Raw genomic sequence first — 142,267 nt, forward strand, 5'->3', positions numbered from 1 at the left:
CATCTGTAGATGCAGCTGCCTCCTCTGTCACCCAGGAGCCCCAGCCGGGGCCCTCTTGGGGCCACCCTATATCCCTGAGTGAAGCAGCCCCCTCTGGCACAAAGCCCCTGGGGAAGCCAGGTGGGGGCGCTGCCAAGGGCAGAGTCTCCATCCCTCCGCACAGCTCTGGGATCCTGCCCCCAACAGCCCCGATCAGTGGGTCCCGGGACAGGGTGGGGTCACGTGGCCAGGAGCTCTTCCTCTGTCCTTTGCAGGCAGCCCAGGACAGTTTCCCCTCCAAGTCAGCTGGCCCATGTGGACTTAGACCCACAGATTCTGGGCACAAGCTAGCTGGCCGTGGTTCCTTGCCGCTCCCCGCCCCACCCCAAGTTGGTCAGCTGAGGTCTTCCCAAGGCAGGTCAGTGCCATGTATGGACATCTGGGGGGAGGACAGGGAATGGGTTTGGGAATCAGAGTCCCCACGACAGGCCACAGCCTTGGCAAGTCCCTTTACCCCCCTGCACCCATTTCCTCTTCTGTGAAATGGGGGCACAGCAGCGTGCACTCCACCCAGCTGCTGTGAAAAAACAAAGTCCCCCAGAGAAAACGGAACAGAATATAGACTTATTGTAAGGAAACTGCTAACACAATCTTGGAGGCTTGGTAAGTACAAAATCGGCAGAGCTTCTGTGGGCTGAAGGCCCAGGGAAGAGTCACAGCTGAGTTCAAAGGCTGTCAGTTGGCAGAATTCCTTTTTGCTTGGAGGTCAGTCTTTGTTCTATGAAGGCCTTCAACTGATTAGACGAGGCCCACCCACAGTACGGAAGACAATGGGCTTTAACCTGGGAGTCCATTGATTTAAATGTCAATCTCATCCAAAAACCACTTTCATAGAAATATTCAGAATAATGTTTAACTAAATACCTGGGCACCGTAGCCCAGCTCAGTTTTCACGTAAACTTAACCATCAATCACAACATGGTAACGGTGGCTGTTACAATGTATACATGGCTGAATCATTCATTCTGTATTTAGCATTGTTCTAAACAATTACATGAATTAACTCACTCAGTCGTCGTGACAATCTGCGTGCATGTGTGCCCGTGTGTATGTGTATTATTACCCAGCTCACAGAGAAAGAGATAGATCAGGGGTCGAACAACAACAACTTTCTGGAGGCAGAGAGCAGGATTTGAACCCACCCGACTCCAGAGTTCTCATACCTCCAGCCCACATTCCCAAACCTCAGTGCCCGCCCTTCCCTCCACCACACCGAGGCCCCCACACTCCTGATACCAAGGACACAGAAGCAATATACACCCCACACATCAGCCTTTGTCTGAAGAAGCTGGCTTCCCAGCCCCCACCAGAAAGACCAGCAATCTAAGTAACAAGCATTCACGAGGATGACTGCAGAGAGAAGCCCACCGCCACCTCGCAATTTCACATCCGTGGAACCAGGACCACCTCCAGCACCTCCCCCCAGGTGATGGCCCTGGCCTCTCCCAGCAGCCATGAGGAACTTGGAAGGAAGCAGAACTACGCCCTGTCCCAACAGCATGCCCACCAGACTGCAGGCCACAGTGTACAACCACGGTGCTTGGGGGACAGCCCCACAGGGGACCCATGCCAGCTGTCCTTGGCAAAGGACCCTTAAAAACTGTCCTCTGAAGTCACCCCTTATCGGTCCCCAGCCCCCTGCGATCCAATTCAAAGTCCCCCAATTCAATCCAATTCTGAGTGTCCCCCAGCTGGCTCTGTCGAAGATCGGGCCGCCTGGGGGCTAGTCCACACAGAGCTACTTCTGTGCCAGGGAGGGAAGGTTCTACGGGGCAATCCTCAGCCCGGGCTGGACGGGAACCCAAGGCTAGTTCTTGGGGCTGGGAGAAGGTGGGAGCAGTCTCCCCAGGCCTGTTCTACCATAGCTGGTGGGGACCGAGCTCCTGCTGGAAGCCCTGGGCCCACACAGTGGGGAGCCGTGAGCCAACGGCAAGCTGAGTTGGCATGAAGGCCCCCCTCCCCCGGGGTTTTACAAAACAGCCCAAACGGGAAGGCCCACCCAATCCTGTACCTCGACAGAGAGCCTCTGCTAGCCCTACAAGCCCACACAGAGAGACCGCCAGGAGTCACATGGGCCTCCGGAGAACATGGGTACCCTGGACAAAGGCACAGGGGTGTCTAAGGCACCAGACCAGGCCCAGGTACCCACTGGCCCAGGTGGGCATGGGTCAACTGCTGGGGAGGAAGGTGGGTAGCCCAGACCAGGGAGGGTCAGATGAGCTCGTGCGCCCATGCCCTACAGACACCCTGGGTCATTGCTCCTGGAGCCCTGGAGGAGCCAAGGCCAAGGCCAGGAGTCTCTGTGGATGCTCAGGTTCAACCAAGGGGTCCAGAGCTGCCCCCTGGTCCCTAAGGGATCTTGGAAGGCACTTTACTGCCATTCCCCAGGTGCCCGAGCCACTGGGCCACAGGGCACAGAGAAAGAAGACAGGCAGAGAACCTGCCACTGCCAGACAGAATCTCCAGGACAGCCGTGGGAGAAGGGGTGGCAGCCCCATTCCCCTCCAGCAGGTCTCAAATCAGAGCTGGCACCTGCCCCCGAGGGGTGTGGGACAGGCCAAGATTTTAAAGCCCAGTCGGGGCAAGGGGGCAGCCCCATGGGGAGCAGGTCGAACGGGCCGGAGCGGGGCGAGGGCTCTGAGGTGGGTTGTCCACACAGACAGGTGGACAGACAGCAGAGGCACCGGGTGAGGCTCACTGCATGTAGGCGTAGCGCCAATCCCCCAGGGGCTCGTGGGTCTCCTTGATGACCTGGGGCGACGTCCACCGCAGCACATAGTGAGGCCCCCCCGGCTTGTCATTGGTTCCTGTGGGAAAGACAGCTCTGCTTGCCTCCGAAAAGATACGGCAGCCCCGGGGCAGCCCCTGGCAACCCAGCCAAAGGAAAAGGGAGTGGGTAGAGCTGACCGACTAACCGGGCACCAGCAATGGCAATAAGCAGCTCAACAGAAACTAAATGTGTCCACGAGGCCAGGGCTCCTGAGCGAGGCCAGGGGAGGCAGGACCCACATTCCCCAGGGCCATGCGCCCTGCCTGCAAGGGGGTGTCCGGGAGCACCGTGAAGAATGCGTTCCACTGGGAGCCAGGAGCCCTGGGTCTGGCCCTGGCTCTGCGCCAAGGCACCTGGGACCTCAGTTTACCTCTCTGTCAAATGGGAAGAACTACCTGCCTTCGCTCCGGCCCACAGTGTTGGCTATTACTCTTAACATTCCTGATGTGAGGGCTGAAAGTCTTCTGACAGAACTTGCCCCCTGCCCTTGCAGAGGAGGAACCCACTCACCAGAGGCTCGGGCCCCCCCAAAGGGCTGCTGGCCCACCACCGAGCCAGTGGACTTGTCGTTGATGTAGAAGTTGCCAGCTGTGTTCCTCAACAACGCTGTGGCCTCCTGAACAACATCCCTGCACAGCAGGGCAGTGGTCAGAGGGGAGCCGGCTCGCCTGCCCCCCCGCCCCAGGTCTGACTGCCACCAACCAGCGCAGCCCGCAGTGGCTCCCAGATGATGGGGACCGGCCTAGCCCATACCAGCTGCCCAGCTGACAGGATCTGGCCACAGGGCTCTAGACCCCTTGGGCAGGGTCGGAGAGCCTCTGAGCACCCCCGTTCTGGGAAGTGGTGAGTACGCCTCCCTCGCAGGGCTGCCGCAGGAGCTGAATGGGTAGGGGAGGGTCCTGCCACGGGCACTCAGGGAGTGGCCCATCCTGGTCCCATTTTCCTGTCCCCTCCTCTGCCCTGGGGAGCTGGAGGAACCCCCCAAGACCCCCACCCCCCGCCCCCAAGTTCCAATCTCATCTCCACGATCTCGAGGCAGACGGGGCAGCAGCTAGTGCACGGAGGAAGGGAAAGCCAAGGGTTTAGCATTATGGCCTCCGGGCTCAAAGGCACCCTCGGCAGGTGCCTTCTGCGACCCCAGAATATGCATCTCAGTGAAGAGCCCAGGTGCCAGTGTCCCCGTGCTTGGGAAGCCTGCCTCCTTGCCGGTTGGGGTTGAAGTGAGGGGAATGGACGGCATTAGGACTAGGATCCTCATCCAGGAGGTTGGTTGCAGGACAGGATGGGGTGTCCTGACACCAGGCCAAGAGCAGAAGGGCGGTGGCCACTCACTTATCCTTGGCGAACACTGCCCCCGTGAGGCCGTAGCTGGTGGTGCTGTCGACCAGCCGCAGCGTCTCCTTGTACTCTTCGTCCGGGTAGACGTAGACGGTCAGCACGGGCCCGAAGATCTCCTGACACAAAAGTCCAGGGTCACACCCGCCCTGGACCTGAGCCCCAAGGCCTCCCAGTCCCCCTGCTCTGGTCTCCACTTCTCCCCCGTCTCCCCGGCCTCGGGCCACAGCTCAGCACCTGTAAGAAGGGCCAGGTGCCTCCCACTGCTGGGCTCCTTCCGGAGAGCAACACACGGGTTCCTGCCATGCCAACCCCATCCCAACCTGGCAGGAGGTCCCAGGATACTTTCTCCACGCCAGCCAAACTCCCACCCTGGCAGTACGTGGCACAGGAACAGCCCAGCAATATCACTGTCCTCTGGGCCCTGCACTGCCATCCTGGGCAAGTGCTTTCACCCCTCGGAGCCTCAGTTTCTCATCTATAAAATGGGTATATCACCTCTCCTCTCAGTCCAGGGCTCAGCTGTGGCCGGCCCAGAGTTAAGATGGGGACTGTGGCCTCGTGGAAGTGCTAGGACGCCGCCAGGCTCCGCAGCGCCAAAGACAGAGCCCTGGATTGGGGGTCAGGAAGCCGGAAAGCCAGGCCTGGTGCTGTTCTCACTGGGAGGGAGGTACCCCCTTTCCGGAACCTCACAGTCCAGCTGTGGGTCTGGGTAGCACCGCAAGCGGGAAGCCACACACAAGGATCCCACGTGCGCTGGGCTCAGTGGAGAGTCTGGTCTGTGCCCCCAACCTGCCCGCCCCACTCACTTCCTTCATGATGGGCTCCTGAGGGTCCTGGCTCTCAACGATGCAGGGCTCCACAAAGTAGCCCACGGAGTCGTCACACTTGCCCCCCGCCAGGATGCTGAGGCTGGGGGAGGAGCGGGCGTGCTCCAGCCATTTCTTGATGCGGCTGAAGGACTGCGGTAGGAGGGGAGGAAGGAAGGTCCCAGACTGGCCGGGAGGCTGTGCCCGGCAGCAGGGCCCCCAACACGCTCACCCCAGCACATCTGTCCCCGAAGGGCCCAAATTCTGGCATGGGGGGATGGGGAGAGGGCCAAGCCAGGGTCCGGCCAAGGCACGGCAGAAACAAGGGCAGACAAGCATGCGTGTCTGTGTCTATGTGTGTGTGTGTGTGGACCACAATTACACTTACAGAAACGCAACACACACAAGAATGTACACATGGGCATGTGCATGGCCACGAGCCTTTATGCTGACATACCTGTGTATGGGCACGCCTGTGTTAAACACACATACACGCACACGCACGCACACACACACATGAATGCAGACGACGTCCATCTATATACATACGGACACATGTGAACACACATGTGCACGTATGTAGTATGTCATGTATGTGGATGTGTCTGCTCCTGCCGCTGACCCAGGTGACTGCCTACGCACCAAGCCTGTCTGTGTTCATGGGCACACATGCACACAAGTGTGAGGGCGCGGGCTGTGGCCCCGCAGGCCTGTCTGAGCACGTGTGTAGACCCACACTCAGCAGGGGCTGGTCAAGCCTGGCCGCAGGGAGCAAGTTGTCTGCTTACGGATGTTTCTGCAGGTTTCAAAGCTCGGGGTTGGGGCGTCCGTGCGGCCGTCGGACTGCCTTGCCTGAGGCAGTGGGGCTGGGTGACCCCCATCAAGGCCCCCACATCTTCTCCTCCATCTCCCACCCGGGCCAGGGTCTGCCCCCCAAGAACACCTGCTTCTTGCCCATACCTTGGCATCAATCACGGCTGAGAAGAAGGTCCCAAAATCCTCTGCTGGCTGGAGGAGGGGAGGCCCCAAAGGAGCTCGAGTGAGTCAGAGTGAGTCACCATAGGCCCAAGACAAAGGGAGCCCCCCACCCCACCCCACCCCTGCCGCGCACCCCAGCCCCGCCTCCCCACCCCACCCCCCCACCAGCATCCAATCCCATCAACCTCCCACTGGGCTGTGGCAGGAGGACGCCACTCACATCGCCCACTTTGATCCTGCCATGCTCCTCCAGCAGCCGCCCTTTGATCTGCGGCCACAGTGACCTGGGCACGTAGAGGCGGGAGCAGGCGGAGCACTTCTGGCCGCCGTACTCGAAGGCAGAGCGCAGGGTCCCGCTCACCACGCTGTCCACGTCGGCAGAGCGGTGCACGAAGTGGAAGTTCTTCCCGCCACACTCTGCAGGGGAGGGGGGTGTGAGGGGAGCCCACCTGTGCACAGGTGCACGCAGCCCCAACCCCGGGTCACGGCTGGACAGCGCCCCGGAAGCCGGCGAGCCAGAACCATCTCCCACCCCATGGCTGGGGAAACCAAGGCTAGGGCAGGGGCGGGCCCACCATCAAGGCAGAAGGACCAGGATCCGAGCCTCACAGGAGCCAATCCATTCCCAGAAGCACACACCGCTTTCTCGGCCCCTTCCCGACCCCCAGGCCGGTGAGAGGAGAGGGCAGGGCTCCTCCACTCCACACTGGCTTCCAGGGCTGGTCCCTCTTTCCTACTCATGGGAGCTAACCAACCCCCCCCCCACCCCTGTTTTCTCAGCCCCTGGGCCCTGGTTCCTCCTTCCCTGAAACACAAGTGACCAGCAGCTCCCAGTCACAAAGCACTAATCACCTGCCAAGCTCTGCTCAAAAACACTTCCTGCTTTGTCTCAGGAAAGCCTCACACCAACCCTCTTATCCCCATTTTAAAGACAAAAAAATTGAGTGCCTGGCTGGCTCAGTCGGGAGAGCATGCAACTCTTTATCTCTGGGTCATGAGGTCGAGCCCCATGTTGGGCGCAGAAATTACTTAAATAAAAACTTAAGAAAAAAAAGAAAACGGCGCCTGGGTGGCTCAGTGGGTTAAGCCTCTGCCTTTGGTCCAGGTCATGATCCCAGCCAGGGTCCTGGATTCAAGGTCCACATCAGGATCTCTGCTCAGCAGGGAGCCTGCTTCCCCCTCTCTCTCTGCCTGCCTCTCTGCCTACCTGTGGTCTCTCTGTCAAATAAATCAATAAAATCTTAAAAAAAAAAAAAAAAACTGAGACACAGAGAGATTAAGTCTGGAGGCTGGGAGGTGTCAGAGAAGTGGTAGTCTCCCTTCCTTGGGGCACAGCAGGAAGGGGACAGGGAACAGAAACCCAGATCCAGCGCACTGTTCGCACCTTGTGAAGGGTGGATTGGGGTGGAGATGCCGCCCCTTCCTTGAACCCCCATCAGAGCGCCCACCAGCTCAGGAGTGGGTCCACTTTCCCCGTGGGCCCCACTTCATCCATTAGAGCAGGAATGCTGAACCACCAGCCCCTGCTCTGTGGCTGCTGTGCTGTGCTGTGGGACCCGGGACAGCCCTCTCTCAGGGGCTCAGCCTTTTCCCCAAAAAAATCCTGATCCATGGGAGCCTCCACAAAAATGGGGTTCTGTGAGCCAGAGAGTCTGGGAAACACATATCACTCCTGACTCCTAAAGAAATGTCATACCTTTAAAAGCATTAAAGGCTCTGAGAAGTCCTGCAGCGAAGGACTCTGTTTTGCTTCTACACAGAAATCTCCTCAACCATGTGGGTGTTTCTTTGTGGGAACATTCATAGTATTGCTATAAGCTCCAGCCATGCTGAGCTCTCAGTCTCCTGTCCTGCTGCCCTCATAGCACCCCTGGTGTCCAGAATGCCTACGTAGTTCCTTAGTGTTTCATCTGCTGAATGACAAATGAATGAACTACATATTCACGGGCACAGGCCCCAGGACCTAGCAGAGCTGAGGCTCCACCCCTAAGGCCCCTCCCTGCTCAGCTCCTCCAGGGCTGCCCCCCCAACCCCGCCGTGGGGGCATCACCGTCTTCCTCTTTCATGAGTCAGGGAGGGGTGCCCGGGAGCCACAGGGAGGGCACCAGGGAGAAGGGACCCTCACCTCCGGCCAGGCGTGGGAAAGTGCGGAACCGGTCCAGGTTCTGGGCCACCTGCTTCCACAGGTGTTTGAAGGTGCTGAAAGCAGAGGACAGGGCAAGGATTAGGAAGTGAGGCTCAGGCCCCTGGGACAGTGAGGGTCCTGGGGAGTGGGGAGAAGGCTCTACTAGAGGAAGGGGCCCCAAAGCCCAGCAGGTGGGGGCAGGGGTCAGAGCGAGGGTTGGACAAGAGAACGGAGTAGGCAGGGGCAGCTGGCAGAGTACATTCGGGACCCATGGTGGGGAGCAAAGGTAGGCTTGGCCGCAAGATGAGGCCGACAAGGCCAGGGGCCCCGATTCCGACACTCATGGCCACGGGACCTCACACTCATCACTCAACCTCAAATGGCGCTGCTCCTCGGGGACCTGGAGAGAACGTTCCCACCTGGCAGCGCTGCTCTGAGGTGGCTCCAGGGGGAGTCACGCGCCTCGATCAGTGCCAGACACGCTGCAGGTGCCCGGCGGGGGACAGACACGGCCACGGAGAGTAGCGCCCCCAGCCCAGCACCCCGGCTCCAGAGGCCAAACCAAGGAGGGTCCTGGGAGACGGAGCACAGGCCCCCACCTCCTCCCCAAGCTCCAAGTGTGACCAACCTCAGCACCACAAAACAATAAAAATGCTAATCACCAGGCAGCCTGCGACACAGTAGCTAATACTAATTTATGACTTTCCTACCTTTACGCCCGCCGCTCATCAGAGCATGGCTAATGGGGGCCAGGCCTGCTCCGCCCGCTAACAGGCAGGGACCCGTGGGGCCCACGCTGGCAGAGGGGGCCTTTTTGGAAAACGGTCCTCCTCAGCAATTTTAATGCTGCCATCACGCCCGGCAAAGCCTGGGAAGGGGGGTAGGAGGGCCTGAGGCCGGGCAAGGGAGACAAAGCCACGGCAGGTGTCCCCAGGGTCACCAGGAAGGATCCCCTAGTGCAGACCCTGACATCTCCATTCAGATGACCCTCGGGCACCTCCCCACACTCAAAGTGACCAGCATGGGACTTGTCATGTCTACCCACGCCTTCCAGATGCCCCTCCACCCAGCCCCTGGACCCCCAGCCATCCACTGATCCAATCCCATGGACACACAATCGCGTCTCCCTGCCACCTGCTCACCTGAACCCAACCCCACCGTCTCTACCTGGGTTTGGTCCTCTGCTGCCCCCTCCTGGACAGGGGTGGCCTCCTCACTGGTGTCCCGCTCTGGCCATTGGGGACTTATGCACAGAGAAGCCAGAACAATCATCAGGGACAGAGACTATAAAGGCAGGGCCCCAGCGGGGCCAGACTAGGAAAAAAATGACCATGTACGCAGAGGCCCTGGGCTCGCTGAGGCTGGCAGGGATTGGAGAGCACTAAACCCCTACCTCTGGCCAGGGGTGCCCCATGGACACACAGGCCCAGAAGGGCAGGTTCTCAAAAGCAGCCTGAAATCTCAAAAAAAAATTTCTGCACGAAACCGTCCCAACTGTACAAGGTTGGTCCATCTCAGTTAGGGGTCAGAGTAGACAAGGCCACTTGCCAGGTCCAACTAGAGAGCTACTACCACTGGCAGACTCTGCTTGAAAAGAAGCTGCTTCATGAACACCCTGGGTGAAAACCTTTGGTAGCCCCCAATCACCTTTGGGATAAGGTCTAGACATCTTTGTGGGCTCACAGGGCCTTACAGTCATGGGACTCAACCCTCCAAGAATCAGGACTTGCCCACATGTTCACCGGACCTACATACCTGCTCGTTACTAAATAAACGATTGAACCGTTTCCTGCGCCCACTCTTCCCGTGGCCCCGGCACCCCACACTCCAGCCCCACGGAACCACCACCGGCTCCCCAAGCACGGGAGCTTTAGCCTTGAGGTCTTGCACGTGCTGTTCCCTCTCCCACAGCACTCTCCTTACCCCCTCTTTGCTTGGCTATCACCTCTGCCTACATACCACCTCCTCCAAGAAGCCTTCCTGCTTCCTCCAATCCATTCCAAGCTCCCTTGTGCCTGTGGCATCAAAATCAGCACCACCAAACACCTGTAGGCTGCTTCCAGCCTGTGAAGTCCTTCCTCTTGGATCATTCACTGGAACCTCACAATCACCCTGCGAGGTAGGGACCCTGTTCCTCTTGAACAGGTCAAGAAATGAAGGCTCAGAGAGGTGAAGTGGGCCACCCAAGGCCACACAGCGAGTCCGTAGGTATGATCTGTGACTGACCTCTGGCTCCCAGATTGCCTGGAACGTCCCCATGCCCCCGGCCCACCATGCCCCGGGGACTCACGGCACGCTGCCCGTGAAGTTGATACCGCAGAGGTGCTCCGAGCTGGTGACCGTGTCGCCAAACGTAGGCCCGTCAGCTGGCACAAACTGGATGATGTTGGGGGGCAGGCCTGCCTCCCGGAGGATGCGGTAGACGGCATAGCTGGCCAGCATGGCGGTGTCGCTGGGCTTCCACAGGACCACGTTGCCCTGCCCGGGAGGCACAGCAATGACACACAAAGCAGGGGTCACCACCCGACTGTCCCTCCACCCTGAAGCATGGCTATCCCTCAAGTGGAGCCACCAGGCCCTTCGGTAGGCCAGGATGTCCCACGGTTCCAGGTGTCGGGCACGGTGTTCCAAACACCCTCGCCAGTGAAACCACACCCTACTCCCTTTGTTCCCTCGCTCGGGCTAAGGTCGCCTTCTTCCGGAAGACTGTACTGATGGGTCCTGCCAGCGCGCCTCCGGCAGGTCTGTTCTAGGTGTTTCCACGTCGCTGGGCGCTCATTGGGCATGGCAGGCAAGTGTTCATAGGGCTGTCTCTGCATGTGTCCTGGCTGAGGACACGGGGGCACCTGGGTGTGTGCATCTCTGTGCACAGATGCATGAGGGCAGCCCTGGGCAGGAGCAGCCTCGAGACCAGCCAGCTGCCCCATGTGGGGCCCAGGCCCCTGCCACCTGCCAGCCCTCCTCCTTTGCCCCACGAGCCACCCAGACCCTCCAAGAGCATGACTGCATCACCCCCCCCACTTTGGTGGGGGTTCACGAGGGCGACAGCCACCTTCTCCCTGACAAGGGCAGGGGAGCCAGGGACTTGGACGCTAAGACTGAATCTTTACTGTGTGGTCACTTCCCAGACTTGACAGGTCACTTGTAGGGCACACAGTAGACACTAGAAAGGGATCTGCCAACACCGTCAACCTTCCCTGAAGCCTGTACCAGGCCAGACATGTCCCACGTGCGTGTCCCACACAGGTTCCCCACAACCCTGTACTCTGGACTCTCCTACTAGATTTCTACTTTAAGGAGGAAGAAACCACCTCAGGAAGTTCGGGGCCTTGCCTGGGGATTCCCCAGCATGGGGCAGAGCTTGGACCCAAATCAGTCTTGGACCCCAAAGCCTTTCTAGGGGCCCGCACGGCTTCCACCTTCTGGGTGTCTCCCCACAGCCGGGGCTGGGCCACTGCTGTCTGCGGAGGCAGGGAGGAGAGCCGCCCGCCCGCCCCATCGCACCATCCTGGTCATCGTCTCACCATCAAGGCCGGCGCCCCCGCCAGGTTGCCGCCGATCGCCGTGAAGTTAAAGGGGGAGATGGCCGCCACGAAGCCCTGGGGGAGGGGGAGGGGGTGAGGCCAAGCTCTTGGCTTCCTCCAGCAGGCTTCTGCCCGCCCCACCGCCTGTGGGTACCTCCAGGCCCCGGTACACGACGCTGTTGGTGCTGGGCGGCACGCTGAGGGGCTGCTGGCCCTCTAGCTCCATGGCAAACTTGGCATTGAACCGGAAGAAGTCGATGAGCTCGGCTGCCGCGTCGATCTCTGCCTGGATCACCGTCTTTCCCTGCGTGCAGGACCACTAGAGGGTCAGTGGTGACCGACGTGCCTCCCATCGGCCCTCTGCCAACACCGACTGTGCGCCCACGGTGCTGGCGGCTCTCTTCTCCCCGGGGGAGCAGGTTCCCTCACTGGGAGCACTTGGAACAAACAGCAGGAGGCCTGAAAGCGGCCAACATTTCCTTCACTGCCCGTTCCTCCCGACAGACAGGAGGGTCCAGGGAGGACCTCTGGGCTGCAAGAATGGGTTTTTTTCTGAATCAGGGCAGCCCCTGCTTGGCACAGGGTCACTGTCAACAGCTACCCTGCTCGGGACCTGCAGCCACAGCAGCTAAGACGCCCTGCCTGGCTCTGTGAGGTCACCACACTTCTGAGAAGCTCCTGAGACTTTAGTCCAATAAAGCACCTTAATCTGGCCGTCGAGTGTGTGTGTCACCGGGGACACTGCGGAGCCCACAACCACCGAAGGGGCTGCTGAGAACCAGGAGACAGACCCTTAGCCGGCAAGGAGCTGTCATACCACCTCCGTGCAGCAGAGGGGGCTCTCAGCACAGGACAGGGGTGGGGAGGGCGGGCGGCGGGGAGTGGGGGGTGTGCCAGGTAGGGTGGGGGGTAGGGTGGGGTGGTGGGGAGCTGGCCAGGACCAGGCGACCCAAGAGCCTAAGGCTTCCTCCTGGGGACAGGGAAATTAACCCTCTCCCCCCCAGGCTCCCTTCCCCACTTGGAGCTGCTGGTGCTCTTGGCTCCCCACGCACGCAGTCCGGAAACATCCCTCAGGACCTATGACTGCCGGAAGACCTGCTGTGAGCCCGGGAAGAGGGAGCACAGCTAACTCCATCTCTTCCCCCAAAAAAGCTTGTAAAGAGGTGATACGCACACAGGAACTCACTGTACCCAACAGGACCTGAGCTATAACAGACAAACGAACAGCATGCTATGGGAGCACAGAAGCGGGACGAATCCTTGCGGACAGAGAAGATTCTGGAAGGATCACAGAGGAGGTGATGTCCGGGCAGGAGCTTGAAGGGAAGAGTTCACAGGACAGAGAAGAGAGAGAGCATGCCAAGCAGGGCCACCAGGGAGAGGCAAGGAGAAGGGATGCCTGGGGTCCAGGATCTTGCTAAATCCAGACTGGTGACCTCACAGGCAGAGCAGCCGGCAAGCTGGGCATGGGCTGGAAACAGAGGGCCCTGAGCACAGGACTTGGACATGATTGTCACGGACAAAGAGACCCCGGTGGTTTGTGAGCCTCTGCTAGAGGTGTCAGAAGGGCCCCTAGGAGGGCTGCAGAGGGCTGACTAAGCCTAGAGGCTGGCACGGGGTCTCGGGACATCTCTCGGTCTCCAGCACAGAGCTCATCCCGGCACCCAGAACAGCCCAGCTCAAGGCTACTGTATTGGGTGGTGCGTGACCACAGCCTCCCACCCCACCCCGACGGTGCCCATGGGCACCTCACCTGTCCCACCATGGTCTTGGCCAGGACCTCTGCCCGGCGCGGCCCGCTGAGCATGTCTGCCGCCTTCAGGAAGATCTGGGCCCGGTCTGCAACGGGCTTCAGGTCCCACTCTTTCCTGGCGGCCAACGCAGCCCCAATGGCTTTGTTGAGTACACCCTAATGAAGAGGAACAGGTTCAGGGCTGTCTCCCACTGCAGGAAGGGCCCCAGGGGAACGGGCAAGGTAGACTGGAGGTCACCCTCCACCCAGGGACCCGTGGCTCCTTTAGCCTCAGTGCTCACCCCCGCCCCCACATACACAGTAGCAAACTCAGTGTCCCACCTGGCAGCTCACCCCAGGCTCTGGGCCTTTCCTGCGGCCATCTGGAGGTCTGAGGGACCTGCCAGGAAGGTCTGCATGCCAGGGACTTGGCAGCAAGTCCCCCAGCTGATAAGCTAGCTCTGCTTTCTCTTGTGGTCTCCTTGGGGCCTCACATTCTTCCCAGGGCCCCCAAGCCCACCAGCCAGAGCCTCCAGCCCTCAAGGTCAGGTGCACAGAACCATAGCCTGAGACTTTCAACCTGACACCAGCATGCCCTCGCTGCCCCATGAGGCCAGCTCCTAGACCCCCTGCCACGGGGCACCCCAACCCCTCCAACTGCCCCCCACGATGCTGACCCTCTACCTTCCCATCCTTGGTGTTTCCAGTGTCCCTGACTCAGCCTTACAGAATCAACACCCCTTGGAAACCAGGCTGCCTCATGGCCAGAGGCATGTCGGGGGGATGTCAGCCCCGGCCCGTGCAGCTCTCATCTGGCTTGAATGAAAGACTCCGCCCACCACGGCCAGAGAGGGAAGCAGACACTGAAGCCCGCCTCCATGCCAGCAGCCAGAAGGCAACAGAGGGCCAGCAGCCCAACCCGAAGTCGCCAGGGCCTTACCTTGTCTGCATAGCAGAACTTGGCCACCTTGTGTCCGTGGTTGAAGGGCTGCCAGATGAGAAGAGACCGAGATCACCGTCCAGCCGGGAGATGCCAGGACAGGTGGGCACGTGGCCGGCCACAGAGCTCACCTACCAGGCAACAGCCCTCAGCACCCTCGCCCTCTCCCCTCCGATCCCCACATCCGTCTCTCTGACTAAGGGTTACAAAGCACCTGCGGTTCGGTGAGTAAGTCCATCCCTGCTCTGGAAGGTTCACAGTCCCAGAGAAAGGCATGGACCACACAGTCTTTCAGGGCAAGTGTGGACTTTGTGGCCAGCCAGACACGGGTTCACTTCCAGCTCTGCCGGCTGGAGGCCGGAGTAAAGTGAGTTCCCCTTTCCACGTTTCCCTCTGTGGGAAATGGGGACACTCCCCACCCCACCCCACCCCCGCCTCACCGCATGGGGAGTAGGGCCAAGTGGGTTCATAGGTGAAAACGCCGCCAGAGCGGGTGTGGCTCGCGGCTGGGGCTCAGGTGTGGGCACGGTCCCCTGCGGAGTTGAGACCCACTCGGGATTTCTGCGGTCCCCCCAGAATGCCTGGGGGACAGGCCAACAGCTTCTCTAGCCCCTGGCCCGGGACCCAGATACACTCATTGAAAAGACCCTCCAGAAACATTAACAAACAGAACCCAACAGTGCCAGACGCTCGCGTGAGCAACAAGACAGGGAGAAATTTCCCTTCTTTCCACCATACTTCAACACTTTTGCCACCGAGCAGTCTGCCCATGGGCCGTTTGTGGCTTTCCTTTCTAACACGGAAGCCACAAGGCATGTGCCTGCTGACATTTCAACCCCATTCCTCAGCCACACCTGCCACATTCCACAGGCTGGACGGCCACGCACCGCCCATGGCCGCGGTAGTGGGACAGCATGCAGATACTGGTCACCAGAACTGCAGAAAGTTCTACTGGGTGGTGCTGGTCTAGGGCTCAAGACAAAGTGGCCCTTTGCCCCTCATTCCAACCACCAGCAGAGTCACCTGTATCCTGTCCGCCCCCAAGTCTGGCATGTCTTGTAATGCTCAGGGCCTGAGGTGGCAGCTCGGACCCTGGCCCTTTGACCCAGCACATCCCCATGGACCGCAGCTCCCTGACGCCAGCAGCCACGTGCCAGCCACTGCCTCCCATGCCTGGGCTCCCCCAGTTCCCATGTGGCCAGGTCAGTGAGGCACCACAGGCCATGAGAATGGAAGTGCCCGCCCAGAGGGTTATCAGAATCCTAGCTGGCAGGTGGCACAGTGCTGAGGGGCCGAGTGACCTGCGTGATGCGGGGCTGTGCTCCCAGGGCTCCGGGTGTGGTGCCCTCTGGTTGCTGACCCAGTAGTGGGCGCTCTGGCCTGCACGGAGTGACAGTGTGCAAAAGGCATCCTTTGGGCATGAGCTGAGACTCAGGCAGTTTGTCCTGATGCCCTCGGGAGCAATTTCTCTCCGGGCCCCCTATGGAGAAGGGCTGTACTTCTCCCAAGGTGCAGCTGGAATTTATTTCGAGAACACTCTGACTGGTGTAAGTGACGTGCTGGCTTCCCTGCGGTCACCAGGAGGCCTCAAGGCAAGCCCAGGCTGTCTCCTGCACCCAGGGCTCCACGGTTCTTTCTATGACCAGAGGCTGCAGCGAGATGACCCCACTGCCCTTTGAATTACCATGCCCCTTCCAAATCCTCCCCAGAAAACGCACCAGAATCAACACCAACAGGGTGTGGTTCTGGAGAACAAGGATTAATCAGTCCTATTCCAGATCTAACTGTGCCACCCTAGCTGGGTCATTTAGTGTCTCTGAGCCTGACCCTTGATCTCCAAAATGGGCAGCTAACTCCTCTGCTCTTCCTCCCTCAGAGAGAAGTGGCAAGAGAGGAGCCCCTGCAGATGGGCAGACCTCTCAGATGTGTCTGTAGGAGTGTGGCTCCAGCTGGAGGACTTCTAGGAGGAGGGGACACCTGGCCGGACACCGGGCCCACGCCCTGGGGGCTCATCTCGGAGGAGCTTATCTTCCCGGAGAGCAGCAGTTCCAAAATAGAGGGCAGGGCTTTGGAGACTGTCTGATTCTCTGGAAGGATTATCTTCAATCCTGCCATTCTGCCCTTCCTCTCTACCCTCTAGGTGGCCAGTGGGTCCACCTTTCTAAAAAGACAGCAAAGCCGGTGGCCATCACCGTTTTAACTCCCTCTTGACTGGTGTGAAATCGGCATCTTTCATGACAAGACCCCCAAGACTACTTTTGGAGGTTTTATACTGGCGCACAGAATTCAAAATCAGGGAACGGACTATAAACTCTGCAGGCAGAGTCCCGTGTGATCTGCTGCCCGAGAGACGGAACCCCAGGTTCGGGGAGAAACTGAGCCCCGCCGCCCACAGGACTCACCGACACCTGGTACCGCACATCTGACGTCCACACCTCCTCGTCCCCCACCACACACGGAATGGCTTCCGTCCGGCCCTTCAGGTCCTTCAAGGCCTGCAAGAGGGGACATCTGGGGGGTTGGGTATTTCCTCCCCGCTCTCTGCCCCACCTAAAAACCCCAGGGGCAGAGCGTGCTAACACAGATCCCCAGGCAGGAACAGAAATACTGAAGGGCCAGGTTCTGAGGCCAGAGAGCATCTGCTCTGCTCGGGGGGGGGGGGGGGGCAGCAGGACTCAGCCCCCCTCCACCGTCACTTCCTGTCCTGCTGGAGGGGAGGCCAGTGCTGTCAGGGCCTCGAATTATAAACAGAAGAGAAAACCCCGCATCTGAAATGTACATGACATCTCACGATTTTTAAAATGCTGACAATTAACGGGACAACGTTTGTAAGTAGAAAACAAACGTCTGTGGGCTTACCATCCCTAACCTGGAGGGAGCCCCAAAAGTGTCCAGACCCCAAAGTGGCCTGGCTTGCCACCCCCCGCCCCCCATGCTGCCTCCAGCCTCTCCCGTCCTCCAGACACATGGCCATCCCTGATCTGGTCTCCTTCCAAGGCTGGAGGCAGGCACATCAGCAGGTGAGGGCTGTAGGCACAGAGAGGCATCCTGGAGGTGCTGCTGGAGGCTGTCCTCACGCCACCCCTTACTCCCACTGGGTGCCCCTGCCCCCACCGGCCATTACCTTTTGTAGTGCATCTCGCTCGGGGCTGCCCCGCGTGAATGCCAAGACCGGCTCGTTGGCCACCTTCGGTGGGGACGACGTGTGCTTCCACCACAGCCTGGGGTCCAAGGGCAGGGAACAGAGGCAGACAGGTCAGTGGTGGCCGCCACCAGACCCGGCCCCTCTATCTCCAGTGGGGAAGGGAGATGTTCTGGGTTGGCCCAGGATTCTGAAATCCAGAGCAAATATAGAACTGGGGGCTAAGAACTAGCCCTGGGGTCCAAAATCCAAGTTCCAGGCCCAGACCTGCCCCTGTGTGTCCTCGGGTGTGTGAGACCTGCCTCCTCGGGCTGGTTTCTATATCTACTAAGTGAGAACCATCCTACGAACCCACAAGGCCGTTTGAAGCTTAAGTTCAGTCAACACAAAACTACTTCTAAGTGTTTTTTACATGGAGAGACGGTGGACTCTCCCGTTCCTTCCCCACAATGCAGCCCTTATCCCAAAGGGCCCCAAGTGACTGCTTTCTCTGGGCTGAAAAGGCAGCCTGTTCCAGAGCTCAGCCCCTCAGAATGGGACCCGGCTGGGATTCCCTTGGCACCAAGGGCTGAGTTCCCATGGGCAGGAACATTCAATGTGGGCCAGGAACTTGGAGGAGTGCCCTGAGTTCAGCTCACAGCCATGGGGAGGTGGCTATCGGGGTTCAGGGTCTGATGCCAGGGTCCTGAGTTTCAAGAGCTCTTCATCCCGGAAACCTTGCTCAGTCTTGAACCTTAGGACCTCACTGATGGGTGGGTCCTCCAGGCCTCTGTGTCACTTGGGCAGTGACTGCTGCAGGGCACTTTTTATCCCTTCTCCCTGGGAAGGGGTCTGGAGGCTCACAGACCCAGTCTAGAAGGCCTGGAGGAAGGACAGGAAAGCAGGGGCCATCAGGACTGGCCCTTCATTCATTCTAGAAGGTTCCTGGGTATCTGCTATGCCTGACGCCGCTGAAGACACGGGGGACAGAGCAGTGACCATGACACCAAGGCCTCGGGCCACATGGGCTGCACAATTTCTTTCCCCTTGGTGCCCCAGGCTTCGAAGAATGAGGAGGTGGACCAGCAGTGGTGGCAGCAAAGCAAGGTTAATGACATGATAGCAAAGAGATCGCACAAAGCTCCCGAGGAGGGAGGGAACTGAGAGGGTTACCACCAGTTTCTAAGTCCAGCAGTTTTTACCCTGCCCGCCGGTAGGGCGGCTGTTTTAATGTGATTAACACTCTCTGAGCCTATCCTCCAATCAGTTTCTTGTCCTCTACCTATCACGGTGCCCTGCCGAAAGGATGGAGGGCCCCCTCCGGGTGGTGTAAAATCCTTTTAAGGGTAGTTTCCTCCTAGGGTGGGAGGGCCCCTCCCATTCCTACCTGCCTTTCTTCCAACTACCCTGCATCCCAAGCAGCTGACCTCCAGTGCGGACTTGAAGAACACGGTGAGGACAGGGGGTGAGAGAACAAGTAAGGGGAAGGGCAGGGCTGCTGCAGCCAAGGTGATCCCGGAGGGCCTCTCAGGGGAGGTGTCCTCTCCAAGCACCATCTGGGATCTGAGAACTGGGAAGAGCATTCCAGGCACAAAGGAGAGCAAGTACAAAGGCCCAGAGCAGGAAACCAGACCGGAAGCACTGAGAGGTCCTGGGCAGTCCCGGAGGGAAGAGGGCAGGGCCAGGGCCGGGTTGCCCAAGATTTTGCCTAACGGCTCTAGGTGAGGTAGGCCTTCTCCCTCCTGCCCCACCCCACCTCCCAGGCAGCACCCACCCCACCCCAGGAGGCCAGTCACATTCCTCAGGCCCCACCCATCCCCTAACCAGGGCTAGAAATGTGGGGCTAGCCCAGCCTCCCACCAGCCCTTCCCTTGGGGTACTCTCAGGAGCCAGGGAGACAATCACACAAAGCTACCCCCATAAATTCAAGTCCACACCGACTATCCCCCCAACCTAGAGCTGGGGAGGAACAGAGCCTCCACACCAGTCAGGAAAGGGGGAGGGGCACGTACCCCCAGGGGCCCTCTGGAAGTTTCCAGCAGCAGCACATCACCAGCAAGCAGTCAATCAGCTATAGCCAGGAGGGGGCCCGCTGAGGAGGGGTGTGGGCTGGGAGCCTGGACCCCACTCGTGGGGCATGCAGAAAGCCCAGCTCCGTTAGCAGACAGTTATGGGACCAAAACCCCCACGGGCTCCGAGACATCAGTCCACTATGAGAAACTCGGCAGGTCTCAGATTGCCCACCTGAAAAGTGGGGGCAGTCCGTGTGCCCTTCAGGGGCATTGTGAGGTTAAAAGTGCTCGCCTTTCCTCACCCCTCGGGCTTTGTGCTTCAAAGAGTACTGTCTTCTTAGATGCGTCTCACAGATGTGTACGTATATATGTATACGTATGTATACATACACACACCCAGAATGTTACCACACCGGGCCAGGTGTTCAAGGGCAAAATGGTTCTCAGACACCCCCCAGGTCACAACAATCGGGCCGGCCTGGGCACTCACTAGACAGTGCTGGAATAAACTTAGCACCGCATTCCACCCAGCCTAAAATGCAGCAGCTGCCAGGGAACCCCGTTCCCTCCCAGGCAGTGTCAGATGCAGAAGTCCTGCATTCTCTCTCTACCTTCTCTACGGCCGAGGCCCACTGTGACCTCAGGATCATCACACTCCCCGCTGGCTTCCCCTCTGCCTGGAAAGTCTCCAAGCCCCAGCCCAGCTGCTCATCAGTCCAAATGTGGGGAACAGAATTCAGAGATGAGCCTGAGTCAAATCTGAAGCCAAAAATAACCCGAGGACACCTGACAAAACCAACCCTCCCCTCCAACCTTTTGTTTTGGCTCATGGGCCATGTGGGATGAGCACGAGCTCTTCCCTGGGCTCTGGAGAGGCAGAGAAGAATCGCTCACAGAACCTGGAGCCTCTGCGAGGGTCCGCTGGAGGCCCTTCCAGGCGGGACTCATTCCTTTCTCGTGCGCACACTTTCACCGCACATCTCAAGGGCACAGAGACAGCTTGGGTATCACCAGTGACACCTGCCTACTCGGTGGCTTCTCATCTCTTCTCCAACAAAAAAAAACTGGAATCCTTCCTGAGGCCTCCAGGCCTATTTCCCTCACCCCTCCCCAGTACCCACTTTGCCGCGATCCAACCACCCAGGCCTTTCTGGAGTCCCCTCCTCTGGGGACGCCACCCTCTGGCGCGTGGAAGGGGCCGTGTATCAGGTCATCTCAGAGCCTACACTCTGGTCACAGCACCACCAACACTGCTCTGCCTGTCCGTGGCTCCTGCCGGGCTGTCAGCCACCACCCCCCCGACCCCGACCGACCGCGCCACTCACCCACGGACACCCCACCTGGCCCTCGGGAGCACTGGAGAAAAACCTTTTAAAACAAAGAACACCCTGATAAACCTTTTATCAGACTCATCAAGAAAAAAAAAAAGAGGGGGGCAGACAAAGAGAAAAACAAGGAACACCCAAAGTGTTGTTGGAACAACGACAGGCCCCCCGGGACTAGACTCCCAGGCCAGTGCTCTTCTGCTAACACCTGGGGCTGGATGCAGGTCCCGAGTGCCTGGGATCAGGGTGAGCAAGCACGAGGAGAGGAGGAGAAAGGAAACTACCCTTGCTTCATTCAGCTTCCAGACTTTCCCAGCTGTTATCTAGGACCTGATAAGGCCAATCCTCCTTATCGTAGAGATAAGGGCGGTGAGCAGAAAGAAAGTGCGGGGCCCAGGCAGATTCAGGCCAAGCTTTATTGCCCCAGAATTTTATTGCCCCAGAAATATCAAGGAATACAGATTAAGTGCTTACAACAGGCCTGGCGAGACACCAAGTGATTATCTCCTGAATCCAGCTCTGATTGCATGAGAAAGAGGCCTGGATTACTATTACTATTACGGATGAGAAAACCGACTTCTGGGATACTGATGCTCGCGCTGGCTCCAGGGCACAGCTCCCCGCCCCACAGAGCGGCACCTGAACCCAGGGCCTCCTCTCTCACACGGCAGAAGCACCTGCCGCCTGTCAAAGAGACCCAAGCAGCGGGGACCAAGGGGATGGGCTCATCCTCCTCTCCACCCAGCTTGTGTCTCCTCCCTCCCAGCATTTCCCAGCTCACAAGAGAGTGGGGCGGTGGTTTGCTGTTCGTGGGCGCTGTCTACTCCGTGCCAGGAAAGGAAAGGTGGGGGCAGGGTAGGAAACCCCCAAGATGGGCCGCTGTCTGCCCCCTCCCCAGGGTGGGTCAGCAGGGTCTACCCCAACAGAAAGAGTTCTGCCTCCGCGTCATTAGTGAGGACAACGGAAAGGCACCAAGGGCACCCGAGCTCCACACCTGCCTCCATCATCCCTGTGCTGGCTGGGACCCTCGTGTCTGAATCTTCCTGGTCCAGGGTGATCACTCGGGATAGCCCAGGACTGGGGAGAGGGATCAAAACTATAGAGTGACATTGTTGGGGCACCTGCATGGCTCTGTCCATTAAGCAACTGCCTTGGGCTCAGGTCATGACCTTAGGGTCCTGGGATAGAACCCCAAGTCGGGCTCTCTGCTCAGCAGGGAGCCTGCTTCTCCCTCTCCCTCTGCTCCCCCTGCTTGTGCTTTCCCCCTCTGTCCAATAAAGGAGTAAAATTAAAGGAAGAAAAAAACAAAGCAACAGTGTCCAGGAACAGATACTCTTCAAAGTGGTTTGTGTGTATGAACTCATCTCCTCTCAAGGCAATCCTAGGAGAGGGCTACTACTGTCTTTACCGCCTGGGAAAATGAAGCAGGAGGGAGGCTGAAGAGCCTTCCCAGGACCACAGAGCTGCTAAGAGGTGGGGCCAGAATCCACCCCACGCTGTCCTCTGGGCCGTTCCAACTGCAAGCATCCAGCACCTACTATGTGCCGGGCCAGGGTGGGGGGGTACCAGAGGAAGGTGCTCAGGGAGCACCAGGGACAACCGCAGCCCAAGTGGGTATTCCGTCAACCTCTGAAGCCAGTATTAGCATCACTTCATGCTGCTAGTTACCTAGTGTGCGGCTAGTGACTTAGTGAGCCCCTGTCACACCATCTCGAACCCTTCTGCTCTGCGGCGGATGGGATACTCCCCATTATACAGACAGGACAATGAAGGGCCAAAGGAGAGCCACACCACTAACGCCACAAAGCGCTGGGTGTGGGCTCACCAAGGGGACAGGGGAGAACATTCCAGGCGAGAGGCACTGCCTGGGCTCTGCTAGGAGGACTGAGAGCAGAGCTTATGTCCAGGAAGCAACGGGATGGGCCAGCCCCCTGCCCAGCCCAGCCTGTGCCCATTCCAGGGACAGGCAGGCTGGGACATGTGTTGGGGAGATCTGAAATGCTGCAAACTGAGCAGGTAGGTGGGCTGCGAGGAGTGACCCAGGACTCTTGCAGGGGACAGGATGGTAGCCAATTCCAGCCCACCCACCCCTGATGGTGGGGGGACCCCTGGCACCTAGCAGCATCTGGTACAAAAATAATAGAGAAAAATTCAACATTGGTATAAACCTACGATGTGCCTAGGCTACTTTTTTTTTACTATACCTAAATATAAATCTATATTTAATATCTATATTAAATCTATACATAAATATAAAATATACATATACATAAATATAAATGTATCTTGGTTCTTTCCAACAAGAATGTGCAGAGACCTAACTGAGGATAACCCCCTGATAAAGTCAACAAAATAGAGAAAAAACAAGGTCAGGGCCCAGGGAGACAGGAGGCAGTCAACTGGGGGCCTGGTGTTTACTAGATTAAAGCCTTAGACAAGCTTTCCTTAATTTTCAAGGGCTTTAGGTGTTTAATCCGCGAAATGGGGAATAGTAATGCCTATAAAACTATCACAGGCTGCTAAGAAGCTCAGTAAAATAATCCACGTCATTAAAAGGTACGAGGTCACGGAGATAGTAAAATGGACAAGTCTATGAAATAAAAATAAACTACAAAAAAGTGTTTGCAGATGAGCCCACCATTACACTGTTGGGATTGTTTTTATTTTAAGCGTATATATTTATGGAAAGTTAGAAGGATATTAATTGAAGGGAGGGCAGTGGTTACTTCCATGTGGTGAGATTCTAGGTCATTTTCATGTTTTTTGCTTTATCTGCACTTTTTTCAAAGGACACACGTTAATTAAAAAAAAAAAAAAAGAGAACGCATGAGGGTGCCTGGGTGGCTCCGTCGGTTAAGCACCAAACTCTTGATCTCAGCATTGTGAGATCGAGCCCCGCACTGGGCACGGAGCCTGCTTGGGATTCTCTCACTCCCTCCCCACCAATCATGCACGTGCACCTGTATGCTCTCTCTAAATAAATAAATCTTTAAAAAAAAAAAAAAAGGCAGGGGGAATGCATGATTAGGAGTATTTTTAGAGGGGGGATGCCTGGGTGGCTCAGTTGGTTAAGCGGCTGCCTTCGGCTCAGGTCGTGATCCCAGAGTCTTGAGATCGAGTCCCACATCGGGTTCCTTGCTTGGCGGGGAGCCTGCTTCTCCCTTGGCCTCTGCCTGCCATTCCACCTGACTGTGCTCACTCTTTCGCTCTGTCGCTCTCTCTCACAAATAAATAAATAAAATCTTAAAAAAAAAAAAAAAAGAGTATTTTTAGGGGTGCCTGGGTAGCTCCGGCTAGGTGAAGTGTCCAACTCTTGATTTCAGCCTAGGTCATGATCTCAGGGTCATTAAGGTGGAGCCTGCTTAAGGTTCTCACTTCCTGGGATGCCTGGCCGGCTCCAATTGGTTAAGCTTTTTGGCTCAGGTCATGATCTCCGGGCTAATAAATAAAATCTTAAAAAAAAAAATTTCTCTCTCCCTCTGTATCTCCCCGACGCCTTTAATAAATAAATAAATAAATAAAGTTTGGGGGCAAAATTTTTTTTGTGTGTTTTTTTTTAAAGATTTTATTTGACAGAGGGAGAGAGGGAACACAGGCAGGAGGAGCGGGAGAGGGAGAAAGCAGGCTTCCCGCTGAGCAGGGAGCCCCACACGGGGCTCAAGATCAAGACCCCAGGATCATGACCTGGAGGAAGGCAGATGTTTAATGACTGAGTTACTCAGGCACCACCCCCAACAAAAAAAAAAAAAAAAAAAAATGTTTTTTTAAAAAATCAGTTGAGATTCCTGGCACTCCAGGCAAAAAGGGAAACACTATGAACATCATCACCCATACCAGGTTCCTCAAAAGAGGTGATTTTCCTCAGCATTAGTTCTATGAACAGGACACGGAGAGATACTATTAAACATGTTCTAAACGGTTTCTCCATAAATGGCCCAGGAGCATCCTAAATATTAGTTGAATAAACAAAAAAATGGCCCAACATCAGACCTGTTTTTCTAGCACAACGGCTATCTGCTAGGAGCAATTTTGGCCTCAGAGATGTTGGACAGTGTCTGACATTCCTATATGGACGGTGCCAACTGTGGAGTGCTCGTGGTGTCTTGTGGGCAGAGGCCAGGAAAGCTGCCGAACATTCTCCAAGGCCCAGGACAGCCCCTAACACACAGGGTTACCCAGCTCAAAATGTTAACAGTGCCAAGGTTGAGAAACCCTGTCTGGGGCTCTGGGCCAGCTGCTCTATCGAAAGAGGTAACCTGAGCCTTCAGATCTGGTTGCAAAAAATGCTTTAGCTCCACTTGGGAGGCTCTGAAATTAAGAGCAGGAAGCGGGAGCCTGACTGCGATTTTAGCTCTCCATTGTTTTTAACTGGCAGATCAGTTTCCCATCTGTAAAAATAGGGATAATACAGTGCTTACCAGCACACTGCCAGGTCTATGGTTCTTGATCGCTTGATAGAGATTACTGCTATTGTAAGCTTTTTTTTTTTCCCTAGAATATGGATTGCTTTCTACCAGGTATTATAGGTTTTTATGGCTAAGCCTTCTCCCCCACACCATTAAACTGAAAACTCACCGAAGTCCCCATCCACGTATAAGTCCCCTGGGTACCCCTCTCTTCCAGGGTTTAGCACATGGCACATGGTAGGTGCTCAGTAAATACATGAACTTATGGTCTTCCTCCCCCATGGTCAGGGGTGGGGGTGGGGGCGGAGGTTGGATTCTTGAGTCCAGGGAGAAGCTTGCAAAAGAGATTGCACTTAAGGTGTGGCAAGTGACCCCCAACCTTGGCTTGGGAGAGAAGTCCTCCCCCATGTGCTCTTCCTGTGCCCTTACCTATGAAGCCCCCACCCACAAAGGACACCCAGAAGTGTTGAAACTGACCCATGCCCAGGGCGCGCCCCCGCCCATCCCTTGGGAAACTGATTAACTCAGAAAAGGCATAGCTCAGCAGCGAGACACAGTTGGTCACAGTCCTAGGGGTCAGGCAAACAAAACTCAAACTGGGGGCGGGGGCTGCCCAGCCCTGAAAGAGAGGCCCACAGAAGTACCTGCCTGTCAGACTGAGCCTCTCTGGGACAGGGTCTGTGCTCTGCCTACCTCCCTCCACCCTCCACCTAGGGCAGAGGGGGTCTAAGAACATGTCACTGAGAGGCACCTGGTGGCTCAGTGGGTTACGCCTCTGCCTTCGGCTCAGGTTGTGATCTCAGGGTCCTGGGACTGAGGCCCACATCAGGCTCCCTGCTCACTGGGGACCCTGCTTCCCTTTCTCTCTCTGCCTGCCTCTCTGCCCACTTGTGGTCTCTCTCTCTGTGTCTGTCAAATAAATAAATAAAATCTTTTTAAAAAAGAAAAAGAACATGTCACTGAGTGGGCACGGGTCCAGGAACCCAACTCCACCGCTGGGGCATTTCCAGGGCTGATCTACCCCAAAACTGCACCTTGCTTTCCTCACCTGTAATTCGGAGTATCTCCCGCACAGCTTAAAAGAGAGTGATAAACGACTCTCTGCGTAATAATAACTGGGTCTTAGGTGCCAGGCACTGTTCGATGCACTTTCCGTGCAGTGTCTCTCTCTCAGCAATCACAGTGCGGCATGCATGGAGCCCCTCGCCCAGCGTCTGGCCCATTACAAGCACTCCCAAGTATTACTCTTCCACCTACCGGGAGGAAGGGTCCCTTTTCTGCCCAGGACTTAATTTGGAAAAGGGAGAAGAGGAAAGAGCAGTCCCGGTAGAAAGGGGACAGGAGACTCAGGGACTCCCAGAGGCGAGTCTTGAATGTGAGACCGTGGGAGGGGGGCTGAGAAGCGCTGGGCAAAAAATCGGGATGCACTCTGTCGGTGGGTTCCCTGGGAGGAGGAAGACGCGCGCGAAGAAGGTGACTTTCCGAGCGTGGGAGCCAGGAGGGGTCCACCTCGCGGAGGAGACCGGGGAGTGGGTCGCAGCGGGAGGAAGGCCTGGGTGAGAGGCAGAAGGCCAGAGGAGGCGACCCCCGGCGTGGGGAGCCCTCGCGATCGCCGCGGGCATCTGGCAGGGAGGGGCCCCCAGGCCCGCCGCAGACCCAGGGCGCACTCACCCGGGTTCCCTCCAGGGGCGGGCCAGCAGGGCACGGCGGAGCGCAGGCTGGAGCGACTGCATCTCGAGCTCGCAGCGGAACTGTTCGCACACGGTGAGCCCCGGAGTTGCTCACAGACCTTGAGCCCCGGGCGCGGCCAGAAGGCGGAGCCCCGCCCGGAGCGTACGACCTTGGCAGGAGGGGGGAAAGCGGATCACGGGGCAGTCTTCCGCGTCAGACTCACCCGAAAAGCCTCCGTGCTTCCTCTTGGTAATGCTATCACTCTGATTAGAAGGCACTGGAGATGCAAGTAGGCGAACTAGGACAAGGCATCCCAAAAGGGAAGCTTTGGTATTTACACGTTTCCCCCTCGTCTTTTATGGTATGGCCCAGCCGCCCTGCGGGGGGCGGGGAGTGGAGGGGCGTGAGCCCCCTTGACCAATCAGAATGACACACCGAAGACTGTGAGCCAATCGGGTGGGCGGTCCTCCTGTAGCCCTCTCCGGGCGTGGCGGAAAGAGCCAATGAGAGAGCCGGAATGGGACAAGTGTCAGGAGCCGCGGAAGGACCGCGGGTCGGTGAGTCAGGTGTGGTGAGCGTCCCGGACTGACGGTTCGGTCTCCCGTTGGCCGAGTGGCCATCAGACTCTTGGACCCCGTGGGGCCACACCGCGGCCAGCCCCGTGCCTCCACCCGGGGGGCAGCAGCCCCTGGGATGAGCCCACAGACCCTGCCTCCAGCCTCCGCCTGGTGGGCACCCACCCACCCTGCACCTCCGGTCCTGGCGCTTAGGTAAATCGGCCTGCTTCCTGGCCAACTAGGATCAGTGAGAGAGAAAACCCAGCCGGTCCATGCTTAGCTTTTCCTTCAAAGCCCCTGACCTCGTGATGAAGAGGAAAGGCAGGTCAGGGCTGATCAGAGTAAAACAGCCGGCCAACCAGCCCATAAAGCCCCTAGATTTAAATGCCAAATTGGCCACCCTATCGGGTCCCCCTCCCCGCCCTTTGGGAGCTTTGTACTCTATCATCCAATAAACTTTACGATCGTTCAATAAACTTTGCTTTGCTGCCCACCACTCTGTGTGGTCTACCTCTTCCTTCTTCCAAGCGGCCTGACCAAGAACCAGGGGCACTGGAGGAAAAGAAATCCTGTAACACTCAGAACTGGTTGTCCCTGCGCTCCATCCCACCACTCCCCACCCCCAACCCGAGTCAGATTTTTGGTTTTCTCTTGGAGAAGTTGTTTGCTTGAACACTTTATTTAAAATTGGGATTCTGGGAATGCCTGGGTGGCTCAGTGGGTTAAGTGACCTACTTGTGATTTCAGATCCTGATCTTACAGTGGTGAGCTCGAGCCCCACATCAGGCTCTGCACTTAGCCGGGAGTCCATTTGAGGCTCTTTCTCTCTGCCCTTCCCCCTCCCCCCCCACCCTACCCCACCCTACCCCACCCACCCACTAGTGCCAGCTCTCGGTCTCTCAAATAAATAAATACTTAAAAAAAAAAAAAAACGGATTCTGAAGACTTCCTGATGGCTGACTCTTCAGGATTCATTCCATTTTTCCTAAATTAGTTGAAGCTTTTAGAGCTCTCTTCCGAATTACCCGTTAATATTTTCTCCAAAGGCAACGGAGAACCTGGTGAGGAGTGAGAGTGCTATTGCTGACTGTGGTTCCTCCTTAGGACATTGGCAAAATACCTTATTTCCCTGGGACTCGGTTTCTATAGTTGGGGGGGGGGTATCGCCCGCATTATTTCATGTTACTCCTCTTTCTCCAAGTCACACCCTTTAAGACACTTTGGGGAATTTAAAGAGTGAGGAGAAAAGGAAGCTCTGTTAAGCGTAAGGTTTTTGTTTTTTTTTTTTAAGATTTTATTCATTTATTCATGAGAGACACAGAAAGAGGGAGGCAGAGGGAGAGGGAGAAGCAGGCTCCCACAGAGAAGGGAGCCCGACACAGGGCTTGATCCCAAAACCCTGGGATCATAACCCAAACCAAAGGCAGATGCTTAACGGACCCGGCAACCAGGTGCCCCTAAGCGCAAGTCTTAAAGATGGTAAAGACTGGAATTGGCGTCTGTCCCTCTGAATCCTTGGAGAAAACCCTAGTGGGGAGCAGGGCAGCTCACAAGAGGCAGGGTCTCCCTAAATTTGGCCATTAATAGGAAGAAGCTAGAACACTGGACAAGGTCAAATCTAGAGTCCCAGAAGGTGGCCCCTCGTGGGCACCATAAAAGGAGGTTAAACAAAGGGGTAGGGGTTATGATTAGCAGGACCTCAACTGCAAACCAGGCGATGCCAGTTACTCAGCCTGCAATCGCTCTGGCTCGCTCTTCCCCTTCCGTAAAGTGTGTATGGTAATAAAGTCTGCTCTATCACCCTCCAAAGATTTCACCGTGAGGTGCCCATATAACAAGGGATGTGAATTTTCCCTATTTTATCACCAGCTGGCTAATGGCTTTGTTTTGGTGTTTATGCAACCCTCAGGCCTCTTGCCCTTTGCCCATCACTATTTTATCCTCAATTAAAAAAAAAAAGAAAAAGAAAAGAAAAGAAAAAGCACCATCAATTCTAAGACATTTCACTTTATTTAAAAGAAGCCAATATACAGGATATAAAGGGCATGATATTTACAACAGTACAGTAAACAGGTTGGTTTCCGGTAGGATCAGTAGTCTTTCAATGAGTATAAACACCCCCTTTCCCCTTGACACTAGACCCAACTGGCAGACAAAGAGCAACAGTGGGGTGGGATAGGACTGAGGGATACAAAGTTTCCCTGGATGGAGCTAAAAATCAGGTAGATGCTAAAACGTCCACGAAGGGGTCTTGCTGGGGGTGGGGATGATGCCTTGCTTCATTTCTCTAGAGGGCCCGGCGGTGGGAATGGCGAGGGATTTGCCCAAGACTCACACACAGCCCAGGGCCAGTCCCGAACCTGGAAATCCTCCAATCAAAGAAAATTCCCCTTCCGAGAGAATCAGCCTTTACCCATACCCACCCAGCTGCCTCCAGACTCCCCATGTCAGGAGGATTGCTCGGGCTCTCAAGATGGTGGAGCCCAGGTCTGAGGAAGTCCCAGCATCCGGGTTCCTGCCCCAGACCCTCGGCCTAGAGTGGGCACTGCTGGGGCTGGGTGGTGGGCAACTCCCAGCCCTTCCATTCCTGCTCCAGTTCCCGGACCACCCGGGACTCACTAGGGTCCAGGCCCCGAGGAAACTGAGCGCCCCCTGAACCAACAGTCCCATAGTCACCCACGGTCCGCTGCTTCTCAACCTCTCCCAAATACAGCTGACCTGGCAATGGACCTTGGCACACCAGACCCATGTCGCCGAACAGAGCCCACCCTCTGAGGCAGAGCTTGTCCCCTACCCAGTGCCCCCTCTCCCCTCCTCCCCACCCACCTCCATTCTGAATTCCCTGCTGCCCACCCACTCCCACAGGTGCCCCCCACCCCGAGACTTTGAAGGACCGAGGAGCTGGAGGGTGTGTCAAGGAACAGGGAAATGGGGGTGAGGTGGGACGTACATAGGCTCTGCTAAAGCTGCTCACAGATGCAGGGGTGGAGGGTGGGGAGGCCCAGGAGACGGGAGGGGCACTGATCAAATTCAGACCAGCAGTGACACGCGTCTTGTTCACGGGAGAACACCGGGCTACCAGAACTGCCTACCCTAGATTTAAAAACCCTTTCCTTTCATAAAAATAGATGAGAATCTCTTACTTTATAAATAGATTACATTTAGCTTAAGTTACACCTTATTACCCCCTGCCCCACACCCTCTCCCCTCTTCCAAGCCCAAGTGGTTTGCTTCTCTGAAGGTCAGAGCTAAGTCCACGATGGACTGGCCCTTCAGAGACCTCAAGATATATTGCTACAAGAAAACAAAATGTGTTTACTTGCCAATGTTTTGTGGGTTTTTCCCCATTTGGAGTCTCAGAGGAGCATGTGTGCGTGTATGTGCGTGCGTGCACGTGTGTCTTCCACAACCAGGGAGCCAAAAAGAAGCTACTCTCCCTGTCCCTCCCCAATCCTCTCTTTTTATAAAACCCCCAAAAATAGGAGAGTGAGAGAGGGCGGCACAGGAGAGCCCATCTGAGAACAACTTTAAGATACCAATGTCAATATGACACTGGGCTTAGAAATAGAAATTTGAGTATTTACAGCTTTACAAAGGACGGAGTAGTTCGTCCCAACCAGACTGGGGGCTGCCCCAGCGAGTGTTGGGGTCTCTCTTGGCAAGCTGTGGGCTCATGGCAGGGGCACGAGCAAGGGCCCGCTGGCAACAAACTCAAAAAAGAACTTGGTGGGGAGAGAGGCAGCCGGGCTGGTCAGCCACATCCTTGCCGCCCCCAACACCCCGCGTCCACCTGCCCCAGATCCGAGCTCCCCAGGGCAGAGCAGCTCTGGAAAACCAGCAGGAAAAAGCTGCCTGGGCCAGCGTCCATGTCTGGCTATTGCCATTCCCACACTCCCTGGCACCCTAGTTCCAGAGGCAAATGTCCTATGTACATGAGCATAAATAACACCACTGGATACCGACAGCCACGGTCCCCTTCGGTACCCCCGAATACTTACACTGCTACCTTGTCTTAACACTACAGACAGCTCTGTCACCCTCCCCACCACCTTGAGGAGCAACCCAAGCCTGGCCTCTGCTCTGCTTCCCAAACCAGGTCATTCCATGACCCCCCTCAGCCCCAGACAGAGGAGGCCTGGGGATGCGGGGGCGGGGGGGGGGGTCCTCCCGGAAACGGAAAATCTTTCCAGCAGCTGAGGTCCACGCCCGACTTTGGTTAAAATAAAACTAAAACTAAAACTACAACACTAAGTACAATAATAATCAGGTATGTTTGAACCCTGTAACCTTTAGAACAAGGGTCAGTGAGGAGGAGGGCCAGGGGCTGTCTCTCCTCTGAAACCACTGTCCCTCTGCGTACCTACCCAGGGGCTGTCTAGCTGGGAACGGAAGCCTCTGGGCCAGACTGCCACAGGGCCACAGGGGACCAGCAGGTTCCCTCGACAACCACAAAAGAAAAAGAAAAAAAAAAAAAGAGAGAGAGAGAGAAACTCACAATATAAAGGCCACCAAGTTCTGATAAATAAAAATTACATATGGTCACTAACACACATGCTCTCTCTCTCATATATATATGTATATATATATATATATATAATATGAATATTATGTACAATGGTTTTAAGACCGCAAAACAGGTGGAGAAACGGAAGAGAGAGAAGGCCCTTACAGTCGCTGGTACCCTGAGGAAGAAAGACAGGGGGCTGCCACCCGATTTACAGTCAGAGGCCCTCCTCCGCCTCCATAGGAGAGAGGTAGGTGGGGAGTTCTGGGCCTCCGGCGCATTTTGCTTCTTGGACCTCCAGGGGGAGCTCCTGGGCCAATTAAAAAAAATTTTTTTAATTAAAAAAAAAAACAAAAACACAAAAATCGGCAATCATGCCCCCAGGAGTGGGTACAGAAAGAAATTTTTTTTAAAAAAAAAAGCAAAACCTGCTCATCTGGCTCCACACTGAGATTTGGCGGGTGGCCTCCACAAGGGGCCTTCTGACCCAAGCATTGGGGAGATACTGGCTCAGGTTAACTCCCCACACTGGTCGGTCAATCAAGTCAGGTATGGAAACAGGCTTGCACATGGCCATGAGCAGAACAAAGGATGGTTCTCACACTCCAGCTCCACTCCTGCCTCCTCCGATCTGCCCGCAGCCCTTGCTGCCTCTCCCCCGTCCCTTTCCAGTGCCCGCCAGTGGCCGAACAGCCCGCGACTAGGGGCGGTAGAGAACCAAGCAAGACAGCGGCAGGCGGGGCCCGCCCAGCCCCACTGCGGAGGGCTGGATACCAGGCCTCACCCCCTCCAGGCTTTCTCACAGAGAAATTACAAATCTGTAGCCCCTTATCACTGGCTGGGAAGGGAGAGAGAAACATCAAGTCATCAGGGCAATAAAAGACCCCTCCCACCCCCACAAAGGTCCCAAGAAAGCAAGCAGTCAGGTGGGCCGATGGCCTTGCAGCCCTCCCCGGCCCCCGGCCCCCTGCACCGACCTCACTACCAACCTTGACAGAACCCCTACTCCCAAGTCAGTGCTCACCCTCAGAGGCTGCGAGACAGATCGCCCTAGCCTCCGCCTCCCTGCCAGCTCCAGCGGAAAACCAGGAGTCTGGGCAACGGCCTACCTTCCACAATGATATAAGGCAAGCTGCTTTTTTTTTTTTGTTTTGTTTTGTTTTGTTTTTGCATAGTAGTTTAAACACAGTGAGACTCCACTTTCCCGCACAGTGCCTTGTCCCTCCGCTGTGCCACTCGATCCAGAAAGAAAATAAAATTTTGTCTGCTCTCCCTCCTCCTATCTTTTCTCTCTTGTCAGTAAGTAAAAACACTGGGGAGACCCCCACCCAGGCCTGGAAAGGTTGCAGAGGCAAACAGCTCCTTCCTAGGGATGGGGAAGTGGACCACCCCTAGGCCAACTCAGGTCAGGCAGAGGAGGGGGGGGCAGAGCTCAGGGCCAATCAGAGAAGCAGGTGGGAGGGGAGAAATCCACATTAGATCAGGCCAGGGGCCCCCCCTGTCCCCACCTTAGAGTTTTGTATAAAAACACCTGCTAGGAAGAATTCTTTGGAGCTCAAAGTGGCTCAGCTTAAGGGAAAAGGCACAGTTAACACTGCATCGTCCCGGACAGAAGTCTGCATTTGTAACGTGGAGAACAATAGAAATTGACAGCACCATTCCTTGGGTGGGTGGATGGAGGCGGGGCACTGGTTGGTGGTGGGTTGAAGGAAGGAAGCAGCGGTCCCCCGGGGCCTCCAGAGAAGGGAGGGCAGAGGGAGTCTGTGTGGTGAGGACTGGAGCCCCACTCCAAGAAGCCTTCCTGGCCCCATGGGGAGAGGGGCAGAGGCGCCATCACCAAGACCAGCAGGCACAGGGGGCCTCCGTCATCAGCTGACCATGGGTTCCACATCCGCCTCCCGCTCAAACTCATCCTGGATCTCGTCTGTACTTCCTGAGTCACTGCTGGCCACGGAGCTGGGAGATGGTGAATTCCTGGAAGGCACAAGAGAACAGGGGTCATGCAGAGGGCAGCCTGGGGACTCCTGAAGGGATCCAAGGGTTGGGAAGGACTGAGCTGCCCCTTGCATAAAATCTAATCATTGGTGATCCCGCCCTGAGACCCCGCCTTCACTCTGCTCTCCTTAGAATCTTCTAAGCTCAAGGAGTTGATTGTGACCCTCAAGACCTCTCAGGTTCCCCTGCATGGCCTCTAAGTGCTCTGGGCACGGACAGTTCCCTGGGAGCAGGAACCATGGATCGAGCTCTGGTCCTACTCTCTAACCACCTAACACAGGTCCAGGCACACAGTAGGTGCTCAGTAAACCCTAATTAACTCGCAGGAGGCCACATGGGACAGCGGCTAGTAGTACTGGGTCCGGATCCTGGCCCTATCCTGGATGAGCAGGGGAGGGCCAGGAGCAAGCTGTTTAACCTGTTCCTCCATCAGAACACGGAGGTGACGACCGTGGATTCCAGGGACAACAATGAGCTAAAGGTATGACATCCTGAGCCCAGCCCCTTCCCCCACTGAGCTGCCCCTCCCTCTTTTATAACCTGAACGACGGTCATAATAATAAGAACGAGTACAATGAACACATCTGTGCTTCCTGACCAGCATCTCTCATGTACCATCTCATGTTATTACTGGCGTATCTGTTTCCCCTAAAAGGCTGTGTTCCTTGAAGGCAAGAGCTCTGTCTTTGTTTTGGCATTCCCTGGCAAACACAAGGGGCCTGAGGCATGTCAGTGTCCTGGGGACAGACCCAGTGGCCCTTGGTGGGAGGACAGGAAAGGAAGGGAAATTGCTTCCCACGGACACCAGGAGCCCCATCAGCAGTGATGCTGAGAAGTGCCCTGCATCCCTCTTCTACCCGGCGACTGGGCAGAAGGTGGGGCATGAGCCCCAAGAGGGCGGGGGTTGCAGCTGTTCTGTTCATCACTGTCCCCGCGGCCTGGCACAGAGCAGGCCTTGGAAATGACAAGCTGCTGAGTCAGTGGGGGCAGGGCTGCTGCGGGAGGTGCGTGGGATCAGACGCCCAAGTCCTCCCTCACACAGCAGGTGGCTAATACTGGATGCGTGAATGGATGGATGGATGGGCTGGGTAGACAAAATGGACCAGGCGATAAGACGCAGCCCCACAAATCCCCGCCAAGGACGCCGCCACTGCACCGGCAGGGAGAAGGGGCCAGGCACCTGTCCGCAGAGCCTTTGATGAGCCGGCGGCAGGTCTCCATCTGCACGTCCAGCCCGCGTTTCATGCTGCACATCTCCATGTACTCGTGCAAGTGCCGGTTCATGTCGCTCTTGGCCGTGGCCAGCTCCAGCTGAAAGGCCGCAAAGCAGGAGAAAGGTGAGGCCAAGTCCCCCACACTCAGGAACCCTCAGCCACTTCTTCCTCACATCCTTGGTGGCTCTGAGGCCACCCTGGGACACCACACCCTGCACTCTCCCCAGGCTGGACCCCAGCCTCAGAACTGCTTGCAGGGAACAGGGAACAGCTGCTTAGTGACTCGAGGGGCAGCCTGCATGGGGTCCCCCAACTCCACCCCGCCCAGCTTCCTGCCCTGCTTTATACAGACTTGCTTAGGACAGTTCTCAGGTCTCCGTTGTGTTTCTGACCCTTCTCCTCTACCAATGACAGAGCCCCCAGGGAAGGCTTGGCCTTCTCCCTCTCCAGCAGTCACTCTCACTGAAAGATGTGGCCAAGCACAGGCTCCACGGTGCAGACAGCCAGCCTGCAGGGTGCTTCCCGACAGGAGACCCTGGGCCAGCCAGGGTCTCAGTCAGTCTCCTCTCCTCTGCTGCTCTAACAGGGTACAGTACCCACTGGGCAGGCCGGAGACACCCAACCACCCCTAGGCACGTACAGGGGCCTGTGAGTACTAGCGAGGCTTCCTGAGGGCCTAGCGTCCCTCCATGTCACTCAAACGTCTTCTCTCGTTGTTTGGGATCACCCTCTCTGTTGCATAACATAAAAAACTCTCTGGGACAGACACGGATCACCACCCCCATGGGTTCTATCTTATACCAGGGAAAACTGAGGCCCTAGGAGGGGTAGGACCCGCAGGGAAACACAGGCCTCCAACTTGTGAACTTGTGCCCACCCCACCCCACCAGCCCCGCCCCCCCATCCCCCTCGACTGCCATCAAGACCTCACATCCCAGGAACCTCACCAGGGGCTCGAGAGCCCGAGCCCTCACCTCGATCTGGCCAATCGTTTCCTGGTACTCCTTGTCTCTCGTCTTGAAGAAGGATTCTGTCTCGTGGATCAAGTTGCCCAAATTTTCCTCTTGCTGGGGACACAGAACAAAGGGGACCAATGAATTGGGTGGCGTAGGCTGCCGGAACGAGTGGGGACGGGGCAGGCTGGCCGGCGTCTGAGCAGCCGGGCTGGGGGCTCACCTCGCCTTGCAGGTCGATGCTTGGGTTGCAGTTGGTGAAGTCTTCCCAGAGCAGCAGCGTGTCTTCGTTCTCCTCCCACGTCAGGCTGTCACAGTCATCGTCAAAGTCAAAGGTCTCCCGCCTGTGGGATCACAGCAGAGGGCACCGCTGACCAGGAGCCCGGCTGCAGAGGCCAGGACCGGGGAAGAAAGGGCACCGCCCCGATGGGTACGCTCATGCCGGGGGGCCCGTCCCACACAGATAGGGGTGCCAGCCAAAGAGGACACATGCCCTATCCAGCAGGGGTTGGGGTGGGGGGCTGGTCAGCCCTTTTAAAACACAAAAAAGCATTGCTATATTACTTATACCATTTAAAATGTCTCTTTGTAAAGATGCCAGTCTTTAATCAGCGAAGACTAAAGATATTTTCCCCCCAAATCCAATCCGGTGAGAGTTTCATTCACAGTTTCATTCCAGCTCATTTCTGGAGCCCCTACTTTCTAAGAGGCGATTTCTATAGCCTTCTCCGCAACTCAGGTTGATAATATGCCCATTTTACAGATGAGGAAATTGCAGCTCAGAAGAATAACCCACTTGTCCAATGTCACACTGCTAGCCTGTCACAGAAACTGGGGTGGAAAACCAGACATCTCCTACCGCCTTTTCTCCCCTGAGTAGGACACACCAAGCACCCATTGTGTGCTGGGTGTGGGACCGGCCGCCAAGCATATGTTACACTGCGCTTTGTTCCCTCCTCCCAACATGCCTATGAGACAAGCATGATTCTTGGACCCATTTTAAAGATGAGAAAACTGAAGGCTGCAGGGATTAGGTGGACTTCTGGACCAATGCATGATGGAAATCGGGCCCGGATTCAAAGCCTGAGTAACTTCGGGGCTTCCCGATTCACTGGAACTGGAAGCAGGGTAACGGACCATACGGGCTTGCCTGGGATGGAGGCTTTTCTGCCCTTCTTTGTGGAGAGCCATGTAACAGCTGCTAGAAGTCATGTAGACGGATGTGTCTGAGGAGGCAAGGCTGTGAATGATCAACCCAAGGTATTTGGGTGCGTTCATGGGTGACGTACATTCTATACTGGGAGTCTTAATAGAGGTACATGATTAATCAGGTGTCACGGAAAAGGCACACAAACAGAGTGAACAATAAGTTTCGGGGGCTCACGTCAGTGGGCACGAGCCCCCCGCATGATATGGATTCAAGTCACCTGTATCGTTTCTGATTGGACCTTATTTACCCTTACTGATTGGATGTTATAGTGTGCGGTATGGTGATTGGTTGTTTTTCTATCCACTGTTTCCTATAACTTGGGGTTATGATCGGTGTTCAGAGTTCCCGGATCAAGATTGACAATAAAGAAGTTTGCCACTCAACCTCGTCTGCGGGTCGTTCTTGCGGGTCGAGAGCGACATCTGGTGCCGAAAACCCGGGACCCGAGACGCCGGACGCAGAACGAGGATTGGGGTAAGAGCAACGATTCGGAAAGTGCGCGCCTATTTCCTGTCTTAAGACGGGGGGATTCTCTGAGGACGATATTAAGAGGCTATACTTTAAGTTCCTCAAGAGGGTAAGGTTTCCGGCATGGGAAACGAATTAGCCAGATATAGGAGGTTAGGTTGTTTATAAAGTTCTTCAGGGACGATAAGAGGTTCCCCGTAGACGATAAGACATTAAGAGGCTGGTGAAGTTCTACGGGGACAATAAGGTAAAAGTTTCCCTGGGATGAGGACGCTTCTTCCCCCAGCTGAAGGGAAAACTCGATCGGATGAGATGGGTGATGTCTGCAGGGCTTACTTAAATCATTTGATCGATCGAATCAGCCACAGAGGAGAGGGCTCTCAGCCAATGTCTCCCCACCCCAATGCTCCAGGCCACTGCTCCCTTCCTTCCCATGATGGATCAGGCTTGGGGGCCACGGGGCAGGGCCCAAGAAAAATTTCTGGTTAAAAGCTGCCTAGAGGGGCGCCTGGGTGGCTCAGTAGGTTAAGCCTCTGCCTTAGGCTCGAGTCATGATCTCAGGGTCCTGGGATCGAACCCCACACCGGGCTCTCTGCTTAGCGGGGAGCATGCTTCCCCCCTCCCCTGCCTGCCTCTGCCTACTTGTGATCTCTCTCTCTGTATCTTTTAAAAAATAAAATAAAAAAATAATAAAAATAAATAAAAGCTGCCTAGAGCACCTCCTGGAGGCTGGTCCCCCACCGAAAAGCAGTTTCTGCTGGAGCCTGTAGGTGGCTCCGTGAGCCCGGGGACCAGAGCCGGGCCAGGGCTGCTGAGGAAGGCGCTGCTGGCCTGGACTCGTTCCAGATTAGCCCCTGGGGTCCACCGTCTCCGCAACACATACTCGACCGCTGACTTCACTTCCTTTCTAGCGTCTGGGATCTGAAGGAAACCCCAGCTGAGGAATGGGGAGCCAGAAAGGACAGGAAGACAGGCCAGAGAAAGGGGTTGCGAGATGGGGAGGGCGGGGCTGAGGAGCTGGCCGTGGTGCAGGGAGAGTAGTGAATTCCTCCCCTTCTCCTTGGTCTGAAGCCGAAGCAACAGATTTTGATCAAAACAAAACAGCCCTGACACGGGGCACATTATTCAAAGACTTCAGTGGAACTGGCCAGGGGCAGCCTCTGGCTTGGGTCTCAGCCTGGCCAGTAGCCGATGGAGATGCTAGGGGTGGGGCCAGCACCCTGAGCGGGGAGGGGCGGCAGGGGTCAGCATGGCCTTGGCCAGCCCTTCAGGGGTGGAGGGGCAATCAGAGGATATATATAGAATGTATATTTATTATTATTATTATTATATATATAGTTTAACCCAGGCCATGTCACAACCCAATAAATCCCATTGGATACTGAACCCAATTCAGGCCGGTCAACCCCAGGCACCCCGACTTTGCATCAGACCTCCTCTATACAGCAGTAGCCCAGCTGGCGGAGGCCCCAGACCCAGCTCTTGCGACTGTCCCTTTCAGCCCACCCCATTCCCAGGCAGCCTAACTATCCCTTGGGGATTTTCTGCAAATGGGGACCATTTCTTCAGTGAAGCCCTTTAATTCACCCGAATGAACCCAGCCTGGGTGGTGGGCTGGACAATTCTGCCTCAGGCTCAGGAATGCCTAATGCCTGCTACCACGTTTAGAAAACCTGGATCCCACCAAGGGCTCCCTTCCAAAGGCCCTGTCATCACCAAAAGATTGAGAATATGACATTTGGACAGGATGTCAGAAGATGGAATCAGGAGTCCGGGAGTCTCTTTGTGACACTCTAACAGCAAGCCCGCAAGACACAGCGTCACCTCAGTTCTGTTCCCAGGGAATGACAAGTACCAGGAAGTGTCACACAAACCCACCCCAGCCTTGGTCAGACTCCTGCCTCCCTAAGTCACCTGGCTCAGCGGCAAAGAGACCAGGCCAGGAAGGATGGTTGCCGATAGGGCCGAGGGGGACTCTCTTCCGAGAGCAAAGACAGCTAGCTGGGGACAGAGGACTCCACCGTGGGTCAGGGGCCCAGCTCTATTCCAACTCCTGACACGCCCCTCTGAACTTGACTTTCCCCATTGGAATGTGAAGGGGCTGGGCTGAGCGGCCTTTGGACTCTGTCATGCTAAGGCAGCCCCACGGCTCTGCAGGAAGCAGGAGGGAGACCCAAGACCTGGCTTCTGAACCAAGCATGAGGTCAGAGGCAACTGCCTAAAAAACAGGAGCTCCTAGGGAGGGGTTCTGTGGGGTTTTGTGATGGCTCCTTAGAGCCCAGGGCTCAATTGTAGCTCTGCTGTTGGAAACCCAGAGTCCTAGGGCAGGGAAAGTATGAGTTCTCAGGGCCCAGGGGCCCAACCACAAGGGGCTGCAGACAGGGAACAGGTAAGAGCAGTCGGAGGGGCAGGAGGAAATAAATGTAGGCCCCAGAGACCCTGTCCCAGCCCAGCCCACCAAGTCCAGGCCCTCAGACAAGTCCCCTAATGCCCGCAGGTGCACCCTCCTCTTCCCTCCCGCAGCCCAAGTCAGGGGACCTTGTGGATTAGCGTCAAAGGTGGGTCTGGATGGAGAATACAGACTGGACAGACCAAGGACGCTCGGTACATGTCCGGAGCCGGCCTCAGCCCGCATGGTGGGCCCTGGTACGGGGGTCGACCCAGCGATCCCACCTCGGGGACAACCAGTGGGAGTGTAAGGCTCCAGCCGACAGGACCCAGCACTACCATTAAGCCTCTTCTGAAAATGTGAAAGTCCCCCAATTATGACCATTGAGGATAAATCCAAATTCTTTCAGAACCCCATGCTGGCCAGTCAAAGCACTGCCAGAGCAAGCCACCAGTTGGCAAGCTGGTGGAGTGGAGTGGAGCCCCGGGGGGCTGGGGCCGCAGAGATACTCACAGCTGGTTGAACATGCGTTTCATCTCATCTGTGATGTTCATGGAGCCGACCTCGTCATCCGAGAACCGGTTCACCTCCCCGTCCTGCTCGGAGATATCGTCATCCGAAGCCACCTTACGCTCTTTCTTTTTGGGGACCACCTGGCAGGGGAAGGAAGAGATGGAGGTTAAGTGGGAGGCTCTGCCGGGAGGGAGGGAGGCTGGGGAAGGAGTCGGCATCCCACAGGGATGGATGGAGCGTGGCCGGGGCAGCCACTGCTGGCAAAGATGCGGAGCTCCTCTAAGAAGCAGGTGGCGTTAGCAGGAAGCGTGAGGCGGGACACATGCAGGAAGGACAGACAGCCTGGACCCTTCCCTCCCCCGGTGCGTGGGCTGGCTCAGCTCGGCCCTTCACCAGAGCGGCAGCCCCACAATCTGGGGAGAGGAGTGGGCCAGACCGGGGCACAGAGTCCCCGGGGATGTCTCAGCGCCAGCCAGAGAGACAGGGAACCCCTCACAGAGGCCCGGAGGGCTCCACGCTTTCAGAGCCCTCCTGCCCACATGCAAAGGCAAAGGGCAGGCAGCCCGAGGGTCCCCAAGCTTCCTCCATTCCAAGCAGACAAGACACAAGCAAACCAAACAAAGCCTGGAATGGTCACCCCTGCTTCCCAGCAGAGGGGTGGCAAGAAGGCACGGAGGTGGACGAGCCCAGATCACTCACGCTACACCCAAAGTCACACACTTAAAGCGACAACAACCCAGGTCTGCCCTGGGTTCAAGCAAAAGCCAAACCACAACCCAGAATTCAAGAAGCAGCCTTTGGAGAATGACATGTGCCCTTTGGGCCGCTGGACTAGCCCCCAGGCCCTCCCCAGAGGACAGCCCACCAGGACTAACTGCCCCACCGCCCTCTCTCGGGACACAGCCTTGCTCCTTGAGGGCTAGGGGTACGCCCTGAGGGATTCTTCGGTGGGAACGCAAACCAGAGGCCACCAGATCCTCTTGGGAATTCTGAGACTCATCTGCCCGGTGCTCCCACAGCCCAACCAGGACTCTCAACCTTGGTGACGGCGCCCCGCAGGCCTGTGGACCAAGCCCCAGAAGGTCAGGAGACCTGAGTGCCAGCCCCAGCTGGGCCTGTCCCTTCCTGAGCCCGTCACATCACGGGCTCCTCAGCCACAGGATGAAGCATTAAGCCTGACGAGCCTACGAGTCGCCACGTCCCTGACTCTGTGTCATCCTGGGAGGCCAGAGCGGGGGCCAACACTAGCTCTGGGGGCAGGGGAGTGGACAGAACTAGAGGGGAGGAGGGCCTGGCCATGCAGGGTGGAGGCCGGGCACTCGGGGAGGGGGCGGTGGCAGGGGTGCGGGGGGAGTGGCGGCCGGTGAGCAGGGTGACCCTATTCACCTGGAAGATCTTGGACACGTCTTCCGAGTTCCGCTGCTGTGCGACATCGCACAGCTTGGCCGTGATATCGATCCGGCGACAGATGTCCATGTCCACCTTCATGGCCTTTTCTTGGATCTTTGTGTCCAGGTCTGTCATGGGCTGCAGGGAGGACAGCAGGGGGGTTATGTGAGCGAGGGCTGGAGCGAGCATAGGGGAGGGCACGGGGCAGGGGCGTCGCTCCCAGGCTCCTGCTGGCAGAGGGGAGCACAGCTCCAAGTCCAAGGGGGAGCCTGGACAGGGAGGGCGGGGCCAGCGCTGCTCAGGTTGGGGAAGGGGGTGGAGAGGTCACAGGAGCTAAAGGCTTTGACTCCGAGGGGACAATGTGAGACCATGTTTGCGGGCCTCCCTAAGCGCTGGAAGGCGTTCTCTCAACAGACACAGTGCTAGTGTTTATTTTGTCAGAGCAAGGAAAAAAGAAAGACACCTCCCACTCTTGAAAGACTTCCCTTCTCTCCCACCCTGTGTGCCCTGCCTGTCCCCCCACACAGAGGGGGGCCAAGGTGCTGAGGTGGCGCGCTCTCCCCAGGATTCCTCCCATGGTTGACCGCGGGGCCTCACCGAAGACGAGGGGCTCCCTTAGGAGCCCGACGAGGGGCAGCCAGGTGGGCTCCCCCTGCAGCAACCCCCCCCTCCCCCTGCCAGAGGCTTCTGCCAGCCACACCCAGCTCCACAGCCCCCAGGACCAGAAGCCACACCAGGCTGAGTCACCCGCCATCGGGCTCCTTCTCCTTTCTGGCTGTCCTCCCTACGTGCTGCCACTGCTTGAAGGTGGCCGGAAACCCGGGTCCCCAGCAGGAAGGAGGCTTTGCCAACAACCCTCCGCACCTACAGTCACTCAGAGAGGTTCCAGTCTTCAAAAGAATGCTGATGCTGGGGTTCCCCAACTTTACAAAGCAGCCCTACTAGAGACCGCAGGCCGGGGGAGCCCCCACAGCTGACACAGACCAGACCCGGGGGCCTCCACGGTGCCCAGACATCGAGGCCACGGCCACCCCCTGCCCTCAGCGTGGTGAGCCGGGACCAGTTGGAGCAAACATAGAGACCGTCAGAGGAGCCCGGGGGAGGGCGGGATGGGTTAAGCAGCAGATTGATTAATGCATCTCTACTCAGACCAAGGGAAGCGGAAGTGGGCGGGGGGGCTGGTCTCCGATGCATCCGTCATCCTCACGGGGCAAACGCAGCCAGCCAGGACTCTAACTAGAAGCCGAGCTCTGGAGCCTCGGAGTGAATGAAGCATTTTGCATGATGGGTGTTGGGGGGAGGGGGCGTCATGATGCCGGGGCGGCTGCCGGTGGCACTTACGTCACTCATGAGCCCCTTAAACACCACGAGCTCGGCCTTGAGCCGCTCAATCTTCTCGTTCATCTCTTCCTGGATGGCTTCGGCCTCCTGCGCCGCCTAGGGAGGACAGAGATGGGGAAGGGTGATTTAGGGGACCGGGCACTCTGAGGGCTGGGAAGGGCTGGACACCTGCTGTCCAACCGGGCCAGGCACATGCCTGCCAGCAAAGGGGTGCTGAGGACCTCCCCCCAGCCCGGCTTCCTGCAGAGCCCAGTTCACTGGCAGGGTACCACTCAGCGTGAAACACTTCTCCAAGGACTATTTATCCTATGGAAAAATCCCCAGCAGATATTAAGGGGAAAAAAGAACCAGTTAATATAATAAGTGATTCCAGTAGGTTAAAATGTGAAGTGGGTCCCTGTGAAATTGCTGATATTTGACCATCTCCCACCCCCAAAATGGCAACGCCACACGTGCCCACCTAACCAAACAAAGATACGTGGAATACACGTGTGTTTGTACAGAAAAGACAGGTCACCCGGCAATCTGTCAATTGGGTATGTGGGGAGGGGGGGTAGAACTGGAAGGGAGTTTTATTCTTTTCTCTACGTTTCTGAGTTTTCCAAATATTTGACCGCGAACATGTCATATTTGTAAACAGAAAGACTTCTGTTACAAAACAAACGGAGGGCAGACATTCATCCTTTTCTGTCTGTGTCTTGACCTTACTTGATTCTATCTCTTAGAAGATCCGTGCCTTAAATATTGGAAAGCAATGTTTAGAAACGTTTTAAAGAACTTTTCTTCTCTCCTCATGGGGTCGCTATTCAGAGGCGGAGAAGGTGAAGTTTGCCCCCCAGTGCACCCAGCAGGTGGGTGTGAAGCAGAGCCCAGACCCAGAGCTCCCACGCCAGAACCACAAGAGAATATTCGCACCAGGAGCCCCCCCACTCCAAGGCATAAGGCATTCGGCCCCCAGTCAGTTCTTGCAAGCTGGGATTGGGCAGCTCAAGAAACCATCCAGTCCTGAACTCAGGTGGGGAGGTGAGGGTCCGAAAGAGTCACAGGACCATCGCCCAGCAAGCAGGGGTCAGTGCTGGGACTTAGACAGACTTGCCTATTCCCGTCCCTGAGCTCTTCTACAACACTATGTCAGGCCCTTCCCTGAGCTCTTCTACAACACTATGCCAGGCCCTTCCTAGGTCCGAAGCAGGGGACAAGGAAGAGGCCTCGTGGCTCCATTTAGGAGCGACTAAGGCAGCAGAGGCAGCACAGTGCAGGGGCTCAGCGGGGACTGGCCTCCGACTTCACCTCTCGGAGACTGTGCCCCTGGGCCACACGGTTCCCACAAGCCTCTTATGGTCAGGACCTCCAGCGGCACTCACCTCCTGCAGCGTGTCCACCATGGTCTGCAAGTTCATGCGTTTGGCGAGCTCCTCCTCCCACCTGCAAGAGCCAAGAAGGACAGGTGGTCAGACGGTGGCCTCCCCGTGCCAGTCCAGCCCTCAGACACCATGCCAGCAGCCACCATGGGCCTGTCTCCAGGCTGGGCAAGCAAGGTGCTGCCGTGAATCCCTCCCTGCCTGCCCTCCGGGAGCTCCCAGTCAACAGGAAGGGGACAGCCAGGTCAACACATAACCATAATTTCAGGCAGGGGTGACAGCCACCAGGTTCCCAGCATGAGCACTGCACCCCGGGGAGACGAAGGCGGGAGGGACCACCATCTCCCCTTCACACAAACTATAAAGTGCCCTGCAAATGCCATTGCTCCTGCCCTTGCTAAATGATCCCGTACGGCAGTGGGCGCTCAGGAGCCGGGCTGTAGCCAGCACCACAAGAAAGAAGCTTCTATTGTACCAATGATCATCACGGTCCGCAGAAGTCTTTCTGTCCAGCAGCAATCCTCACCAGCCAAGAAATCCCCTACCCAGCTACATATCCATGTCTCACAGAGAAGGAAACTGAGGCTCAGAGGTTACGTGTCTTACCCAAAGACACTCAGCTGGCTAGCACATGGGGCTGGAATCCAAACCCGGGTCTTTTTTATTACATTAAAACAAAAACAATAAATATAGCTCGCACTTAGTCAGCGCCTCTGCCAGGCCCCGTTCCAGAGCTTTCTGTGTATTGTCTCGTTCCAGCACACGCTGGTTAAAGCCGGACAGGAAAGAATAAAGAGCAGGAGGCACCCAGGGGCTCACAGGGTACCCCCAACATGAACTGGAGGTAGAATGAAATGTTAATAATCATAATCACTGGGGGCGGCTGGGTGGCTCAGTCAGTTAAGTGTCCGAGTCTTGATTTCAGCTCAGGTCATGGTCTCAGGGTCATGAGATGGAGGCCCACATCGGGCTCTGTGTTCAGCCAGGAGTCTGCTTGAGGTTCTCTCTCTCCTTCTGTCCCTTTCCCCCATCACCTCTCTCTCTCTCACACACAAATAAATAAGGCTTAAAAAAAAAAATCATAATTAGCATCCCAGCACCAGCTCACCCCAACTGAGAGCTTACTTTGTACCAGGAACCATTCCACGTGATATCATTCAATCTTCCTGACAACCCTCCAGCACAGCTGTACAGCTGGCCCATGTCACGGATGCAGAAAGCCGGGCACGGGTCAGGGGCCCAAGGTCAGGGTGAGGACAGGTGGAGTCAGGACTCGAACCCAGGCTCGAGGCTCCAGACTAAGCATAGGCAGCCTTGCCAAGCTCCCCAGAGACCCAGGATCCATCAGAGCCCCCCCGCCCCACCTGCGCCCCACCTCCCCAGCTCCCTTCTTTCCCCACAGGGAGCCTGGGACAGGTTCCTTCCCTCCCCGCATCCTGGGACAGACAGATGAGCTCCACGCTCTGCTCACCCTCTGTCCACCTCCCTACATGGCCTCCAAGCAGGCAAGTCTGGAAGCCTTTTAGGATGAAGTCGGGGCCAGCTAAAAATAGGCCAGAAGGGAGGAAGGGTGCGTTACGTCACTGGCTTTTAGAAACAAGAGAAAATGGACACTGTTTGCACACACAGAGGAAAATTCCTCCTCTCCCCCGCACGCTCCCTCCCGTTTCCTCTCTAACAGCCCTGCCCGGTATTGGCAGCCAGGCCTAGACCTGCCATGGGCTCTGGGGTCCAACACCTGGCAGGCACGGGGCCGGGGCACCTGCCAGGGATGAAGGACACAGAGGAAGCTGAGGAGGGGCAGTGAGAGAATGTGAGGGTGGAACGCAGGTGAGACCATCTCACGGAGCACCCCCCCTGTACAAACAGGGAAACTGAGATCCAGAGCGTACAGGCAATTTGCCCGAGATCACCAGGTACGTCCCAGGTGGGGAGAGAGAGGTTCACAGGTCGCCCTCCACCTGCCCGGCAGCACGGGGCTCCCGGGCCTTCTGTCAAGGGAGGTCAAGGCCCAGAACACGGGTCCCGAGCTGAATCATCTCTCGGGGCCCTGCTGCTCTGAGGGGGGCAGGGGACTCAGCTCCAAGCTGCCGAGATGAGCAGGTGCAGGGGAAGGGCTGTGACCTGCCTTCCGCAAACAGCAGGAGCCACAGAGGAGGGGGCAGCGAGGGGCAAAGGTGGGGCACCCAGGGGCCCCTCACCCCTGCACACCTGCTTCCCAGACAGGCTCCTGGAGATGCAGCCCGGCCGCTCTCACTTTTCCTTCAATCAGGCTTCTAATGAGGTGCCTCGGGCTCCACAGACCCTTGGTACAGAGAGGGAACATGAGGCCCAGAGAAGGAAAGCGACTTGCCCCCAGTCAACCCCGAGAGAAAACACGAACCAGGCCTTGGGATCTCCAGACAGCAGCAGGAGTACCCACCCCAGATGGGCCAGGCCGGTCTGTGCCCCGTGCCCTGCGCCCCAAGCTCAGTGCCTCACACACATCGGTTCTCATGAGATGTATTATTAACCTGCTCGGGTAGAGAATTTTCCCCAACTCCCTCCTGCAGATGTCAGAGCTGAGGTTCAGAGAGGCGAGGCAACTAGCCTCGGGTCACACAGCTAGCGAGCAGGGACAGGATGCACGCGCTGCCCGTGCTCTCAAGCAGCAGTGAGTCTCGGGCTGTCTGGGCACAGCAATCCCCTGGGGGTCGGGTCCGGGTTCGGCAGGCCCGGGGTGGGACAGACATGCCGCATTCCTGATGAGCTGCCCCCGACACACGCCCCACATCTCACTGGTGTTTCTAAGCTGCACCCCGACAGATGAGCTTTGCACCAGTGATTTCACGGGCCTTTGTATTTCCAAAGCCGGGCTGGGTGGGCAGCCGGCGGGTCTGCTCCCAGAAGACCTGGGGCAGAGCCCCGCGTGCCCGCGGCAGCTGGCTGGCGGGCCCCGTCCGAGGCCCACAGTGCCGCGCCTCCTGGCCGCGATGGAGAAAGCTGGCTCTGCCCGCACCGGCGTTGACGGTGCAGAACAGCGGTGCCCTTCAGCTGCTCCGGCTGACTGCGGTGGAAGGACAGCAGTGACAGACTGCTTCAGGGATCCCAGACGCCCCATGCTCGCTGCAGCCCAGCCCCGGAGGGAGCAGGCGGCTTAACCGAAAACTGGTCAACCAAGCTGCGGCCGCTTCGATTTCAACACCTGTCCCAGGGACGGCCCCCTCCCCCGCCCTGGGTCTGCCCCGGGAATGCGGTTTCAGTAAGGACGGGTGTTTGGGGCAGAGGCGCCCACATAAGCGAAGATGGGCAGCACGGAGGCCAGGGAGCAGCCACTGCCACGCCACGGAGAAGGGGACACACCCACTGCAGGCCAGGGCTGGGTCGACATCGTGTCCTTTGCGGCTCTCCCAACCGGCCCCTGCGGAGCAAAGGCGCTCACACTGTCGGCTGTGAGGGTACGGGGAACCCCCAGCCCCATTTTACAAGTGGGAAAATGAAGGCCCAGAGCATGGCGATAACTCCAGCCAGGGCCGAGGTGGCCTGAATCACTCGGAGCCACCCCTGCCCCCCACCCGACCCACTGGCTCATGAAACTTCCAACTTCCCACATCCCAGGCCGCATGGCCATGGGACCTCATCCCACACGCTCTCACCCAAAGAGCCAGCCACGATGAGGGGGACAGGGACAGACGGCCCTCCATCTTTTCCACCTCCAGAAAGTGCTCAGGGCCCCACCCCGGCATGCGTCCACTGTGCCCCAGCCACACCACGGGAACCTGCTCTCGCCCCTCCGCAGCCTCTGCCTTCCCCCCCTGCAGACACCCTCAGACAGCAGTCTCCAAGGCCAGCTCCTCCGAGGGCTCTCTCTCTCCGTCCACAGCCATGCACGGCGGCATCTGCAGCTGGCAGGCAGACGACAATGGAGGAGGAGGAGGGTGAGAACGCAAACAGAGCAGTTAACCCGAACCAAGCACGCACCCCTGCCACACAGCCTTCCTAGGGGCGTCACAGGCAAAGCTCACTTAAACGAAACTCACGGTCGCCTCTAGGCCCCATTATTATTTCCATGTTACTCATGAAGAAGCTGCAGGCCAAGACCATTACCCCAGATCCCACAGCTAGGAAGGTGGGGTCGTGTCTATGTCATCCCTTTACTCAGAGCATCTCCAAAAGTGAAGGCTGGAAGGGGCCAGAGTTCACCTAGTCGACAACTCTGAGGGTAGAGTTAGGGAAACTGAGGCCCAGGGTCACACAGAGAGTAGATGGCTTTGTGCCCTCCCATTCCCTTAGCCCGGGCCATAGCTCACAAGGAGGGAGGAGGAGGGATGTGAGAATGAACACAGACTCAGCCTCTCTGAGCACCTGCCTCCATCTCTCAGAGCCTGGGTCTCTCCACCTGCACATGGGACAGAATGTGGCCCCAGCACATACCAGGGCCACTCAAGAAAAACCCATCCAGTTCCCACACTCTCTGAAGGTCACGTGACCGGCCCTCGGCTCTGGCTGCACTGGACCTCAGGGCCCATCTCCCGGCCCCAGCCCAGGTTCCTGCCCCGCTGCAGCTCACTGCCCCAATCTCTCACTGGCCTGTGCTCAAAGCCTCCCACTGCCTTGGAGTGAACAGGAAATCAAGACCCCAGCAAGAAAGGGGCTGATGCATGGCACCCCCGGAGCACGGCCTAGAGTGACCCACTGCACAGCAGCTGGATGGAGTAGCGTGCAAGGGCCGCCCTGGTGAGGGTCTCTGCACCAGGGCAGCGGGTAAGCAGGGGTTCAGACCTGGGAGTCCACAAATCGGGAACTTGGACGTGTGTGCAGCAGCAGAGAGAGGCCCTCCAGCTCCCATCACAGAAGTTCTAAGACCCCTGTGCCCTGGCCAGATGGGGCATGAAGGAAACAGGAGTGAGAGGCCTGTTCCGGTGGGCGGAGAGGCTCGCCATCATACAAATCCTCCGAGGAGTTGGGCCTAAGCCTGGGGGTCCGGCCCTTCTGCCAGGGCCAAGAACTGGCTATAATTACCAGTGCTGCGCCCACTGCCGTACTCCTGCTCCTAAAACCAGCCGGCGCTTGATAAGGAGCCTAACGGTTGTATGGATTTATTGAATGAATGAATGAATGAATGAATCCGAACCACATCACTCCTCAGCCCTCCTGCTCACTTCTGTCTGGAACATGCTCTGCCTACACACCACACGGACCTAGGGGCTCCCAGGAGCTGAGTTCCCAGCACTGGGCTTCCGCTCAGCTCTGTCCACTGCAGGGAGAGGAAGGCCGGGGGAGGGGCCACCAGGGCAGGAAGGGGGCAGGGAGAAGGAGAAAGCTTCCCTCCCCCACTTCCCACCGCCCTAGGGGCTGAAGAGCGGAGGCAGGGACTTGGGACAAAGAGGGCCAGGAGAGGAAACGACCCTACAAAGTGACTCGGAGACTGAGGTCTGGGACCTCGGCACCTACCTTAGCAGAAGGAGAACACGTGTGAGGCCAGGGGCAGGGACAAGGGTAGCGGCACCCGCCCCGCCCAGATGTGGTCTCCCCGCATTCCAAGGGAGCCAGCAGCAACCACAGGATGGACGAGTAGTCCAGCAGGCCACTGGCGGAGGTGGGGTGAAGTTTCACCACCAGCCTCCCCACCCCCACCTCCCATCCCCCAGCCAGGGTCTCCCCCCACTATCAACCCCGATGACACACAGAGCCTCAGGAAAGGGGCTGACAAAGCCTGGCCTGCTGGGGGGTGGGGCGGAAAGCCAGGCTGAAGTCACTGGCAGAGGGACTGACTCACAGATTTTTCACTTCCTGTGCCGTCAGAGAAAGGAGGTCTGGGGCCCCCGGCTCCAGAGGAAAGTGGGTACAGCCCCAGAAAAACAATGAAGGCTTCAGGGAGAGTCCGGGGGGCTGCTGGGGAGAAAGTCCTGGAGATGCCTAGGCACCAAAGTGCTCAGTTTGAATCCTTCCCCCCTCCACTTCCCAGCGGTGTGACCTCAGGCAAAACAATCACCCTCTCTGGGCCTCAGTTTCCTTATCTCTGGCATAAGAAGCACTCTACCCCTTTGCAGGGTGGTTGTGAGGACTACATAAGGTGGGCAGTGGGGGCGAAAACACCCAGGCCCGCCCCCGGCGAAGAGCAGACTAAATGTCTGGCAGCTCAGTGTGAACAACGATGGAACGCCACAGCTGGCTCCAGCGCCCAGACCTCAGAGAGCAGGGAGGGTGGCCCAGGAATGGTCCACACCTTTCCACGGAAGGTAAGTGGCAGGCACACCCTGGCTGACTCACTCAGGTGAGGCTAGGTTAGAGCCCGCAGTGGAAAACTTCGTTCTGGGCCAAGCAGGAGTCTGGCCTCCGGTGGAGGGCCGGTGGCAGAGAACAATTTCCACCCAGAAGGACGGGGAGCTCACCCCTTTGCAGCACAGCTGGGGGCAGAATGCCGTGACAGCCAGGGGCATGCCCGGGCCATCCTCCTGCCCACCTGTCTCCCTGGGCTCCGCCTCGCTTCTGTGTAAGCCTCACTCAGATGGACCGTGTCCCACCCCTGGCCACACTGCAGAGCCGGGGTCCAGACTAGCATGGGGGACAAGCCCATAGACAGACCAGGGGGACCCTTTCTTCAAATCCAGCCTCCCCAAAGCCCACGGGCAGGAGATCAGAGTGGGCCAGTGGAGCCCAACTTATAGATGAAGATCCGGAGCCCCCCACCCTCTTAGCTTCCGCTGAGCACCCCCCGGAGAGCTTCAATGTCACACTGAGTCAGCTTCCCATGCCCCAGCACCCCCTTGTCTCATATCACAAACAATTCCCACTTGTGGCAGAAAAGAAACACAGATGAGCAGGAAAGGCAGTGGGGGTGGGCGGGGCTGAGAAGACAGCCCTCCCCCCAGGCCACGAACAGCTCAAATTCCCCTCTCCATCCTGACTTCTTCCTCTCCTATGGCTCCCTCCAGGAGAAGGAGGGCTGGGTGCTCCCCTCTATGAGCAGAGAGCCCCCCCCCCCACTTCCCCGAGCCCCGGGCTCACAGGTACCTCCTTGGCATGGCTCCCCTGAGGCTCACTGCCCTCCCCCTGCCTGTGCTCAGCCCCGGACCCCAGGGAAGGGACCCTGCACACATGTGCCCATCCGCATCCTGTCTGCCCAGCTGTACTCCGCCACTCGGAAGGAAACACAAATTAAATGCCAACTGATTGTCTCCACGGAGGAGGTATTAAATTAATGTGCGCACTTACCCAGGGCAGCCGATTCCATTACGGACGGGCAGTAATGGCCCGGAGAAGGCCCCCGCGTAGGCTGTGAGCTGCTGGTGGGCCATGGAGCAGCGACCATGCCACGTGTGCACCCCTGCACACACACGCGCACTCATGTACATGTGCACACGTGCACACACAGGGCAGCTTTCAACCGGAAAGGGCGGTCCCGTCCAGGGAGCCCAGCGGACAGGGCTTGCCAAGAGCAGCCTGGGCCTTCCAGAATCAAGGATGACAGGAGTCTCTGTGGACCGCACTAAGAAGGGCAGGCAAACTGAGGACGCCGGCTGCTACTCTGTGATTCCTGGGGGCCTGCTAACCACTACCTAGGAACCTCAGGTGCCCCGTCTATGAAATGGGGGTGGCGGTCCCACCTTGTGGGGTACATGGGCAGACTCAGTAAGCTCAAGGGAAGGGACACAGGCATGCTTGACGGACGATGGCCATTCTTACAACTCTTGTCACCCTGCCTGCACCTGCCTCGGGGAGGGAAACACAGGGTGGCACGACCCAGGCCGTAGGAGCAGGGGCACTTCCCCCCCCACCGACTCTGGGGATCTGGAAGCCCTGTAGTTCAGCTGCCCATAGTTCTGCCAGCAAGCTGGTGAAAGCAGACCCTTCCCATGGACTGGGAGGTGAGCTGCATGAACTTGTCCACACTCTCCCTCCCTGTTCCCAGTCGCCAGGGGCACCCTGTGCGGGGCAGCTGGCTGACTTCTGGGGCTCTGCCTGGGAGCCACCAGGCCTTGAGACAGCTGGGAGGGAGAGGCTGGCAAGTCCTTGACTGGACCCCATTCCCCAGGCCCACATGTCCTTGGGCAACACAGCAGTCACCGTTGTGCAGGAAGCCCTGAATCAGATCCTGTCTCTGTCCCTAACCTGCTGAGTGACCCTGGGCGAGCCCCTTCCCTCCTGAAGCATCACTTGCCCACTATTAAAGCAATGGGGTCCAGCTGGATAAATCTGAAGGGCCCAAGCGGCCAGGCCAGGAAACATTTTCTGTGGTCCCCCAGCAAAAACGCCACGCTGACTACAAAGCGATCTGATAAGCCAGGAAGTCTCAAGCCAGCTGGGGTATCAGTCTTTGAGCTCAAACCAATGTATACCAACATATGTAGCAGAGAGAAGGGCAGGGCCTGGGAAGGTCCTGGGATCAAACCCCAGCCGCATGTCCTGGGACAAGCGACCAGCCCTCTCTGGGCGTTGGCAAGACCACCCATGTAGCGTTGGTCTCGTAGGGCTTTTTGCAACTGTTCAGTGGACTCGTGTATGATAAGAACCTAGAACAGTGCCTGGCACACACTGTCCCATGAGCATGCACTCGGTGTCCTCGTCCTCCTGACTTCCCAATGACAGACGGTCAGGGAGTTCCAGAGACTGACAGAGTGGTCCTGGACTGCACGGCAGGTGCGACACTGGAACCCAGAACTGGCTGACTCCGGAGCCACTGTGCCGCCATAATAATCAGGATGTTGGTGATGATGACGAGCTAGAGGCCACCATCATCTGGCTGGGTGACTGGAGGCACCTGGGGGTAGCGGTGGCAGAAAGAAGAGACCACTGCCAGCAAGAGACCCAGCCAGTGTCCTGCCTCTGCCCTCCACGCCCCCAGACCCTCCCCAAGAATGAACGAGCATGTAACCAGCCCTTTGTCCCAACAAAGGCCACCTGATGGCAAGAGAGACCAGGGCAGGAGACGTCTCACCAGCCTGAGCCCAGTTAGTCTCACAACACCACGCTGGCAGGCACAAGGCATACTCGTGGGCTCAGAGAAGCCCCCAGTTGCCCACCCAATGCCAATCTGAGGTTCTGGCCGATTCTACGAGTCCCATGTTCCAGTTACCCGGCGTCCATATTTGCCCAGATTCCTAGCGCCACTCCCACTTTGGTGGCATGTACTGAAACCCCTACAGAGACCAGGCAGTTCTGCGAGCCTGTAACCCTGAGCTGCGTGCCGGACAGCACCCTCCTTCCATCGCCGCTGTCTGAAAACCACACCCGAGGGGGCTCTACTGTGCCCCCCCATAAAAACCAGACCACTTCTAAGAAGGAAAGTAACTCAAAAGGCATCTCCTGGAGAGGAGGAATCTGCATCCCAGATTGTAGGCCACTATTTTCTAACCTCTTCCAGGCTCGCTACACCTTCACCACCTCCTCCAGGGAGCCCTTCCTGACTTCCCCGGGTGAGTCACTAAGTCCATCAGGGGGTTCCAGTCCTGGTACATGCCTTCCTCATGGCATCCAGAGAGCCGTAAACGGCGACTTCCCTGCCTCTGCCATCACACTCACTCTGCTGGAAGGGGAAGACTTATACTGACTGGAAAATGCTTATTATGTGCTGGTCTAGTCACTGTTCTCCCACCTGAGCTCCGTGAGCTAAGCGTTTGCGGGCCCACTTCACCGAGGAGCAAACAAAGGTCCAAGGGCAATGCCTGGCTCCAGGTCAAGCCCAGCCCATCTGACTTTCCAGCCTGAGCAACCTCTCAGGGGTTCAGCCCCATGAACCCCTCTCCCCACCATGCCCTCCAACACACTCCAGGCTACCACCCGGGGTCTGATGCACAGATGTGGACTCGTGGGGTCTCGGTCACTGACTTGGAAAAGAGTTGCTTACCTGAGGCACCTGCTTTGCCGGTTTACTCACTTCCAAGACCCCAGAACCCAGGCGGAGAAAAGCCTGACCATTCCACTACCAGTGGCCAAGTCTAATCTGCGGGCAGCCCCACCACCCAGCCACCCTGACCACTGGCACGTGACCAGCCAAAGAGCTGCTGGATTTGGAGTCAGATTGAAACAGGTTCAAATCCCAAAATGACCAGCCACAGGCTTCCAGGCAAATGATTTCTTGCCCCCGAGCCTCCTTACTTAAACATTGCGACACAGGGATCATGGAGGACCCTGCTCGGGGCTGCTCCAGTCTAGGAAAGAGGTGATAGATGTAGGCGCTGCTTCCCTGTCCTGTCCTGCTGCCACAAGCCAGCTCTGAGCTCTCCCTGGGTCTCAGTCTCTTCATCTGTAAAATGGTCTGTTTCCTGTGACTCTGGGGCTCTACAGAAACCGTTGGTTTGTCATCAGGTCCTTTGCTTCACCAGCCCGGGATGCTGGGAAGGGCAGGTGTGTGTGTGCTGCTGTATCAAGTCATGAAGCACTTAGTATAGAGCCCAGCTCCCAGTAAACGCTCAACTGATGGAAGCTATGATTAGCCATGGGATGGGGTCTTCCCGCCACGGAGAAAGGGTGGGTGGCAGTCCACTAAGTGAACTGGCCACCGTCCCGGGGCACCAGACAGGGTACATGGAGGTCCAACTGAACCCCTGCTATCAATGCCTGGTAACACACAGAGCCATTGACCAAAGACACAGGAGGACTCATCATCGCTCTGGCTTCCAACCCAGTACCACATCCCAGCAGCGACAGAAGACCTGGCCGGTGGTACCAGGATGCCACAGAGGATGAATGTTGGGTGTCTCAGGGTGCCAGAGCCCAACAGCCTCACAGCGTCCACTGCTACCCAGCTGCGTCTGGCTGTTGGCTTGTAGACCATCTTCCTTCCCCCATGACAGTTTCAACAAACATTTCCCAAGTGCCTGCTCAGGGAGCCAAGTGCTGGCGTTGGAGGGCAGGGGACACAAAGAAGTGGATTCAGGGTATCTCCTCCCACTGAAGCAGAGAGGCCAGCTCCAGAGCTCTCTCTAGCTGGCATCTCTGACTCCCTTACCCTCAGGTCCTCAATCCCTCGGCCCCCAGGGCAGGAAGGTCTGCGCACCAGCTGCCTTGTGACCCGGAAACGGGGAAAGAATGGGCCGTGGCTCCCGGGCTGTCAGGGCCAGGCAGCATCTTTGCACTGCCCACAAGTGGAGGGGACCTGCCCCTGCCCATCAAACCCAGGAATCTACCCCCACACTGGAGACAGAGGGAACCACGTGGCTGGGGGATAGGGCTGGAAGGGAGACTGATCACTCTGTCTCTTGCTGTATCGTTTTTTTCTAAGTCATGGTAAAATGCAAATATAAAATTGGCCATCATAACCATTTGTAAGAGCCCAGTTCGGTGGCATTCAGTATACCGACTGTCCACCTCTGGAAGCTCTACACCTGTTAAACACTAACTCCCCATACCCCCAGGCACCCAGCTTTCTACTTTCTCTCTATGAAACGGACTACTCCTAGGGACCTCCCGGAAGTGGAACCATCCAGTATTGGTCCTTTTGTGATTGGCTTAATGCACTTAGCGTAAGGTCTGTGGGATTTACCCATGCTGGAGTGTGTATGAGAATTTCCTCTCCTGTGTCTTTTCCAATTTCAGTGATGCAATGTGTCCATTGGTCAAAAAAATCAAAGGCATTTAAACTTTAAAAACACAAGAACACCTGCTCTCTCTCTCTGTTTGCTTTAGGTTGCATGTGTATTTCACAACAATTACACAGAAATAAAAAGAAATCAGATAAATGAAACAAAACAATTAAAACCGCACCCAGTCCCCTCTTCCCCGAGAGAATCACCTTCACATAGGTGGCATGTCCTTCCCTGTGCCTTCTTATGAAAGCTTATCTTTCACAAGTGAAACCAGGATCAGACTGATGTGGCATTCAAGCATGGTTTTTCCACTTAATATACACCAAGCATCCTTCTGAGCAGGTCACATGGCAGGAGGCCGTGACCCTACTGATCTAACGGGTCCTGCACTGTCATTCCCAAGTCCTAACAATCTGAGCAACGCTAAGAAGAACATCTTGGTGTACACGTATCTGTATATCTGTCCAGTTATCTGGGCGGAGTGAGTGGCTGGATGAAGGGGGGACTGAGAAAAGGCTTGTGTGCCCCTCTAAAGCGCCGTGTGTGACAAGGCTGAACTCATGAGGGGCTTGGCAATTACTGGAGCCTGGATAGCTGATTGGGGAGCCAAGGAAGAGGAGGGTCCCTGGGTCCCCATCCTAGTCCCTGCAGCAGTACAGTTTTATGCCTCAGTTTCCCAATTAATCAAAAGGCTGGTGGGGGGAGACCCCGCCATAAACACTGCCCTTCCTTACCCTCATTGGGGTGGCATTCTGCAACCCCCCAGGAGCAACACACTGGGCGATCAGGTTCATCTGAGAAATGGACTCGACCCCTCTCTTCCAAAAGGGTAGAGGTTTTCCGCCCAGTGTGTGATAAGCCCCGGAGCAAGCATCCTTAGGCCAACATGGGGCAAGATAAAACAGCAACCCCCAGGGTGCCAACCTGCCTCACACTAGCAACGCCTTTGCACATGCTGTACTCGCTGCCTGGAAGGCTCTGTTCTACATGCCACCTTTGTCATCTCTCTCCTCCTCATCTTATACCAATGTCAGGACCTAGCTTATATACCTCCTACTCCAGGAAGCCTTCCCTGACTCTGGTCAAGGTCAAGTACCCTACCTCTGTACTCCAAAAGCCCCAGTCACTTGCTACTCAAGTAGTCTCCCTATTTGACTCTCACAAGATCAGGCCAGTCTCTGGCTCCCAGCAGCAACTCTAGAGCCCAGCACAGAGCCTGGAACCGTAGGCACCAAAAAATGTTTTCTGGATAAAGGGTGCATTGAAGGCCAACTCCAGGGACTTTCTTGGGACCCCCAGTCTGGAGTCAGCGCAGCACTGATTCACTGTGTGGCCTTGGGCATGACCTCCCTGCCTGCCCCTCCCCATCAGCCTCAGTTTCCCCAACCTCCACAGTCCCGGCCAGCTCTGCTCCTGTCCTCCAAGGATGCTCTTCTCCCACCTGGTCACCTGGGCCTACCTCCTGTGAGGCAGATGACAGGAAGGTGAGCTCACAGCTCTCCAGCCCCAGGACCTTGCCTTTCTGCTCGGGCCTGGCCGAGCCCCTAGAAATGCCCCCCCACCCCCACATCCCTCCCCAGCATCAGGTACTCGGAGCAGCTCTCTGATGCTGGGGCTCTAGCTGTTGCTAGAGTCCTGAAGCCAGCAGGGGTTCCAGGCACCCAGGCCGAAAAGCAGGAGGCCCAGGGGCTCTGAGCCCAGGAGGCCGGGGAGGCCCCACCCAGAGCTATGTTTACAGCTTGGAAGAAAAACAGCAACCCCTGATGCTATTTTGGAACCCTAATGTGCACTCTGGGTCTCCCGTTGTTTATTCCAAGTGACTGTGCCGCCCCGCAGGTAAGCGCGAGGCACTGTGGGTCTGCCACTCCATGTAATCGCCCCATCAAAGCCACATCACTCACTGGGAGGGTTTGTGCGCCTGGAGCAGCCCTGGGCCCGCGGCCTCGGAGAACAAGTCATCCTTAACATCTGCGACCTACACAAATGCTGGCATGCACCCCACCTTGGATTTAAACCAAGCCTCTGCAGCCTTAAGCAAGTCCCCTCCTCAGGCCTCGGTCTCCTCATCCATGAAATGGGGGAGAACGACCACCATCTGGGTTATAAGAGGGCAGACAAGCATGTGTACAACAACAACAACCATAAAAACCTCCAAACGGGGACCCCAGGATGTCAGAAGGGGATGCTCTGAAGTCTAGCCATTAGTCCACGGGAAGTCTGAAGCTCAGGGGGTGAAATGACAAGCCCAAGGTCACACACCCCGGCGGCAGCAGAGCAGGAACCAGAACCCAGAGCCCGGAGGCTTCCTGCCTCACTGCAGTAAGGGGTGGAAGACACTCCTGAGCAGTCGCCGGGGAGGAAGGAGGGAAGAGTGACACCGACCCAGGAAGCTAATTACACGCAGGGCTTGTGAAACTGAGGATGGGCAGGGACAGACACTGCATGTGCACACAGCATCCTAATTGTCACAGCTGGCCGGGGAGGCTGCAAGCATGGCCGGACAGGTGATTAGTGTGCCCTCGTCTGCACCCAGAGAGGGATTAGTGACTAAACACAGCTCGAGGGGGCACACTCATTGCTTAATACCAGCCTCCTGTCGTCAGGCGGGCCCAGCCAGTGGGGAGGGCACTGGGACACTGCACACGCATGCACACACACACACACACACAGTGTCCCTCTTGCCCATGCAGGGGGCAACGGCACCCCTCTCAGAGGACAGAGAGGTCAGCTCCCCCAAGGATAGAGGGGAAAGAAATGGAGCAGACACCCAAAGAACCCCCATGACAGTAAAGCCTCTGACAGAGAACTTACTAGAGCCTCTAGTGTCTGCTGATAGGGAAACTGAGGCTCACAGAGAAGAGGTGGGTTATCCAAGGCCACATAATCAAAACAGCCCACGTCGTGAAGGGGTAGTTCACGATGGACACTAGGAACTCCTTCAGTCCTCGCGATGGGCTTAGGATGTGGGTGCTCATTCCTCTGCCCGTTTTATAGATAAGGAAACCGAGGCCCAGGGAGGGGAAGCGACTTGTGCAAATTCACAGAGTTCGAACCCAGGCAGTCTGGCTCCAGCCCCCAAGCTCATGAAACCAGGTTCACCTGCTTCTGCTGACCTGATGGCGTGGCAAATGCTGGGGGACAACACGGTTTCTCCCGTCCCAAAGCCTGGGCTCCTCCCTCTGCGCCAGCTGGCCTCATAACAGAAGGGAGATGGTCAGAAAGTATGTATCTCGGTCTCCCAGGGGTCAGAATGGACCCGGAGTTGCATCACCGCAAACCCCAAGGGCAAAGTGCTGAGGCTTCCATGCTGACCTGCCAGGCCGGGCCCAGCCTGGCCCTGACCATGTAGCCCCAGAAGTTCCCACAGGACTGGCTCAGCCTCCAGAGCCCGTCGATGGACAGGAAGTCCTTTAGAGACCAGAGATCCTCCAAAGGGGGTAAAAGGGGTCCCCCCAAGCATTGCTCAGATCCTGCCAGGTGGCCCCCCAAGGAGGAAGCAGAGGGTCACCAGCCCCAGTCCGGCCAGGGAACCAGCCCGGCTTCTCTTCTCAGCTCAAAGCCAACTGGGGCCTCTCTGCTCCCTGGACTTGGCCCCTCCCTCCCAGCCACATAACCCCTGGCCCAGACTGAGCCAGAAGCCAAAAAGGAGATGGTCCAAGACAGAGGGACAAGAAGGAGCAGGCTGGGGGAGGGGACGAGGCCCTTCACACAGATCCCCTGACCCTTATCTCAAAACTCCTGGACATCAGACAGACTAGACTTAGCCACATCTAAGCTGGCGACCTAGTAAAGGGAGCTCTACCTCTCTGAGCCTCGGTTTCTCATCTGAGAAATGGGGCCAGCAACAATTCCTCCCTCCCGGCTTGTGGGACTGGTACAAGCCGGTGAACACCAATCGTCATCTTAGTGAGCGGGCCCCACTTCCGGCAGCTGGGAGGGTGTTCCAGGCCCAGGGTCCGAGGCTTGGCTGGGACGTGCTATCCTTCCCCGCAGACAGTTCATCCTCTGGGCTCCCCACCCTCACCCTGGGATGGGGGCGCTGTCCGGTATCCAGACGCTCTAAGTGCCCGGCAGATAGTAGGTACTCAACTGGTATTTACTGGATGAATCTGCTTGGGAGCTGGAGGCATGGGGTAGAGCAGCGAGAGGGCCCGAGTGCGAGTCCCGCCTCTCATCCTGCACTGACATGCCGTGTGACCCTGGCCCAGCTCCTCTCTGGACCTAGCTGCACAAGGAAGCCCTGACCGCCCGGGGAGCTCGGGTTTTCCCTCCTCTTGCCTCTGGGAAACCCGTGGGCCAGCCATCCCTGGGGCAGCCTGCCCAGAGGTGGGCCCTTTCCCAGCAGGCCTGGCTTCCTAGAGACAGACTACCACGTGCATGCCCACCCCTGCCAGCCCACAAAGGCAGCAGGCGGCTTCCTCCGGGTGACTTTGCCTGGGGACAGATGGAACACCGTGTGGCGTCTGTCAAGCCAGATGGCCTGGTCGGCCTGAGGGGCCAGGACACCAGCTGGGTGTCCAGCCCCAGCAGGCAGAGCTGCTTAACCCCTTCTAGTCCCAGCCGTAGGAGTCAGTGTCCCCTTGGCAACTTAGTCACTGTTGTACACCCGGGCCTCCCGCCCTCCAGCCCTGGAGCTGAGCAGCCTCCCTGGGGCCAAAAGGGAGTCAGGGAGGCAGTGGGGTGAGAGGGAGCTATGAGACAGGTGGGAGTGGGGGAGGAGCCGCCTCGGGGCCCCGAAGGCAGTCCCGGACCGCCAGGAATGTGCCAACCCAAAGGGCAAGCAGGGGAGGGCACTGATTTCCTGGCCAGGGCGCCAAAGGGAGTTGTGCGAAGCCAGCCGCCCTGCTTCCAGGACACCCACGTGGGGCAGGGACTGCCAGGCCAGAAGGCCACCAGCCACCTTTACTGGGCCAGGAAAGCCACTCCCCAGCCCAAACCCCAGAATCAGGACTGCCTTGGCAAAGAGGAGACCCACCAGGCTGGCTGAATGGTCCTAGGTGTTGCTCAGCCTCTTTGGGCCTCCGTTTCCCCATCAAGAAAGGGCCACTTCCAGCTCCAAGGGTTCCATGACTCCAGGAGAAGGCATGTGCCACCCTCCTGGGAACTGATGGGATCTCAAAGGGACCAGATCGTTCCTACCCCAAGAGCGTGCCCTAAGAAGTGTGCATGAGTCAGGAGGGATTTTAGGAGGGAAAAGCATAAGCTTAGGGGTTCAGAGGAGAGTGGTGCTGTCGTCCCCAGGCAGTGGATGCCCACCCATTCCCCTACTCTGTGAAAGGCCAAACAGGGGGATGCCTCAAATGGGATTATGGCCAGAGACAAGGAAGCATTTTCCAATGGAGAGAGCCACAAGGCACGTCCAGGGAAAGACTCTGGAATGCCCTCCCCAAGCAGTAAGATCTCTAGGCAGGATTTGCAAAGGTCCCAACCTCAAGGAGAAGGAGGAACAGGAGCCTTCTGGAGATCCCTGGGCATAGCAAGCTGGTGTCCACAAGGAGAAGTAAAGCAGGGCGTCAGAGGCTCTGCACTCGGGGACCCAGCCAATCTGGTGTTCCAGACAGGCTGTCATCTCGGGGCGCAGCACAGCCACACTCAGCTCCAGCCGGCGACCAGCACACTGACCCAGCAGGCATCTTTGGGTGTCTTTCAGGACACAGGCAGCAAGGGACTCCAGCAAAGCCCAAGAACACATCAAAATAGGTGAGGAGGCAGGGCTGGGCAAGAAAGCTGCTGGCCAGGAGTGGAACCTCAGCCGGGCAGGGAGATGAGAACATGAGGTCGGGGGGCCACAGGCCTGGCCGTGAGACCTAGCTTTTCCACCAAGTTGCTGTGCAACCTTGGGCAAGTCACTGCCCGTCTCTGAAATGTGTGCTGGGGGAGAAACAAAACATCTGTTAGGACTCTTGCAGCTCTGACTTCACAGTCATTTGGCAAACTGGGTAGGAACGAGAGTCTGCCTTCCTGGTCCATGTAGCATCATGACGGGGGTCCAAGCACAGGGCCTGAGCACAGGGGCCCCGCAAACAGATGGATGGATGGGTAGATGGATGGATGGCCAAGTGGGGTAATTCCCAAAAAAGGAAGAGCAGAAGGTCCTAGGCGTCCCCTAGGATGATTCCTTACACTTGCCCACAAGGCCTCCTTGGATCGTTTTCCCACAACAACCCATCCTCCAGCCACCAATCCCCTTCTCTGTCTTACACGAACACACGCGTACTTGAATTCGCAACACACGCTCCAAGCACAGTGGCCCAGCTCTGAGTCCCGAGGACAGAAGCTCTAGACCCCCAAAGCCATGAGACTCATCTGCTCCAGCCAACCCCCAGGGCATCTTGGCTCTCTGAAGTGCACTCTCAGAGCTGGGTTTGAAATAAGATGCAATAGCGTTGGACCCCAGGGGTGATTCTTGAAGCCCAAGAGAGAGGCCCAAGTTCCCACGCCCGCTCTGCCGCTTTCTAGCTATTACAAGCAGCAGGCCACTCCAGCTGCCAAGACTTGGCGCCCTCATCTGTACAATGGGCACGACCACAGCCACCCTTCAAGAGTGCTGTGATCTCAAGAGAACGCATCCGTGAAGTTTGGAACCATACTGGGCACAAGAGATGCTCCTGGGAAACCAGGCGAGGAGTGCTCTGGGATAATGAGATCCCGGCTTCGTTCTTGGAGGCACCGAGGATGAGCCACGCCTCCCAGCGCTTCTCTGTCCGGGCCCCGCAATCCCTTCCGTCTCCTTTCCCACCTTGGGGGGTGATGTGCCTGGGCTCAAACCAGGCAGAAGCTACAAAGCAGCCTTTGTCTCAGACGTAACTCTATACCAGTGGCCCTGACGTCACCCCTGGAACAACAATGCTAACACGGCCTTCGATGTCACCTCTCTGCCAAGGTCTGAGAGCGCAGGCTTCACCCACAAGGCCCCACAGAGGCCATCTGTGGGCTGGATCAGAACCCAGAAGCCATCCTCCCGTGGCATTACAGAGTTCCAGAAGCAAGAACAGCTGCCCCCTCCCCCACTGCTGAGTGGCCAGGGAGGCCTCAAGTCCCTGTCTCCCAGCTCCTCCATCTCAGCCCAGGGGCCTGGGGCTTGGGGGGGGGGGGGGGACGTGCAGCCCATTGCCCAGCCTGGAAGACTGAGCCTGTGAGAGTGGCGGGAAATAGTCCGGAAGAACCTGCCAGACTCAGGTTCAAATTCCAGCTCCGCCCTTGCTTCATGGCGAGACCTCAGGCCAGGGATGTGACCTCCTGAGGTTGCCTCCACATCCACACAAGGAGTCTGGGACGGAGAGGGCCCCTCCTCTGGGTGGCAGGAAGAGCGACACACTCTCCCACCCAACGGGGCCCCTGGAAGCCACAGGCTCCAGGCAACACACTCTGCTGGGCGGCTTTGAATGCTAGGTCCTGCCCTACCGGTGACCCTGTGCTGACAGTCTGCTGGGGAAAAGAGGGGATGTGACCTCTTCCTTGCTGGTCAGCTTTGCTAGGGAAAGGAAGCGCCCTGAACACAAAGGGCCAGGCTGTAGCCAGAAGCGGGAGGGAGGAAGCAGTTCTTACTTATGGGGTCTGGGACAGAAGGGACAGAGCAATTACAGCCAGGAGGTCAAAACCTGGCATGCACTATTTTGCTGAACCTTCATTACGACCTTGTGAGTTCAGGATATTATCCCCATTTTATAGATGAGAGATCCGAGGCTCAGGGTGGTCTCAGATCAGAGTCGGGGCTCCCACCCAGGTGAAAGCCTGTGGATTTATTATGCCTTAAGGCACAGAAAGGAACAGCCTAGGAGTTGGGGGTCCCCTGAACTTGCCACCAGGCAAATCCTGGCTCAATCCAGGCTGAACTAGGGCCTCAGTTTCCCCAGCTTGGATAAGCCGTGATGGTTTGAGTGTCAGCATTTTCTTTGAAGACAAGTGTAAAACCAGTCGCAACAGAATATTAAGACTCTCCGTACAGATCGGTGCAAATACAAAAAGTACTACTTACTGACCACATCCCCAGAGCGCAGAGCTCCATGGGGCTGTGGGACCCGGCTTTCCGGTTCACACAACTCCAGCTCGGAAGGCAAAGTTCTCCCACTTTTCCACGTCAGGGCCCGCCCCGGAGGAAGGAGGATGGGAATGACCCTCCTGGGGCGAGGCTTACTGACAGCCCTTGGGGGCGGGGGTTCTCGTCATCCCATTTATACAAGAGGAAACTGAGGCACAGAGAAATGACACAGTGGAGCACATGGTGGCAGACAGGGCCAGTCAGGCAGTCCGTCAACTCCCCAAGACCACCGGGCTAAGGCCAGGGAAGTGCCTTTTGTTCTAAGGAGACAAGCCCAGGCTGCTCTCTGGTGTCTCCTCCACATGCTCACCTGCCCTGGGACCTGCATGCTGGCTCAGGGGCGGGGCTCAGCCTCCGTGGACACCGCCTCACAGGCTCTGAGGCTTCTTCACCCGGAGAGCCTCAGCCTCCAAGTTTTCAAAAGCCCTCCTCAAATGCCCTTCAGACCCGGGAAGGATCCCTTAGCTCAGGGTTTCAAAGGAAACCCGACTCTGCTGTGTGACCTCAAGAGAGCCGCTTTCCTTCTCTGGGCCTCAGTTTTCTCATCTGAAAGTGCTCACAGGTACGTGCGTGGGGGTGGAGAGAAAACTAGAAAACACTGAGGGACTCTCTGAAGGTCTTTTTCCAAAGACAAAGGCACATCTACTCATCGGCCTGGAGGCAGGGGGACAGACTGACCTCAGAGAACAGCTCACACCGTCTGGGCCCACTGGGGGGTAAGATGAAGTCACAGGCCTGAGGGAGCCGGGACAGGCAGGGTGAGCAGGCCTGGGAGGCACAGCGAGCAGCCTAGTCCCCCGGCCCCCATGTCTCTGCCTGTGTCCAATCCCAGGCTCATCTTTGAAGGGGGCTGGGAGCTGGAGGCTGAGGTCTCCCATGACCAGTGTTGACTTCCAAGAGGCAACAGCTATCCCTTTCAGCAGAGAGCCTCTCCTGCCCCCCTACTATGATATACGAGGGTTAGTACAAAAGGACTGGGGTGGCCGAAGGCAGGGTCCTGACCCCAAGGGCTCCAAGTCTGCAGGGTGCAGGCCGAGGCTCCCGGACACGCGCCCGCGCACACACAGGCTCACAAAGCCCCAGCATCAGACAAAGAGCCCCCCACAGAGGCCTGGCATCGGGTGGCCCAGGGACAGGAACAGGACGCCCCTCACAGCCCTCCCCTGCCTCACACAGGGGATGGGGAGGTGAGAACCAGCCACAGTAAATGAAGGCCAAAGCAAGAAAGAAGGGAAAGGGGGAGAGGAGAGAGGAGGAGAGGCAGCAAAATGGAGCAAAGAGCACCAGGAAGGGCGGGCGGAGGAAGGGAAGACAAGAAGGGGAAGAAGAATGGGCGGGCAGGCGAGGTCCTGCCTGAGCAGCAGGGTCTGGACTGCGCACTGGCATGGCGACCTCACTTCCAGGCCTTCGCATAAGCTGTTCTCTCCACCTGGAGCCCCCTTCCCTTCTCTTCCACTCTTGCTAGACCTCCAAAACCCAACTCAGGTGACAGCTCCTCCAGGAAGGCTTCCTTGACTGGCCCAAAGCTGGCTCAGTCCCTGGGTTTCAAGCACTGCAGGGTCCCACCCAGAGCTTCAGGGCTGTGGTCTGACTTTGCAACCAGCTTTCCCCAAAGCTATTCCCGGCAGTCTCCCCCATCGCTGCCCAGCATGGCCTTCTGCCCATTACCGCAGCAGGCCAGGGGCGCAAAGGAGGCGCGGCCGGGCCCTGGGAAGATGTGCCGACCCTGCCCCGAGAGGAGCCTGTCTGCCGGGGAATTTCACAAGGTCCACTTAGACCAGCGGCTCTTCCCCTCCCCCAAGACGGCAAACAGGCGGCAGCAAGCCAAGTACCGTCTTAAATAACCCAAGTAATAAAAATGGCCAGTTAAGAGGGCGGAAGGCAGTGTCTCCACTGCGGGGGCGTCTCCTCATCGAGCAGCAGATGAGCGGGGGGCTGTGTGAACGGGCACATCCCGAAGTCAGAGCACACAGGCCGGAGTGCGCTGAGCCAGCATCTCAGAGAGAACTCAGAGACAGCCCTCCCCCAGTGCAGCCGTGGGGTGGGGGAGGTGGGCTCCTGCCCAAGCCGGGGTCCAAAGGCCATTCAACCCGACCCCGCACCCTTGCTCCTCTCCCCAGAACCCCTAGTCTCGTTTAATAACCACAATGGCAGCTGCCAGCACCGCCATCCCATTCACTCTTCCTGCTGCCCACGCCCCTTTCTCAGAGAAGTAAATGACTCTCTAAGTTCACACAGCTGAGAAGCAGCAGAAACACTCTTCAACTTCCTCCCTTCTGCGCTTCCAACTTGCACACAAATGCTCTGCTCTAAGCCGGCGAGTTCTGCAGGTTTCTGTCCAACATCCCAGCACACAGCTAGTCCCGGGACCCAGGGGCCACAGGAAGGTAAAGGCAAGAGGAGGATGGGAAAGGCTTCAAGGAGCCCCAGGCTGCAAGGGAAGCTGGGGAGGAGGCAGCCGCGCGCGTAGGCAGGACCCAGGCTTTTAATCCTTTCGACCCCAAGGGCAACCACTTGATAGTTTATAAAGTGCTTCCACAGACATCGCTTCATTTAATCTTGCAAATAGCTCCGTGAGGTCAGAGGTACTAACCCCACTTCACAGAAGTGAAAACTGAGGCTCAGAGTGCAGCCGCTGTGTGCAGTGGGTGTGCCCCTTGCTGGGATACAGCATAAAAGGCTCAATCCGGGGCCTGACTTCCTAGATGAAACCTTCGCTTCCCACCTGCTAGCTGCCTCTGGGATCAGTTCTGTCCATGTCTCTCTGGCTCCGTCTCATTCTCTAAAACGGGCTAAGGACAGCACCCAACCCACAGGTTATTAGGAGATTAAGTGAATCAAACGTCCCTAAACGGCTTTCAATGCGACCTGACAAAGAGTAAATGCTAATTAAATATTTGTTTCATTAATTAATTAATATTTATTGTGCCCTTATTGTGCACAGGAACCATCTGAGCTGGTACCTGTCACATCTGCCTGTGTCCCCAGACTCGGGGCTCCTCAGGGCAGGGCCTATGTCTGCTCTACCCCGCTGCCCAGCACGGGACCTGGCTCGCAGCGCCTGCCCAGCCACTGCTGGGAGAACAGAGCCTCCGCTTCTCAGCCGTCCATACCCAGCAGGCTCAGCTTCCCCAACAAGAGGCACAGAAGGACTATAACAAGTTCACAAGTTGCCTGTGCTGAGACAAGCTTCCGGAACCAATCAAAAGCACAGGTTTGCGAGACCCAACCCCAAGGCAGAGGCCAGTTACCTTCCAGTCACCAGAAGGGTCATTGCTCTCTCTCCTGCTTATAGCAGTTCATGAGAACCCCTGGCTGCTGCCTTGGACAGGATTAGGTGCTGGGCATGATCAAAGGAGCCTTAACTTAGAATCTGAGACCTTCATCCAGTCCTGGCTTTGCTGTGTGACTCAGAGCAAGTTACTTTCCTGCTCTGAGCCTCGGTTTTCATCTGCACAGTTGGCACAACTGCCAGACAGGTGATAATCCATGCTCCCCAGCCTCCCCTCCCCCATCCCTCCCCCCTGCCAGGCCCACCAGCTACAGTGTGCCGGCCTCTCTGGCTGATCAGGAGCTCCCCGCAACCCACAGTCCAGTTCCCACCAGGATCACCTACAGGGAGGGGTGGGGGCGGTGCTGGACTGCCCTCTCTGGTGGCCCAGGAGGCTCACCTGCCTGCCGTTGCCAGTGACTCACTGGTTTCTCAAGAAATAATTACTATCAAGTGACAGCAGGAAGTCTTCCCAGTGGAGCAGCCGCCCCCTGTTCTGCCACCTGTGGTGGCAATATTGTGACAGATGCCGGGGACACCCCATGCCTCAGCCTGCCTCCTCACCCCGGACCAACCTGCAGCAGCCCTTGGGTGACATGGAACCTGGCCAGCCTGTCCCCGCTAGGAAGAACACTGAACTTGGGGTCTAGAGACCCACCATGCACTTGCCACCAAGATCCGGGGCAGAGGTCTTCTGCCTCTCAGAACCTCTCCCCTTGGCTCAGTTGAGCTTCCAACTCTTGGTTTCCGCTCCGGTCATGATCTCAGGATCTCATCAGAGATGGAGCCCCGTGTCAGGCCCTATGCTGAGCGTGGAGTCTGCTTGTCCCTCTCCCTCTGCTCCTCTTCCTCCTCTAAGGAACAAAAGATCTTTAAAAAGGAGAAAAAAGAACCTCTCACCTGTAAAATGGGCATAATTCCCACCCCTTGGGGTTGTCTGTTAATTAAATCTCACTTAAAGAAGTCATCACAGAGCCCAGAGCATAGTAGTTACTCAATCAGTGGTGGCTATTAAGTCATTATGATTTATTTTTAAACCTTTTTCAAAAGGCTTTCACACCATTACTTCAGGTAATTTTTATAGCAACCCTGGGAAGCAGAACTCATAAGGAAACGCAGCCCCATTTTACAGAATGACAAACTGAGGTACAAAAGATTGTATGGTGCGTGGATTCCAGACCACTCTGATGAAGTTATAGAGAGAACAGGAGTCCCAGGGCACAGGCCGATCTTCCCACCACGCCCATTCCCAGGGGGGCAACCAGAAGCTCAGATCCTACCTAGGACCAAGGCCTAGACTCCACAGGGCTCTAGCTGCCCCATGCCACCAGCCACGGGCTCAACGAGGCCAGAACCCCCCGAGGGGACCAGAGGCACTTGCCAGGTTTACTGCTGGGTGACAACGACCGTCTCTTGTACCAGGAACCAGGGTAAGTAACCACATCTTGCCCAGCAAGCTGAAGGTCCCGACCCCACTGAAGGCGGGAAGGTATTGCTCTGACGGTCAGGCAGCAGCGTCAGAAATCTTCACCAGCCGCTCCTCCTCTGGCCCCGAATCCTCTAAGCACCTCACAGCCAGAGGCGACATGACACCCTGATGCCACTGGCAAAGGCACAGCACACCCTCCCTCCAGCTTCCAGCCTGGTTCCTGACTTCTGCCCACTTCACAAAGCCAGTCCCCTGGACCCCTTAGGGTACCTGCATCACAGCGCATCTGCCCTATAAATCTCTTTTAGAACTTCCCCATTTATGAGCTGCACGACCCCATTTACCCTGCCCATGACTCTGGGATACTGATGAGGAAACGCAGACCCAGAGAGGCAAAGTGGCTAACGCAGTCTGGCTCAGCTTTTAATGCCCATGCCAGGACCCCAGGTAATGGGTGTTATTCAAATTTGTTAAAACTGATGTGTGTGGTGGGGGGACCAAAGCTCGGGTCTCCTGACTCCAAATGTCCATCACCTGCGTCGTGTGGTTCCCAGCCGCCCTGGGGACGTAGCGGCACGCGCAGTTGCCAGACACAGCGCCCTCCCTCACTGCGAAATGCTAGCTCAGCATGGACCCTGGCCAGGCCTGGGCTGGGCTCTGCCAGTACGGCGACCCGGAGCCGGCCCCCACAAGCTTACAGTCGGTGGGGGAGCAGACATCCCAGGCCCCTGAGATTCACAGTGTGCGCTGCCGTGACGGTAGAGGCAGTGGGCGCTCAGGGACACCTGATGCTGGGTGGATCCTGGTGCTGGGCAGAGGGGATGATGGCATCTCTTCCCTGCCCCAGGCCTTCAGGCCTCCGTGACATGAGAAATCAACAGAACACCAGCCTGGCTTCACCTCCCCGATGTGATCAAAAGCCAGGACTCCCAATGCAAAGTCCACAGCCCGCGGTGTCACTGACACACAGAGCAGTTTAAATCAATTCCCCTGGAAGTCGTCGCATCTCCTTGCAGCAAAGAGCATGTTCAGATTCTGGATCTACCCTTCTGTGTCCTTCAAATACCGACACGTGTGGGGAGACGGGCCACGGGCCTAGAGGGGCTGAGACCCCGTGAGCCCGGGTGTGCATGTGCACGTGTGTGCGCACGCCCGCGTGCAATGGCGGGGGGGGGGGGGGGGACACAGGCCCCGCATCCGGTGGCCAAGGCCAAAGCCCCGCCTCACATTCCTCAGGGAAGGAATCTTCAGCGTCAGCTGTCTCCCAGCTTCCTGCTTCTCTTTCTTTTCTGGGACCTCATTCCCCAGCCTCTGACTTGAGGCTCGGAAAATCCCTCCCAAATATGTCCCCAAAGAGAGTGCCAGCACAGCCAAGAGACTCTGGGACACTGAGGAGCTGGATGGAGGGGGTTTGTGTGTTTCTTTCAACGGAGGTTGGAAGAAAGGGCGGGGGGCGGGGGTGGCCAGAGATTTCCGGAGGCACAAATCAACCGCTAAGAGTAGGAAGAACACCCTCCTTAGACGCCGGACAAAGAAGTAGCCCTTTTTCCCTCCGCCCCCAACACCATGTCTGGCGCCTTCCACGGCACCGAGAGAGCAGCGACGTGTCCTGAAATGGATGTGTGGGGTAGTCCAGCGCAGTGCCAGGAAATCCCTATAAAATGAAGGCAACAAACATTGTGGGGGGCCAGAGAGGGGACCCACTGGAGCCTACCAGGTGCCTTAGCACAGGACCTCCTTCATTCCTCCCCGACTCCTAGGGGAACAATGCTATTCCCCCTCTGTTACAGAAAGTGGTGGCTCTGGCGGCTCAGAGAGGTTAAGCAATTGCCCGCAGTCACACAGAGTAGCAGAGCCGGGACGTGAACCCTTTCCCCCCATCCCAGGCTGCCTCCCTGAAAAATCAGAAACAAAGAATCCATATTGGTGACAGCTTCAGAGATAACAGAAGTGGCAGGGAATGAAGCCTTGCGACCAGCTTTCCGGGGCAATCTTCTGGCTCTGGGGCACTCAGGGGCCAGCACACACCTGCTCAAGGGCCTCCCAGGGCGTGATGAGGAAAGGCAGGGCACACCCCAGCTGGCTTACCCACCAGCCCATTTTGGAGCCTTTCATTCAGGCTGCCAGCCCAGCCCCTTCCGGCTCATGATCAGAAATAGCTGGGACAGAAGTCCCTCCCATCCCTGAAAGTTGCTTTTTAAAAAAATGCTTAAAGGCAGACACACAAAAAGGTAGAGGAAACTCTACCAAACCCCAGCAGAGGCCGGATGACGTGAGCATCCCCTCAGAGTCGCGGGGAAAGATTCCAACAGCAGGCAAGGTCTTCCCAACTTGGCTTTGTGGGTCAGCTCCCTCCGGGCCTCAGTTTCCCCATCTTAAAAATGAAAGTAACTCAGCTGAATCAGCATTTTCTCTCTCTCTCTTTTTTTTCTTCTAAGCTGTAGAACTCTGTTTTCCAATGGAAGCTTCCCCAGAAAACCAATCTGGCGGGCATGGAAATAGAGCTGCTATGGTTGATGGGGGCCAGATCCCAGGTGCTCAGCACCCCCCACTCACTGTCCCCAGAATTGCCCCCAACGCACCCAGCTCTAAATCCCGTGGCTCTAAAGGGCCCGTCTGGGAACCATCAGGCTAAATGATCACTGTGGTCTCTCCTGGCTCTCAAGCAAAGCTCCGATCACCCAACCACCCCAACCACCGGGGAGAAACAAAGCAATCCCTTCATGCTGACTTGAGTCAGGGGCACAGACACTTGGCAACCTGCAGAGGGAGGGAGAGAAACCCAGACAGTTCCAAACCACGCTGGGCCTGGGGGAGGAGAGAGGAAGAACTGCCAGTCTGTGAGACAGGAAGAACAGCCCTGGCCCGGACCCCTTTGAGTCACAGACCAAAGTATAGGGCGAGTTGGGAGGGGTCACCAAAAGGAACCCCCTCCCGTAAAGGTGGAGGACCTAAGGCTCAGAGAGGGTAGCAGCTGGCCTGAGGTCACACAGCACCTAGTAGCAAAGCCTGACCTGGAGTCATGGTCTCTGAGAAGCAATGCAGAGAAATCCCCCCTAGTTTAAAGTTCAGACAGACTCAGCAGGAATCTCCAGGGGAAAGCCCCCAGCTTGCAAACTCGGAGTAGGACATTTTGGTGGCACTGGGTGGTGACAGGGCAGAGATGTTTGTTTTGGTTTCCAAATCAATGCATGACAACCTTGTCCACGGTACAGTTTGGGCAACCACAGTTCCCTCATGGTAAAGAGCTCAGCGCTGGTTGGCCAGAGGGGAAACCCAAGCCGTAGCGAACAGAGCCCAGGGCCCAGGGCCCAGGCACCCCAGGCCAGGAGCTCTGGTTTGGGTCGGTGTTTCCAAAGCATGGCTCCCGTATCACTCGAGGCCCCTGAGACGATGGGAGGGGGCACAAATGACTCTTTGCATTTAAATTCTACAGACTGCAGAGGTGAACCAATAAACTATGGTTTGTCTGCACAGCGGAAAATTGTTCACGAGTCTAAAGGAATGTAGTATTGAAACACACTATGACGTGGTTGAACCTACAAAACATCATCTAGGTGTAAGAAGCCAGACACAGAAGACTATAAATGATACGACGACACTGACTTGGAGTGTCCAGAAAAGGTGAATCTATAGAAACCGAAAGCACATCAGTGTTGCCTGGGCTGGGGTGGGAAGGGGGATTCCCTGCAAATGGGCATGAAGGCTCTTTTTAGGATGATGCAATTTTTCTACAACTCGGTTGTGGTAATGGTTGCACAACTCTGCATTTACTAAAAAAAAAAAAAAAAAAAAAATCACTGAATAGTGAGCTTAAGAGGATTTTATGATGTGCAAATTACACCTCAAGAAAGCTGGTGAAGAATGTTTTTCTTAAGTCAAAATAGTGACGGTGGTGGTCCATGGTTCTGGCTGCAGATCTTAGAGGAGGAACCCAAATGCCTCCAGCTTGGAGAACACAGAGTTACACGCACCAGGCACATGTACTCTGCAGAAGCAAGTGGGGGTGTCTGAGGCTGTGACTTCCTCCAGGTAGACGGGAGGAAACCCTAGAACCTTTCCCTTCCGGGCACAGGTCCCCTCCACTGGTCACTGCCTGCGGCTCCGTGCTAGACAGCCCCAAAGCATCTAATGCCTTCGGTGGCCCAAGCAAACACCGTGGTCCCATCCCTTAGACAGTGACTTCTCTCATGGCCAGGGGACCAGAAGCGGACTGGGAGCTCAAAGTCAAGATTATATTTTGACAATGCTGGAAAGACCTTTTGAGATAATCTAGTCCGGCGACTTTTAAATTTTTTCTTTTAAGGTGTTGAGATGCCTGACCTCCTCCCGAAAGCAAATTCTCATGAGAAACCCAAATACAGAAAGAAGTAAAAACAGAATGTTATGGGTTTACATTCACACTAGAAGTTCACATACAGAACAGTTAGTTACCTATTCTGAGTCCCATCAGTGAAGCTGATGAGGCTATTTTGGTTCATTAACATTTAGAACTGGGACCACAGATGACAGTACCATATTCTATTTAATCCTATCTCCAGCTTTGGCTGCAGAGTTTCATGAAAATCCTGACTCACACAGATAAGTAGCTACAAATGGGAACGGTTTTTAGCGGTTTGCTCTGCAATCTCAGAGTACGCTTCAGACAAACAGAGAAAGGCAGGCGGGTGGCTTTAACTTGAGGCCAACTACTAACAAGTTAACAATTAACCATGAGTTGACATGAAGAACTTAAAAGTGAGCACATTTTTTATAACCATATTAACACTGCAATATAATTTAAAATATTAAGTCTTGGGGCATCTGGGTGGCTCAGTGGGTTAAAGCCTCTGCCTTCAGCTCAAGTCATGATCTCAAGGTCCTGGGATCGAGCTCTGCATCAGGCTCTCTGCTCAGCAGGGAGCCTGCTTCCCCCTCCCTCTCTGCCTGCCGCTCTGCCTACTTGTGATCTCTGTCTGTCAAAAAAATAAATAAAATCTTTTTAAAAAATATTAAGTCTTACATAACAGTCCAGGAAACCCAAGACCATCTCCAAGGCAGCCTGGGACTTCCAGGAGCACGGTGCTAGGCCACTCACCCCTCACTACACAGAAAGGGGAAACTGAGTCCCGAAGAAGGGAGTATATTTGCTTTGGACAAATCCAACTTGAGCCCTGAATCAACTCCGGAAAAGAGGCACCTCCCCAGCTCACCAAAAAAAAATGGAGGAAGAGAAGGCGCTCACACAGCCCCAGGGGACAGGAGGACAGGCACCCACACTCCACCTGCCCCAGCAGTACCCATCTCATTCCAGGCCAGCGCCAGAAGCTGACATCACACCCCACACCCTGGATGCAACTTGAACAGAACGTTGCTCAACGCCAACCTATCTCCCTCTGAGATTGGGCACGGTTTTTCCATCTCCTTAGTAGCCACGTCCAAAAAGCACACACAATAAAACAAACACAGCACAAGCCTGAGGCATGACGACACAATCAACAGTGGGACACAGAAGGGCCCATCCCTCCGTGTTTCACCATCGAGAACAGTGCCTGCTCCCCTACCCCACCCCAAGGAAGCTGCCCACAGAGGCAGAGGTAGCCTCCCCCTGGCCGTGGCGGGGCATGAATCCATTCTCAAGTCCTCAAGAGAAGATGGCCTGGGAGAGGGGCTCGTCCCCAGCGCAGTGAAAGCCAGGCCCTACATGAGAGACCCGAGACTCCCAGGACCTCTGGTCCATGCTGGCCTAACAAAGCCTATTGTCTTTAATAACATCAACTGATTACTTTATCCCTTCCAAAAAGCATCACCAACCTCTTCTCCCCTTCTGCAACTGGGGGTAGATTTTACTCTTCCTATCTGTCTCATGAGCAAATAGGTTTCCAAATGGTCCCACTATCTCCCTGGCAGGTGCTGGAAGAGACCCATGGCCCTGAACAGACCTCTGGGCTCAATGTTAGCATCAGGACTCAAGGAGTGGAAGGAAAGAGCCTTCTCACAACACCCTCCAAGCCCTAGAGTTTGGAGCCAAAGCTCCCAATGTAGAGTTGCCCATGCTAGGACAGCACAGGGCGCTGCCCCCACCCAGGCCTGTGAGGCTACAGAGAGACCCCTCTCTTCTTATTGGAAAGCTGAGCCATTAGTCCTGTCAGCCGGACTGTGCGCAGGAAGCAATGTCAGTTTCCCAACAGGGGACACGGGACCCAGCAAGAATGTGCAGGCCGGGCCTGTAGGCAGTCTTCCCCGCACACTAGCCAGGGATGGTGGTCTGGGTCCAAACAACGTCCAGTCTTCGGCCCAAGGTTCTCTCCTCCTGCAGGCCTTTAGGGCTGCATCTGTTGGCACTCAAAGCCATGACAGTAGGGGGTGAGGAGAAGAGGGGTGAAGAGAGGGGTTTTTCAAAGCTTGTGGCCAGTCCAATGGTAGTCTGGTTATCCAGACCCAACAAATAGACCTTGCAGAGCTGGAGCAACATGGCAGACTCTGACCCCAGTGGATTTGCCCATTTTCAAACACATGATCTCATTTAATTTAAGGGACAAAAAAAAAAAAAAGGCCAGTGGGTTGGTGAAGAGTTTTTTTCTTTTCACCCATGGAGGGAGGGGAGCCCGCCTCCTACATCCTTGGGGAAATACCTGCAGCGGGAGACAAACTAGCCAAAAGTCGTTCAACTCACTAGTTCAAATCCTGGTTTTGCCACTATCAGCAAAGCCCCTTTTGGCAAGCCCCTCGCGTCGCTGTGCCTCAGTTTCCTCATCTACAAAATGGGGATAAGAATGCCTTACGCTCTGCGTTGGTGTGAGGATTAAATGAGATCACATAAAACACCAGTGGTCATTATGCCACCTAGAAAACAACCGGCCCCGACCAATGACTGCACCGACGTGTCCCCTACGGTAGTCAGCACCCGCCCCCATCCTTGGAACTAGTAAGTGAGTTTTCCATGCGTGTGTAAGGCCCTATGCAAACACAGCTTCCAGCCCACCTGCTAGGACCAGCTGGCCGCCCCCAGCCCCTCCCGAACGCACGCATTCCGCCGCCTCCTGGACCTGGACGCCCCCTCCCCGGGAGCTGCGGGGTGGGGGGAAGGGCAGGTCCCCACTCACCTCCGCTTGTACTCGTCGCGCTCGCGCTTCACCTTGGCCAGCACGTTGTAGAGCGCGCGTATCTCAGGCGTGATGGTGTCGATCTGCACGCCCACGCCGTCGGGGTGCACCCACGACACGCCGGGGCCCTGCACCGTCTCCACGCCGCCGCCGCCCGTGCGCCGCACCTGCGTGTAGCTCCAGATGGTCCCGGGCAGGCGGCCGTAGTGCTGCGGGTGCGAGCCGCCGCCGGGGGGCAGGCCGCCCAGGGCAACGGTGTTGGCGTTGGCGCCCGCCGCCGCGCCGCTGCCGCTGCCGTGCCCCGCGCCGGACGCTGGCGGCCGCAGCAGCTCGGGCCCGGTCTGCACGGCCTGCTCTCGGGAGAAGGTCTTGTAGCGCAGCCGCCGCTCGCGCTCGCTCTGCTGCTGCTCCAGCTGCTTCTCCAGCAGCCGGTTGCGCCGCTCCAGCTCGTGCACCTTGGCCAGGAAGCAGCGGAAGCGCACGTTGAGCCCCTTCAGGAGGTGGATGTTGGAGCCCAGGTCGTCCCGCAGCGCCGCCGTCACCGGCGACGGCCCCGGCCCGGCCCCGCCGCCGCCGCCGCCCCCGCCGGGGCAGCTCCCGCCGCCGCCGCCGGGCGGGCAGCCGAAGGCCAAGGCCATCTCCCCGAACAGGAGCGAGTTCACCATGCGCCGGCTGCGCGGCTCAGGGCCCCGGGCCCGCGGCTCCAGGTGCGGCTCCAGCTCCGGGCAGGGCTCCCGGCGCTGCCGGGCCAGGGCGGGCGCGGGCTCCAGCGCGGCCGGCGGGCGGGCGGTTCCAGATGCGCGCCAGATGCGGCCTCCGCAGCTACGGCGGGCCGGACCGCCCCCCGGATGTGGGCGCCGAGGCGAGGGACGGGACTCGGGCCGCGGTGGAGGCCACGAAGGCTGCGTGAGGTGGCGAGGGTCGTGGGTCCCAGCTCCCCGGCTGTCAGAGACGCTGTGGTGGGGCCGCGGCAGCCGCACGCAGAGGACTCTCGGCCGGCACTGCCCCTCTGCGGCGGGCCCCGCCCACTGCAGACACAGGCCCCGCCCCCGCCCTTGCCCCGCCCATCCCACCTCCCTCTGCGGTGCTCCGAGAGCCCGAGGCCCCGCCCCTTCGGCCCGCAGCGCCGGGCCCCGCCCACTCCGCTCTCCGCCGCTTTTCTGGACTGGGTAGAGCGGCTGTCTGCAGCTCTGGCTCCGCCCATCTCCCGCCTGGACCACGCCCTCTCCCGCGCCGGGTCCTGCCGCCAGGCTCTAGTCGGATTCTTTGCCTGGAGACGCGGACCGCAGAGCGGCACCAGGTCCGCGGTTAGCTGGAACCGCCGCAGAGCCAGCCCGGCCCCTTAAAGGAGCCGGCAGCCTGAGCAGCGCACGTTTCCCCGTTAGGGCGCCCCTTCCCCCCACGTCCTCTAACCAGGAGGCTCCTCTTCTCTCCCTTTCCCACCCCTATCCCCCCGGCCCTAAATTCCCAAGGCGTGTCCTGGAAGGGCTGGGGGGCCATGGCGTCCGAAGGTGCATCTGCACCCCACCCCCACTCCAACCTGGGGCGGCCTAGATCGACCTTCCCAGGATAACGCAGCGCTTCCGCCGGCACGTCCCCCACGTGGTGGACCCGGGCAGGCTCCTCCACCGCTTGCCCCCACAGATCGGCGCGAGCCTGTAGTCCCGAGATCGGCTCCGGCACTGCCGATCCCTCTGGTCTCCCAGCCCACCGCGGCGCGGCGCCGAGTGGGGGGTGGGGGAGGGGGAAGGCAGAGCGAAGACCCTCCAGGAATATGACACCAGGGCAGCTGCGGCTCCCGGCCTTGAATGACCACCTCCCCACCACTGCACACTCACACACTAAGATGCAGGGGACCCCACAGCTGGGGTACATTTCATCCAACCACTTAGGGGGCAGCATGCGGGCGGAACCAGCCTGGGGGGCGGAGCCAACCCAAGAATTCAATCATTCATTCCTTCATTCAATCTTTTCGGATCTACCACCCTAAAGACCAAGTTCTCCAGGAACTTGAATCAACTTGCAAATATCTATCATTGTCTTCTTAATGATTATAAGAGCTCCAGTTACTGAGCAATTCCTGTATGTCAGGTGCCATACATTTATTATCCCCATTTCACAGAGCAGGTCAGTGAGACCAGAGGAGCAACAAACCATCCCAAAGCACAGGCTCTAACCCGCAATCCCACACTGCCGGCCTCTTGTGCATTTTCCCATTTGATCCACTCCATAAACCTCAGAGGGGAGGTGACCCACACCTTTGAAAGCCTGTGGCTTGCACTGTGCATACTTAATCAGACATGCGGCATGTTCCGGATTCTTCCAGCTGCATTTTTTGAATTGCAATTTAATTTTGTCGTATTAACTTTTGTGTTTTGCCTCATGTGTAAGCTTGAGGGCAGGTACCGTGTCTTACAGGGACAATGGTTTGGTGTTCTCAGTGACAAAAGAGACACAAAAGGAGACTTGGGCTTGCTCTGGGATGAGGTTGTGGCTGTTGTGTTCATCTCCTGCTTTTGATTTAGTCACAAGAGCAAATCCTTCCCGTGTTTCCTTCCCTCAACCACAGCTCCATGCTCCCTGCCAAAATGGGCTCACCTTTACAACACTCAGCACCGAAACTCACCTGTCTCATAACCTTCCTCTGCTTTGCCCAACCCAGTGTGGTCACTGTTCTCCACTCTTTGTTCCCTCAGCTCTTGGTGATTTTGTTTATCTGACCAAAAGAATCAAAACCCCCTTTGCCTTAAAGCAAGACTTCCGGGACTCCCTGCTCCAAGAAGTTCGAGGATGGAATTTATAACACTGAGATGGACAAAAGTTATATCTTTATTTTCACTTATCTCTAAATGGTATTTAGCATCGCCTTTGATCATGAGTGCAGGCAACCAGTAAAAGACCCTGTAATTTTGTCACTAATAGAAATCAAAGATATTTTCCTATCAATAACTACAGACTGTAGATATCTCAAAATACCATTTAAGCTACCACAACTCTGAAATTAAGATCATATTAGACTCACCACTAAATCTTATTATTTAATGTGTTAGTAAGAAGCACCTATATCACAAACTTTTTTAAATATTTTGATAGATGTATTTCAGTAAAAATTGTTTCTACTGCAATCCTAACGCTTTTTTTTTTTTTAAATTATTCTGAAAGAGGTCCACAGGCTTTACCAGACACCTAAGGGGCCTGTGGGACAGAAAGGGTTAAGAAGTCACACACCTGGCCCCTTCAGCCTGGTTCCAGGGAGGATATGTCCTACCCAGCAGTATTGCCAGGAGTTGGTGTGGGGAGGTGGGGAGCCAGGGAGCATCCAGCCCTGTCCTGGGCATTGGAGAGATTCAGACATTCCATGAGCATTCATTCATTACTTGAGGGCTTGCTTCAGCACAGACCCTGCGCTAATAGAAGGCAAGAGTTTAAGGAGTCCTGGGAGAGCTAATGAAGACAACCGAAAAGATGCTCCTGAAGTGAGGGGTTGGGGGGCGGGGGGGGGACAAGAAGGGACACCTGGCCTGGAAGAGGTGACCGGGCAGAGACCAGAAGATCTAAAGGAAATGGAGGAAGTAGTACCCAGGCTGAAAGGAATTTCCATCAGAACCATAGAAATAAGATATATACAAACAAAATGGCTAGAAAATAGTGCTGTGGTCACATAGGAGCAAATATGTTGTGTATCTTGCTCTTTGTGGGTAAGATAAGAGGGGAGGCTAACCTAATGTCCCTCTTCTAATCGGGTAACCAACCATCTTCATTTGCTCAGGACCAAGGGTTCCCCCTTGATGCAGGGTTTTCAATGCTAAAGCCAGAAAGTTCCAGGCCCACCAAGACAAACCCATGGAGCTCTGGAGACTTCTGAGGCCAGTCCAGAGAGGGGTAGGAACTAGCCCCAGGTCACCCGGAAAATTGGTGGCAAAGCTTGGTCTCGAATTTTGGTCCCACTACCCAGCCAATGTTCGGTCCTACCCCGAGCTGCTCAGGGAGAGCCATGTTTCCATCCCCTGGACACCCACACCTCCTCCCTCTGTCATCCAAAGGCAGCACAGGTGGGTCCTCACTGGATGGGGGGAATCACTCACACAGACAAAGGAATATCCCCAAGAGGAATGCCAGCCTCCCTCCACCTGCTGAACAAGGACGGGTTTTTTCATCAGTGAAAAGGGCATAACTTCACCCATGAGTCCATTTTTATAGCCTCTGCCTGCCGTCACGGCCATGCTGCCGGCTCTGGCAAAGGGCTGGGGACACATGGTAGTTCTCAATAAATGATTGCTGAATGAATGACTAAAAAAATTAGTGAATGGACAGGGGCGCCTGGGTGGCTCAGTGGGTTAAAGCCTCTGCCTTCATCTCAAGTCATGATCCCAGGGTCCTGGGATAGAGCATCGGGCTCTCTGCTCCGCGGGGAGCCTGCTTCCTCCTCTCTCTCTGCCTGCCTCTCTGCCTACTTGTGATCTCTGTCTGTCAAATATATAAATAAAATCTTTAAAAAAAAAAAAAAGAATTAGTGAATGGACAAACAACCTCATTCTCTCCACCCCACTCCCCTGCCGTTTCCCCTGGTAACCACCCCTCAGCCTGCAGGTGCCAAACTTATGCATAACACCTCTGCCCTCCCAGAATCTTCCAGGTCCGGGGTGGAGGGCTTCCTTTATGCTCCATTAGCACCACAACTACCTGCCCCATGACAGCCCCAGGTACCCTCTCTTGTCACTGCTGGCGTTTTCATCCGCATCTTTACCCCATCCCCATCCCAACCTTCCAACACTTGCTAGACCAACTTACATAATTCACTCGTTCAGTGGATTTCAGTAAATGGACCAGGTGGTGCCACTATCACTATAAATCCGTTTTTGGAATGTTTCATCTCTCCCAATAACATCCCTAGTGCCCATCTACTGTTATCCCCGGTGTCTACGCCCTGTCCCACAGGCCCCTTGGGCATCTGTCTCTATGGATTGGCCTTTTCTGGTCATTTCACATAAACGGAGTCCTACAATACGTGGTCTTTTGTGTCTTACTTCTAACCTTGAGCATCACGTTTTCGCCATGTTGTAGCATTCGTGGATGATCACTCCTCGTTACTGACAACCTCTTTTTAGACTTTGATGGTCTGGATCCTTCACTACCTCATTTACACTTCTGCACTTCAGTTCCTCCACTGGAAATAGGACCAAGTGAGAATATCTCCCTCGCAAAATTAAATGAGCTAATACACGTAAAACGGGCATGTAGTCAATGCTCAATAAATATCAGCTATTAGGGGTGCCTGGGTGGCTCAGTGGGTTAAAGCTTCTGCCTTTGGCTCAGGTCATGATCCCCGGGTCCTGGGATCGAGCCCCACATCGGGCTTTCTGCTCAGTGGGGAGCCTTACTGCCTACTTGTCATCTCTGTCAAATAAATAAAATCTTTTTTAAAAAATCAGCTATTAGCACCATTAATTTTTTTTTCCATTCTTTTGCTTATGCGCCTGCAGAAAGCCCACAAATATATAAAGAGGTAGGGGGAATGAGCATCTCCCACCATCCCATACCCAGGGACCCTCTCTGGCATCTCACGTCAGTGCTGCTGCCAGGGAGAAGAAACTGCTCCCTCTCCCCTGTGTCCTCCTCCCCTGACACCCCCTTCCCCCGCAGCTGCAGCTTCTAGAACATTCCCATTCTGTTTCTTCCTGGTAAAAGGAAAGAGAGCAGTAAAATGTGATGGCACCGACGAAAGGGAGTGGCTGCGAGCTCTGTGTGATGCTGCAGGTGAAAATTAATTCTTTCAGCAGCACAGGCAAATTCTTGAGATGTCCTGTCTCTCCTCCCAGAAAACAATAATGACAACAACAGCCAAAAAAAAAAAAAAAAAGAGGAAGAAGAAGTAGTCTTGGCAGAAGGGTGACTTTGGCTGTGCCCACAGCAGCAGCACACTGCCAGGCCTCATCCCTCCTGGGCACCTCCGGGCTTATAAGCGGCTTAAGCTGCATGTTGTTTCAACAATTATTCTGGGTGGGTTTGCCTTCCTCGAAAAGGGCGTGGGTTTCATCTCCGTCAGGCGCCAGGGTGTCCCACTGGCTGCCCTGACGGCGCTGATCTTGGTCAGCAGCCTTGGGGGAGCCCCGGGTGCTTCCAGAACCTTCTCCAGACCTGTCTCATGAAGGCCAGCCTGGGCGGCACTGTATAATCTCCCTGCATGACAGTGAGGGGAGGAGGATAGGATCCAGAACCAGGCTCCATCCATTAACCGTGTGACTGTGGACAAGTCACTCAGCTGCTCTCTGCCTCGGTTTCCCCTTCTGTAAAATGGGAGGGGGGTCGTTGGTGAGGTTACTATGGGCATTAAGCAAGTCCATATGTGTCAAGAGCTCAAAGCGGTGTCTGGCACTTATAAGTGTGAGCTATCACGAGCCAACATTCCTTGAACCCCCACCAGGCACCATTCTAGGTGTTGATCTGAGTTTCTTGTAACATGAAATCAAGGCAAGCGTGGGGGAGGCCTGACTATCACCGTGCTGCATCACCAAGGGGGAGCCGTGACTTTGGGGGGTCCCCGCTTTCAGGCTCTACTGACTGACTCCCACGTGACAGACATCTGTCCAGCATCTCCTTTATCCTGTTACCAAAACTCCATGTGTTAAAGATTCTTCTTACAGATGGGGAAACTGAGACTTTACTGGGGGCTGGGGCGTGAAGGAGCTACCCAAGAAGACAATTCATGTGTGTTGCGCTTTGAACCCAGCTTTGAACTCCAAGACCTGCCCATGTCACTCTGGCTAGAGCGCCCTCCTCAACAACTCAAAGGAGGAACGCGCCAGTGTAGACCAGAACGGTGAGCTATTGCGGGGATTTCGGTCATTCTCTTCCTCAGTGGAAACCTTCCAATGAACGGAAAGAGGTATAGCGAATGGAGGTCCAGGGGCATCATCAAATCAGCCCAGAGCAAGATGAGAAGCAACACCATGCTCTCCTGCCTCCGGGCCTTTGCATATGCTGGTTGCTCCTCCAGGAGCACAGTTCCCCTTTCCTACCGGCCAGGTCTTACTTATCTTTCTGATCTTAGTTTGGTAATACCTCTCCTTCTTCATCTGCTGTCTCATTTTGACACAGCAAGGAGGTTTACCTTACGTTCAATAATGAGAACAAATGTGGCATGTCTGGCCCAGTGCATTTCTTCACGTGTGCACCCCCAGTGGACCCGTCCCCCTAGATCATTGCCCACACACCCGAAGACCCCCAAAGGGAAATCAGATTCTCACTTTTCTCCCCAGGATGCCCTGCCAGCCTCGCGTCTGTGGACTCACGCAGCACGTTTTTGGGCTGCTCTTGCTGGGTCTTGTCTGCGTGAGCTCTACCCGTGAAGCTCCGTGTAGCACGTTGTTCTCACCCTTTGCTGTATACGTAGTCTGGGGTCTGGGCTTTTCCCTGGTTATTTATCCTTTCCACCGCGGGTGGACATCTGGGTGGTTTGCAGCTGGGGGCCTTTCAGGATAAAACTGTATGTACTCTCTCATATATGTCTTTTGGTGAACGTGAGCTCTTGTTCCTCCGGGGAATAAGGCCGGGGACAGGACGGCTGTGCCACAGGGCGTGTGCGTGTTTAGGATTCATACGTACTGCCGAACAGCCTTCCGAGCTGGCTGTGTTATTGACACCCCCTCGGCAGGGCGTGAGGGTTCTGACTGCTCCATATCCTAGTTCCTCTTTGCTAGTTCGTCCTTCTCATTTTAAACTTTCTGGTGAATGTGAAAGGTAGCATGGCCCCCGGAAGCCACTGTGCACCCCCCAAACCAGATTAGGGGGCTCCTGTTCTTCCCCGTGTGGGTTCATTTGTCTGTGGCCTTTCCACTAAATTACTGTCACCCTCATGTCCTGGAGGGAGGGCTCACTCAGGAAGGGAGGACACCATCTGTGGGACTCTTTGCTCCCTTGCCAAGAAGCTAGACCCTGTCACCCCAGTCCCCAGCCACTCGTCTTCCAGGGCAGCCAGAAGCCCAGGACTGAGGACGCAGGGCCCCTCTCTTTCAGGGGCCCTAATTAATTTCAAGCCCAATGCTCCAGGAGATGGCTCCTTACCGGATGTGTGAGACCGGACCTCTCTGAGCCTCAGTTTCTCCACCTATAAAATGGGAAGGATACCTCTGACCCCTAGTGCTCTAGCAAGAGCGAACTGAAATGCCACCTATTGAGTCCTGGGAAGGGTCCCCTGGCAGGGGGTGGCTCTCCGAAGTCACTCTAAAGCCTCTAAAGCTTCTCAGAGGAGATGCCTCTCCTGGCTGTCTTGTCATCACTGGAAAGCTTTATAAAGTGCCCAAGTCACCCATCTCTGCACCAAGAGATGGGTCCCTGATGTCAAGGACCGACGGCTACCAAGAGCCTTCTCCCTGCTCCCCGTGCAGCATCTCGCTCATTCCTCGTGCTCCCCTGTTTGGGTCAGTCCCAGCAGCTGACTCTGCGTGCAGGGCCTGACATGTGCATGGTCATTTTCTACCCCAGCCTCATCAATTTGGGGGAAGGACCTGCATTCCTCTCTTACAGATGTGAGACCGAGACTTGGAGAGGAGCAGCTAGATTTGCTGCCCCTTTTCAGGACCCGGAGATCATAGGTCTGAAACCTTAGGTGTGGGTCCTGCGTGGATACTGCCTTGACCACACCCACATCGGGGAGCGGAGCCCACCAGCCGCATGGGGACCAAGATGAGTGCATTTTGTAGGGAGGTCCCTGGCAGTTCCAGAAACCACATGGCAGGGCAGAGCTGTCCCTAGCCCTTCTGGGGTCCCTCCTGTGTTCTCCGCCAGCTGCTTTGCTCCCATAAGCAGCGAGTGGGATAAAAGTACACTCACATCACCTCTGACTTCTGGTCTGCAGTCAGCTGCCTCACGTGTCAGGGAAAGCCCTCACAGCCAGGCAGGGCAGGTCCGCGGTGGCCTGACGGACCTATTTCTGCTGAAACAGATGTCCCAGCAACGGAGACACCTCCTGGGAAGTCACCTCAAGAATGGAGTGAGTCAAAGGCTTTCTTCCCGGAGGACTGCCCCTTCCAGTGCCACAAAAGGAGGAATGTGTCTGAGATCATCCCGGGCCCTGATGACAGGACCAGCTCCCTAATTGTCCTCAGCCCAACTTCGAAATGACTCTCTGCAAAAGTCACCATGTCAGCTTTGGGGACTTCCCAGATGGCTGTTTCATAACCATAGGGTGTCAGCAGCCTTCCTTGGTCGGCACCGGCCCTGCACCTTCCAGCCCAACTCCGGAGAAACATGGGACCAACTAAGGAAGCCCCGGTGACATCGAAATACGGGACCGACTGAGGAAGCCACAGTGCATCCGTAACAAGAAATACACAAACAGAGCACCTGGGTGGCTCAGCCGATTAAGCGTCTGCCTTTGGCTGAGGTCATGATCTCCAGGTCCTGGGATCGAGCCCCACGTAGGGCTCCCGACTCAGCAAGGAGTCTGCTTCTCCCTCTCCCTCTCCCTCTGCCTTTCCCCCTGCTCATGCTCTCTCTCTGCATCTCTCTGTCTCAAATGAATAAATAAAATCTTAAAAAAAAAAAAAGAAAGAAAGAAAGAAAGGAAGGAAGAAAGAAAGACACAAACGATCCAGAGGCCAGAGGCCAATACACGCTGGGATAGCATAGGAAGGGTTCCATCATTTAGCACTGAAATGAAGAGGTACACAATAAAACACTATACAACCCATTTTAAAAGTGTTTACCTTCTAGGGGTGCCTGGGTGGCTCAGTCATTAAGTGTCTGCCTTTGGCTCAGGTCACAATCCCAGGGTCCTGGGATTGAGCCCTGCCTTGGGCTCCTTGTTCATCGGGAAGCCTGCTTCTCCCTCTCCCACTCCCCCGGCTTGTGTTCCCTCTCTCACCGTGTGTGTGTGTGTGTCTCTCTCTCTGTCAAAGAAATAAATCTTAAAAGTGTTTATCTTCTTAAAAAAAAAAAAAAAGAAGAAGTGTTCCTCTTCTGTCTGTGGGGCTGCCTGTGTGTATACACAGAGAAAAAAGTCTGTAAGGACATTCTAAAGGTCAACTGATGGTTCTTACTTCTTAAAAAATATATATATATCAGTGTGTATTTTCTGAATAATGTAACAGTTGCCACAAAGCTCTGTGCCCGGGACGAGGGTAAGCACTTCATCGGTATTCTCTCATTTAATCCTCACATCAAGATGACAAGACCAGTAAAATTCTTTCCCCATTTTGCAAAAAGCACGTATTACTCTTAGAAAGAGAAAAACAGAAGACCGTCTTCACTTTGAAAAAGGAAGTGATTGCATACAGGGACATAAAAGGCCCCGGCCCCAGTGGGAGATCTAAAGACGTGCTGGTGTGACACCTTGACTTCAGGAAGGATCCAGCCCTGGGTACCTAAACAATCCTAGCTCGCATCTGGTCAGTGGGACAGAAGAGGCACGGGGCACAGTGTTAAGAGACGATGGCACGAAAGACATAGCTCTGGGGGCGATGGAACAATTTACTGATCACCTGCTATGTGCCTTCTGCCCTGTGCCTCTTAACTTCTTTCAGGCTCATGGTGGCCCTCGAGATGGGCATAACCCCTTTCATTGCCCTCACAGGAAACCCAAGGCTCAGTGAGTCTCCAGAATCTTCCCAGAGCCATGAAGCTAGTGGCAGTAGAGACCGGATCCGGACCCCAGCCCCCAAAGCCAGTACCTTCTCTCCCACTCATACACCCCCACCAGCCAGCCCCAGCGGCGCATTCAGGACAAAGCAGCTTTTGAGTTCAGACTTGCTTCATACGTAATATTTCCACAGCAGCAGAGGCAACAGAAGGCAATTCTCTCTGCAGACCTCTGTTTCCTCACCTTGAAATTGGGGGCAGTAGTACCCCTTCACAGGATGGCGTGAGCAAAGGGAATCCGGTGTACTACAGGGCAGAGGCGGTCAACATAACTACGTATGTAAAGCATCTTGAAAACATGTCTGGTGTTGGGGGCTCTAGACTCAGGCTGCCTGGGCTTCGTCCCTTCCCTGCCACTTGCTGTGCCACAGGGGACAAGTTACTCAAGCCCTCTGTGCCTGACTTCCTTCAGCTATAAATTGAAGGTGGTAATAAAAGTCCCACCCTCATGCTTGTGTCGGGCTGATTAAATAAGGGAATGCACGTAATAGTGATTTGAAGCAATGCCTGGCACATAGTAGGCACCTTAGGTAAATAGCTGTTATTATCATTGTTGCTGTTTTGTACTCCAAAGACTTCTGAAGTCATCAGACTCTGACCATTGCTGTTGGAGCTTTTCAAGCACCCCTTTAAATGAAAGCACCCCCTGGGAAGGTTAGCAACCACCACTTTCCACCCCGACCTCTTGGAGAGGGGCAGGAGATGGTGTCACGGAAAATGATGAGAGATGGAGACTGGGGGCCAGAGGGGCCTTGGAGGGCAGAACCTCTCTGAGGAGAACCTCATTTAGGAGGAAAGGCCACCATTTAGCACCTCACCCATCCCGATCCAGCAGCTTGCCCTTGGGCGGAAAATAGTAATGATGCTAGCTGACCTTGCCCAGCAAGAGTTACGGGTCAGACATATTGCTCTGCTTTACTCGTGCAGGAAACCATTTAAACCTCATAGTGATGCCATGAGCACGTGCTCACCTCCCCCTTTTACAGACAAGGCCACTGAGGCCCAGAAAGCTCATACAACCTGTAAATGACACACAACTAATTTATGGTCCCGCCATAAAGGACTGTACCTTGGGCCCTACAAAGTCCACATTCTCTCTTGAACCCCACACTCTGTCCCTTTGACTTTTCCCGCTGATGCAGTGGCTGGACATGTATTTACCTTTACCCCCAAAGTCAGACAGGTCCCCACCTCCCCTGCCGCTGAGACAAACCTCGGCCATTGGGCTGGAACCCATCCATGGGACCATCTGATCTCCCACCGGTGATGCCCACAGCAGGTCAAAAGTGATGAGTGACAAGGTCCAGGGTGCCCTGTGAAGTCAAAGGTAGTCGGAGCTAGGCGTGAGTACACTGGGCTAGGAGAGGCAGCGGGGGCAGGATGGGATGTTGTTCTGTAAACCAAAGTGCTGGGGAATTTGAAGGACAAGAATCATGGGGCTGCTGGGAATCTCGGGAGGCTTCCTGGAGGAGGTGGCCTTGCACTGGGTCTTGAAAGAGGCAAACGTGGAATGCTTCATGGGGATTGCAGCCTTTTATCAACCTCTCTGCTTAGGCCAGATGTAAAGAAGGGTTATTTATGGAACATCTACCCAATACCTAGATCATTCATTCCCAACAGCGACCCTGCTGTCATTGTGCCCATGCTATAGATAGATAGCTTCGTCTCACAAGACTGAGTCACTTGCCCAGGGTGGCCGTGTGAAGGCTGAAGTCCAGACCTATCTGACCCCCTAACCTGTGCCACTCCCCAGTACAAAACTGCTCCCAAAGGGTTACAACTGTTCCCACACCCAATCCCACCTAGTGGTCCGGGCTCCATTAGCTTTCTCCTTTTCTTGCTACATCGCCTTGGGAAATATGCTGAAATTCTCTGATCCGTGCTTTCCTTACCAGAAAATACAAAGCATAAGAGTCCTTACTTGGAAGGATTTCTATGAAGATTTTTTTTTTTTTTTTAAGATTCTATTTATTTATTTGATACAGAGAGAGAGAGAGAGGTCCCAAGTAGTCAGAGGGGCAGGTAGAGAGAGAGAGGGGAGGAAGTAGGCTCCCCACTGAGCAGAGAGCCTGATGCGGGGCTCGATCCCAGGACTCTGGGATCATGACCTGAGCTGAAGGCAGAGGCTTTTACCCACTGAGCCACCCAGGTGCCCCGATTTCTGAGAAAATTAAATAGAATACTGTATCTTATATCTTCAATATAATCCCTGGCATGTTATAAGTACCCAACAGTGGATAGCTACTTTATTATTATTACTATTATTACTATTACTATTATTAATGATGATGGCAACTGTTTCTATTACCATAAAGACAAAGAGCAACTCTAAAGCAGGGATCACCCCTTCAGATGCCTGCCGAGGCTGAGCCAGTAACGAGAATCTATGAACTGGGCACGTGCAGATCAGTGAGGGCGGGGGGTGGGGGGGTGAGCTGGGATCTGCCGCAGAGTGGAGTGTGCGTGCCCCTGCTTAAAGATGGTCAGTGGTCTAATGAAAAACAAATATTTGGTCTTTGTCTCTGCATCACACACCTAGCTGATGAGACCTCTATAGGACCCTGAGCAACGTGTTTCAGAGAGCTTCCGAGTCTGCGAGCACATGAGCGGTCCCTTGCGCGTCTCTGCCATTCGCCCGTTCCTGAGTTGTCTCCTTTAGAACAACCCAGAACACATAAGCGAAATGTCTCCCTCGTTCTGTGAGTTGTTCTAGTGAGTTATCACACCTAAGGAAGGGGTCACGGGATCCCCCCACTCATAGACCATTGGTTAGAAGTACAGGTGCCCCCCAGGACTTGCGATGGGCGTCTGGAACCGGGGCGATCTTACGGGACGGAACCGGAACTCCAAGTACTTTCATGTCAGAACCGAGTTCACTTATTGGTTGCTTAGCTGCTACCAGAGGGTTGCAGGATTCGTGTGGAAAACCCCCACACTGCTCGGTGTCAGAAATGGTATCAGAAAAAAACACACCACATCTTGAAAAATGTAGAAAGTGGCTGGAAGAGGCATAAGGGGCTTCTTGGGGCCCTCCGTGCCGGGCGATCTCCCTTGGCCCCGCTGCTGGTTACCCAGCTGCTCGCCATGTGATGGATGGATGAGCTAGTGGGTTGCGTATTGTGCGTGTTTCTGTCTGTATGTCAGTACCTCATAATAGGTAATAAATCCCCAAAACCGTTTTCACTTTTTAAAAAGGATTTTATGTATTTGACAGAGAGAGAGAGCGAGAGAGAGAGCACAAGCAGGAGGAGCGGCAGGCAGAGGGAGAGGGAGAAGCAGGCTCCCCCACCAGCAGGGAGACTATGCAGGACTCGATCCCAGGACCCTGGGATCATGACCTGATCCGAAGGCAGACACTTAACCAAAAGAGCCACCCAAGGTGCCCTCGTTTTTTGACTTTCAACCTTCCCATTTAAATAAAACACAGCTAAGGGCCAGATCTGGGCCCCAGGCAGCAAGTTGGCCACCCCGGAGTTTAGATGTATTCTCCCAGATGGGGAGCGCCCGGACCCAAGATGACAGGGCACATCAGGGAAGACTTGGCAGGACTGGGATGAGACCTCAAAAGCTGGTCTGGTCCAGCCCCTTTCTCCTGCACACAAAGTATAATTATCCCCATTTTTCAGATGAGGTCATGGAGGCCCAGAAACCTCTGACGAGAGGCCACGCGTCAGAAGCCACCATCTTACTGGGGGCCTTAAAATTCCCAGCCACCTGACTGCTGTGTCACGTCCTGAGCCTCCTGAAGCCCTAAGTGGTCTCTGCCTGGAAGGGGCCACTGGGGGCCCGAGGCTGTTCCCATTGGCTTTTCCACCAGGGCTAAGTTGCTTTTCTGAACTTGACTTACCCTTGTTGCAATTTTAATTCTTATTTTAGAGATGCTTTTAGAAAAGATGCTCTGAGGCCTTTGGGCACTAACGTCTCATCACTCACCATGACCATGATTTGTATTTTATTAACAATAGTAATCCTCTGCTCTGGACATCGTCTTGTTTTCAGGTGATTCCAGACAGTTAGGAGGGGTTGACTCCCGCCCGATGGGCTGGTCCGAGGCGGCATTTTTCTCCTGAGAAGGTCAATGACCTTGATACTCACTCAGAGCCATGCTGCCCAGCGGTACCCAATGCCACTCCCAGACACGGTGCTGGACGCTTAGGAGACCACATCAGCCCTGGGCCACGGGAGACACAGAGACAAATAATCTTGGCTTCTACAAGGAAGTACCATCTTATTCATTCCTTTTCCACCTTTGTCCTGAGCTGGACCTGGAGAAAGTCTCGGTCTTGTCCTCTTTTGTCCTTGACACCTCTCTCTAGCTCTAACCAGGACAGAAGAGCCCTCCCACCCCCGGCCCTGGGGCTCGATCTGGTGAAAATTTAATGATGGCCATTTGCTTTTTTAGGCTATTTTTACAGTCGCCTCCTATTTCTGTTAAGGCGTGTTGGTGTGATGTAAAGTTTCCTTCTCAACTACATATAAGCAAGGAAAGGGTGAATCTGAAGAAGGTATTAAAGAAAGCATGGTCTGGGTTAAGGTTGGCAGTCTGGGGCCCGAGGGCCAAATCCAGCCCACTGCTTGTTTTTGTACGGATCACAAACTGAGAATGACTTTTACATCTTTTTCAAGACTTTATTTATTTATTTGTCAGAGACAGAGAAAGAGCACAAGCAGGGGGAGCAGCAGACAGAGATAGAGGGAGAAGCAGGTTCCCTGCAGAACAAGGAGCCCGATGCAGGACTCAATCCCGGGACCCTGGGATCACCACCCGAGCAGAAGGCAGATGCTTAACCAACTGGGCCACCCAGGCTTCCCTGACTTTTACAATTTTTTTTAAAAGATTTTATTTATTTCTTTATTTCTTTATTTGACAGACAGTGATCACAAGTAGGCAGAGAGGCAGGCAGAGAGAGAGAGGAAGGGAAGCAGGCTCCCCGCTGAGCAGAGAGCCCAACCGGGGACTTGATCCCAAGACCCCGGGATCACAACCCGAGCCAAAGGCAGAGGCTCTAATCCACTGAGCCACCCAGATGCCCTTTTACATTTTTAAGTGGCTGGGGGGAAATCAAAAGAAGAATACAAGATACATACCTGAGATTCAAATTTTCGTGTCCATACGTACAATTTCGTTGGCACACATCGGTGCTCATTCATTCTCGTTTTGACGGCTTTCCCACTACGATGGCAGAGTAATTACAACAGAGACGGAAGAGGTCGCAACATTTGAAACGTTTGTTATTAGACCCTTTACAGAAGAATTTTGCCAGCCCCGGGTGGAGGTGATTGGCCAACATGGCAATGACCCTCGTGATGGTACCAGACTGAGAGAAACCCTCATCTGGACTCTGGGAGGTTATGGTCATTTCTTTCCACCCATTTTATAAATGAGAAGGAAACGGGCTCAGAGAGGTTTAGTGACTTGCCTGAGGTCTCCCAGCTGGGAAGCTTCAAGCTGGGATTTGAACCCAAGTCAGACAGCAAAGGGCTTTAGGTAGGCAGGGGTGAAGGTAACATATGCTTTGCTGACTTTCATTCCACACCCCCTGCCCCATTATCCTCTCCAAGGCCCCAGAACATACCTGGTACTTTTGTGCCTTTGTCCATATACCTCTTCCTCCTATTACGAACCCCCCGCAAAATGGTGCCTCCTTGAGGAAGTCTTCCCCATGGCCCATCCCCCCAGACCCAGGGCAGGCTCCCCCCTCTGTCCTCCCCACACGTGCACCTACAAGGCCGTGGATTATTCATCCTCATTTCCTGACGATATGGCTCACCTCCTCAAGCTCAGGTAAGGCCCCTGGAGGGTGGGGACTGTGACTTATACAAAGAACAAACGAGTTAGCAGGACAGGGCAGGCCCTCCGTGCCTAGAAACTGGACTATCGCCTCACCTCACCTCTCCCCTGCTCAGGTTTTATGCTCCAGCGATACAGAACAACTGGTAACTCCCCAAATTCAAAATCCTAGATCAGGCCTATCCACCTATGCACGGCCTCTTCCTTTGACGGGACATGCTCCCTACCCATCTGCCTCCAACTCCTATTCATCCTTCAAAGCCCCAGTCAGGCGTCCGTATGAAAACCGCTGTGTTTCCCACTCCTACCCCCAACATACCAGGCTCCCCTAGGCTGCCTCCATGCCCCCAGTTCTGGTGAGGCTATAGAGGGGGAGGTTTGCAGTCAGACAGCCTGGGTTCAAATCTGGCTCTTCTCGGTTCTAGCTCTACCGATGGACAAATGACTGAGCCTTGTTGTGCGGCAGCAACAGGTGTGGGCCAGGGTGAGGACTGGATTACAGAACGCCTGTGAAGCTCCTACATACAGTAAGTGCTCACTAAATGCAGCTATGGCTGCCCTGTCTTTGTAATTGGCAGTTTCTTTGTCCCCCGCCCTCCAAGTGTCGGGGGTTCTGCGGGAATGGGAACTGGCTCTCAGCGCTTAATACGGCAGCGGGTCTAGGCCAAGTGCACAGTAGAAATGGGCTCCCCCGTACCTGTCCCTCCTCTCCCCCACCTCAACCCTGCTCTCAGCTGAACAGAGTGAACTGGCCTGGGGGTGGGTTGGGGAGGGGTTGGTACTCCTCCTGCCCAAGTACAGCTCTGCTTTCTCACTGGTGTGTGTGTATGTGGGGGGAGGGGGGGTTGTCTCTGACCGGAAACCCGGGGCCCCAGGCTCCAGGGCCAGGCCAAAGACTGCCCTCATAGCAGCCCTTCAAATCCCAAGGACGATACCCCATAAACACAGTTTATGGGCCGGGAAACAGAGTTAGAGGCTTGTCCTGTTCATGAGTCAGTGGGACCTCAAAGGAGGCCACACTAGCGTCCTTGCTCCCCATCCAGTCCCCAGGTCCTCTCCCGAGAGCGGGTTCCCCCGAACCATAAATCTGGAGAAAAGCAAACCAACCAAAGACACGCCTGGATGGTGTCCTTACAGCTGGGCTCGGAGCCAATGCCACAGCACGCAGAGCAAAGTGAGACCTCCCCAGTAAAGCGGGACTCCTCATAAGTCTAGATGGAAAAAAGGTGGGTCCCTGCTGAACAGGGCTCTGGGAAAGGCAGAGTAGTGCAGTGACCAAGAAGGCGGGCCCTGGCTTCAAGTTCAGACATCACAGCTAATAGCTGTGTGACCTTGGGAAAATCACATTACCTCTCTGAGCCTCGGTTTCCACCTCAATCAGGTGAGGCCCAGAGCCACTGTGAGGATAACACCTGGGAGGTACTTTGCTCACAGGGCCAGGCACCAGGTAAATCTTCAATTTATCTAGTTCTATCATCATCTGGAGAATCCTTGGGTTCTTCTCTTTCCCTCCCTGGACCTCAGCTCCTTCCAGGACAAGGCCTCCCTTCTCAGAGCAGAGCAGAGCCGGGGGAATGGAGAGACAGCGGCCCGGGAGCAAGATGGAGACAGGCCAGCTGGGGTCACGAGGGTGGCCTCCTTAGGACTGTGGTCATAGCTAGAGCTTGGGAGCGCTGCCTCTGACCCAGTGTAAGGATTCACTGCCTGAGCTCGTAGTTTCCTAGAGAGATCATCCCAGGAGATGCCGGTGGGGGATTGGGGAAGGCAGCCAGCTAAGCTCTGGGCAGCTGGAGCTCAGCACCAACCGGGAAATTCTGGGAGTCAGTATCAGCCCCACGCTGGGCAAGGCAAAGTCTTCAGACACCAACCCATGGCTGTCATCAAGTGTGTTGGAAGAGGGGTGAGGGCCTCCGGGGGCTGCCACTGCGCCAGCTGCGAGTGCCTATTCCCTTCCAGGCACTCAGTACCCTCTGCACCATTTCTCACTCGGTCCCCCCACAGGTGGACATCATTACCTCCCTCCCCTTCTCTCTCTCTCCTTTTCAATTTTTCCTAACTTTCCATCGATCACAGCGAGGGTCCCTCCCCCTTTTAAATAGCCTTATCGAGGTATAACTTATACGCCACAAACATGTACACCGCAAGGTATTTTATTATATTTACAGAATGGGCATCGTGACCACAACATAACGTTGGAAAGCTGCGCGTTTACAGTCGCTCCCCGTCTCCCCACCCCCACCAGCCCCAGGCAGTCACAGATCCACGTTCTGTCTCCATCATTTTTTTCTCTTTGCACATTTCATGTAAACGGAATCATACCCTGTGCGATCTTCCGGGTCCCGGTTCTTTCACTTGGCACGATGTTCTTGAAGTTTGTCTCTGTTGTACATGCTTCAGTATTTCTCCTTTTTGTTGTCCAATGGTATTCTGCCAGGTGGATATGCCACATTTCGCTTTTCCATTCACCAGCTGACTGACATTTGCACCGACTGCATTTTTTGGCTATGACGGCGAATGTTGCTGTGAACACTTGAGTACAAGTTTTTGGGTAGATATATGCTTTCATTTTTCTTTTTCTTTTTTTTTTTTTTTTAAGATTTCAATTATTTATTTGAGAGAAAGAGAGAGCATGAGCAGGAAGAGGGGGAAGGACAGGAGGAGAAGGAAAGGTAGACTCCCCTGCTGAGCAAGGAGCCTGAGGCGGGGCTCGATCCCAGGACCCTGAGATCACGACCTGAGCCAAAGGCAGACGCTTAACGGACTGAGCCACCCAGGCGCTCTGCTTTCATTTTTCTCAAGTCGGTCCCGAGGAGCAGGATTGTTGGGTCCTACGCTAACTTCATGTTTACCATTTTGAGAAAATGTTTCTCCAAAGACACCGTACCACAGGGGACAGCCCCAGCAGCGATGCACGAAGGTTTCAATGCTGGACTCTTGCCCAGCGGAGTGAAGGGGTATCCCACCGCGGGTTTGATTTGCCTTTCCCTAATGACCACGGATCGGTTGAGCAGCTTTTCGGTGCTTGTTGGCCAAGTGTGTGATTTCTTTGGATCTGCATCTATTCCAATCATTTGCCCGTTTATATTAATCAAAGCATAGCTGACATAGAAGAGACGATATTAGTTTCAGATGTACGACGAGTGACTCAACATTTATCTATATTACAAAACGCTCCCCACGATAAGTGCAGCTACCATCTGTCTCCATGCAAAGTTCCTACAGGATGACTGACTGTATTCCCCAGGCTGTTCTTTTCATCCCTGTCATTTACTTATTTTTTAACTGGAAGTTGGTACCTCTTAATCCCCTCCGCCCATTTCACCCATCCCCCTACCCTGACCCCTCGGGCAACCACCAGCTTGTTGTCTGTGCTTACGAGACTGTTTCTGGCTCTTTCTGCTCGTCCATCTGTGTTGTTTTTTCAGATCCCGCATGGAAGTGAAATCATACGGTACCCGTCTGTCTCTGACTTCTTCCACTCAGCATAACACCCTCCAAGTTCATCCACACTGTTGCAAACTCCTTTGCCTGTTTTTAATTAGCGATGTGTCTTCTTTGACATCCCCCTCTGCAAGAGAAAACCGTGGCTCAGAGAAGCAGAGCCGTCGCCTACAGTGCCATAGCTTGGGGGTGATGGGCAGCCTGACCCCTAAGCTCTGTCCTTGGCGTTACTCCAGGCTGTGTCCAGATGCCCATCTGACCTCTTTCCCCAAAAGCATGCTTGGGGCTGTTGGGAGTTGTGCATTTGGTTTTTTGGAAAGGAGGGGCTGAGCCCCCCCCCAACATCTTTCCTACCTTTAGAAAGCTAAGATTCCCAGAAACACAGGTGCTCTTCTGCAGCCCGTGCCCCTCCCCAGCACAAGAACCAGGTGACAGCACAGATCCCCCCTGCCAGGTGCTCACAGGTTGAAGATGTGTGTCATGGACCATAAGGCTCTACCCCACCTGCTCGCTCCCTGCTTGCTTCCTCAGCCTCCCCTTCCGCTTCCCTCTCAGCCCTACACTTGAGAGCCTGGCCTCCTTTCTCCTGACCTCAGGCTTTGGCTCAGCTTCCTGGCTAATGCTCTTGTCTCTTCCCTGCAGTCCAGTGATCCCACTAATGGCCCTTTGGGTAACACCCCTGCTGGCCTGACCCAGCTCTCCTCTAGAAGCCATCCGTCAGTGCTCTCAGCAGACACTGTCTTAGCACCTGCTCGGTAGAGGATGCCAGGGACACAGAAAGGACAGGATGCGGTCTGTGCCCTCGAGGAGGTGGACAGGGCAGAACCATAAATGATTGATGACCAGTGAAGTTTTCTTGGGGCTGTACCAGATGAGAAAATTCTTCCCGGGGAACCATGGGGCGAGGGACAGGAGGCGGAAGTGAAGCCGACTCCCTGGGCAGACTCATCATTGGAGGGGAGCTTGCTGTGGCTGCGTGAGGCAGGGAAGGACGTTCCAGGCAGCGGGAACAGTAAGAGCCAGGGCAGAGAAGTGTGAAATCTGTCTGGCGAATTTCAAGTAGCTCTGAATGGCTGAGGTGTAAAAGGCAGGATGGGGACCGAATGGCGCTGGGGTCATGGATGACTGGGAACGCCACACAGAGGAGTGTGGAGCAGAGGGAGGGACATGGTCAAATCCACGCTTTAGAAAAATACAACCACACTGATCAGCCTCTCATTAAGTTCAATCCACTAGCATCCAGTGTATTTGGTGCCGCTGAACAATCCATTCTGTTCAAATTCCCACTCTCCTAGATGACCGTGTTACACCTTCTCTCTCTCATGGCTTGGGGACCTCCTCCACATTTTCCTCCTCAGCTGATGACCTTCCTTCCTGTTTACTGAGGAAGCAAAGCAACCAGAAGAGATGGCACACAGCTATCCATCACCTCCTTCCAACCTACCTGACTTTGTGCTCTTCCATTCCCCAGTTGCCACAGGTGAACTCTCAACTCTATCTGAGCCCCATAGCTCCCCTCATGCCCTGGACTCCTTCTCTCCCCCACGCAACGACATCGTCCCATGAACTGACTCCCGTCTGCTAGGTCATTCTCATCACCATATAAGTTTCCATCTTCCATCATCATCATCATCATTATGATTATTGCTTTAACCCTACACCCCTCTCCAGCCACTGACCCTTGTCTCTGATCATTGCCACAGGAAGATTTCATTAAAGAGTGGTGAATTTTTCTCCAGCCACATTCAATGTGAAGAATTGAATCACTTAAAAGGAGAATCAAACTGGCATGCCTGGGTGTGCTCAGTTGGGTCTATTCTTGGTTTTTGGTTTTGGCCCAGGTCATGATCTCGTGGGTCATGGGCTCAAGCCCTGGGTCAGGCTCCATGCTTAGCGGCGTGTCTGCTTGAAGATTCCCTCCCTCTGCTCCTCCCCCAACTCACACACACGTGTTCTCTCTCTAAAATAAATAAATATTCAAGAAAGTTTTTAAAAAGAGGATCAAACTGAGCAAGGAACAGGAGATTATAAAAGTGACCAGAGAGATTTGAAAAAGAACCAAATAGAACTTCTAGGAAAGAAATATATGTTAAGCGAAACTATAAATACCAATGTCTGGATTAAATAGTGGATTATACACAGCTGAAAAGATCATCCAGGGAAGTGGAAGCCATATCTAGGGAAACTACCTAGAATGTAGCACAGAGGGACAATGTGATAAACTATGAAATAAAGACTAAAGACATGGGGGCCAGAGGGAGGGTGTCACTGGTAGACTGAAAATAGCCCCTTCCAAAAGATTTCCTTGTCCTCATGCCTGGAACCTGTGAGTTTAACCATACATGGCAAAAAAAAAAAAAAGAAAGAAAGAAAGAAAGAAAGAGGGGTTCTTTGCAGAAGTAATTAAGTTAAGGATCCAAGGATACAGAGATTAGCCTGGATTATCAAGGGTCCCCAAATGCAATCACATGTGTCCTTCTAAGAGGAACACACAGAAGAGAAGTCAGTATGAATGCAAAGAAGAGAGAGGTTTGAAGACACTGCCCTTGAAGCCTGGAATGCAATGGCTGCCAGTCCGGGGCACTGGCAGCCACCAGGAGCTGGAAGAGACAAGGAGTGGATTCCCCCCTTGAGCCTCCAAAGGAAACATGGCCCTGCTAACATCTTGATTTCAGCCAAAGCATACTGATTAAGGGATTTGGGCCCCTAGACGGTAAAAGAATGAATTTTTGTTGTTGTTAGCTCCCAAGTTAGTGGCTATGGGAAATGAATGCAATGAGAGAAAAGCAATAATCAAAAAGATAAATGCGAATAATTTTTCAAAATTGGTGAAAGATGTGAATCATGAATTCAAAAAACACAATCAATCTCATGCAAGATAAAAGTTCAAATCCACATCCATATAGAACATAATGAACCTACAGGGGAGCATGGTCAAAGAGAAAATACAATCCAAGAAAAGAGGTTTACCAACAAAAACAACAACAACAACAAACCCAAGAGTTTGTGGACAGCTGACTTTTCAACTATAACAACTGGAACCAGAGACCAAGGAAAAATAACTATCAACTAGAATTATATACCCAGCAAAACTATCTTTCGAGAACAAGGACAAAATTTTCAAACAAGCCAATATTGGATGTGTTGACCACCAATAAATCTTCAACAAAAGCACTTTTATTTTTTAGTTTTTAAAATTAATTTATTTAGAGAGAGTGAGCAAGCAGCAGGGGTGAGGCAGAGGGAGAGGGAGAGCGAATCCCAAGTAGATTCTATACTCAGCATGGAGCCCAATCCAGGGCTCAATCCCACATCCCTGAGCTGAAATCAAGAGCTGGATGCTTACCAACTCTTTGAGCCACCCAAGCACACCACAAAGACACTTTTAAATATGTATCTCAGGGCACCTGGGTGCCTCAGTTCGTTAAGCCACTGCCTTTCACTCAGGTCATGATCCTGGAGTCCCAGAACACGTCCCCCAGTGGGCTCCCTCCTCAGCAAGAAGTCTACTTCTCCCTTTTATCCTCCCCCCTCTCATGCTTGCTCTCTCTCAGAGAAATAAATAAAATCTTAAAAAGAAAATTAAGATTTATCTCAGGAAGAAGGAAAGTGGTCCCAGATGAAAGGTTAAAATGCGAGATAGAACAATTAGAAGAAAAGAGATAACCATGCTGATAAAATACAAATAAATATTAACTATATAAAATACATTCTTACACAGATCCATTTTCATTCAGTGCAATTCCACATGAAATCCAAACAAAGTGCTCCTGGCATGTGACAGTCTCTTTCTATACTTTATAAGGAAAAGCAAGAGGCCAAAAAGAGCCAAGACATTCCTGAAGAATTACAAGGTGTAGACTTCGGTTTACCAGGTATCAATATGCACAATACAAAGTGATTGTTAAGACTCGTTTCAAAGCATTAGTAATTGGAGTTGTATGGGTTTGGCTCAGGACACACCAGTGGATCCAACTAGAAATTCTACAAGCAGACTCAAGCATAAACAGAAATGTGATCAAGAGAAGAGGTGGTTTTGCAAAATAAGGAAGAAAAGGAAGCATTCCATAAATAAAGCCAGGATGGTTGCTTATCCACATGGAAAATAACTGAAATTGGATCCTTACTGATACAAAATCAATTAAGGGTGGACAAAAAGACCTAAATGTGCAAGGCAAACTTTTGAAAGAAAATATAGGATCTCAGGGGAGGGAGAAGTTTCTTTAAAAAGACACAAAAAGCTCACATCATAAGAGAAACCTCGATACATTCTCCTATGTTAAGAAAAGGAACTTCTGTTCACAAAAAGTCACCACTCGGAAAGTGAAAGGACAAGCCATGGATTTAGAAATGGCATTGAAATGCAAGTAATTTAGAAAAAAAATTAGGGCCCTAATATATAAAGAGCTTCTAAAGAATCAATAAGAAAAAGACAAATCACTAGAAAAAGGACTAAAGAACATAACCAAGCACTGTGCAGGCAAGGAAACAATATCGTCAATAAGCATGAAAAGACAACCAACCTCATCAGGAATGAAAGAAATGCAAGCCTAAAACCTCCCTAATATGCAAACTTACACCCACCAGATTGGCACCGATGTTAAAGTCTGACAACACCAAGTGTTGTCAAGGCTGTGGAACAATGCAAGCTCTTATATGCTGCCTATGGGAGCATAGATTCCTACAGCCATTTTGGAAAGCAACTTGGCATCATCGGGTTCAGTTCAGGTGCACACACCTTATTACCCAGCATTTCCCTTCCTGTGTGCCTCACCTGGAAGCCCTTCCATGTGTGCGTCAGGAGATGTAATCAATGTGGACGGCAGCAACCGTGTGTCCATAAAGAGCAGAATGGATTGATGATTTGTGGTTTATTCATACAATACGGTGCATTAAAGCGGTAAAAATGAACGCATTACAGCTGCACTCAACAACGTGGGTGAGTGTCACGAAAAACAAACAGTCAAAAAATGCAACAAACACATGCCCTGTAGGAAAAAGCCATCCAGTGCTGTTTCTCTAAATTTCAAAGTCATGCAAAGCTAGACAATGTATTGTTCAAGACTGCATCCAACTGTGAGAAAACTGGAAAGGAATGATAAATACAAAATCCAGGGTAGTTATTGCCTCCAGATGGGAAGGAGAAGAAGAGCTGGGGAGACACAAGGGGGCAGCTTCCGGATCTTGTAATGTCAGCCCTCCCAAGATGGATGTGGGTATATGAATTTATTAACATTATCACCATCATCATGATCATCCTTATTAATATCTCACATTTAAGGTATGTTTTATATGGATGAAAGGTTTTCATTTCTTGTTTTGAAGATTTCATTTTTGAGTAATCTCGACACCCGACATGGGTCTCGAACCCACAACCCCGAGATCAAGTGTCTCATGCTCCACTGTCTGAGCCAGCCAGGAGACCTTGAAAGGTTCTTAATTTCGAAAAGGAAATGCAACTACCACACCTAGGCCCCCATACTCCCAATGGTGAGGATGGTGTGAACTGCGGCCTTGAAATGACAGGGGAGACCTGCTGTGAGACTGCGATCCTTTCGGGGTCTTATGAGTGAAATCACCCACCATCAGCTTTATGCGAGTCTTTGTTCTAATGGCGGTGATGAGTGCGTGGCTGGGGCGATGTAGCAGGTGCAGAGGGAAAAAGGAATATGTTTGAGAGATCTTTGCAGTTCTGCAAAGTGACTGCAAAGTGGGGGTTAAACTTGATACTATGACTTCATGGCACTTACCAATTCACTTAGTATTAGCAGAAAACCAAGCAGGGATGGCAGAGGAGAAGCAGTTATGGGCTGCAGGGGTGATGGCTGTCCTGGATGTATCTTTGAATCATGTGGATGGTTTGGGGTGGGGTTTGGTTGCGGGGGGAGGTGCATATGGAGAGAGAGAATCCCAAACAGTATCCCTGCCCAGCACGGGGTCCAACACGGGGCTCAATCTCATCACTCTGAGATCATGACCTGAGCCCAAATCAAGAGGAGTCAGACGCTCAACCGACTGATTACCCAGGTGCCCCTCATGTTTTATTATTAATTATTATTATTGTTATTATTACTACCACTACTGCTATCACTATTATTATTGGCGTGTAATTGACACATACCATTACATCAGTTTCAGGTGTAAAACATAATGATTGGATATTTGTATATACTGCAGAATGCCCACATGAATGGTTAACTTTTATCAATAACTTGTGTGGCCCGGACCAAAGATGGCTAGATGGGGAGCTCGGAGGAAGGATGGAGGGTCAAGGATTTGCTGGAGAAACTGTCCCAAGCCAGGCCTACCAGCCCAGTGTGGAGTCCACAGCCACTCCAGCCCTTGGGCAAACTCCCGGGGAGTTACTGGTCACCCCCCCCCCCCCACCCAGCACAGAACCCTTCTCCCTCATGGCTTCCTCTTTACCTCCTAACACTGCCCGGCATCCTGTTTGGGGAGGCGTGCACACCGTGGGCAGTGGCTACACCTGGAGAGACTCTGTCTTGGTGGGCCTCGAGGGAACCTGAGTCCTGACCTCCCTCTGAGGGCAGAGTCTTTGGAGATCCGCCCAGGGGCCTTGACACCCATGATTAACCCTGACTCAGTCTCCACAGTATTCTTCTTGTCCCTGGAACCCCAAATCATTTCTGGGAGGGACTTCGGGGGTCACCTGGGCTACATTGCCTCTGAAGACCAAGCTGGGCCAGACTTGTGTCTCCGGCCTCTCTGAAGATTTCCTGGGAGGAAGACTCCACTGATTCTTCTGGGCAACTTTTCTCCCTTTGAACAAGAAGCCCTCTTGAAAAACCTTGAGGCAAAGGGGACTGTCAGGGACACACTGCCCTGTTCAGTCTGCAGTGGCTTCCCTTTCACTGAAGGCAACTGGGCATTGCCTACCAAGAGTTTCCAGGGGTGCCTGACTGACTCAGCTGGTAGGGCATATGATTCTTGATCTCAGGGTCATGAGTTCAAGCCCCGTGCTTGGTGTGGAGCCTACCTTAAAAAAAAAAAAAAAAAAAAAAAAGAGAAAGAGCTTCCAAATCACCTTAACCCATATAGTTTCCTAATAAAATTCTCCTAAATAAACCACTGGACAACTGTATAAAGAGGCACTTGAAAGTGCCTTAAAAAACTTAAAAAATGGGGCGCCTGGGTGGCTCAGTGGGTTAAGCCTCTGCCTTCAGCTCAGGTCATGATCCCAGGGTCCTGGGATCGAGCCCCGCATCGGGCTCTCTGCTCAGCAGGGAGCCTGCTTCCTCCTCTCTCTGCGCCTGCCTCTCTGCCTACTTGTGATCTCTGTCAAATAAATAAATAAAATCTTTAAAAAAAAAAAACTTAAAAAACTTAAAGTTTTTAAAAAAAAAAACATAAAGTAAAGTAAAAAAGTAAAAAAATAAATAAATAAGTTAAAAAAATATTAGAAATATGCTCTGTATCTACCATAAAGGATTTATATACGAAATGGTAAAACCCAGCCGCATAAGACAATGAATTAAAAAAAAAAAAAAGAAAACTTGGGTTGGGCGAATTTTAATGGCATGGAAAGATATGAAGTGTGAAAAAAAAAAAAACAGGTCATAAAATAGCGTGCTTAATAATAGAGTCATATTTTTAAAGCATGGGAAAATACAGGAAGGATTTGAAAACAAAAACCTTAATAATGGCTACCTTTGGGATATACTATTACGGGTGTTTTTCTCCCCTTCATTTCTCATAGCTGCCTTTTCAGATGGTTTGCAACGAATGTGTGTTTTAGTTTGAACTTTTTAACGACACCAGTAATGCACGAAAAGAGACTGTAGGGAAGAAGTCAAGCAGAACGCCTGAGGCTACAGCATCACGTTTAACCCCCACCCCAGAGCCCATCCGCCCCCAGCGACGAGACTGCTGTGAGCCCTTTAATGTCCTGCCTTTGCACCCTTTTTCTTTGCATTTTGCATGGATACATCTGTATGTTTAGAAAATTTTTTTTCTTTTTTTTACATAATTTGTCTCATATGTACTGTACTGATACGTAACTTACTTTTTTTACTTTCCTGGTGGCCTGGGAGAGCTTTTCTTTTCTTTTTTAAAAGATTTTATTTATTTATGTGACAGAGATCACAAGCAGGCAGAGAGGGGGAGGGAGAGCCCGATGCGGGGCTCAATCCCAGGACCCTGAGATCATGACCTGAGCCGAAGGCAGAGGCTTTAACCCACTGAACCACCCAGGCGGCGCCCTGAGAGAGCTTTTTGTAAAGGTAGCTGCCTCAGTCCTTTTAACTGCTGTGTGGCCTCTACAGTATGTATGGATGGACCACAGTTTGTCTACCTATCCACGACTGGTGACCTTTTACAGAGTTGGTTTACAGTGTCTGACTTCAGTGTCACGAAGATCCCAGGCCACGCTTACACGCATGCAGATTCATACATCCTCAGTTCTTACGGGAGATTGTAAGGAGCCGAGTTTATGGTCATGCATATTTTAAATGTACTTTTATTTTAAATATATTTTAAATGTAAATGTAACCCCAAAGTACCCTCCAAAAATGAGATTTGCCTGGTGGTTTTTCCCACTTAATGGTATTCAGGCTCTCTCGTTCTCCACATCCTTGCCAACGACACAGGACACCATCAATCTTTTCACTTTTTTGTATAACTTCAATGATAAGGAAGGAAATAGGGTTATCAAAGGTCATCCCATTTAACCCCTCCACGCACTGCTTGACGGGGACCAAGTAACACCGTCCAAAGGGTCCACCAGGATTCTGTGCTCACCTCGAATACCCAGGAACACGGGTTTGTCCCCAGGGCCCTGGGTGGCCGCTGTCTTGAATCACTGCTATGTCTGAAGGCAAGGGAAGGAGGGTCATTGGGGCTGTAGATGAGGGGAGACGTTCCAGAAATGTGGGGACCATCTTCCATCACCAAACACGATTCCAACACGACCCAGTTCTACCTCCGAAAGAAATGTCAAATCTGTCCACCTTTTCTGCCTCCATCATCATCGTTCGCCAACCGGCCATTCTCATCCAGTGTGTGAACCCCGAAGTTGTCAGCCATCGTCCCCCACTTCCACTGGTCCTTTCGATCCTCTGGCTTGTTCTCCACCCGAAAGCTAAAGACGTCTTTCCTGAAAGGTAATTCAGATCCCATGACGCCCATGCTCGGAAGCCTCCTGAAGCTTCCCGCTGGCCTGGGAATCACATCCCAGCCCCTTCCCTGGCCACGGAGCCTTGCACCAACAGACCCCACCTCTTCCCTGACCCTGTTTCCTCCACTGTCCCCTTGCTCAATGCAGCCCAGGCACCCTGGGTCCCTTCAACTCTGTGCACACCACCGCCAGCAACTCCATGCCTCAGGGACCTTTCCTGTGTGTTAAGGACCCTCTGGGTTCCCTCTGTTAAGGACCGACTTCTGTCTCTTTCTGCCCATGCTAGCTGCTGCTCGTCTTCCAGATCTTGGCTTAAAGGACACACAATCTGAGATGGGTCTTCTGCATCTTGTCCTGCTCCTCCATCCTTTGCCTTCATATCCTCTGTCACCATCACAGCTCAGAAGCCAGCCTGTGTGTCTGGGTCAGGCCTTTCAAGTCCATCTTCCCACCAGCCTGGGAGCCCATGAAGGCAGAGACTCCTTTTTCCCTGTATCTCCAGGACCAAACACAGTGCCTGACATACACTAGCTGCTCAGCGAGGAATGAATAAGTGACTGAGTAAGTGAATGAATGAATGAATGAATGAACGGGACATCCCTGGAAAGAGGGAGGAGAGACAGCCTGGGTAGCAGGAGGAACAGGACGGAAGTCAAGAGGTACAGAACATGGCAGGTTCCAGGAAAGCCTCGGTCAGGAAGGAGCCCTGGGAGGCTGTGGGGCCCTGGAGATGACTAAGAGGAGAAGCATCCAATGTCACTTTCCCATTGTTTGCTGTCCTGTGACATAATTCTCAGCCCAGATTTCAGTACAAGCCTGTGCTGCTCTGGTGAGTGACACCTTGAGAAGGAGCTGAAGGAAAACGGGCCGCTCCTGAGTCCACGTGGGGGCGGAGAGAAGACAAGTACAGGAGGTGACTCAGATCTGCCCCTGGGGGGGCCTTAGTGATCTGGGCCAGGTGGGGACCCCACAGGTCCTCACAGTGGGGACTCCCTGACGGGAAGACTGACCAACCCCTGCATGGCTGGAGGAATTTGGGGATTCCATTTTTCTATCCGATTCACCATCTGAAACTTCAGAGGAAAAGAACATTAGAGAAAAATCAGAAAGAAACCAAGAAAGGAGGCTTACTCTTCTCGGCAGGAGAGGTGGGCGGGCAGAGGAACAAGTCTGAGCTCCGGACTCAGCAGAGTTCGGGGTTCGGGTGTTGGGTCGTCTTCAGCATCTCCACACCCTCTTATGTAAAGTGGGCACGATAGTCATCGCTGACATCCGGATGTGGGCAGGTTGCAAGAGAGAACAAAGTCTCTAAAGCACTTGGCACAACTTGCGGTGCTTTTCAGAGGGAAGGCACAAGCCCAGCTCCACCAGCAGGGGCCTGGTGGGTCACAGGTGTGCAGGGCTGGCTGCCCAGACTTGGGACCTGGGACTCAGGACCTGGGCAGTCGCCTGGGACCCCACGCTTGGGACCCCAACACTTGTTAACATTCTGCTTTTTGTGCCACCAACTTGAAATTCTTAATTTTGGATCAAGGGACCCTGCATTTTTGTCGTGCATGGGGCTCCACCAATTAAACTATGAAGCAATCATGTGTGTGTGTGTGTTTGTGTGTTGTGTGAGAGAGAGAGAGAGAGCGCGCTCTCGAGCACACAATGATGAGCAGAGAGGAGGACACAGGGTGCTCAGTGAAGGGATGTTCTCATCAACAAAGGGATATTAACTGATGGCAGACACCCCAACCAGGACCCACCCCATGGTCCCGAGCCAACCCCACACACCAACGAGCTGAGACTTCACCTAACAATAGCCCCTCTCGGTTCCAAACATCAACAACCAAAACAACCCCTCCTAGCCTTTGGGCTGTTACCCAAACACCCCCACACCCACAGGCCAAGGCCCAACACCCAACAGTGCCAGGTGTGGGCTCCCCGTGGATTTTCCCAAGGACTCAGCCAGCCCCAGAGGCTGTTTGATCAGCTCGTTCCCACAAGCACTGGCCCCACACCATCCTGTGCGTACCCTAAGGGATGCACTTACCACCTTGTCCCCCGCTAGACCTGATGGTAAGCCCCTTCAAGGACAGAAACTGGGCCTGATTTCCATGTCCCAAGGCTGGGTGCAATGCTTAGAACACAGAGGTGTTCAAAAAATGCTGTTTGCTAATGCATTCAGGCACTCATTCCAAACACACTTATCACCCAGTCCAGAGATGGTTACAGACAAGATGAACATAAAATAAAGGAACGCTTTCTACAGTCTGAGCAAGAATTTGAGCCTCAGTTAGATCTGGTCTTTTACGATCTTAGTGCTGCTTCCTTGACCGGGCTTCACCGACCTGCTCAGAAGAGGACAGGTGTGAGGTGGCATGGAAAGCCCCTGACAGAGTCAGAAGACCTGGGGTCTGCTCCTGCCCAGCCCAGGGCCCCTGAAGGGCCACTCCTTTCCCTGGATATCACTTCCCCTTCCATCCAACAAACACACTGGATGGTGTTCATGCTGTTCAATACGGTAACCACTTGCTTGAAATGTGGCTCGTGGGGCTTAAGGAACTGAATTTGAAATTGTATTTATTTTTAATTAATCTGAATTTTTTAATGGATGTACAAGTAAGTCTTCAGTCATTGGCGAATTCTCAAGCACATTTGGAAAAACTTGGGGATGGGAACCTACTTTTTTTCCATTGTAAATTTGATAAAATCTAAACACAGATCAAGTATTTCTGGGGAAAATTTAGATTTTTGGACTACGATATTCTGTAAGTAGAAAATACAGACTTTGAAGACTTAATAGGAAAAAGGAATGTAAAATATCTCGTTAATGCTTTTTATACTGATTACCTTCTAATGATAATATTTTAGATTTTGTAGGTTAAAATGTATTATTAAAATTAATTTCACCTGTTTCTCTTTTCTTTTCTTTTCTTTTTATTTATAATGTAGGCACTGCAACATTTAAAGTGACATTTGTGCCTCACATTCCACTTTTGTTGGACAACACTGAATTAGGAAATCTCTATAGGAATTCCCTAAAGATATCCCCCCCAACCTCCTGTTTTTTAATATCCTGATATTCTACAAATCTATGTCCTTCTAGTGCTCCGTAATCATTGAATTTTTGTGGGTTGACTTGTCCGACATTACCCCCCCACACACACAACCTCCTCTTGGGTGGGCACTCTGATTTTCCAATGGGAAATTACTTCTGGTAGACCCATTTTCACACCAGCTCCAAGGATAGTCATATGACCCAGGCCTGGCCAATCAGAGAAGAGCACCCTCCCTTTGTTCACAGTGACTGGGTCAGGGATGACAAACGACCCCCAGGCAGACCCGATGAGACTTCATTTGAGGGCAGGATTGGAAACGAAACTGGCTTTCCGCCTGAGATTGAGGGAGCAGGACAGAAGCCTAGATTTCACCCCTCTGAGAGAATGGCCTGCCTGACATGGAAGCCAACACAGAGAGAAAAACCAAGAGTGCAGTCCAAGTCTTGCACCTAAAGCCAGGATCTATCCCTGGACTTCTCGGTTACATGAGGAAAAAAGTCAACTAGAATTGGAGTTCTGTCCCCTGAGTCTTGAATAACACGTGGACACATACCCACTAACTCCAGACCAAGTCGTCAAGTTCAAAACCACTGGGCTACCCTCAGCCTCTCGGCCTGTCTTACCGTTGGCCCCAGCCTCATTCCTCCTGGCCACTCTCTTACCATCCCCTCAGATGGAACAACTTGCAGTGACAGAAACCCGCCCCGCTTGTCCTCTGGCATTGTCCCATGCTCTTCCACTGCTCTAAACATCCTTCCACTCCCCACCCCCACCCTGCCCCCTACCTCAAAGGATCTGGTACTCTCTGCCTCTTTCAAGCCTGAACTATTCTTGTCAAAGTCACCAGTGACGTCTGTGTTGCCACATCCAAGGGTCCATTCTCTGTCCAGCTCTTACGCAATTTCTTGATAACGTTGAACACAACTGACCATTCTTGCCTTCTTGAAACCTTTCTCTTTCTCTTGGCTTCTAGAGTACCTCTTCTTCTATCTCACTGGCCACTCGCTCTCAGTCTCCTGATTCATTTATTGTCATGTATTCCTTCAACGAGTATTCACTCAAAGCCTACTACTTGCTAAGTCCTCTGCTAGATACAGTCAACAGAACAAAACCCATTCCATGGAGTTTACCTTCTAGGCCATTCTTTATCGATTCTCCACTTCTGCTCAACCTCTAAATGTTGTCATGTGCGGAGGCTCACCTGGGAGCCTCTTGACTTTTCCACCTTACCCAGTCTCAAGGCTTTAAATTCGGTCCATGTGTTGATGACTCCCAAATGTCTATCCCGAGCCCTGGCTATTTCCCCTGAACTCACGGATCGAACTCCCTTTTCGATTTAACTCCTTGGTTATCCACAGACTGTCTCGCGCTTCACGTGTTGAAAACAGAACTGTTTATTCCCCCTCTCTCAGCCTAAACCTGTTTCTCCACCTGCCATTCTCCGTCTCACTCAGTGGCACCACCATCCACCCAGTTGCTCAGGCCAAAAACCCAAGAGTCATCCTGATTCCTATCTTTTCTTCTTGCCCCACATCAAATCTATCAGCAGGTTCTATCAACTCTACTTCCAAAAGGTACTCTGGGACTGTCCACCTTTCTCTGTTTCCTCCTCTACGATCCTCGTCAAGGCCACCGTCATTCATTCTGCGACCACTGCAATGACCCTCTAACTGGTTTCCCCACTTTCATTCATGCCCATTGTCCTATCCATTCTTCACACAGTAGCCAGAGTGATCTTTAAAAATGTTAATCAGAGCATGTCACTCCTCTCCCTAAAACCCTCCAGTAAACAGCGTGGGAGAAGAGCTTTGCAACATTTATAAAAGACAATGGCTTAGTAACTCGAATATATAAACAACGTCCACCAATCAATTAGAAAGAGACATCCTTGTGGGAAAATGACAAGGGATAGAACAGACAATTCTCAAGAGAAGAAACTCCCAAGAGCCAGTAAATAGGAAATTACACGTTTCGCCTCGCTAGTAATCATGGAAATGCAAATTAAAGTGAGTTACCATTTTACACCCAAAACATTGTCAAAACCTTAAAAGGCTGACAATATCGACTGTTGGCAAGGATATAAAGAAATAGAAACCTTCGGACGCTGCTAGTGGGAATCTAAATTAGTACATGAACTTTAGAGAGCCATCTGGCAACTTCCTATAAGCTTGGAAATGTGCACACCCTTCAACCCACTGATCTTCCATTACAGATTCAGTTGCAATCACAAAACAGGATACAGCCTAAAGGCCCATCAGTATGAGAATGGATAAGGATATGACCATATAATCCGATATAGCAGATGAAGATAAATAACTTCAATAGCTATCAGGCATTGCTGGATGAAAAAAAAAAAAAGGCAGCTGTGAAAAGAAATGTGCACGTTGCTCTCATTTGTACAAATTTAAAATTCTGAAGTTAAAGAGAAACAGGATTTCCCAGCAAAATCCTAATCCTTAGCCGGGACCCCAAGGCCTTGGGATATGGCCTTTGCTCACCAGCCTCTCCCATCTCCCACCCCTCGCTAAGCTCCAGCCACACTAGCTTTCTTTCACGCATTCTGCCAGCCCTATATTTTCACAGCCACCCCAGGACTTTTCTATTAACTGTTCCCTCTGCCTGGGACTTCCCCTAAAGCAGGCTCCTCGTCCCCTTCAGACATCCCAGTGCTCATTGATTTGTTTTCTTTTTATTTTTTTGTCTGTCCCTACTAGATCATAAGTTCCAGGAGAGGAGGGACTCGGCCTTTTTCTTTGGTGGCTTCTCTCTGATGGATGGCATTTCGTAGGTGCTCAGGAAGTGCTTGTTGAATGAGTAAGTAGGACCTCTCCAGCCCATCTTTCCCGAATTCCTAACTCTGCATTTCTACAGCTTCCTGGCTTGGCTCTCTCAACCATTTTCCCACGAGGATGGAGGAATTCTTGATCTGAGATTCTTGAATGGACGTCTGGGGAATTGCAAACATCCTAAAATTGTAGGCAACATTTTGTGCTTATTGCATTTCCTGGGGGAAATTTTCTGTATTTTCATCATGTTCTTAAAGGGGTTATGCCCAAACACAAAAGAACTGTCACGGGGCACCTAGCCGGCTCCGTCAGAAGAGCATGTGACTCTTTGATCTCAGCATCATGGGATCGAGCCCTGCACTGGGTGTAGAGATTACTTAAAATAAATAAATAAATAAATAAATATATATATATATATATATATATATATATATATTTTTTTTTTTTTTTTTTTTTTTTTTTAAGAAAGAGCAGCCACAACACTGCTGTTTCAGTTGGGTTATAACTTGACCAGGTCCTCTGGACTGTGGGCTGCTTGAGGGCAAGTCCACCACTGTTCTCCCCAAATGCCAGCGCAGGAATTTCAGTGAGATCTGGGATGAGTAAGTGAATGAATGTATGTTTTTGGAGCCTGGATACCAGGCTCAGATTCACTCTCTTTTTTGTTTGTTTGTCTGTTTTTTAAAGATTTTATTTATTTATTTGACAGAGAGAGAGATCACAAGTAGGCAGAGAGGCAGGCAGAGAGAGAGGGAGGCAGGCTCCTTGCTGAGCAGAGAGCCTGATGCGGGGCTCGATCCCAGGACCCCAAGACCATGATCTGAGCCAAAGGCAGAGGCGTAACCCACTGAACCACCAAGGCACCCCTTCATTCTTGGACCCCTTGGCAGCCCAAGACATCGGGAACTAGAAGAGACTGGAACAGACAGGGAACAGAACGCTGGCATCAGAGTCAAGAAGGCTGTGCACCCAGATGGGCACGACCTGGATGGGGCTGTCCTCTTGCTCATCTGGAGCCCAGCAGTGCTGATCCGTTAGGAGTTTTTGATCCAAGCCCAGCCCTGGCTGTGCCCTCCCCCTCTGGCCTGTCCCTGGGGATCAGGAGCCGGGTTGGTCCCAGGGGTGTTGCAGTTGAGATCAGTGCAATCTCCAGGCTCCGTTTCCCCATGGAAACCCCACAACAAGGCACCAAAACAGAGACCAAACCCTTCCTGGAAACTCAAGGGGCGAGGAGGGGAGCCTCCTTCACCGGTAACTTAGGAATCTAGAAATTCCAGTGGGGCCAACTGGAAGACAGGTGTGGGACACTCCTTCCATATAAAAAAATCCCAACTTCCATGACAAATCCCTGCTTCCCATGTGGCCGGAGTCTTTCTCCAAGGCCATCCAGGGGCATTCGCTTCCGTGAGAAGTTCCTGAACGAAATCCTCAGGTATCATAAGAAATATTGAATAATGCTACTGGCTAGAGTTGATCAAGCTCTCCCACATGCCAGGCCTTGTGCTATGGGACCTACCTTTTCAAAAATGTTAACCTCACAATATCCCTATAAGTCCCATTTGACAGAAGAGAAAACTGAGGCAGGAGAGGCCAAACGTCTTGCCCAAGGCCCCTCAGCCTACAAGTGGCAGAACTGAAATTCAAACTGGTCACCTGATTCCTATGACCTTAACCTCCACTCCACCTATGGAGCTCATCCTTGGCCACTGAGGACTATACCTGATTACATTCAGGCCTCACAGCAACTCTGGAAGAGGGATCGTCATTACTTTCTCCCATTTTTACAGTTGAGCTGCCAGAAACTCTGAGAGACTAAGCAATGTGCCCAAGGCCACTCAGTGAGGACAGTAATGGCAGAGACCCATAGGAGTCTGACTCCAACATGCTCACTCCTAACCCCTGCCTGGAATGCTTTCCCCCTGGGGGGCTGAGCTGGTGTGGCCACTCGCACCTCCCCACCCTGCGCCACTCCAAGTCCAGAGTGTAATGAAATCACTCTCAAGGTAGAATTGCCAAGACAAAAACCAGTGGCATAAAGAGTGACTGGCAGGGCGCCTGGGTGGCTCAGTGGGTTAAGCTGCTGCCTTCGGCTCAGGTCATGATCTCAGAGTCCTGGGATCGAGTCCCGCATCGGGCTGTCTGCTGAGCAGAGAGCCTGCTTCCCTCTCTCTCTCTCTCTCTGGCTGCCTCTCCGTCTACTTGTGATTTCTCTCTGTCAAATTAATAAAAAAAAAAAAAAAATCTTTAAAAAAAAAAAAGAGTGACTGGCAATGTATGAATGAATGAACAAATGAACTAATGAATGTTGAATGAATGAATGAATGAATGAATGAATGGATTTCTCCTGACTACGTTCTCCTCTGTCAGAAGGAGCAAGTCTTCAATTTCTACTAGGAAAGGCAGACCCAGGTGCCCACCGGACATTCTCCCCAGGGCAGGGGACCCCTCTGTGGTGTGGCTCACATGGGCTCCTGGAGAACGCACCCTGTTGCCTGCACCGTAATCCCCAGCCTTCGAGCCCAGAGCACACGGGTTCTCATCGATTTCTCCCCACAGTCATCGGGAGAGAGGTTCATGCTCCAATTTTACAAATTGATGAGCCCACAGCTCAGGGAGGGGATGTGAGTCGTCACAGAGGAACAGGTGACAGGGGGAGGGGTCCTTCTCCTCTGGCCTGTCCCTGGGGATCAGGATCTGATTGTAAGTAGGGTCAGGGAAAGAATCATGGGATTGCCAGAGGTTTATCCCAGATCCAAAGGCCAAAGGTCAGGAAGAAGCCTCTGGGTCTTCACTTATAGGAAAATGAAAAAGAAACAAGCCATTCCAGGGGGCGTGTCCATAGGCCCCAGTCAGACAGCACAACCAGGCCCAGCAGACTCTCAGGTGAGGTCAGGGCAGAAACCAGGCAAACCAGGGCCACCACCCAGGGTTGGCAAAACAGGCACAAGCCCAGCAAGAGGTGGCCCCAGGAACCAGGAGCAGAATCAGCAATGGGTCCCTGCCCACGGGGCCTCGGGCTCATCTCTCTTCACAGTGCACAGTGTCATCCAGGATCAAGGGCGGGGAGGGCAGAATGTTCCTCTAGCACGGGCACAGTGCAGTGTTGCTCTGTGTCCTCACGCCAGCCCAGCCAGGCTTGGCCCAGCTGGGCCCTCACTAAATAGCCGAGCACAAGAGCTCTCTCAGGCAGGCAAACAATCAAGCCCTTTCAGGCCAAAGGCGACCAGGCTGGCATTCACTGCACCTCTGTTTCTCACTGGCTCCTGCAAGTGAATCACTCGGATTAATGACCCTGGGAGCAATGAATGAGGAACGAGTTCTTGAGCAGATAGCAGTCTGGGTCTCAGGCACACCAGCACCACTGGATCTGATGGAAATCAATGAGGTGAATGCTTCAAAGTCACAGAGCCACACAATGGTGTCACAGATTTGTCACTGACTGTGGCCATCAGAACTATGGAAGGTAAGGTTCACAGCATCATGGATCATTCAAGAGCTACAGATTGTTCTAATCACAGAGCCACAAAAAACCAGTGTCCAAATACCATCAATCAGAAGCCTAGACTCAGCAGCTGAGGGAATCACGGACTTCCAAGACCATCATGCCATCAGGTACAAGATCTGGCTCTTGAGAGCAGGAAAAAGCATTAGAGACCAACCTGTCTGAGGCTTGATCTGCAGGTGGGGAAACTGAGTCATCTGATTAAGGTCGCCTAGCTAGGGCGAGGACCCAGACTATGTCACTCCCCATCCTTGTTCCATTTCCAGGGAAAGTGGCCAAGAGCAGCCCCAGCCTGAGTTCCTGGACACTCCGGGACCTGCCCCTTGGGGAATGGTCTGGCCTCAGTCTGGGAGATCATGTGACACTGTCAGGGCACCTGTGGTCAAACACTTCCATTATGCCAAGATCTGAGGCTTTGTGAGCTCTAATGTCACGATGATGTATTTGGCAAGTCTGGACAGGCTTGGATTCTTTTAACCAATCGCTTGGTGCCCTGCCTAATAAGGGAGAATTGTGCACCCTCATGATTTTACCTGGGAGTATGCCTACCATTGATCACACAAGGGTGAGAGCCGGTCCTCCTGGGTTTCAGCTTGGGATACCCATTACCTCATCAGAGTCACTTCAGTTCACTGCCACACAAGGAAACTCAGTCTCACTTCCCAAGGGCTTATCATGTACTAGACTCGGCGAAGTTACTAAGAGAGACTCTGCTCACCTTCACGGCCCATGTCGTCCACCGAGTCACATATGTATGTGATTATAGGTCAAGGCAGAGTGTGATGGCATAAAACACAGAAGAGACAGAAATTAAGAACTTCATGAGAGATGGGTAGCATTTAAAGAGCCATTAGAGAGTTTTTCTTTTTATCAATTCCTGACTTTTGCTTCTGCTGTGATAGAGTAACAAGGACCAAACTTACCTACTAACCCCAAACAACTAGAAAACGGATGAATATATAGGATGATATAGGAAAAAAACTGTTTAAAAACAGTCATGGAATGATGTGATCCCTAAGAGAAGAGAAACAAATGAGGGGACCCCTTCATTGTCCTGGTTTTCTGCATGGAGTCATATTCCAGACTAGGGTTTCAGGAGAGGGATCCTAAGCAGGCTACAGTAATCTTGCTGATTTGAGGATGTGGAGATTGGAGTTCAGGCATCCAGCTAGAAGCTGTGCAGCAAAGTTCTAGAAAGGAGGAAGTGTGGTTCCTTTGAGAAAATGTTCTCAACCTGAACTTTAAGAAAAAGTTCTCAACCTAAAATTCTAGATTTTCAACCACAATATCCTTTAAATAATGAAGAAGAAATAAAACCTTTTCCAGAAAAACAAAATCTGAGAGAATTTGTCACCAGCAGACTTTCACTATAAGAAATAGTAAAGGGGGGTGCCTGGGTGGCTCAGTGGGTTGAGCCTCTGCCTTCGGTTCAGGTCATGGTCCCAGGGTCCTGGGATCGAGCCCCACATCGGGCTCTCTGCTCTGCGGGGAGTCTGCTTCCTCCTCTCTCTCTGCCTGCCTCTCTGCCTACTTGTGATCTCTGTCTGTCAAATAAATAAATAAAATCTTTAAAAAAAAAAAAAAAAGAAATAGAAGAAATAGTAAAGGAAATTCTTCAGGTAAAAGGAAAATATTACTGGATGGAAACTCGAACCTACACAAAATATTAAGAGCTCCAGAAAGAGCTCAAGAAGAAAGAGCCCAAAAAGAGCTCCAGAAAGCTACATCTGGCCTTTTGGAGTTGTTGCTGAGTACTAGGGTGAAGCTCCATGATCCTGAGCCAAGAAAAACTAGGAAGTTGCAAGCTGAACAATTCCCAGAGCTCACCAAGGAGGGGAAGCATTTGAGTTGTGACCAGCCAGAGTGGTGAAAAGTCACTGAAAACCTAGAACAGTCAGTGAAGACTTTGTAGATGTCATGCCTTAGCTGTAAGCTGACCTATCCCTAGTGTGAGGGCTAGCCCAGACCAGTTATAGCAAAGCTTAAAAACAGGTTTCAAAGAGAGCAAGCTGATTTGTAAGTAAACTAGTTGCCTGTTATAACAAAATCCAGCACTCTTTAAAAGAAGACAACAAAATTGAAATCCTCTACTACATAACATCCATAATATTCAGCATTCAGTCTGAAATTACTAGATATGCCAAGAATCAAGAAAATGGCACCCATAGCCAGAAGAAAAATCAATCAATAGAAATGGACCCAGAAGTAACAGAGATGATGAAATTAATATATGGTGATATTAAAACTGTTATTATAATTATATTGAAATATTTAAAGAAAAATATAAGCATAATGAGGAGAGAAATGGAAGACATAAAAAAGAATCAAATGGAATTTCCAAAGATGAAAATATAATACCTAAAATAAAAAATTCAGGCAACTATCTCAGGTCCCCTCCCTCTTCAGGAGCTTTGTACTCTCACTAAATAAACTTTACTTATCACTCAGTAAATTTTGCTTGCTGTCCACCAAATAATAAAAATAAAAGTAAAATAAAATATTTATTAGGTGAAGCTAACAGCAGATTAGGCACTGCAGAAGAAAAGATCATTGACCCAGAAGATATAAGAATATTATCTATCTAAACTAAAGCACAACAGGGGAAAAGACTGAGAAAAAATGAACAGGGCTTATGATCTGTGATATGACATCAAGTAGTCTATTGTGAGTAATTAAAGAGGGGGATAGAGAGAAATGGAAAATTTGGGGGGAGAAAAGATATCTGAACATTCTCTAAATCTGCTGAAAACTATAAACCCACTGATTCAAGAACTTCAGTAAATCCCAAATACAATAAACATAAAAACCCTATAGGAAGGTACATCATAATCAAATTCCTGGAAGCCAGTAATAACAAGAAAATCCTAAAAGCAAAAAGAGAAAAAACCATGTTAATTCTAGAGAAATAATGGTAAGAATTAAAAGACTTCTGGCACAACTGGGTGACTCAGTCGGTTAAAAATCCAACTCTTGATTTCAGGTCATAATCTCTGTATCATGAGAGCATGCCCCATGTTGGGCTCCATGCTGATCATGAAGTCTGTTTGAGATTCTCTCTCCCTCTCCCTCTGCCCCTCTCCACACTTGTGCTCTCTCTAAATAGACAGATAGATAGATAGATAGATAGACAGACAGATAAGAGAGAGAGAGAGAGAATCTTTTTTTTAAAAAAAAGACTTTCATCAGAAACTATGCAAGCCAAGAGACAATGGAACCTCTCTAAAGCACTGACAGAAAAAGTTCTCAACCAAAAATTCTAGGTTTCCAACCACAATATTCTTTAAACAATGAAGAAGAAATAAAACCTTTTTCAGAAAAACAAAATCTGAGAGAATATGTCACCAGCAGCCTTTCACTATAGGAAATAGTAAAAGAAATTCTTCAGGTGAAAGGAAAATACTACTGGATGAAAACTTGACTCTACACAAAATAATAAACACATGAATAAATACAAAGGTCTTTTTTCTCCCCATTTGTCAATTTCTTTAAGAGATTAACAAAATGTGGGGCACCTGGGTGGCTCAGTGGGTTAAGCCTCTGCCTTCAACTCGGGTCATGATCCCAGGGTCCTGGGATCGAGCCCCACATCAGGCTTTCTGCTCGGTGGGGAGCCTGCTTCCTCCTTTCTCTCTGCCTGCCTCTCTGCCTACTTGTGACCTTTGTCTGTCAAATAAATAAATAAAAATCTTAAAAAAAAAAAAGAGATTAACAAAATGTTAACAGTGTATGCTGGGGTTTATAATGAAAAAGCAAATGTATGTCAATAATAACACAAATAGGACAAAATGGGGAATGGAAATGTACTGCTGGTACAAGTTTCTTACATGATCTATTGTAGTGGAGTTGTCTTGGGTCAACTCACCTAAGCTATTTTGGGAACACCATTTCCCAGAATTCCTCTCCCTATATAGTTTCAAGCTAGTGTGGGTCACAAGGCATTTTGTGCAACATCTGGAAGGTGGAATGAAGCAATTGCCACTTGCTTCCCCTCCCCCCCCCCCCACTCAAAATGTTGGTACGGGAACAGCAGACAGAGTTCACACACTCTATCTCTTAACTCCTGGGTCACCTTGTCATTGGGAGGTAGGAGTTGGGCTAACAGTTGCTTTACCTCCTGCTGGATTGTTCCTCAAGTTTCTCTGATCCCTAGACTAGGTGTGTTTAGATAAAGGATGTAAAGCCCCAGTTTGTCCTATAGGTCATTCACATCACTTAAGTTGGCACCTTAGAGGAAATGAGAGATGATAGGTGGGTGCTGGTTTGTTCCTGCTCTCACCCACACTTCCCCACTTTAAATCCATCTCCCCTTCCCAACTGCCTTCTCTTCAGTCTGTGGTAAACCAGCACCAGACACAAAGAAAATGGCCTTTTACAGATTGTTTAGACAGCTCCATATATTTATATAAGGTCAAATTCCTATAATAAATCCCATGTTCTAGATCATTCCTAGTACCATTTTTCTGATCAGACCCTAATAAATATGTGAAGTGGCATAATATTATGCAAATATGATGTGATAAGGTAAGGTCATTTAATTAACCCTAAGCATCCACTAAAAAAAATACAACAAAGAGACAGAGCACCTGGGTGGCTTAGATAGTTAAGCATCTGCTTCAGCTCAGATTATGATCTCAGGGTCCTAGGATTGAGCCCTGTGTCAGGCTCCCTACTCAGTTGGGGAAGGTTTGCTTCTCCCTCTGCTCCTCCCACCCCCCACTCATGCTCTCTCTCTCTCTCTCAAATTAATAAAAACCCTTTTAAAAATAGAACAAAGAGGGACGCCTGGGTGGCTCAGTTGGTTAAGCAGCTGCCTTCGGCTCAGGTCATGATCCCGGCGTCCTGGGATCGAGTCCCACATCGGGCTCCTTGCTCCGCGGGGAGCCTGCTTCTCCCTCTGACTCTGCCTGCCACTCTGTCTGCCTGTGCTCACTCTCACTCTCTCTCTCTGACTAAATAAATAAAATCTTTAAAAAAAAAAAAATAGAACAAAGAGTGAAAACAAAATGGAATAATAAAAATAATTAATCCAAAAGAAGCCAGGCAAAGGAAAAATTAAAAGAAGAGATGGGACAAATAGAGAACATGTAGCAAGATAGTAGATTTTTAAAAATAATTTATTTAATTTTATTTAGACAAGCATCTTTTTCATCATAATTTTTGATCATATTTTTTATTTTAATTCCAGTATAGTTAATATATAGTGTTATATCAGTCTTGGGCGAACAATATAGTGATTCAACAATTCTGGGCATTACTCAGTGCTCATCAGGACAAGTGTGCTCCTTAATCCCTATCTCTCCCATTCCCCCACCCACCTCCCCTCTGGCAACCATCAGTTTGTTCTCTATAGGTAAAAGTCTGTTTCTTGGTTTGCTTCTGTCTTTCCCCCACTTTGTATGTTTGCTTTTGTTTCTTAAATTCCACATATGTGTGAAATCATTTGGTATTAGTCTTCCTCTGACAGAATTATTTTGCTTAGCATTTTAAGACAGTTGACTTAAACTCCACTTTATTGATAATTACATTAAATGTAAACTGTCTAAACAATCCGATTTAAAGACAGAGATGGTCAGACTGGATTTTAGAAGCAAGGCTCAATTACAAGCTGCCTATGATAAATCCACTTTCAATCGAAAGATAAAAGTAAGATGAGAAAGTATATAGTCAGAAAACACTAATGGTAAGAAAACTGGATATATTAACATCAGGCAAAATAGACTTCAGAACAAGGGATATGACCAGAGATTAAGAAGTATTAATCAAGATGGGATTGGGAGGGAGACAAACCATAAGTGACTCTTTTTTTTTTTTTAAGATTTTATTTATTTATTTGACAGAGAGAAATTACAAGTACACTGAGAGGCAGGCAGAGAGAGAGAGAAGGAAGCAGGCTCCCTGCTGAGCAGAGAGCCCGATGCGGGACTCGATCCCAGGACCCTGAGATCATGACCTGAGCTGAAGGCAGCGGCTTAACCCACTGAGCCACCCAGGCACCCCCCATAAGTGACTCTTAATCTCACAAAACAAACTGAGGGTTGCTGGGAGGAGGGGGTTTGGGAGAAGGGGGTGGGATTAAGGACATTGGGGAGGGTATGTGTTTTGGTGAGTGCTGTGAAGTGTGTAAACCTGGTGATTCACAGACCTGTACCCCTGGGGATAAAAATATATGTTTATAAAAAATTAAAAATTAAAAAAAAAGAAGAAGTATTAATGAGAAACAGATCAACCAGTCAAGAGGATATAGCTCCCAGATATGTATGTCCCTAGTAACACGTCTTCAAAATACATAAGGCAAAACTGGCAGTCCAGAAAGGAGAAATAGACAGACCTAGAGTTGGAAGTTTTAACACTCCCATACTTGAGAGGACATGTAGGCAGAAAGTCAAGGATATAGAAAACTTGAACAACCCTGCCTACTGACTTCCCTAATTGACATGTAGAGACCATGCCACCCAACCACCAAGCAACCATTATCAAGAGCACACCAAGATACACCAGACGCTGGCCCATAAAACAAGTCTCAATACATTTCAAAGGATTGAAATCACCACACTGATTCTGGAGGGGGAAAAAATGATAAGGGGGTGCCCAAACTTTTTTTTCAGCTACAAGGTAGAGAAGAGAAACTTTCCATATTATTCCGATGAGTCATCAGCTGCTGCTTACAAGTGATAGCATTGGATTACTGCTGAGTGTCTTTAAACTTAACTCCTTTTAAACTAGGCCATGAGTCAGAAGGGACGCCCAGGCCAGCAGAGCATGTTGTTGAACGTCTGGACAATTTTTCAAAGGGAGAGCGATGGTCATGGTAGCTTGAGCTGAGAAACAGGGCTTTAGATAGCTGTTTGCCTGAGCTCCAGTGATCGATTCATCTCCTGCATTTCCTCCTGCATGTCCCACAGGCACGTCCATGTGTCCCAAACCAAGCCGACCACAGATTTCCAGCCCCTCCTCTTTAGACCTCCTTCTCAAAACTGCCGCTTCTCCCGAATTACCCATCTCAGTTAACAGTACCATTGGGAAACTTGCTGATATCCCTGGTTTTGCTTTCTGAGGCTTCAGCCCTCAGTGGTCAATGGCGATCCAGAAGCAGGTGACCCTCCTTCTGATGTTTTATCAGAAGGTCGGCAGTCGCCTAAAGCTATGTCACATGCCTACAGCGCTCAACTCACTTCATCTCATCCCCCAGGCACTTTCTCATCTTGTGTTATCCCAAGAAGGGTGAGTAGAGCAAGATCAGATATTTTCCAGGAGACAGACCATATTCCTGTAACTTTCATTTCAGTATCTTTTTATGATTGTTCTATTTTATTATTGATTATTACTAATCTCTTACTCTGCCTAATTTATAGATTAAACTTTTTCATTAGTATGTATGTCTAGGAAAAAAACACAATATGCACAGGGTTTGGTTCTATCCCAGCATCCCCTGGAGATCTTGGGACAAACTGTCTCTCACACTGATCTCTCAAATGCATTATTTCTCCCCACCCCACCACGACTGCCAAATCCAAGGTTGCTTCTCATCCCTCACCTTGTTCTCCCACACCCTCTAACTTGCCCAAGGACTTCTGCCTTATCCAGCTCCCGTCTGAGCTCTGCCCTGCACAGGAAGGGAGGTTCAACTTTCTTGTTTTGATATTTTAGAAATCACACAATAATACATATTTCTCCTGAGAAAATATTTAATACAGGCAATCAAACCCAAAATAAATCATTTAATAAACAGAAATAAAATACCATCGCCCAGGGATAACCACTGTTAATATTTTGGATGAACTTGGGGTGCCTGGGTAGCTCAGTGGGTTAAAGTCTCTGCCTTCAGTTTAGGTCATGATCCCAGGGTCCTGGGATCGAGCCCCGCATCAGGGTCTCTGCTTGGTGGGGAACCTGCTTCCTCCTCTCTCTCTGCCTGCCTCTCTGCCTACTTGTGATCTCTGTCTGTCAAATAAATAAATAAAATCTTTTTTTAAAAAATCTAAAATATATATATATATATACTTTGGATGAACACCCTTCCAGTGCTTTTCTAAAAACTCTTCTGTATTCCTTTTTTTAAAGATTTTATTTCTTTATTTGAGAGAGGGGGAGGGGAAGATACAGATGGAGAATGAGAAGGAGAAGCAGACTCCCCGCTGAGCAGAGAGCCCAATGTAGGACTCAATCCCCAGACCCCAGGATCATGACCTGAGCTGAAGGCAGACACTCAATCAACTGAGCTACCCAGGTGCCCCCACTCTTTTGTATTCTTTACAAAATAGGATTGCTCCTGGGGGCACCTGGGTGGCTCAGTGGGTTAAAGCCTCTGCTTTCGGCTCGGGTCATGATCCCAGGGTCCTGGGATCGAGCCCCACATCGGGCTCTCTGCTCGGCGGGGAGCCTGCTTCCTCCTCTCTCTCTGCCTGCCTCTCTGCCTACTTGTGATCTCTCTCTGTCGAATAAATAAAAAATTTTAAAAAAAAAACAAAATAGGATTGCTCTAGACCAGTAGAGTGACTGGGCACACCCAGAACACTGCCTGTTTTTTCACTAAAAACCCTGTGTCATGGGAAAGCACTCAGTGCTGGGTCAACCCAGATAGTCATCGCCCTACAAATTTTTTTTTTGCCTCCAAGGTTAATAATATACAACTATTCTTCATTTCGAGGACTGCAGGAATATCAGCATGTATAAATGTCATGATGTCTTTTAAAGGTAAAAACCCATTCCCTTCTATATATTGACGTTCTCACGGGAAGGAAGGATGCATTCCAGGAAATGCACAAGGAGAACCATCGGTTCAAGGGACAAAAGATATAAGAATTTCTCTTTATATGCATTCACTTTATCTCGTGTTTAATATTTTACTATTGGGAAGGCTAGACAACCACGTGCAGAAAAGGGAAACCGGACCACTATCTCCCAGCACACACAAAGGTAAACTCAAAGTGGATTAAGGACTTGAACGTAAGACCTGAAACCATGAAACTCCTGGAAGAAAAAGCAGGCAGTGAACTCCTTCACATTGGTCCGGGTGATGATTTGGGGGGATTTGACACCAAAAGCAAAGGCCATAAAAGCAAAAATAAACAAGTGGGACTACCTCAAACTAAAAAGCCTTTGCACAGCAAAGGAACCCCTCAACAAACTGTAAAGGCAGTCTCCTGAATGGGAGAAAACAGTTGCAAACCCTATGTCTGATAAAGATTTAATATCAAAATATCATACAATTCAAGGGGAGGGGGGAAGCAGAATAATCCAATTAGTGTTTCTCTTTGTGAGAAATTATATATAAATGAATTTTTATGAAATTTATTTTATATGAAATAAATTTGCAATGTCTTATAATGTACATGATGTATTTTCCTGGTAGCACATGTACGTGATTTTTTAATAAATAAATGTCCATTTAATGGGAGGGTTTTTTTCTTTATTTCAAGCATGATCCTAAAAGTTAGGGATACTGGCCTAACTGTTAAAATATTAGCGCTTTAGTCGTCCTGGAATATTCAGCATCCTGAAGGCTCTGCTTCCCCTTCCAGCCCCATCTGCCACCTCCCGCACCCCACAGCGAGCCAGACAAAACCCCGTGTGTCCTCCCCGGACATCCACGTTTCCCGCTCCAAGCCGATTCACAAGCTGTTCCCTCCACCCGAGTTTCTAGGCACCCCACCCCCTTCGCCTCCTGGCAGACCCGCAGGTGCCTGCGTCTCCGCACCCACATCGAGTGACATCGCTGCCAGGAATCCTTCTGGATGCACACCCCCACCCAGGCTGGGTGCCCCTCCTCCTTGTTCCCATGGCGCCTTGAGCTTACCTGCACAACACTGACCACATGACTGCAATTGCCTGTTTATGCCCGTGTGACCTCCTCAAGGCTGGGGATGGCCCTTCAGATTGGAATCCCAGGTCGCTGCCCAGCCCAGGGCCCGCCACATGCTTGTCACTTAGGAAAGGATGACAGGAAAAAAGGAACAATAGCAGCAAGCGTGAACAGTGCCCCTTGTAACTGCCGGGAGCTGATTGAAGAACTCCATATGCATTAACGTGATGGACAGGAAACCACCATCCCCCCTCCCCCAAAGCAGGTACGTGGTCTGCATTCCACAGGTGGAGAAAGAGAGGCACAGGGAAGTCAAACAACTCGCGGCAGACACACCACTAGGCATTGGCAGAGCGAGGGTTGGAACCCAAGCCAATCAGCGTCAGAATCCCCGCCAGCGATCACCGGGTGAACCCCTCAGTGAAAGAATGAACAAGCAGAGGGAGAAAGGAAGGGCCCACCCGAATGAACAGGTACACCAAGGACTGAGGAAACCAAGGCCATCAGGAGGCCACGCCCAGCCTGCTTTGCAGACATCAACCAGCTGCTCTATTTGCAAGATGCCGTTGTGATTTTTTCCAAACGTTGGTTGGTGCTTAAGAAGTTGCGGGCAGCTGGGCTCCTTCCTCCTCACTCTTTTCCTGGCGCCAGACCATCTTTCCTGTCCTCAGTATTTCCTCCGTAACGGCGGGGAGGGTGAGGGACCTCTGAACCGTAGGCTCATCGAGGGTTACAGCTGGAAAGTGCAGTCCAACTCTCCATTTTGTAGATGGAAAAACTGAGACCCAGAGGGGCAAAGCAACTTGCCCGAGGTCACATCCTCCACAGAGAGGAGAGTGGGCCTAGCCGCCTGGTTTCTATTCTGTGGCTCTTGACTAACCTGCCTCAGCTCGTTGCGACTTGTGATGCAAAAGGCAAGGGCCGCTGTGAAGTCAGGTCAGCGGGGGTCCTGGGTCCTGGCAGCCAAGCCGACTGGGTGTCCTGCCAGCGCAAGACAAACAGGCTGTTTTATTCCTCTCTTCATCCCAGGAGGAGTCTGTCTACCATGATAACAGCCTTCTTATCTCAGCCAGGTCTCTGGTTTCTTATCAGACAGAGCAGGGGGCTAAGGTCTCAGGCTCTGACAAAACCAGTCTCCCTGGGACCCTGGCATGCTTCCTGATCTCCTCGTGCCTGGAAGTCTGGCCGGGGGAGGAGGGGAGGCGTGTGGAGAGCCACGGGGTAGAGCTCCCGTGCCAGGAAAGGCCACCGGGAGACCAGGACCCCTACGCTTAACATTGGCTTTCCGTGATGCCAGGGGAGGGACCCCACGGTGGCCAGCCGGGGGCTGGAAGCCGGACGCCACACCTGCTCTTCGTACCTCCCCACTGCCCAGAGCACTCAGGATAGGACACGTCACCTCCACCTCACAGAAGGGGAAGCTGAGGCCCAAAGAGGAGCGTCCCTCCCTGAGGTCACACAGCACGTGGGTGACACAGCGTGTCAATGGCACAGCTGTGACTTCTGCTCTCCTGCCTCCCAAGCCTGGGTGCTCTCCGTGGGAGGCTATAAAGGGATGACGGTGAAGGCAGACTCTGTCTCTAGTGCGTGCCTGTGTGACTCGGTCCCCACCGCACACCTGCCTGAACACTTCCCTCAGCTGCCTCCTCCCTGTCCTGGACACCAGCCCGAGGGCCCTTCCCCGTAGTCGGCGGCATGACCCCCTAGGCTGGCCCAGGGCCCTGACCTGGAAGCCACGGCAGCCCGTGCTCCGAGGGGACAGGAGCTGATGTCCCAGCCCCCAGCACTGACCTGGTTGTCGACTGAACAATTACTGAGAGTCATTAAATGCGGGACATGGACATCGGTATCACCAACAGCCTGCTAAAAATGCAGACTCCCGGAGGCGCCCAGGGGGCTCAGCCAAGTTAAGCCTCTGCCTTGGGCTCAGGTCATGATCTCAGGGTCCTGGGATCGAGCCCCACATCGGGCTCCCTGCTCAGCGGGGAGCCTGCTTCTCCCTGTCCCTCCGGCCCTCCGCCTGCTGGTGCTCTCTCTCAAGTAAATAAATAAATAATCTTTAAAAAAACAAACAAACAAACAAAACCAGACTCCTGACACTCAGCCAAGAGGCTGAGACACTCTAGGTACCATCAAGCACTATCACATTTGAACCTTCTAAAACCCTCCTTGGCAGCTGTGGCATCATCCCTCTTACTACAGATGAAGCGGGGTTCTGGGAGGGGACGGAACTTTCTCTGGGTTGAACAGCAGGAAACGAGGTGGGTGGGCTTCAGATCTGGGGTTTGTCTCTCTCCAGAGCTGATGAAAGTGAGCACTGATGCTCCCGGCGGGGGCAGGAGCGGGTGAAAGCCTATGTTCACGGAGCATCCACACAAACCCCTTACCTGCTATCTTCCTGACCCCCTTATGAAGTAGGGGGCTTTACATCCTCATCGTACAAGCGAGAATGCAAGGCTTAGGGACAGGTCCGAACTTTCCCAAGGCCCCCAAGCTAGGAAACGGCAGACACAGGATGGCCGGCAGCTCTGTCTGCCTGATGTCAAAGCCACAGTCGGCTCCTGGCCCAGCTACAAGAAGGCAGGGGACAAGGCCTTGGACATGGGGGTTGCTGAGTCACTGCTCAGGTTCCCTCCTGTTCAATCTCCCACCGGGGGCAGTCTGTGACCCTAGGTCATAATCCACACTTCCTTCCCCTTCCTAACCCTCAGTCTTTGGCTAAATCATTACCCAATTCCTACCGAGCTGAACAAGCAGAAACACATGCCAATCAATGGGTAACCAATGTGTGACATCACCCCCCAGTGATTTTTATCAGCGGGCAGGTGCCAAGAATCCCGGAGATGGCCTTCGTGCCTTCCTAACTTTCTTCCTGCAGGTCCTGCTCCACCTGATCCCAGATGTGAACCCCCGCAGCGGGCTGGGGTTCGAGGGAATGAAGGTGTCCACGGACACAGGAGGGAGGGACCATTTCCGGGCCACCTCTGTCCCTCCAGCTGTGAGATCCTGGCAGATTCCTACCTCTCTGAGCCTCAGCCTCTCCATCTCTGAAATGGGGGACGCTGAGGACCCAAACTCCCAGGCTGTGAGGAGTATGAGGGCTGCATGGGAGTGACTGGGGGTCTCCACAGTTCTCTCTGCCTGGCTGAGAACACAGCCAGGGGCTGCCTGGAGGTCAGCCCGGGGCACAAGCGTGGATTTTCGCTGGGAGAGATTGTTTGCAAGAAGAGGAGGGAAGGGGCGCCTGGGTGGCTCAGTGGGTTAAGCCGCTGCCTTCAGCTCAGGTCGTGATCTCAGGGTCCTGGGATCGAGTCCCACATCGGGCTCTCTGCTCAGCAGGGGGCCTGCTTCCCTTCCTCTCTCTCTGTGATCTCTTCCCTTCCTCTCTCCTACTGTGATCTCTCTCTGTCAAATAAATAAATAAATAAATAAATAAATAAATAAATAAATATCTTAAAAAAAAAATAAAAAAATAAAAATAAATTTAAAAAAAGAAGAGGAGGGAAGACGGGGTCAGTGTGGGTGCCCTGGGGGGAGGCGGCCAGGCAGGGGCAGGAAGTGCTGCTCCCGGGGACCAGAGCATCAAGGGAACAGTAAGAACAACCCTACCCTCCTTCCGCCAAGAACACAGCTCCACGGGTGCAGGGTTGGGGGACCTTTGAGAAACAGCTTTTGGCGTGAATTTCCACATTCCTGCAGACAGCCCTGGCCATGTCCCTTCAGTGACTTCAAGGACAAAAGACACAGAAGGGGAGAGGAGTGGCCCAAAAGGACAAACTGATAGATGGGCCAGTGGTGAATGGAGCACGGTTGAGCCCTCGGGACTCCCGGGCCCCCGGGCAGGGTTCTGCGGGGTCCAGACGCCCGAGGAGCAGCTGGCAGTCGGACCCACTGAGTGGGTGCTGTTCACGCGAGCGCGTTTACACACCAGGCCGGAGAGACGGGTTGCAGACAGAGGAGGGAGGGACGGGCCCCTGGATAGACAGCTGGCCGAGCCGGGCCTGCGGGCCGTGAGCCGCGCAACCTGCTCTCACCCCACCTACCCTTCCCAGACCTGGACGCAGGGCCAAAGGCACGCCCAGGGGACCCCAAGAAAGTCCTTATAAAGTGAAAACTTCTTGTGAGTCAGCCAGGGCCCAGCAGTCCAGCTCATTCATGGCAAAGGTATTTTCTTCTCGGTTCTATTCTGCAAAGTCTCTCACCGCCCTGGGGCGAACTCACCGCTGGTAAACACTGCCTTGCGGTAAATTTCCTCTGAACTTTTTATTTCTGTTTGACCCGCCAGACCTCGGGGGAAGCTGGCAGCTTGCAAGAGGACAAAGGGCGCCGGGCTGAGTCAGAGGTCCGGGTTCAAGGCCCAGCTCCGCCCCCTTCCAGCTGCAGGTCGACGGCCAATGCAAGTCCCATCTCTGGACCTCGGTTTCTCCGTTTGTGAAATATGTCACTACGACCGGGATTCTAAAAAAAAAAAAAAAAAATAGCCAGCATTACACAATCCTTCAACCAACAGATACACATCAAGGGCTTTCTATGTGTCAGGCACTGTGCTGGGCACAACTGAGATTGTGGTAAGGAATCAGACACACATGCACACACACATGCACACACACACACACACAGAGGAATCACACAATTCCATAAACGAATATTAAAATGCAGCCATGATTAGCGCCGAGCTCTATGGCGCTCTAAGAGCCCGTGATGGGGGCTGGAGCCAGCCTGGGGTGGGCAGGAGTAGGATGGGGAAGACCTCCCAAGGCAGCAACAACGGAGTGGGAGATGGGAGATACGCCCCGCAGCGAGAAGCTGTGAGCAAGCCCCTTGCAGAGAAGCAGAACCCCGGCCTGTTCCGTAGGAGAAGGGCAACGTGCCTTGAGCACGGGGCGGGGGGGGGGGGGGACACTCAGACAACACAGCACTGGGCAGGGGAAGGCAGGAATCAGGACAGAGCCTGCAGCCCCCGAGGGCAGATTCTAGCTCTGACGGTCCAAGCCAGCAGCTCCCCCCGCGTCTTCAAGTGGCCTTGCAGAGAACACTATGAAATATCAACAGATCAAACTAATTTGGGGCGAAACCTGATGCCGTCTTGAATTGATTGGTGTGGACGAAAGGCCATAGGTAGGGAGAACCTTGTAGCTGAAAATACTCTTTCCCTTACTTTAATTTTTCTGTGGTTCTAAAGAACACTATCATGATTTGATTTCGTGATAGAGAACCTCCGCCCAGTGTGTAGAACAGCGGATTTCCAGTAGGAGCCCAGCTGAACTCGGCACCTGCCTTCCGCAAGACACAGCCTACAGGGGGGCCACTGGGTGGTGGCTAAGGAGGGGCGGAGGGATCTTTGGGTGGTTGCCCAAAGTAGACCACGCACTGGCGATGGTTCCCCTGATTTCATCCTGAGAGCAGAAGAAAAGTCACCTCCAGTATCCTGGCAATACTTGTCTTATAAATATGCTGCTTGGAGGAAACAGAAGGGGGTAAACTCCTTGACATTGGTCTTGGCAATGATTTTTATTTTATTTTATTTTATTTATTTGACAGAGAGAGAGAGGGAGCACAATCAGGGGGAGAGGGAGAGGGAGAAGCAGGCTTCCCGCCGAGCAGGGAACCCAATGCAGGGCTCAATCTCAGGACCCTGGGATCATGACCTGAGCCGAAGGCAGACTGAGCCACCCAGGTGTCCCGGCAATTATTTTTTTTTAATTTGACGCCAAAAAGCAAAGGCAGCAGAAACAAGAATAAACAGGTGGGACAATATCAAATTAAAAGGGTTCTCCAGAGGGGCGCCTGGGTGGCTCAGTGGGTTAAGCTACTGCCTTTGGCTCAGGTAATGATCTCAGGGTCCTGGGATCGAGTCCCGCATCGGGCTCTCTGCTCAGCAGGGAGCCTGCTTCCTCCTCTCTCTCTGCCTGCCTCTCTGCCTACTTGTGATCTCTGTCAAGTAAATAAATAAATAAAATCTTTAAAAAAAAAAAAAAAAAAAAAGGGTTCTCCAGAGCAAAGGCAACCACCAGCCAAATGACAGGCAAAGCCACAGAGCAAAAGGAACTACGTGTGAGTCATACGCCTGAAGAGAGGTCAGTATCTAAAATGTACAAAGAACTTACATACTGACTAGCCAAAAATCCCCAAACAGGGGCGCCTGGGTGGCTCAGTGGGTTAAAGTGTCTTCGGCTCAGGTCATGATCTCAGGGTCCTGGGATCGAGCCCCGCATCAGGCTCTCTGCTCAGCGGGGAGCCTGCTTCCCCCTCTCTCTCTCTGCCTGACTCTCTGCCTACTTGTGATCTCCGTCTGTCAAATAAATAAATAAAATCATTTTTTTTTTAAATCTCCCTTTAAAAAAAAGAAAATCCCCAAACAATCCAATGAAAAAATGGGCAGAGGAACTGGTTTGCTGTTTTCCCAAAGAAGACATACAGATGGCCAGCAGGTCCATGAAAAGATGCTTGGCCTCACTCCTCATCGGGGAAATGCAAATCAGAACCACCCTGAGCTGCCACCTCGCACCTGTCGGATGGCCGCTATCAAAAAGACAAGCGATGACAAGCATCAGCCAGAATGTGCAGAAAGAAAACCCCTTGCACTGCGTTGGTGGAGATGCACATCGGTGCAGCCATTATGGAAGACAGAGGGAGGTGTTTCACAATGGTAGAGATAGAACTACCCTCCAGTCCAGCAGCTCCACTCCCGGGTGTTTACCCACAGGAAATAAAAACAGGATCTCCAAGAAAGCTCTCCTGGGTTTATCGCAGCCTTGTTCACAGGAATCAAGACGTGGAGACAACCCAAGTGTCTGTCAACAGGTGAGTAGATAAGAAGATACAGCGTACATATGTACGTGCAACGAGAAAGAAGGAAAGCCCACCATTTGCCACACGGAGGGAGCTTGAGGCCATTACGCTAAGTGAAGCCAGACAGACAAGGAGAGGGGGTATTGCCTGCTATCCCTTGTACGAGAAGTCTAAAAACAAAATGTCAAGCTCAGAGAACAGAGAGGAGAAAGGTAGTTGCCAGGTGCTCAAGGGGTGAGGGAAATAGAAAGAGGCTGGTAAAACAGTACATATGCTGAGCTCTAAGAAGAAGGAGGTCTGTCCCACATGGTGAAGGGAGTTGATAACAATGGATCATATAGATGAGATTCGCTAAGAGAGTAGAACTTAAATGTTCTCACAATACACACACACACACACACACACACACACGTGAGTGATGGAAGTGTTAATTACCTGGGTGGGAGGAATCCTATATATATCCATTCGCCACATTATATGCTTTAAATATCTTACCATTTTATTTACTAATAATACTAACAATCCACCAAATGGTAACCCATCACTGGGCAGGTTTTGATGCTTAGTGCTTGTCATCTTGACCCAGGGAGGATCGCCAAGACAGCCAAGGCCATCTGCTTCCCCCTGGCGTTCCCAGCCTGGCATGTGGCACAGGGAGGCTGGGGATGAAATTGTTCGAACCACTTCGTGAATATTAAACGTTGAACTATCTAGAACTTTTATTGCGGTCTTGAAGATCGTGGTGGTTTTACGGGGAGGGTGATGTAGATAACTCAGGTCTCTCTCTAAAAAGCATTGAACTACAGAGGTAGAGAGAAGACATTTCTGCCTTCTCAGTATATTTTCTTGAAACAAGCTGGGTCACCCAGTATCATTCCTTCTAGAGGCAGAGAGATGGCAGAAGGAAGGGAAAACAAAGCAGACAGACGCGAGCATCTCTGAGCACCCTCACTGTGCCCAGCCCCGTGCTTAGCCTGGGTTACGCAGAGAATAGCGAGTCAAGCATCCGAGTTCTGAGATAACAATGAGTCAGGACAGGTGCACAGGCAACGGCTTCAAGCCTGATAGAAGCAATCAGCAGTTGGAAAAGACTCTGGGCTGGGCACATAGTCCAGAGATGACCCTCTGGACTCAGGTCACCTGGCTTCCAAACCTTGTTCTCCTGTTTTGTCATTTGGGCAAGTTCCCGCTCTGCTCTGAGTCTCAGTATTCTTGGCTGTGAAATGGGCCGCCAATCGGTGTGAGTATTGAGTAAGATGAGGCATGCAAAGAGCCCAGTGCCTAGGGCAGCCCTCGGGGGTGCAGAGACAAATGTAGGATGCCCACAGCCCACATCTGGGGAGGTTTCTCCTGTGGGGTTTGCCCATGTCCTTAGAAGCCAGGGCAGGACTGAACAGGTGATGTCTGATGCCCACTTCTATACACACAGGCCAGGCCAGTTCGTTTGTTCTTGGTCATGGTGGCGGAGGTGGCTATTCCCTTTGAAGAGCGATTTATTTTGAATGAGAGCTGATCATAAACTTAACCACTTCCTGCCTCAGTTTATTCAAACTTCAGCCAAGCTCTGGTTTAAATAAAGGTCACCAGGAAATGATTTCACTCCCATTAGCTTTATGTTTCACTGAAACCCATAAAGCAATTCATGCACCATCAGGCACTGGGAGTAGAAGCTAACTAAGTTCCTTACAGCACTGCAAACACTGGCCCGAGACTGCCCTCTAACCAAGGAAGAAAATGGCGGCCAGATGCCCGGGGATATCTGGCCAACACGCGCACACAGCCACAGCAAGAAGCAGTGAAAGGCAAAACCAAATGCACTGCAAGAACCTCCGTCATCTTTGCCTGGTGCTTAGAAATCACAGATATCTGCTGAAAGGGGCACAGATGTTGCCATCCGGAAGCTCGTTCCAGCAACCTTCCTGTTCCAAGATGGACAGAAATTTGACAATAGCTATCGGGGAAGTCCTAAAAGTTCATGCCTATGGACCCATTCGCTTGCCCCATTTTAGGTCTTTTTCCTAAAGAAGTCATCTGTAGCCTTAACATAGTTTAGATACAGAGATCTTGGCAGGAGAGTTCTTTATCTTAGTAACAACTGGAAGAAATTAAACGTCCAACACTAGAATGATTACAGAGAATTCAGCAATAGAATGGGTACAGAGAATTCAGCAAAGACACAGTCTAATGTTTCTGGTTCAGAAGTTTTTATAATCATGACATGGGGAAAAGAAGAGTTGGTGGGGGAAAATATACAAAATTACATATTTATAATACAATGCTGAGTTTGTGTTTTCAACACTTGTGCAAGGAGCTTATTTCATTCTGCCTTGTGTTGCAATTAATTAGATACCTATCCACCACCCCCCCACTCCACTGCCCCGATCCTAAGCTCCTAGAGGACCACAAGAGTGAACTTGTCAGTGGATTGGAAGAAACAACAGATGGGTGCATGGATTACTGGAAAATCTGAGTGGTTCATTCAAAAATAATAGTTAATAGCTCACATTTATTGTGTACTTGCTCTAGGTCAAATCCTGAACTAAGCTCTTCCCACGTCTCACTTAGTCCTAGCAACTCCACAGGGTGAAGGTGTTGCGGGTTAGTTAGGTCGCTGTTTCCAAATTGTGGTCCCTTGGAATCCACAGCATCAGCCTCCAGCCTCTAGGGTCCCCATCCCAACCTCCTGAAACAGAAACTCTGGGAGGTGGGGGCCACCGATGTGTGCCCAACCGAGCTCTCTGGGGGATTCGGAGGGATGCTCAAGTTTGAGAAGGCTTGGTTCCCGGGGTGACACGCAGCCTGTGTTTTTCGTTTTTTGAGCACAGCCTCGGAGTTGAGGCTTAAAAAGTGCACCCCAGCCCAATCGAGCTAAGACCAAAAACAAGCCGTAGTCTGGCAAAGTCAGATTTATCAATCCGTTGCAAGGAGGGAGAACACACACCCAAGGGACCGAACAGAAGCAGAGACAGTTACCGTAGAACTTGGGAGAAGAGTGGAATTTAAACGAAGCAGCGTTTGCACCTCAAGGCAAAGTGGGACCGTGTGGAAAGAGATCGACACGGAGTCTGGACTGCAAGCGGACCCAGAGTCCCGTCTCCTTAGAAACGACAAGATGAGGACAGAGGTGGGGTGGCGTGTTCAGAAACCCCTTGTCTGAACCCCCACGCTCAGGTTGGAAATGAGGTTGCTTTTCTGTGTCAAAGTGACTTTAGATCTTCAGGGCAAAGGTGGGGGCGTTTCATGCTTACCTTCCATTCTTCCCCCAAATTCCTGCTGACAAAAGTTCAAGCAGCAAAGTTCCAGGGAGTCTGTGATCTTAGCCGTTCCTCGGCGAGACCCTGAAAGACATGAGTCGTTTCGACATTTAGCGGCAGCACATTGTCCTGCTGTGGGAGAATATCCTTTCTTGGTTCTTGGCAGCCGGCCTTCTCCCTGTCTGCCAATCCAGACGGACAGATGGCCGCAGGTCCGGGCCCAGCTGATTTCACTTTCTCAGCTACAAGGTGTTAAGTGAATTAACACTCAGGGTGCCTGGGTGGCTCAGTGGGTTAAGCCTCTGCTTTCCCCTCAGGTCATGATCTCAGGGTCCTGGGATGGAGCCCCACATCGGGCTCTCTGCTCAGCGGGGAGCCTGCTTCCCCCCCTCTCTCTGCCTGCCTCTCTGCCTGCTTGTGATCTCTGTCAAATAAATAAATAAAATCTTTTTTTAAAAAAGTGCTCATGGGGCACCTGGGTGGCTCAGTGGGTTGAAGCCTCTGCCTTTGGCTCAGGTCATGATCCCAGGGTCTTGGGATCGAGCCCCACATCGGGCTCTCTGCTCCATGGGGAGCCTGCTTCCTCCTCTCTCTCTCTCTGCCTGCCTCTCTGCCTACTTGTGACCTCTGTCTGTCAAATGAATAAATAAAATCTTGTAAAATAAATAAATAAATAAATAAAATTTTAAAAGTGCTCAAATAGTGCCTGGCAGATTATGAATATGAACCTTCATTTTATATCACACAGAATATAAGTCAATACAAATAAAATATAATACATAAAATAAGGTACGGGACCAATATAAATCGTGATGACTTCATTAAAGTAGTCAGGGTTGGGGTTAGATAGGAAAAGGAGAAAAGGACTTTTCCCTTCCCTTCAAGCGACACTGTGGAACCAGAAAGCATCTCAGGCTTCTGACTGCGGAAGGAAGATTAGGTTAGGAAAGACCCTGGGTTCTATCTAGCTCCCTGCAAGCCAGTGAGAGGGAGAAGTATTCACGGAATGTCTGTTTTGTGCTGGATTCAGAGCTGCCCCATTTGCCCTACAAACTGAGTTCTGTTACTGCCGCTTTCCCCGAGAAGGGAGGTTAAGGTAGTCGTGTGAATAAATCCACCTGGCAGTGGAGCTACGATTCAAACGCGGCCGCAGCTCGGTGTGACCCATTCACAAATCGCTCGCACTGTGGGGCCTTTCGGTTTTCCGTTTGTAAAATGGAGGAGATATAACAAAACCGTTTTAAAGCTCCTTTTCATATCAATGTTCTCTCTATCATTAAAACTCAGCACCTGGTGGGGCGCCTGGCTGGCTCAGTGGCTTAAAGCCTCTGCCTTCTGCTCAGGTCATGGTCCCAGGGTCCTGGGATGGAGCCCCACATCGGGTTCTCTGCTCTGTGGGGAGCCTGCTTCTTCCTCTCACTCTCTGCCTGCCTCTCTGCCTACTTGTCTCTCTCTGTCGAATAAATAAATAAAATCGTTTAAAAAAAAAAAAAAACTCAGCACCTGGGAACAACAAAACAAAACAAAACAAAACAAAAACCAAAAAACTCAGCACCTGGGTGGCTCAGTCGGTTAAGCGTCTGCTTTCCCCTCAGGTCATGATCTCAGGGTCCTGGGATCAAGCCCCACATCTGGCTCTCTTCCCAGTAGAGAGTCGGCTTTTCCCTCTCCCTTTGTGCTCTCTCTCTCTCAAACAAATAAATAAAGTCTATAAAAATTTCAAAAAATAAAACTCAGTGATGACACTCCACCCCCAGAAAAAGGCCATATGTGAACAGATAATGGTACAAGGCTAGTCATCATGCGTTTTTTATAATATCAACAATGGGAAAAAACCAAAATGCTGAACAATAGGGTATGAAAAAAAAATTATAATATAGCCACACATTGGAGTATTATGCAGTCATTACAAATATTATGCAGCCATTACAAATGAATTACTGTTTCATTTGTAATAAAGATTTTATAAATAAAAGATTTTATAAATATTTATAATAAAAAAGATTTTATGATATACTCTTCATATATTCATAATATTTTGAGAAAAAAGATAGTTTAAAAGTAGTGTATATCATCTACAGGTCAATGGAATCTTTATCAAAATTCCAGTTACATTTTCACAGAAATAGAAAATCCATCCTATATACTGCATATTTGAAAGTTGCTAAGAAAAATCTTTAAAAACAAACAAACAAACAAAGAATGCATTTAGAAAAAAAGGACACCTGGGTGGCTCAGTTGATTAAGCATCTGTCTTCAGTTCAGGTTATGGTCCCACGGTCCTGGGATCAAGTTCCAAGCTGGGCTGTCTGCTTGGTGGGGAGCCTGCTTCTCCCTCTCCCTCTCCATCTCCCTCTCCCTGCTGCTCCCCCTGCTTGTGCTCTCTGCCTCTGTCAAATAAATAATAAAAGACTTTAAAAAATGCATTGAAAGTTGCTAAGAGAATAGATCTTAAAAGTCCTCATCATTAAAAAAAAGTGTTTAACTATGTATGGTGACAGATGTTAACTAGACTTACTGTGGTGATCATTTTGCAATATGTACAACCATTGGATCATGTGGTATGCTTAAAACTGATACAATGTTTTGTGTCAATTTATTATCCCTCAATTTAAAAAAAGAAAAAGAAAAATCCATTTATGCAAAATTTCAAGGGACCTGAGTAGCTAAACAATCCTGAAAAAGAAGTACAAAGTTGCAATTCTCACATATCCTCATTTCAAAATGTACCACAAAGCAATGGTAGGGGCCCCTGTGCGGCTCAGTCATTAAGCATCTGCCTTCAGCTCAGGTCATGATCCCAGGCTCCTGGGATTGAGCCCCACACCAGGCTCCCTACTCGGCTGAAAGCCTGCTTCTCCCTCTCCCACTTCCCCTGCTTGTGTTCTCTCTCTCACTGTGTCTTTCTCTGTCAAATAATTTAAATCTTTTAAAAAAGCAGTGGTAATCAAAATAATATGATACTGGTAAAAAGACTGACATATAGACCAAGGTAAGAGAAAGAGAGCCCAGAAATAAACCCTCACTAATACAGTCAAATAATATTCAACAAAAGTGCCAAGACTATTCAATAGGAAATGTATAGGTTTTTCAGCAAATGGCTTTGGGGAAACTGGATATTCACATGCAAAAAAAGAATAATAATATAATTGAACCCTTACTTAACACCACATGCAAAAACTAACTGAAAAATGGATCAACACCTAAATGAAGAGCCAAAATAATAACACCCTTAGAAGAAAACATAGGGGAAAGTCTTCACAACATTGGATTCAGGACTGATTTCTTGGATGTGACACCAAAAGCAAAAGCAACAAAATAAAGAATAGATTATTGGCACTTTGGCAAAATTTAAAACTTGTGCATCAAAAGACACCTTCGACAGATTGAAAACACAATACATACAAAGGGAGAAAATATTTAAAAATTATGTATTTGATAAGGGATTAATACCCAGAATATATAAAGAACTCCTATGACTCAACAACATAAAAACAAATAACCTGATTTTAAAATGGGCAAAATGAGCAGACATTTCTCCAAAGAAGATATTACAAATGGCTAACAAGCACATGAAAATATCCTCCACATTGCTAATCAACAGGGAAATGAAATCAAAACCATATTAGATACCGCTGCATACCTACTAACATTGCTATCATCAAAAAACCAAACATAACAGGTGTTGGTGAGGATTGCTGAGATTGGACCCCTTTGTGCATTGCTGGTGCAGCTGCTGTGCGAAATACTGAAGCTTTTCCTTCAAAAAATTAAATGGAATTACCCTGTGATCCAGAAATTCTGCATTGGGGCATGCACCCAAAAGAATTGGAAGAGATCTATGCATGCCTATGTTCATAGCAGCATTATTCACAAGAGCAGGAAGGTGGAAATAACCCCAATGAGAAATGACCCAGTATGGGTCTGCAAAATATAGTATATGCATACAATGGAATATAATTCAGACCTAATTGTGAAGTTCCCCACATGGTACAATACAAATGAAACTTGAGGATATTATGCTCAGTGAAATATGCCAGTCACAAAAGACAAATAATTGCATACTTCCACTTACATGAGGTACCTAGTGTAGTCAGATTCATAGAGTCAGAAAGGAGGATGGGGATTGCCAGAGGCTGAGAGAGAGGAAAGTGTCTAATGGGTACACAGTTCCAGTTGGGAAGATAGAAATGTTCTGGAAATGGACAACAGTGGTGATTGCGCAATGATGTGACTGTACATCATGCCACAGAGCTGTATACTTAAAATGGTTAAAACGGTGAATTTTATGTCATGGGTGTTTTAACGCAATAAGAAAGTATACATCAAATTATCCCATTTTTAATTATTTAATGTATAGCCTTAATTATATATAAAAGGATGTATCTCCAATGTTAACAGCAATTATCTCTTGTTAGTAGATTATGAGTGATCGAGATATTATCTTATTTTTAAATTATTGATGATGAATTTGCTTTAGTTGTATAACAAAATAAAATCCTGAAAAAATGCAATGAGCAAGATTTCTAATATCAGCGTGAGATTCTCCTCCATAGAAAATAAGTATAAAACATGACAAAATTATTTTGCTAACAAAGCACTGGAAATGACCCAAGGCAGGTAACAACTTGGCTAGTGTTTACTCAGGAAAAAGTGCTGCTGAGGTTAGGAGGAGTGAATTTGTGACCTCTGTGTCCGGCGGTGTTCGGGTTTCTCCCAGCAAGGGCAGCAACAGCCCATCACTTCACTGATGTCCAGGTGGCGGACGTGGTTGGAGGGCTGCCCATGGAAACTTTGAAAAGCAAAGATTTTCAGGGAGATTTTGAAAGCGAAAGAGCCCAATGTGATGGTTCATTTCTGTGCCAACTTGACTGGGCTAAGGGATTTCCAGATAACTAGGGAAACATTACTTCTGGGTGTGTCTGTGAGGGTGTTTCCAGAAGAGATTAGCGTTTGGGTAGGTAGACTGAGTGAAGAAGGTTGTTGCCCTCGCATCCTCCCCCAACCACCGAGAGCCTGAACAGAACAAAGAGGCAGAGGAAGGATGAATTTGCTCTTTTTACCTAAACTGGGGCATCCATCGTCTCCTACCCTCAGACCTCAGCACTCCTGGTTTTGAGCCTTCAAGAAGTCTTCTGAGTCTTCTTCAGACTCAAACCAGAACGTGCACCATCAGTCCTCAGATTCTCAGGCCTTCAGGCTTAGATTAAACCCTCAATCCCCTGGTTTTCAGGACTCCAGATTTGGACCAAATTGTATCACTGGCTTTCCTTGTTCTCCAAGTCACAGATGGCAGACTGTGGGACTTCTCAGCCTCCATAATTTGTTGAGCCAACTCCCATAATAAATCTTCTCTTATTTATCTGTATCTATATATCCTATTGTTCTATTTTTCTGGAGAACTCTGAGAACCATAGAAAGGTGAGAACAACAAACTCCTCACACATCTTACGCTGAACGTTAAGCTAAGCACGAATATGGAGAGCACAAAGAAGTCAGAGAAAATTGAAAGCCTAGGGTCCCTTGAATACTTTCTCCCTCTTCTTAGCAGACCTGAAACTCGAACCTTTGAACGAGCTCCTCAACCCACCCAGAGCTCAGATAGCACAGGGTTTAAATCCTCATTAGCTTGAGATGGCTGACCATAACTTTTGCCCAGTCATTGGTTGACCTTGAACTATTCAGACACAGGAGAGACCCCTATGGAGCCAACTGAAAATAGAAAAAAATAAAAATTTGTTATTTTAGCAGAAGTATTAGCGGCTTCGCGCTGCAAAACAGTTTGCAGCTTGAGTGCACGTAAGTTTTTGGTTTTGTTTTTAAAGATTTTATTTTCAAGTCATCTCTACACCCAATGTGGGGCTCAAAACCTACAACCCCCAGGTCAAGAGTCACATACTCTGTGGACCAAGCCAGCCAGAGTCCAGGTAAGTTAATTGCCTAATGAAAACAAAAAACTAACAACTTCAGGAAAACCAAATAATCTTGAGTTGCCACAGCATATTATCTTCAGTGTTCAGCTTTCAACCAAAATAACTGTACACACAAAGAAACAGGGAAGCGTGACCCATATCTGGCCAAAGGAAAAAAAAAAAAAAAAAAAGCAGTGAGTAGAAACTGACTTTGAGTAAGCCTAAGTGTTAAATATAGATGGAAAAAACTCCAAAAAAGCTATTATAAATATGTTCAAAGAATTAAAAGAATATCTATTCAAAGAATGAAGGGAAAATATACTAGGAGGAAGTGAACAAAGAGGAACTCTCTACAGAGAAATTAAAACTTAAAAAATCAAATAAAAATCTAGAGCTAAAAAGTGCAATGACTGAAAAAGAATGCTAATCCACACGATGAGCTCCAAAGTAGATGTGAAATAATAGGAGAGAGAAAAGATTAACTTGAAGATAAACCAGTAGACATTCTCCAGATTGAAAACCACAGAGACAGAAGATTGAGGAAAAATCAACAGAAACTCAGAAATCTGCCAGACAGTACCCAGCATTCCAACATATGTTTAATCGTAGCCCAAGACGGAGAGAGAAGAAAGAAGTGGGCAGAGAAATATTTGACGTATAATGGCCAAAATCTGCCCAAATTTCATGAAAAACATTGATTAACAGATCCTATTACTCAACAACAAAATTAAACACAAAGAGAGTCAAACCTAGATATATCGCAAACTGTTAAAAGACAAAGACAAAATCTTGAAAGAAGCAAGACAAAAATGATGGTCACATATAGAGGACTAATAAAGTAAGTAGCTGGGTTCTAATCAGAAAGAATGGATACCAGAAGACATTGTAATGGCGTATTCAAAGTGACAAAAGAAAAAACTTGTCGACAAAGAATTCTCTATATAGTCAAACTATCCTGCAAAATAAAGATGAAAGAAAGCTGCAGATCAATAAAAACTGAGCAAATGCACTGTCAGCAGATCTGCATTACAATAAAAGATAAAGGAAAACTGAGTAGAAACTTTAAACAAAAGCGAAAAGGGAAATGCTACCTGATCCAAATCCACAGGTTAGAATGAAAAGCATTGAAATTGGTAATTATGTGGTCTATTTTTTCTCGCATTTTCTTAATTTCATTAAACGATGTATGACTGGGGCACCTGGGTGGCTCAGTCGTTCAGCGTCTGCCTTCAGCTCAGGTCATGATCCTGGGGTCCTGGGATCAAGGCCTATATCGTTTGGCAAGCTGCTTCTCCCTCTCCTTCTGCCTGCCACTCTCCCTGCTGTGCTCACTCTCTCTGTCAAATAAATAAATGAAATCCTAAAATTAAAAAAAAAAGATATATGATTGTTGAAAGCAAAAATTATCACACTGTGTTTATAACATAAATAGAAGTAATATATGACAACAGTAGGTCAGAGGAAAGTGGATGTGACTATGCTAGTACAGAGTGGGTGAAAATTACTTATTATTAACTTGAATTAGATTGCCATAAGGTAAAGATGAATAGTGCAGTGCCTACCTCAATCACCAAAAACCCACAAAAATATCAAAAAGAGAATTAAAATCATATATTAAAAGAATTATTTAACACAAAAGTAGGAAGTATGGAAGAAGCAGAGAAACAACTAAGAGAGAGACAAGTACAAAATAAACACCAAAATTGCAACCCAACTCTAGCGAGGTAAGTAATACAATAAATATGAATGTGTTAAACCTGACAGCAAACGGCAGAGATGCTTTGATTGGATTGAAAAGCAAGACTCAACTATAGGCTTTGCACAAGAAAGTATAATGATGGGAAAGGATATCCCATGCAAACGGAAGCATGAGAGGACTGGACTGACCATAGTTATAACCAACAGAATAGGCTTTAAGACAAGGAATACAAGATAGGGGGTAACAAAGAGACAAGCAGAAATTAATACAATAGAAAATAGGAGAAAATCAATGAAACTAAAAGTTCATTCTCAGTAAAAATCAATGAAATTTATAAACCTTTAGCTAGACTCATCAACACAAAGAGAAAGAAGACACAATTTCCCGATGTCAAAACCAACTAACAAAATTGAATTGGTGGTTTAAAGTCTTCCCCCAAAGGAAAGACCACGT

General features: G+C 52.5%; 2 protein-coding genes across 5 annotated transcripts; both read right to left on the reverse strand.

Annotated features, from left to right (window-relative positions):
• Positions 1 to 584: 584 nt before the first annotated feature.
• Positions 585 to 27,135, reverse strand: ALDH4A1 (aldehyde dehydrogenase 4 family member A1). Its single transcript, XM_082687940.1, has 15 exons — positions 26,788 to 27,135; positions 17,377 to 17,473; positions 16,655 to 16,747; positions 14,253 to 14,300; positions 13,334 to 13,489; positions 11,735 to 11,884; positions 11,581 to 11,655; positions 10,347 to 10,534; positions 8,057 to 8,130; positions 6,152 to 6,348; positions 5,914 to 5,961; positions 4,954 to 5,106; positions 4,142 to 4,263; positions 3,320 to 3,438; positions 585 to 2,846 (listed from the first exon to the last, which is right to left on the reverse strand). Exons 1-15 carry the CDS (start codon positions 26,847 to 26,849, stop codon positions 2,734 to 2,736), a joined length of 1,695 nt encoding a protein of 564 aa, XP_082544066.1. The 5' UTR covers positions 26,850 to 27,135; the 3' UTR covers positions 585 to 2,733.
• Positions 27,136 to 33,046: 5,911 nt separating this feature from the next.
• On the reverse strand, positions 33,047 to 77,202 carry IFFO2 (intermediate filament family orphan 2). Of its 4 annotated transcripts, none has more exons than XM_082687941.1 (9): positions 76,018 to 77,202; positions 44,685 to 44,745; positions 43,321 to 43,416; positions 41,977 to 42,117; positions 40,591 to 40,730; positions 36,234 to 36,354; positions 36,032 to 36,124; positions 35,024 to 35,154; positions 33,047 to 33,822 (listed from the first exon to the last, which is right to left on the reverse strand). In XM_082687941.1, exons 1-9 carry the CDS (start codon positions 76,680 to 76,682, stop codon positions 33,717 to 33,719), a joined length of 1,554 nt encoding a protein of 517 aa, XP_082544067.1. In that variant the 5' UTR covers positions 76,683 to 77,202; the 3' UTR covers positions 33,047 to 33,716. The 4 variants fall into 4 exon arrangements, with proteins under 4 accessions (XP_082544067.1, XP_082544069.1, XP_082544070.1 ...); XM_082687943.1 differs by lacking the exon at positions 76,018 to 77,202 and adding an exon at positions 51,879 to 52,006; XM_082687944.1 differs by lacking the exon at positions 76,018 to 77,202 and adding an exon at positions 50,115 to 50,417.
• Between the last annotated feature and the right edge of the window lie 65,065 nt (positions 77,203 to 142,267).

The sequence above is a fragment of the Mustela nivalis genome (genome assembly GCF_964662115.1).
Source record: "Mustela nivalis genome assembly, chromosome: 10".
NCBI classification, from domain to species: domain Eukaryota; kingdom Metazoa; phylum Chordata; class Mammalia; order Carnivora; family Mustelidae; genus Mustela; species Mustela nivalis.

Excerpts from the sequence above, each read along its gene's own strand:
- ALDH4A1 (XM_082687940.1), bottom strand. The coding sequence starts at position 26,849 with ATGCAGTCGCTCCAGCCTGCGCTCCGCCGTGCCCTGCTGGCCCGCCCC. Across the intron at positions 14,301-16,654 it reads ATGTGCGGTACCAGGTGTCG|CCCTTCAACCACGGACACAA; the intron begins GTGAGTCCTGTG and ends CTCATCTGGCAG. Across the intron at positions 10,535-11,580 it reads CGGGGGCGCCGGCCTTGATG|GGCAACGTGGTCCTGTGGAA; the intron begins GTGAGACGATGA and ends CCTCCCGGGCAG.
- IFFO2 (XM_082687941.1), bottom strand. The coding sequence starts at position 76,682 with ATGGTGAACTCGCTCCTGTTCGGGGAGATGGCCTTGGCCTTCGGCTGC. Across the intron at positions 42,118-43,320 it reads TTAAGGGGCTCATGAGTGAC|CCCATGACAGACCTGGACAC; the intron begins GTAAGTGCCACC and ends TCCTCCCTGCAG. Across the intron at positions 40,731-41,976 it reads ACGTGTCCAAGATCTTCCAG|GTGGTCCCCAAAAAGAAAGA; the intron begins GTGAATAGGGTC and ends TTCCCCTGCCAG.